The sequence below is a fragment of the Alligator mississippiensis genome, chromosome 7 (genome assembly GCF_030867095.1).
Source record: "Alligator mississippiensis isolate rAllMis1 chromosome 7, rAllMis1, whole genome shotgun sequence".
Taxonomy (NCBI): Eukaryota; Metazoa; Chordata; order Crocodylia; family Alligatoridae; genus Alligator; species Alligator mississippiensis.
In genome coordinates this window covers 63,904,820-64,048,998 of record NC_081830.1, presented here as the reverse complement: position 1 = coordinate 64,048,998, position 144,179 = coordinate 63,904,820, and the positions used below count along the sequence as shown (strand labels likewise).

The window sequence follows — 144,179 nt, the reverse complement described above, 5'->3', positions numbered from 1 at the left end:
AAGAACTGTGTCTGCCAAAGCAACTAAAGATTTCAGGTACTGGTACTTCAATTAAGGACCAATTCTAGAAACCTTAATAGGACCTGACTAAAAAAATTGCTGAGCAAACATTACTCATGGTTATCAGACCCATATCAGATGTTTGTACATTGGGCAACCAAAAAGAGAAGCATATGACATTACCAGTCACTTCTGAATGCTTGTCTAGGCCAGTTATCATTATGCCAAGATAGGTATTTATTTCTTAAAACTAGCATGCTAATAAGTTAATTTAGGCATTGAGATAAATTAAACAGAGAGAGTGCACACCTTACCTAATGCTGTGTGGCAAACTTGGGTTAAAAATGGACAGCAGTGCTTCAGCTTAGATTAGCTAATTAGCTATGGTGAGAAAGAATCTTTTTATATTTCGCTTTTTGATTACCCAATGTACAAATATCAGAAATGGTCTGATAACCAGGGTTCTGGGTTTTTCATTTGCCATGGAAGAACACAGATTTTATCTCTTAAAGACCAACCTCATTTCCCATGTCCTCATGGTCAAATTGGGAAAATGCAGCCTCGACTACTTCACGGTCTGGTGGGTAGGTAACTGGCTCTGTGGTAGGACCCAAAGGGTACTGACTGCCAGAGGTGAGTCCCCATGGTGCAGGGTGACCAGTGGCATCCCTCAGGGGTCAGTACTTGGACCAGTGCTCTTCAACATGTTCATTAACAATTGGATTCAGGTATTACAAGCAATCTGGCAAAGTTTGCTGATGACACTGAGCTATGGGGGAGCATTGTCATGCTTGAGGACAGGCTGGCACTACTTGGACAGGCTCATGAAGTGGACAGACCTCGACCTGATGTCATTTAATACAGAGAAGTGCAAAGTGCTCCATCTGGGGTGAAATAATCCACAACACATTTATGGGTTCAGCAGTGCTCTGCTTGCCAGCACCACAACTGAATGAAACCTGGGTGGTGGGGCTGTGGCTTGGGAGTGAGGGGCAATGGCATGAGCAGGGGCAAGGCACCGGCATATAAGGCTGCTCAGCACCACAGAGCAACAGGCAGAGGGACAGCTGTAGCTGGACCTGCATACTGGTGAGTGAAGGTGTCAGGGAGCGCTCTGATTTGTCAGGATAAAAAAACAAATCAAATGCCAAAATATATAGGTATTTAGAATTGATTATATTATAGTGATTGAGGCACTGTTAGGCTTCTAAATTGTAGAATTGCTTTAAAATTGTAAACATATCAATAAAACACTGTGGTCAACTGATACCTCTCTCTATATAGTGGTGTTTCATTTTAATTGAGGAAAAACACGGTTTTGGGGGGCAGGTTTAATCAGTGAAATTGTGATTTTTAAACAGAGAAAACTAGGATCCCTGCTGATAACCATGAGTAGTGGTTGCTCAGCAATTTTTGTATTATATTTAAATATTTTGTAAAAATATTTAAAAACTTAAATTGTTCGTTTCAGGCTACTGAATACAGACAGTTTTCCTAATCCACAGACCCTCTTCCACCCAACATCTGTTTTATTGTTAGCAGATGTTGAGCAGATGCTTTTGGTATAAGCAGATGAGGAGGTTTTTTAAAATTACCAATTATTCAAAATGACAAAAAGCCCTGTCGTGTAATTTAGAAACTGTATTGAATTAATGTTTATTCACATAAAAATGTATTGTAAAACAACTCTAGTAATGTAGATTTTACCCTCATTACCAAAACATTCTTGCTTCAGGCTGAAATGTTATCCTCTCCTCAGCCTTCTCTGACCAGAGTCCCAACAAAGGGTGACTTTTCTCACCATATCTGGAGTCCAATTGTCCTCCATGCAGTGGTGTAAACCAGTCTTAGCTTTACAAATAAAATGACAGCCTAGAATGAAAATTACTCTGGACTCTTACAAATTCCTGGAGACAGCAGAAAGGATGCAGGTTTTAACCTAGAAGCAGTATTGCTAAACACTGACATAATAGGTACAGTGACTTACATGAATCTAGAAATATTTGTTTGCAATAGGAAAAAAATAAATAAATAAAAAGAAAGAAAAAAAAATCCATAAACTCAACCAAAAGTGAACTGCTGTAACAGTTCTTTTCAAAACCTTTACAAATTTTTAAATGTTTATTTATTTTTTTGTTACCAGCAGGGTAGATTGCTATCCTCTTGGGAGTTTCGTCATTGTTTGTTATCTCTCTGCTGGCAGTAAAGTTTATACTGGAAAGCAGAGCCAGCTTAAGCTCCTTACCATCAAGGAACTTCACTAAAATGCAGCTGCTTGAATTCCAAAACACATTTATTATAGTTTTTCCCAGGGAAGATCTATGAGCATTTATGGGTTTCTCAAGTGAGGATTAACTATGTATGCCAAGCTTTCCACAAAGACCCTCCCCCAAAGGTTATAAATCCTTTGAGAGATAGAGTAAGCAGTTTTTTTCAGTGGCACTAGGTCACCCATAGCTAATGACATCTAGACTGCCGCACCAGCCTCCACTCATTTCAATCTGATGGAACAATTATTCACTCCATTAGCTGTTACATTTCCTTAAAGCCACTGGTACCTATGAGGTACTACATTCATTTTGATGTAATTCTACTTTCCTCCCATCACGTTGCTGTAAATACCAGAATAAAAAAATACAGTCCCCAGGGGCAGTAGAAAATTATATACACATAAAAAGGAATGAATCTCACATTGTTTCCAACTTCTCACTCTATGTTTTTCATTGTCTCTCTCTTAGCAGACATTTACAAGCTATTTTCATTGTACTACTCACATTTTTATAGGACAATGTCAAATGCCTTTAGGCCACAGAAGGTGAAGATGTGAGACTTTAGAGGCGATGACTTCCCCTTTCAATGACCAATTGTAATGGTGGATTTGAATAGCAGAATTGCCATTTGTCTACTAAATATTCCTTTTGTAATTAGTGAAATAACTCTTCATTTTTCCAACTAGAACATTGTGGTGTATTAATAGCAATAAAAAAAATGTCTCATATTTATTCCAACTAGGTTTGATTACATTTTAAAGTGAACGATAATTACATTTTTCATGTGTCCATGAAACCAGGATTGATTTTCAATGCATATTTCAATACCATAGGATCTAAATTCTAAAATCAAGTTGTTTAATTCATATCCATGGCAGAAGATGAAACTTGAAATACCATGTGACCAAAAGAGAGGTGGCCTTTCATTCTTGTGGCTTTCAAATAATCTTAGCATAGAGATTAACTTCTCATACATATCTGGGTGACTGTTGCCTCCTGAATCTGGAGCAGGGCACCAGTGGCCAATGGCTGACCAGGAGGGGAGTTCTTCAGTGGCCAATCACTAACCAGGGGGGAGGCCAGCAGCTGATCACCGACCCCAGAAGCACCGGCAGCAAAACCGGAAGTGCTGTCGGTGCTTTTCTCGGCACCCCCGCTCCCCAGCCAGTGAGGGCCAGTCTCCGGGGGGTGGGGTGGAGGGGGCACATGCCCCTACCATGCATCACCTCTGCATACATACCTATTCATATATCATCCTCTGTGTTTTATAGGACAATGAAGCTGTCTGCCTATCAGGAAATTCTTGAGCAAGTGGCATGGGAACAGCCCTTGGTAGAGGATTCTAAACATTTGAACAATTTATCCAACAAGACATTTTTTAGGATATTCAGAGTTCTGTCCTTTTCCCTAGAACTTCTCATAATAACAAAGATAAAGGTAATACATAAACAGAATACATAGGAAGCCAGTACCATGGAAGGTGATAAGCAGAATTCCACTATAGTCATAACAAGATCCTTTGGCTACAATGATAGATCCATTCACTGATGGATAATTTAGGAAGGCATATTTCTGCACCTCATTATTGTATAACTAATTGTTGCTTTTGTTTTGTTTTAATTAGAAGTCAACAGTGATATACTGATTATAAGTAGAAACCAATGTCTTTAATCCCCCTAATTCTGCATTTGGGCATCTTAATTTTGCAAAGGGTCTTTTTTATTGTCTCTTATGAATTTTAAGCACAGTGACTTATCATTGTGAAAGGCACAAAGCAGCTGTAATGCTCTCTTAAGGCATGAATTACAGTTCTTCTATGTATTCCTTTATATGAAAGATCATTTATTGTGTCAAGACATTGTGTTTTAATAAATCCCCAATTCTGTATTTACCTAATCTGGAGACTATTAAACATTTTAACTGCTCCCTCACTTTAGCAAAGTGTATTTATACAATAATCTATAATGGTTAGAAAAGTGTATTACTTTTCCCTTTACATATTTCCATAATAAAAAATCTATTTAAACCAAATTAAAAATTTATCACAGACATGCAAGAGCAGAGCAATCCAGTGTTCAGATGGAAAATCCAGGGTGGCTCAGTAGTCTAATTCATGCCAGCTATGGTGGCTTTTCCTAGCAATCTTCCTCCCCATAATAGAATGGGAGTGTAGACTTTTCACACACAAATTTAAGTGTCCTTGTTTTCATGGGTTTAAATCAAACTTTGTTAAATATAATTAGTTGTATTTATCTATTCACTGTTCCTGAGAGAACACCACTTTCACATAGGAAAAATGGAAAAGAGCTGTTGAATTTAACAGAAAAGATTAACCTTTTTATAGATTAAAAAACATAGGGTTACATGGTGGGGTTAATATTTCTTATTCAACACTGTTTTTTTAGAAGTATAATAGTATTAAATGTATACGTCATAGAAACCACTATATATTTCCTATCTCTGTTGATTCCATAGATCCCTGTTGATTTCCTCCCTATGAAAGTCTACACATTTTTTTCCTAACAGTATTGACTGCTTTAAGGAGGCAGCCCCTCATTGCACATTTGAATCAAAGCACACAGCAGTTAGGTGCATTCATTCATGTGAGGTTTTCTGGAATTCAAGTAGTGTATAGTTAAACCATGCTTGCAACAATGAGGATTGAGACACAGTTATCTGGCAAAGATTTGAGAGTTTATGTTAACAGTAATATAACATCAGTTTAATGATAACAGGATCATTTGAGGTATCTCTGTAACTGTTATGTAGTTATCTATTGAGAAATGTAGAAATATTCACTAATTAGAACATTATAATTAAGCATCTCTTAGCATGCAATAAAAATGCACAACAGTTATATAAACTTGCTCTCAGATGTTCCAAAAGGTGCTCTGGCCAAATGACTGACAGATTCCCTTGGTCACTTGCAAGGGAGACTGGATTGTTTCTGGTGATAGTGCACGTAATCTGGGATGATGAGCATGACTTGATTTCGTCTCAAGAGAGGATACAGTTTCTGGCATTCAGCAAAACTTTGCAACTCTGTGTTCTGGACGCCTTTCTCAAAGATACCTTCCAGCTCAGTTAGAGGCTTATGCAAAAATTGGATGAGGTGGTTTTGTTTGTGTTATGCAGGTGGTTAGTTAAGATTATAATAGTCCCTTCTGTCCTCAACATCTGTAAATCAAGAGAGAATCATACTTACTTCCTCTCGCTCCTTTTTCATGACTTTTATGTGCATTTCAATATTAACTCAACAATTATGACAGTCTTACTCCCCCATGCTGTAAAGGTTTATTTCTTCATTAAAAAAATACTTTAATAAAATATCCAAGGCTGAAAAGTTCATAGAGCATTTGGTTAAAAAAAACCCCTAGCATTACTTTTGACAGCATTTGGAGAATATTACAAGCTCCTTAAAGCTAGGAAAATAGATATTGCATTTGTTCCTGGACGAGTTGTGCCTGCATTTGTCCCAGAACAGAAATATCCCTGGATTGGTATGTATGCTCATTGTCCTACTGATCATAGTTTAATGCGTGACTGAACACACAGCCGTTTTTCTGCCATTGACTCAATGGTGCAATCCCAGAATAACAGTTCAGTTACTCTTTCCAATGTCCCAGGATAAACTGTTAGTACTGCAAACCTTTTTAAGATTTATCCCAAGACAATGGACAATCTAAATGATTGTCCTTTGTCCTGGGACAATTTAATGCATCATCTATTTGTAGCCTAAGAGACTAAGGCTGTTCATTCTATTTTAAGATCACAGGTTTACTAACACATAACCATAACAGACAATTGTCCAAATTGTGTACGCTCCTGATGCAGTCTATAAAGGCATCTTACAATTTAGTCCACGCACAGGAGTGTCACTGAGCTGACAGTGCTAATGAGTGCATTGATTTTTAATATTCTTGGCAAAAATAATCTATGAATATAAGACATAAATGTGACATTTGCCTAGTAAACTTTCGTCCTGGATCTGCTAGATCTATACGTAGTAAGGAAAAAAAGTCATTAAATATAATAAATGAATCTTCCTCATATTAGTTATATATTTTGTATGTTTGGTTGCTGGTATCTTAGGATGAGTACAATAACTGCTTAGGAGGTAAGAATCTGGTTCTGCAAAATTCAGGCATTTAAAGTTCATTTGACATTTTGTTTCTATTTCCCAGATTCAGCAGTCATCCATGTTGATATCGTTTTAAATTAAGTTTGTTTACTGAATTAACCTTGCACTTGGCATGAGACAAAAGGTTTTGTAAGTTAGTACTGACCCTAACCTTATAACCAACAATTCAGAAAAATAAATAGTGTGACAAATTCACTTGAACTGTGACAAACTTGGTGGTTCTGCTTCGTGGGCACACAAGGACATGATTGTTCTTCACTATTGATCTACCTGGGGTGCAGCCACAAGCTGTGCTTTGACTTCTGGTTCAAATGAACCCAAGATGTCCTTCTCCCCTTCCCTTCACCCTGTTGTAGAGTACAGGAACAAGGCATATCAGCAGACGCAATAAAAAAGAATATGCCAGGTCTTTCAACTGAATCCCAGATGAAAGTAGTCTCCCATCCCTTTGGGACTGCTCTGACATACAAGCATACAACTGTTACATTTCTACCCACGGAAATATAGTTCCTTCAGGAGAAAGCCTCAGTGTCCAAGCTGGTACAAAAATATCAGATCTGGTAGAAACTTTGAGCTGATCCAGGGAGGTGGATTCTATTGCTTCAGCGGAGTCACAGACCAAACCTCTCTCCCTTGGAAAGCCCAGGTCCTCTTCACAGGCCCAGGCTCTGCAGCAGTTAAGCCCCTGACCCACCAGCACCCCTGAGATCTGGACTGCATGGACCCTGCACTGTTACCTGTGTCCCCCAACCCCCATCCCACAAACCCTGTGCCATTCCCTGATCCAGATCTGTATCTCCACCAACACAGACTGGCCCACCCCTGCCCTCACTGTTCACAGAATTCCCCAATCCATCCTGGCCCACCCCAGTCCATGTCAGGGGGCTCCATTCCTGGTGAAGGCCTGTCCGTGTTGTTTGGGTATTGGAGGGGGCAGGGATCCAGAACCTTCAGACCCCACCTCCATACCAAACAGCACTGACAGGTCCCCCTGGGGAACAGGACCATGACATGGACCATAATGCTCCATGGCAGCACTCAACCCCACCCTTCAGTACTGAACCCACCAGCATCCAACCCCAACCTTGATCCTGACTAGACTCACCTGTGCTGGGCTGGAACATAATCTGTCAGCTGGTCCCAGAGTGATAAGGAACCATTGCCTGCTGCTTGAGGATAACCTAACAAACCTAACAGTCCTGAAAATACAGGAGATCGGGGTGGGGGCAACACATTATATAGAGCTAGAAGAACAAAGGAAGGAGGAAAACATAAAGCTACTGGGGGAGGGGGAAAACAGGTGTGAAGCAAATGAGAAAAAGAAGGAAAACCAAATGCAAGACACACACACAAAGGGTCAAAATCTAACTTCACTTACAGCAGTGGAGTTGTTACTCCTGATTCTTTTCAGAAAAAGTGACATGGAAGTTGGGCAAACGTATTGAAATACAGCAATAGAAAAGCAATGCCAAAAATATTTTACCGCTGATTTCAAAGTAAAATAGGGGTTTGCGTAAAATAGAGGAATGGGATTGAGGTAGGAATACACACTGGCAAAAGCCAATTGCCTGTCAACAAGGGTGGTGTATAGCTTACATCAAAAGAATGGACACTCTTGAAGTTGGCCTTTAACTTAAAAAGATGCATTACTGTATGATTTACCATAGCAATTACTTCTATTTTACCTACAGAGCTCTCATTCAGCGTAATGCTCACAAAAGCAACAGATGTACAACACTCCAGTATTGCTATTTTCAGTTTCCTCTATGGCAAATGCTCTCTCATATAAAACTTGAAATGTTCAATACTTGGGTTTAATGTTGTTTTTGAAACCATTGTCAGTTTGCAACTGGAGTTGCTTTATTCTGCTCAGCTGCGTGATTCAGACTTCTTTAAGCATTTTGGAGAGGAAAAAGGTGTAAGCCTTATTGGAACATCTCAACTGATTGCCTCTGTCTAGAGATGAAACACTAATCATCACTCACACAAGCCAAAACCTCCATTTTTCATTGCCATAGACATTGTACAGTGACATTCTTGAAAATTAATGTAGAACTTAGGTGAAGACACAGTGTCCTATTCAGCTGCTGGGAGAGCGTGCCATTAAAATAGAACTTGTGTAGGAATTTCACTCTTAAAAAGCCCACTAAGTAACAATATCACTTTGTATCTTGAAAAAGGAAAGGATGCAGCCATTCTATTTTTAGGCTGATATGCCATCTATGCAGATGTTCTTCAAATTTCAGAAGCACACAGAGAAAATGAGTGAGAACTGAACGATTTTAAATGGACATTGCAACATACCAAGTAATGCTTTTCTTGCACAATGCCTCATCTCCACCATGTTTGTGCTACATCTGTTGATATTCTTTAGCCAGAGAATTTATCAAATTAAAACCACATTTCAGGAACACTAGTTGTTGCCAGAATGAAAATACCTATTGTAACAGGCAGAGAAAAAACACTGAATAGCAAATGATGAGTTTATATTCCTAATGATGCAGAAACATCAGAACCCACAGATGATGGTATGAATATGAAGATAATTTTAATCTCTGTTTACGTAGAAGCCTTTCCATGACTCTAATAATTTTCATAACCTTTCCAGTCTCTCCCTTTTGCTACTTTTTAAAAATGAACTGATTAAACTGAATAGATTATTCTGAGTGCGTGTGTTATCCTCCATATTAATGGTATTATAATATTTTCAGTATTATTGAAACAGTCTGACATTCCTGTGAGCTATGAAATTCAGCATATATGAAAAAGCATTCTTAGGAGTAAACTTTGAAAACTCTCATACAACAGGATAGAAGAAAATAAGAGGAGATTCATCTTTTGACTCACTCTGAACTTGTCAATGTTTCGGGCAAATTAGGGAACTATATAATTTGTTGATTTTTCAGAAGAAAAAATGTAGTCTTTTCTATATATCAAAACAGGACACAGACATATTTTCTTCCTAATTTCTTCCTTGATTGCAGAGGGTTTGTATAAAAGGATATCCCTGTATACACAAATAAACTATCAGATATGATGTCTCATGAAGTGTTTAGAAAACATATAAACAATATGCATTCTGTGGGATTCTTTGTCAAGGCAGATGCAACAATAGACTGTAGCAGGCATGAGCAGATGTTATTCTGCATATTTTCTATTTCATAGTCTTTAGCAATTCATGAGGCCTTTTGTAGGTTCTTATGAATTTTCTAATACAACTGCAGCTGTTCTATTCAGAATTACTGAAGACACCCTGAAATGTTTACTTGAATCTCTGCAAATGTAGCAGAGGATGGTACATTTTTACTTACGGCTGGCAAGATGGTATCAAGGGCTAAGTACAGATATTGTGCGTTAATCAGGCAGAAAACGCTCTAAAGCTGTAACTGAACAGATGTTCATGGTTCTTAAAGCAGTCTAAAAATGGCTAATTTTGCTCTATGTTAACCCTTGATGAATATGTACTAACCTAAAGCGCTTTCTGTTAGAGTGCTTAATTGAATGACTGTGCCAGATCCCACTGAGGGTTAACAGAGTGTGATTGCTGCCATTGCAGGCAGAGCTCATTTATTCTGCCTGAGCCTGGGGTGGTCCTGCCCTCTTGGCTGCCTGAATAGCCCCTCTCCCTAGCCCTGCCCCCCTCCCCCCCAGCTAGCAACTTGTAAGCAGTGGCTTGGAGGGAGGTTTGGGGGACAGGGGTGGGGGGGAGGAGAGACCCCAGACCCCTCTTTCCACAGCCTCCCTCCCCTGTCTGCAGACAGAGAGCTCTGGGGTTTCTCTCTTTGCAGCTGCCCCTGCTTAGCCATGCCTTGGCACAGCCTGGGGGGCGGGGGGGAGGGCTCAGGGTGATTGGCTCCAGGGTTTCTCTCTCAACAGCTGCCCTTGCTAGACCATGCTGCTGTGCACCCCAGGCAGAGGTCTGCGGGGAGATGGGTCCAGGATCCCTCTTCCCCAAGCAGCAGCCTAGGCCAGGCAGCAGCATGCTGGTATTTCACAGGGGATGAGGGGTTGAAGGGGAAGGGCTCTGGGGTCTCTCTCCCTGCAGCTACCCCTGTCAGGCTACACTACAGTGCAGCCTGGGCAAGAGGGCTGTGGGAAGAGGGGTCCAGAGTCTCTCCACCCATTCCCTCAACCCACTACAGCAGCCCTGGCCAGGCAGTGGTGGGCCACAGGGAAGGAGTCTAGCATCTCCCCCCCCACACCCAGCCACTGCTGACAGTCTCCATCTGGCAGAGGGGGGGGCATGGCTAGGGAGTGGGGACATTTGGTCAGCCTCTTGGGAGGCATATGGGAGCATCCCCAGCAGCCAGTGCAGGAAGGCTCTGAGCCCCTCCCCTCCCCCCCCCCCCCCCCACACACACTGAGCAGCAAACGTCTATTTGGTTTGCTCAATCTCTAACTTGTAGGCTTGTAGCACATTAAGTAAAGCCTGATACACTGCTTCCACCAGGGGTTTTTTGAATGCCTGTACTTAGCCCAGAAGGGTGAGCTGTATGGAATCTATGAATGTTATAGCACTCTCCGAATGACCTTGTCAAAGGTTTCAGGACTACAAATACTCTTAGAAAGATTTCAGGGCTTGCATGTTTCTGTGTTATTTTAATAGAAGTCTCAAAGATGGTTCAAATTGTTCTGAACATTCTAGTTTTGACGTGGACAGCACAATGACTGCTTTCTGGTTTTAGATATATGCAGTGTCTCAGAAATTCATATATTGAAGTACACTATTGCATGTTCATAAATATATTCTGGTCAGGTGAAACAAATTGCATTGCAGATGGTTACATTAGAAAATGTGTATTTGATCAAACACATTTGCACTCTGTTGAACTTAATCTGATTTTAAAGAGCCAAGCTGTTTTATACCAATCCTCTCCCAACATAGTTGCAGTCCTTTCTGGATCATAACTGTCCAGATGGATGAGTTAGATTTGTGTTCATTTTCCATTTTTGCTGGCTTGTCTTCTATGTTAGTTTTAACTCACTGTTAGTTTTATTTAGTTCTTTAAGTCTTCTGCTAATTGAGTCCAATAAATAACATTCAGTTTTACTCATGATATAATTTCCAGTATCAGCATTCTGCTTATTTTCTTGATGACCCCCGTAAAGAGAAAAATTCTAATGTTATATTTACCATTCTTTCCAAAGGTTTGACATTATATGGCAGTCCAGACCTTGATATAGCTAAAAAAAATTTGAAACATGCATGGATTAATTTAAGTTTTCCTCTAATGATGTAAAACAATCATCTCAGTACAGAGCCATTATAATGATAATTTATCAGATTTTATCACTAAAACGCTTCTGTTGTTTTCAGCAGAAGGTTACCTTAATAGTAACCTTAATCAACTATTTATTTTGTAGGCAAGTCTGTAGTCAACACATACTACATGTAATGGAATTTCAAATTGGATCTATGTTGAAATACGATGAATAATATTTAAGAATTTGAAGTATCAATATACATATATAGTGTATCAATTCAGGGTACATTATTAATTAGTGTTACAATCTGCTAATAGTAACCACAGGAATTGAGAGAGATCAAAGGGGTAGCAGAAGCTACCCTAATGCTGAAGAAAAAAGCAGGGTTTTTACTTCATAGCAGATTTCATTTTTATGAAGTTTGATTTGGTCTGAGTTGGAGAACACCTAAGAAGTGTTGGTAAACTGATAAATTTCCCACTGTCACTGAGCAATAGGAGGGGCTGTCAAGATCTGTGCCTCCCAAACAGGCTTGCTATGCACTGTGCTGGAGTCACAGACCCTGGGAGAGTCTTAAAATTTACATGCTCCCACTCCTCCACAGTACAAATTAAGAGGGACCTGGCTCCAGCTGGGATTCTTGGAGCTTCCATCCTCCCTGCTACAGAGCCAGGAGTTGTGCCGAGCTGGGCTCCCTGACCTTTAAACATCCCCATGCCAGGGCTCCAACATGGCTGCCTGCTCTGGAGCCATTGAGCCTTGTGTTCCCAGCAGGGCTGTTCCAGGGCTGGCAAACCACCAGCCAGAGCGGGAGACCCTGAGAAGAACCATCAAATCCAACATCTTTCAAATGAAAAATAGCAGGCTCAATAAATTGGCATTTTCCAACTAAATTTTGCTTTATTAGGAAATTTCTGACCATCTCAAATCTAACCAAATAAGAGCAACAGGAGACTTCAACTTCACATCTAAAGGGCTCAATGGGTGAACATTTAGAAAAGCCATTTCTCAACAGTTTAAGTCAGCAGAGGACAACCTTTTTTGCATGCGTGCCACAAATTAGTCCCACACTCTGATATCCTTCCACTGCCCAGTTTTATACTTTGCTTTCTGCCCTCTTCTGGATCTGCCCTGTGCCACACAGAGACTGCCCGTGCCACTTTCCCAGCTTTCCCCACTTCCAGAGATGTGCTCCTAGGATCTCCGGGAAAGTCAGGGTTCCTCACTCACAGAGATGCACCGGAGCCCAGAGCTGGGAGCTTGGAGATTACCGAAGTGTATGTCTCTGCAAGCAGGGAACACCCACTGTCCCACAAGATCAATGGCCAGGCCAACAGGCAACCTGTTTTGCCCAATGAAGTAAATCAGCTGTGTTGGGACATACCTTGGCACAGCTGATCTTCTTCATTTGGCAATTTCTTAGAGACTCAGCTGTATCTATGTGTTAATAGAATGACTGATGAAGAATAAAAGGGACATATGATATTCAATAAGAACTATTGCCCTGAGGAAATAAAGGAGAATGCCATGGCATGCATGACATATGACCATAATGCATGTATAATCTAATGTCTGATCAGAGTGATATCATATTCATTAATGTCATTGGTGATTTATTTTTTTAACTACTAGCTTCCTGTAGATTTTAGTGTGTTCAGCATTTTTATGTTCATACTTCAAACATGTATTTTCTTTATTAAATTATTTCCTATCCAGCTCTTTATCACCTTTCCTGTTTTGCCTGTGGGTTTCTTTAAAATCAATTTATCTTTTTTGCTGCCTGTTTTTTCTCAGTTGTGTGACTTGGTTTGGGGGCTCAGAAGGGAGGGTCTATCTGAATTTGCAATGTACATTTCATAGGAAAACTGCAATATGTTTGATTTCATGTTTTCACTTTCTAAATTAGTTTTTTGTGGTTCAGGATTTCTTTTATTACCTTCAGTTGATATTAACTCACTGCCCAGGCTAAGCAGCTGAGGACTTGCATGTCTTACAAAATAACCATGATTTCAGGTAAATAGGGATATTTTACATTTCTTATTCCTGCTGTTCTTATTTTACCAAACTTTCATTAATATTTTTTCCTTAATGGGGAGATAAAGACATGTGATTTTGCTCATAGTCCATTTTAGCTTGACCTGGTATAACTAATTTCACAAGACAAGGTAACAATTGCTGCCTTTTGATATTAGGCTCTCAGGTCCATCAAATGACTATGTCTCAACAACTTAAGAGGCCTAGACTGGTGACTAAACTTTCACCCTAAATGAGCATTAAGGCCTCAAAGTGCTTTTAAGATCTGGTTATGCTGCATATTGCTGACTATGCTCCCTGTACCATAGAGATTAACTGGTTCAGAGAGGCACAAGATTTATAGGTGGACTCTACTGCCCCTGGTAGATGTTAATTGACTTGTATAATGGGATCTGAGAAATTTTACCCTGGATCCCAACAATTTCACATCCTGCCATGCCAAACATTCAAGATTCATAGATTCATAGATGCTAGGGTTGGAAGGAACCTCAATAGATTATCGAGTCCGACCCCCTGCATAGGCAAGAAAGAGTGCTGGGTTCAGATGACCCCAGCTAGATGCTTATCTAACCTCCTCTTGAAGACCCCCAGGGTAGGGGAGAGCACCACCTCCCTTGGGAGCCCGTTCCAGACCTTGGCCACTCGAACTGTGAAGAAGTTCTTCCTAATGTCCAATCTAAATCTGCTCTCTGCTAGCTTGTGGCCATTATTTCTTGTAACCCCCAGGGGCACCTTGGTGAATAAATACTCACCAATTCCTTTCTGTGCCCCCGTGATGAACTTATAGGCAGCCACAAAGTCGCCTCTCAACCTTCTCTTGTGGAGGCTGAAGAGGTCCAGGTGCCCCAGTCTCTCCTCATAGGGCTTGGCCTGCAAGCCCTTAACCATACGAGTGGCCCTTCTCTGGACCCTCTCCAGGTTATCCACATCCCTCTTGAAGTGCGGCGCCCAAAATTGAACACAGTATTCCAACTGCGGTCTGACCAGCGCCCGATAGAGGGGAAGTATCACTTCCTTGGATCTGTTTGTCATGCATCTGCTGATGCATGATAAAGTGCCATTAGCTTTTCTGATGGCTTTGTCACACTGCCGACTCATGTTCATCTTGGAGTCCACTAGGACTCCAAGATCCCTTTCTGCTTCCGTGCCACCCAGCAGGTCATTCCCTAGGCAGTAGGTATGCTGGACATTTTTCCTCCCTAGGTGCAACACTTTGCATTTCTCCTTGTTGAATTGCATTCTGTTGTTTTCCGCCCATATGTCCAACCTGTCTAGGTCTGCTTGCAGCTGTTGCCTGTCCCCCGGCATGTCCACATCTCCCCATAGCTTTGTGTCATCCGCAGACTTGGACAGAGTACACTTCACTCCCTTGTCCAAGTCGCTGATGAAGATATTGAAGAGTATCGGTCCAAGGACCGAGCCCTGCGGGACCCCACTGCCCACACCCATCCAGGTTGATACCGACCCATCCACTACAACTCTCTGGGTGCGACCCTCTAGCCAATTCGCCACCCACCGGACTGTGTAGTCATCCAAGTCACAGCCTCTTAACTTGTTCACCAGTATGGGGTGGGATACCATATCGAAGGCCTTCCTGAAGTCTAAGTATACGACATCAACCCCTACTCCTGCATCCAGGCATTTTGTAACCTGGTCATAAAAAGAGACTAGATTGGTCAGGCACGATCTACCTGCTACGAACCCGTGCTGGTTTCCCCTCAGCATAATTTGTCCTGCCGGGCTCTCGCAAATGTGAGCCTTGATAATTTTTTCGAAGACTTTACCAAGGATGGAGGTGAGACTGACTGGCCTATAGTTGCCCAGGTCCTCCTTCCTCCCCTTCTTGAAAATGGGGACCACATTGGCCCTTTTTCAGTCCTCCGGGACCTGGCCCGTGCGCCATGAGCGTTCAAATATTACTGCCAGTGGCTGTGCAATGGTGTCGGCCAGTGCCTTCAGTACCCTCGGATGGAGCTCATCCAGGCCTGCCGACTTAAAGGCATCCAGTTCTTCTAAGTGACTCTGCACCATCTCAGAGTCTACGCATGGCAGCCTAGTGCCTTGCTGCTGCCTCTACAATCCCAGTGAGAGCCTTGTCCTGCCCCTCATTTAGGAACACTGAGGCAAAGAACTCGTTGAGGAGTTCAGCCTTGTCCCCCCTGTCCATCACCAATTGCTTCTGCCCATTTAGCAGGGGTCCTATTCCTCCCTGGGCCTTCCTTTTACTCCCTATATATCTAAAAACAATTTCTTGTTATCCTTTACTTGGGATGCCATCCTCAGCTCCATGGTAGCTTTGGCCCATCTAACTGCCTCCCTACAAGTGCAAGCAGAGGAGGTATACTTCTCTTTGGTAATCTCTCCCCGTTTCCACTTTTTATGTGCTCCCCTTTTAGTCTGCAGGCTGCCCTGGATTTCTCTGGTCAGCCAAGGAAGCCTCCTGGCCCCTTTCCCTTTTTTTCCTCGCATCGGGATTGTCTCCCTTTATGCCCGAAGGATCATTTCCTTAAGACACAGCCACCCTTCCTGGGCTCCCATCTCTTCAAAACTCCTACTCTGCAGTGTGTCCTTGACTAATTGCCTGAGTTCATTGAAATCAGCTTTCCTAAAGTCTAGCACTTTCACCCTACCAGTTACCTTACCCACTCGACGTCTTATGGTGAATTCTATTATTTGGTGATCACTGTCCCCCAGGTGACTACCAATCTGTAAATCCCCTACCATATCATCCCCCGTTGCCAATACCAGGTCCAGTAAGGCATTCCCCCTAGTGGGACTGTGTACCTCCTGTGTCAGGTGGAAGTCCTGTACGCAGGATAGGAACATGCGTGAACGGTGGGACTTTGCTGTCTGTGTCTCCCAGTAGATGTCTGGGTAGTTTAGGTCCCCCATGACTACCGCCTCCTTCGTTTTTATGGTCTCTGAGAGCTGCCTCAGGAGCCCCAAGTCTAGTTCTTCCCCTTGGTGTGGGGGTCTGTAGCAGACCCCTACCACCAAATCCCTTTCTCCTTGCCCCCCATGTAACTGAACCCACAATCCTTCTACTTTCTCCTCCTTCGATTCCATCTTGATGAGGGTCAAAGTATATTGCTCATTGACATAGAACGCAACCCCTCCCCCTTTCTTCCCCACCCTGTCCTTTCTGTACAGCCTATAACCCTCAATATGTACCGCCCAGTCATGGGAAGAATCCCACCAGGTTTCAGATAGCCCTACTAAGTCGTAGGTGTTTTCTGCAAGCAGGAATGCTAGTTCATCCTGCTTGTTCCCCATGCTCCTAGCATTAGTATATAGACACTTGAGCCCTGTGACTGGTGCCTTTTTTGCCCCCCAGCTCTGATTCCCAAAGGGCCCCTTATTGCTTACTTACAAGATGTGGCATGGCAGGACATGTGATTGTTTGGATCTGGGATAAAATTACACAGATGTAATCACTGTGAACTCTTAATGGCCGGTTTGCCATTTTTATTGTGTGATAAACTGGCTGAACATGTGGCATGCTACTGTTAATCATGCAATAAATGTTTAAATAAATCTATCAGTGGCCTAAGTTGCTACCCTGGCCTGCCTTCTGTCTGACTTTAACACAGCTCAGTACTTCTGTCTGTACTACAACCAGGAGAAATAGTGGCAGAAAGATGCTCATGGTAAGCAAAATAAAACAAGTAGAATGGGAATGCAAGTCTATGGTCCAATGTACCCTGATTAGCCTATACTAACAAAACTGTCTGTTCTTAAAATTAATAATCTGCTCTAACAATTCTAAGATTTTCCTATATGTTTCATGAAAAAAGGGTTTAGCTACCCCAGCGTACACTGGCTTACATCAGTTAAACTCAGCAAATCACTATTTGGGCACTCTTAGGGTATGGGCAGATGAATAAATTATTCTGAAGAAAGTGAAAGCAAAACCATGATAGCTTCGGTTTGTTTCTCTGAGAACTAAATTATGTCAGTTTAGTTTTTACTTACTGTAGGGTAAAAGTTGGCACAGACAGTTATCATAGGGTAGCTGATACTTGGTAAATCTCTACTCCCATTTATCTTAGTGAAATGTATTTGTCCATATTCTTATTTGATTTCAATCCCCTTTTTACTTTCAGTTTGAGCTTGATTGAAATAGACAAGGTTTAAATCCAAAATAAGATAGTCCACACAAGCTTTTGTAGTGATTTAAAAGAACTGATTTGAAGTCAATCACTGAGTTAAACCAGGGCAATTCTGTAGAGGAATCCTAAGATTCTTATTGTCCAAAACACCACTGACTTTGCTGGGAGATACAGTTGTTTGCATCTCTCTGGTTTTCACTCTTAACGCTAACATCTTGCAGTTGAGCCTTTTCAGGCATCTATCAAACAGATGCACGATAAGGCCTCCCAAGACATAGGCATTCCCAAATCTATCCCTAGGAAGTAAGAGGAACTTGGCATAATTCAGGGGTGGGCAATTATTTTGGGTGGAGGGCCGCTTACCAAGTTGTGGCAAGATGTTGAGGGCGTCATGGGTAGCCCCCCCCCCCCCCCAATCACAGGTACCCTGCCCCCTGGTAACCATCTTGGGACCAATGTCCCAATGTCTTGGGACCAATGTCCCAGGGCCAGCTCCAGTGGGGCTCAGAGCAAGGTGCAGGCTGGCTGGGCTGCACCAGCAGGGAGAGGGGGGAGCTGGCCTGGCTTCATAGAGCCCCTGCCGGCTGGGACCCTGTACTCCTGCTGCCCTGCTCTGAGCCCTGCTAGTGCTGGCTCTGGGACATGGGCGTGGGCCTTGCTCCTGCACCCAATCATTCCCAGTGCCCCTCCAGCCCCACAGTACAGGTGGGGGGCAGTGCGCCAGCAAGGAAGGAGCTGGCACTAAACATGGGCAAAAAGCAGCCTCTCACTCTCCCCATGGCCCATGCTCCCTGCTGCAGCTGCTCACAGCCCATGCAGGGCTGTCCTGAGCAGGCACAGGCAGCCCCACATGGGCTGCAAGTGGCTGAAATGTGGGGTGCCGGCCACAGGGCAGGGGAGGGACCACTTCCCTCCCATCATGCTCAGCACCAGCTTGTAACCTGCTCCCCGCTGCCAGCCTGGGCCCTGCGCTGGCTCCAGGCTTGCCTGTTGGGGCTGCACCACAGTGGGAGCAGCTGTGGCCTCCCAGTTTGCTGCACTGGGCAGTGTTGGCTGCTGCTACCCACCTGGAGCTCATGCACTGGGCAGCAGCAGCAAACACTGCCTGGTGTGGCAAACGTGGGGGCCGCAGCTGCTCCTACCATGGCGTAGCCCCAACAGGCAAGTCTGGAGCTGGTGCAGGGCCCAGGCTGGCAGCAGGGGTGGGTTACAAGCTGGTGCTGAGTGCAGGGGGGAGAAAGCAGCCCCTTGTCCACCACACAGGCTGTGAGTGGCCACAGCAGGGAGCTCTGGGGATGGGGTGGAGGAGGAGCCACTTTTCCACATGCTCTGCACTAGCTAGTCCCCTGCCCTTCCCCCTCCTTTACCTGAGCTTCCCACGCTGGGGCAGCCACATGGTCCCAGGCCAGAAGCCTCTGTTGGGGCTTCTGGCTGGGGGGTGGGGCTGGGCAGACCCTGCTGTTGAAGGAGACCTCCAGGGCTTCCTCTGGGTCTTACTGCCCTTGGTTCCTGTCATCTTTGATGAATTTTAATAAATTTTAATTTTCTAAATATTTTTAGGGGCCCCATGGACCAGATAGAATGGTCTTGCAGGCTGGATCTGGCCCGTGGGTTGTGTTTTGCCCACCCCTGGTATAATTGCATGATTGTGTTCAGAGAACTAGAAAACAAAAGTTGGAAAATAATATCCCAATGTCTTTTGCAGTATATTTTTGCAGATTCCTTATACAGTCTTTGTTCAGATAGGCTGTGTTCATACAAGATGCTGATTTCTCCAGAGCATCAGACTGATTTCTTTGTTCAGTAGCATTTGTTTCTATGAAAGTTTCCAGTATTGTAGAACTTACTTAGAAAATGGAAACATGCCAAATTAGGAAGGCAGAGAGTTCACCTGAGGAGATAACTTCCCAACGTCAGCATTTTGTCTTCCTACCCAAAAAATACATTAAAATCTTTGTTTCAAACTCCATAAGGAAAGCCTCTTCAGCACAAACTAAGGTTCTCTTTTTTGCATACAACTTCCTTCTGACTTTGTACTAAAAAGTACTTCCAAATATTGTATTATTTTACTTGACAAAGAAAATACAAGGCTTCATATATGCTGAAAGGGCACCAGGAACTTCAGGAATCCAGGAACAAAAGACCTTGTATTTGTTTTGGCACATGCTGTATATATTTTATTTTTCAAGACTGTCCAATCAAATCCATCAAAGACAGATGTAGAATTTCTACGGCTTTTAGAAAAAAAAGGCTATTTTTGAGCCTGTAGATTGAGATACTAAGGAAAAGGTATTGCTAAGCACAATGGTTATACATTTGATGCATGTTTTTTCCAGTTCAAACTGGAGACTAAACTGATTTGTACTACATATAATGCTAACCAATGAGAATGGCAAATTTATGAGTAGGCCAGAACATGTAGATTTATTGTCCCCAAATGTGCAGTTCTCCTGATCCTGTGATCAGAAATCCCTGATCGGAGATGTTCAGAGACAGCATTCCCAAATTCAGGTGAGGGTCCAGATTGCCAGGGCATTCTGGTATTGTCTTTATTGTCTATTCCATATCCTCTGCCAGATATGAAATTTCTTCAGCTCAGAGTTATACATAACTTCAAACGGTTTCCTCCAAACATGTTGACTTGTGGCAAAATGCATTGACTTGTTTTCAAGACCTGGCTAGACAAGGCCTTAGCTGGGATGATATAGGTAAGGATGGTCCTGCTTTGAGCAGGGGTTGGACTAGATGACCTCCTGAGGTCCCTTCCAACCTTAATTTTCTATGATTCTATGAAAACTTAGTGCTGTTCATGTTAGCTGAGCCTATTCTACCCTCAAGGATACATGAGCAGTGATCCTCCCACACAAGCGAGATTTCTGCATATGCTCAGGATCAAATTCTATCCTGAGGTATTTGCATACATATTATTTTGCTTATGGCCACCCACAGAGATAACTAAATGTTTTAAGGATGCAAAAAGTGGCGATAGTAGCCTCTTCAAAGAGAACAAGGTACAAGAAAGACAGGCAAAGTTTTGGGATAAAAGGCATATTGCAGTGATTGAAGTTTTGCTAGGTTATGTCTTGACAAAATAAGGTTAATAAAATTTTAGAACAAACACCCCCACCCACCCACACACACAGAATAATTCAACTAGAAACCATATTGCTTTTTGCCTAATAGCTCACTCTTCATCCTACAAAAGAATGGGTGTTCACATTTTTTATAAAGAAAAAGAACATTAATTCTTCTGCTGCGTCTCATCTTTAGCTTTTAAAAGCTCAGCTTTAAAAATAATAACACAAAATTTAAGACTGTAAAGTAGTCAATGTGGATTTGCTTGAATAACTGAGAATATTAGGAGAAGGATCCAGGTTCCACCCACTTGCCACTTCCTGTTTAGTTTTCTCCACACTCAGTTGTGAAAAAAAAAAGTTTTCAGCTAGCACCCCTATGAGTAAAGTGCTGATTTGTTGCACTGAGCAAGTCTCTTACAAAACTGACAAAAGAGAAAATATAAAAGAATGACAACTTATGAGAAAATCAAGTTTTAATGAAGAATATGAGGATCGGAGAGAACATACTGAAAACTGATGGAGCAGAAAGCCCCCTTTTCCTCTTGCCTGCATTTGCTCTCCCCTCTTTAAATATGTTTTTCCTCTTCTATCTTTTCTTCCTTCGTCTTTCTTTCACTTTAAGATAAGGAATTGTGTTTTAAAAATTGTGTGTGTGCATGTTGTAGCTCCCCTTGTATTTTGGTATTTTTATCTATTTGTGAGCCATGGCATTACTTTTGTACCTTATATTTTATACTCCTCACCTTTCAACTTTCAACTAAATGTGTTTAGTTTCATAAGTAAGTTATACATTGTAACAATGTTAACAAGAGCAGGAATCAAACTGCCCTTCCCTGTATCAGGCTGGCCCCTGAAAGAGCGAGTGAATCAGTGATTGAATGTGTAACACGGTAGCAGGCAGCAATTAACACGTAAGGAAACTGCAGATCAACCAATGGAAGAACTCAGTAGAAGACAATGTAGCTACCGGGACATCTCTAAATGTCACTGATCAAGGGCTAGAAGCCCTGGCCTGAGTTAATCAATGCCGGGGACCAAATTTTGGGCTGAATATCTCCAAATCGACTACTCCCAGAGCCCTATTCAAAATTCATCAATGGACTCCCAAACCTGCACGTACATGCGGACAACCCCCGGTGCTGACAGATGCCATCCAGTAGCCACCGAGGGGGGGAAGTCCCACGAGGGTCAATGACCCCTGGATTGGGCAAACCTGAAAACTGGGGAGTCACCAAAGTCTGCCAAGGACAGATAAAAAGCAGTGAAAAGTGACCCTCAGTGGCGCCCTCTTGATCTCCAACTTGACCAGCACCCAACCTGTCCAGCCAGAAGGACCAGCCGGAGACCCCCTTCTGGAAGATAACACCACACTGAAAGAAGCCTCAATGGCAGATTCCAATGCCTGTGGGATAGGTATACCTGACTCTTGTAGCTTGCTACTGTGTGTGTGTGTGTGTGTGTGTGTGTGTGGACCAGCCCCAAGGTTTATAATTTAACTTCATTACAGTGCTTCAATCCTCCTAATAAATCAGAATTTTAAGGATCCTGAGTTGGACATTTGTAGCCAACACTGAGATTCTCTTAGTGCTTGCAGCAGTAAAACTTACTTGTCCTGAAAGAGTAAGAAACCAAGAGACAAAAGTTTAGAAGATGTGCAAAAGATTTTTACACTGGAGGGCCAACATTATTGCAGAATATTTCAAATTTCATAGCAGCATGAGGAGGCAGGCTAAATCCATAGCCGTGTGCTAACTGCTAATTGGCTAACTGAATAGCTTTCATTTGGAAATGCCCTGGAACATGCCGAGTTAAAAAAGTGATTGTGATATTAATAATTCAAAAGACAATTGTTGGTAGAGGCCAAAAAAGGAAAGGAATTAGTAACAGCAATGGAGCAACAGTGAAAAATCCTATAAAATTTGCTTGTAGAATATTGGGACAACAGTTCAGCAGAGGGAACCCTGAGAAAGGAGCACAGAGAAAATCAGATTTATGGATTCTAAATATAGCTATCAGACTGAATTGTAACAAGTTCTGCTTGGGTTCAGGGGTTCCTAGTAGCTAGGATAGTGATTGACGTTGTAAAGACTTTTTACCGGTAAAGATATTTCCAGTTCATGTACATCCTAATTAAAAAATAAGGGAAGCCTGATGCATACACCAAGGCTTTGGGTACTTTAGATTCATTGTTTCTTTTCCCCTTCATTTTATAGTTCTGCTATTAATATTGGTAGTGTTCATCCCAGATAATGAACCAAACTTTATAAGCATGGAGATTCATGAACAATAACATCGTTGTATCATCCAGGTTCAAGTAGTCACCAGAGACAGAGCTACTAGAACTTTTAAAGAGGGAATGATGATTAATGGAAATTAAAAAAAGAGAAAGAAACTGTCTCAGTTTCTTTTGAAAGACAAAACAGCTCCCCATATTAAGAAAACATGAACCTGGTTTAACTTCTGATGAGGTGAAGTGGAGAACTCATTTGCACTTACTCCATCCTCACATGGAGGGTGGAAGTATTAAGGAAACAAGCTTTTAAAAACCAAAATGATGATTAACTAAAGATAGAACTGGGGGCAGAGGATATTCAGAATACTCTAAAAAATCCAATATTTGCCAATAAATATGGGTTCCAGGTACCACGTTAGTGGAAATTGAACCTTACATGGTAAAGTCTAAATCAGTGGTGGCCAACCTTTTTGGCAGGCATGCTACAAATTAGCCCTGCACTCTCCCCAATGTGCCATTCCAATACCCTTCTCCTACTTGATCTGCTACTATATTTTCTGCTCCCAGTCCTGTGTTCCCTGCCCTATCAGCTGCTTGGCCCACTTAAGTTACTCAGATGGATAGCTAGACCACCAAGATCACCTAACCTGATTTTTACATATAAAACTTGTGGAAACTTCATATGACTTTGGTTCACTTACAAATACAGGCCTAAACCAGACAATATCCATATGAAACAATAAAAATCAATACAAAAATGATAATAATACAATATACAACAGTAAAAATTAATACAAACCTAATAATAATACAATATAAACAGTGGATATCCAAAACCAAAAACTTGCTACCAAAATAAAAATGTTTAAAGCTTATCCTACATCTTAGCTTACTTATATTTATCTATAGGAAGGGAGAGAAAAAGTCAGACATGTTTGGGGAAGGGGAGCGAATGCAATAAAAAAAAGAAAAAAGAAAAACTGGGGGTTTTGCTACATCTGGCGGTGATCTGCAACAGAAGTTCAATCAAATGATTTAACCTAAATTAGTTAAGTCTGATACTACATTCATCCAGATTCATCTTAAATCAGTTTAAGCTATTTTGAAAGTTGTTTATATGCACCAAACTGTTGTATTACAGATTTTAAGCAGTTTCTGATCACTTACAGGTTTATGTGTAACTTCTGTCCCTAGCCTTTCTGGCTACAAGTTGTGGGCTACAACTAGCCTAAAGCAGACTACAAGTCTAAGATGGTATAAACTTTTGGTACCTCCATTTCTGTACCTCGTACCCTCAATCACTTTTTGGTCCCATGAAGTAAGAATTTCCCCAACAGCTAACAGAAAGTTTAACTCTTCTGTAGTGACAGACAGACATAGTACACATTTTTCTTATAAAGATATTATATATATTGATGTAGAAAGTAAAAGCATGTTCTGCTTGTGATGTTAACTGTTTGTCTTATACAGCAACTTTTGAAACCTTCAGCATAATTAATTGTGCAATTCAGCCTGGTGCCTGTGATTCAGTTTTAGACCACTGTAACAAAGAAATCCTATGGGTCCACTGAAGAAAGTAGAACCAATTTCTGTTTTAAGTATTTATAGGTCACTTAGGAGCCAGATCAATACAAAAAAATGTCTAACAAAGTACAATGCTGTGGAAACTCTTGAAAATCTTCAAGTTTTTTTTTCTTAAATCAGTGAGATTTTAATTGAAAAGGTGTTGCCTTTCAGAGAAAAGAACCAATTTATAGGTTCCCATATTGCTGGGTTTTATTTATTTTCATTAGTCCAGTGGGGAGACCCTGAGCTATTTTCTATGCATATTTATTCTCAATGGTTGTCACTAGTACAGTGTATAAAAAACCCCCATGTGTTAGTACTCTGTGTCATGATGCCTGTAATGAATAGAACTTAACTATGCACGGGTCCATTTCCTGTGGTAGAAATTTCTTTGCATCTTACTCTACCTATAGTGTAACGTAAATAAGATGGTTTTTCATAGATTCATGGACATTTGGGCTGGAAGGGACCTCAGAAGATCATCGAATTCAGCCCCCTGCCCCAGGGGCAGGAAGTCAGCAGGAGTCATAGAATCCCAGCAAGATAAACATCCAGATCTCTCTTGAAGGCATTCAAAGTAGGTGCTTGAACCACCTCCAGTGGCAGTCTATTCCAGACCTTGGGGGCTTGGACAGTAAAGAAGTTCTTCCTTATGTCGAGCCTGAAATGGTCATGGAAGAGTTTGTGACCATTCAATCTTGTCATCCCTTGGGGTGCTCTGGTGAACAGACATCCCCCCACATGCTGGTGAGCACTCCGATAAACTTATAGGTGGCCATCAGATCACCCCTGAGCCTGTGCTTCTCCAGGATGAAGAGTCCCATAGCTCTCAGCCTCTTATCGTAAGGTCTGTTTTCCTGACCTCTGATCATGTGCGTGGTTCTCCTCTGCACTCTCTCAAGCTTCTCCATGTCCTTTTTGAATTGTGGAGCCCAAAACTGGATGCAGTACTCCAGCTGCGGCCTCACCAAGGCCAAGTACAACAGGAGAGCGATGGCCTGGGATTTGTTTGAAAAGTGTCAATGGATGCAAGCCAGCATTTTGCTCACTTTACTAGCTGCAGCATCACATTCAAGGCTCATGTTCATCTTGTGGTCAATCATGACCCCCAAGTCCCTTTCATCTGTAGTGCCAGCCAGTGTAGCACTGCCAAGCCTATAAGCATGCTGTGGGTTTTTCTTCCCAAGGTGGAGAACCTTGCATTTTTTGGTCTTAAACACCATCAGATTCTCATCCACCCATTTCCTGAGCCTGTCAAAGTCAGCCTGGATCACCCTCCTGTCCTCAGGTGTGGATGTTTTACCCCAAAGTTTGGTGTCATTGGTGAACTTGGTCAGTCCACTTCTGATGCCAATGTCCACATCATTAATGAAGTTGTTGAATAATATAGGCCCAAGGGCAGAGCCTTGAGGGACCCCACTGGTCACAGCACAACACGACAATTGACTTCCATCAACAACCACCCTCTGGGTCTGACCACGGAGCCAATTCCCCAGCCATCGGACCGTGGTGAAATCAAGCCTGCAGTTGGCCAGTTTTGCTAAAAGGTGATCATGGGATAACAGATAGAAGGCTTTTTTAAAGTCAAGATATATGACATTGTGGCAGAGCACCTTTGGGGTGCTCACCATGTGGCAGGGGCTGCAGGAGCCAAGTGAAGCCACCAAATCTCATTTTAAGGGGGGGAGGTGTGTGGCAGAGCACCTTTGAGGTGCTCATCACTTGCAGGCTCTCACTGGCTTTGAGGACAGCCTGCTTTGGAGGAGCAGTAGGGGAAACCTCCCCCACGTACCATTTTTAGGGGGAAGGTGTGTGGCAGGGCACTGTGGGTACCTGCCACTTTAAGACTGTAGCTAAGCAGCAAGCAGGTGCTTGATTAAGGTAGCCATTTTAGATCTCTGGCTGACTGTATAAAGATCTCAGGTCCCTACTGGCTGGGCAGGTAGTAACATTGTCTTGCTGCAAGGCTCTATAACATCCTGGAAGTAAGGGCAGGAGCTGTAGGGGATGGATTGGAGGCTCCTGGTCCTGGGCATGACCTAAAACTGCACCCTGCTGGGAGTGGGTAGCCTGGTGGGGCTCTCAGTGGCATGGGAGCCCCCAGGATATGCAAGGCCAGTTATCACCCCGGTGAAAGGCGGGTAGGGGCACCTTAACCCTGCCCCTCACCTTCAGGTGGGTTGCATAACACCAGAGGGAGTTGGGGGCCAGGCATGGCTAAGGCCACCTGAGCCCTGTGGGGTGCAAAACCCCAAGAGACCCTGAGGAGGGAGAGTGGGGGCCAGGCATGGCTGAGGCCACCTGAGCCCTGTGTGAGGTGCAAGACCCCGAGAGACCCCAAGGAGGGAGAGTGGGGGCCAGGCACGGCTGTGGCCACCTGAGCCCTATGTGGGGTGCAAGACCCCAAGAGACCCCGAGGAGGGAGAGTGGGGGGTCAGGCATGACTACGGCCACCTGAGCCCACCAGGGAGTGAAGCCCCATGGCCCCAAGTGAGGGGGGCAGTGTGGAGCTCTGAGTGAGTGGATAAGAATGCCCTGGTGAGGGAGGAGATGAAGAACCTCAGTGGGGGGGGGGGGAAGGAAAACCAGAGGGCTGAGTGCCCAGTATGTTAATATGTATAGAGTTGCCCCTGGAAAGGACCAGAGTAAGCTTAGACCTGGTTGGGTAATTGACTGGCCACTACACTGGTGAGGGTTATGGGAGAGGCCCAAAAGATGGTACGTCTGCCACCCAAGCGATGGATTAGTTAAGCCTATGGCCTAAGGGACCCGCTCCAAGAGGGAGCAAGGCAGGATGAGTCGTTGATATACGAAAGAGTCCCTGTAAGAGAGGGTGGAGTGAGAGTGGCCCTAGTGAGAGGAGGGCAGTATGAATGTGTGTGTAACCGAGGGCTGACGGCGCAACCTAAGCTTGGTCCGGCTGTAGGCCAGGAGCACTGTAACATCTGGATGCCATCTGCGAGACATGGGCTGCAGTGTAGGGGAGGTTTGGAGCTGCAGATAGCACCCTTGGCATCAGGGCATAAAATGGGCAGCCTCCCGCCTTGATTAACAACTTAATTAATTAAGAACAAGGTGTGGCAGACGAGTCAGGTGGGTGGTGTGCCCAATGGCAAGTGGGGAACCTAGCACTGTGGCTAGGCAGGGAGCCCCGCTTTGCCATAGACATCAATCTCTTCACCCTTGTCCAGGTGATAGGTCACCTGGTTGTAAAAGGAATTAAGATTGGTCAAGCAAGACCTACCTGTGACAAACCTGTGCTGGCTATCCCTCAGTATTTTGTTATCAGCCAGTCTGCTGAGAATGGTCTCTTTGACAATCTTTTCTAGGAACTTCCCTGGGATAGAGGTCAGGCTGACCTGTAGTTTGCTGGATCCACTTTTCTCCCTTTCTTGAAGATAGGCTCCACATTGGCCTTCTTCCAATCATCGGACATGTCACCAGAGCACCAAGAGTTCTCAAAGATCCGTGCCAGGGGCTGAGCTATGATGCTTGCCAGCTCCTTGAGTACTCTGGGGTGTAAGATGTCAGGGCTGGCTGACTTGAAGGTATCCAGCCTCTCAAGGTGTTCCTTCACACGGTCAGCATTGATGGAGGGTAAGGAATCTCCCTCACCCAGTTCTTCCCATCCCATAATGAGCAGGGGCATCCCATGGGACTGGTGAAAGACCAACACAAAATACCCATTTAGCAAGTTGGCTTTTTCCTGGGTATTGGTAGTCAACTGTCCCACCTGGCTTAGCACAGGTCCAACGTTGCCCTTGTTTTTAAATTTAAAGGAGTGGTCTCTACTTTAAAGACCAGTACAAACTGCTCTTACTACTCTCCTTGTGGTACAAGCCACATTTGAGTTTTACAGGAGCAATGATTACAATCTGTATAAAATATACAGGGTGCATCTACAAGTGTAGTTAATTTGAAGTGTGGTAGTTTGAGGCTACTGTACAGTAGACCTGCAGCAGGGCCACCCAATAGCCACTTGTCCTCTTTTGTACTCACCTGTCACATCTTTGATGTTAAAGAAAAATTGCAGAAGAGAAAATAAAAATTGGGAGGTCTGCCTTTCTGGCCTCACTGCAATAACATCTCATCCCCAAGACATCATAGCGGTGAGCTTATGCCAGTCTAATAGTGTTTTTGGCTAGGCTCCCAGGTCCTCCCTCCCACCAACAGGAAACTGCTCCTTTGAGGCTGTTCCCTCCAATGCTCTCTCTTCTCTGTTCCCCACAGGTAATTGCCAAGAAGTGTTACACTCACCAGGTTGCCTTCTTATCTGGCCCATGTTCAATGCTCCTGCATTGACTCCTGGCTTGAGGTAAGTTCCTCCATCTTTTCCTTCAAGCAATCTGAGCTAGCTCTCTGACTGGGAGTCTAGTAAATTGCCACACGTATGTGTTGTGTGCATGAGCCTCTGCTCCTGCCTGTGGCCCCTCTCCGGGCACCAGGTCCATCTGACCTCTGGGATTTTAACTTTTGGTTCAGTGACCAGAACCAACCAGGGTGGTTCCCTTTCAGTGGACTCCAGCTGTGGACCTCTGGCATGAATTAATAATATTGAACTAGTCTGCACTGCACTGTTTTATTTTCTTCCCTCCCCATACAGGTAATGTACTCTATCTCCCTGATAGTCATGCTTCATCCTATTGCAACAGGGTGTTGTCTTGAGGGGTCAGGCCAACTCTCAGGATCTAAATATTGCGCTGTTAGACAGGAGGGTGTGACACAATTGCACATATACAAACACACAAATCAGTTAGGTGCATATACACGCATACCACCAGCTCAGGTACACACACATCCAAACCAGCCTAGGCACATGCATATCTATCACCAATTTAAACACATACACTATACACCCCAAAAGTCAGACACAGATCACTAATTCATATATCATGCACACAATGCCATATATATCACACTCACACTAGGAACACATGTTCAAAATAACCAGTCTAGGTTCATGCACACCTATCACCATTTTAAGCCCATACACACTACACACACCACATTTAGACAGAATCAGTTACCAGTTACCAATACCTGCATATCCAATACACATACGTGGATTACTAATTCATATACCACACACACACACACTGATATCCATATATGTATATATATATGTCTATTCACTAATTCATACACATACACACAAGTAAGTTCCTAAGTTGGGGTGTTGTGATGTGTATGTATGCATGTGCTTGGTGTACTTGGGATACCTGGGGAAAGGTTAAGGTAAGAAAGCAGAAGTGTAGGGAGTTAAAGTTACTGGAAATGAAAGTCACCGGGACTGGGATTAGAACTGGTAGACTAGATGGGTCTGGACTGAAGAACTGTGGCTTGGGGGTAACTTTAGGTTAATTGATCTTAATTGATTAAAAGACAACACCTAAAGCCTGCAGAACAGGGAAGCATGCTGGCACAGAGGCTGGGTCTGGAGCCAGAAGTACGGGGAAGCTGAAAAAGTAGATGGGGGGAGGGAAAAATGAGACTAAGGGAAAGTGTGGGTGTTAAGGAGGGGCTCTGGGTGTGGGGAGCCAGAGGATGGCTCCGTGGCAGCTAGAGAAGTAGTAGGTGCTGGAAGCTGGAGCAAGGCTCCAGCTGCTGGAGTGAACTGCAAGACAGCTAAGTGGAGCTAGGAAGCTGGGGGGGATTACAGAAGGTGCGGGGGAAGCCTGAAAACAGAGAGAGGGACAGCAGGAAAAGCAGCAGGCAGCAGGGACATCAGGAAAGGAAGGGAAGGCTGAGAGGTGGCAGAAAAGGGGAGATGGAATTGGGAGGAGATCAGAAAACTAGCAGAGAGGGTAGGGACTGGAGCTGAGAGAGAGAGAATGAGGCTGGAATTTAAGATAGGGAAGGGCCTGGGATTCAGTAAAACATGACCTAACTCGGGTTTGCAAATGACAGTGGTGTTATTGAACAGGGGAGATGGTGACACAATGCCAAATTGATTCCCTTGCATCTACCCACCCACCCACAATGGCAGCAGGGGTTAAAGAGGCTTGGTGCAGGGGCTGAAGTCCACTGAAGTCCAGGAGGCAAGAGAGAGAGAGAGTCTTAATTGTAGGAGGAGGTGTGCAGGTAATATCTACCTATTCAGACTGGAAGGGGTCCTTGTCCAGTAGGTGTTGTTCAGAGGAGGGTCACCGGCAAGACCTCTGGATGGATAGGTGGTGTGGCATGGTGCTGGTCCAGATGGAAATGGCATTCCCACTGGGTCTGTCTTCACTGCCTCTTTTTATAGGGGCAGACCTTGTGTGAGTGACAGGAGGCATGCCCAGGCAAGGGTCAGCCCCTGGTGTACTGAGCATGTGTGCTCCATGCAGGAATGTGCAGTTTCAGATGTCTGTAATGGTGAGAGTTGCTGGTTTTGCAGGGTCCTTAGTCTTTCAAATGCTGGTCTTGTCTCTGTTCCTGGGTGAGGTCTGTGATTCCTGAGTGAATCAATGCAAAGTGATGGCCCAGTCATTACAGGCCATTCAGTAGAGGCCTGCTACCATTGTAGTTCAATTATTCGCAATCACACTCATTCATCGGGGAACCAATTTACATGGGAGGGGTACATGACTCATACAGTTGCAACATGGGATGCCCGGGCAGAGGATAGAAGATGGAGACTTGACATATAAAATGGAAACTTGACATGACTTTGGTTCACTTACAAACACAGGTCTAAACCATACAATAGGCATATGAAACAATAAAAATCAATACAAAAAATAATAATACAATATACAACAGTAAAAATTAATACAAACCTAATAATAATACAATATAAAATGGTGGATATCCAAAACCAAAAACCTGCTACCAAAATAAAAATGTTTAAAGCTCATCCTAAGTCTGGGCTCACTTACAGTTATCTACAGGGAACAGAGAGGGAGAGAGAAAGTCAGAAATGGTTGGGGAAAGGGGAGGGAATGCATTTTAAAATAAAGAAAAGAAAAACTGGGAGTTTTGCTACAAGGGCTCAACAGGGGCCATTACATGAAGCAATAAGCTACAGAGCAGTAAACTACTCCTGGGCACAGTGTCTACATGTGCACCCAGAACAACAGCAATTTACACTGAGGTAGAGCAGTACAGGCTGCGCCTGCTCTGCTGTGCCCTAGGCTCTAGTTGGCAGTGTCAGGTAGCAGAGGGGCTGGCTGAAACAAGAGGGTGCTGAAAGTGTGGAGCTGTGTGGCCAGGCAGCAGGCAGGAGTCTGGCCCCCTGCTGGCTGGGCTAACTGGGTGCCATTTACACCTGTGGTCAGTCTACACTTATTTTTAACTGCAGTTAATTATTCTGTCATAAGATAATACTGTCCTCAACTTTACTCCACACCTAAGTTGGAGGAGAAAGAAAGAGCCCAGAGAACAGCTAGAACAGGGGTTGTCGACCTTTTTTAACAAGTGCACTCCTTCTGTCTCAAAGTTTCAGCTCATACCCATTAATATTAAAATTATTTGGGGGGATGGGGGTGAATGGGGCCTTTGCCGGGCCAGGTTGTGGGACAACTGGAGCCCGGGTGGCTTGTCCAGGGACAAGGGGGAGCTTCCGCTGCTGCGTACACCCTGGTGGAGGCCTGGGGGGGCATATGCCTGCCCCACACAGATTTGGGGAGAGGTGGCTGCCACTGCATGCTGGGCTTTGTGCACCACTGCAGCTGCCCCAGGACTGGTGTGACCACACGTGTCTGCTACCACTGTGCTGTGCTGTGCCCCTGCCCACCCAGTGGCAGGACACATGTGGCATTGCACTGCTCCTGGTGCAGCTGCAGCAGCACGCATAGCCCAGCACACAACAGCAGCCGCCTTTGCCCCATGCACAGATCATGGAGGCATGTGGCCCCCGGGCCTCTGCCAGGGTGCATGCAGTGGCGAGAGCCCCCCCCCCCCCCCCCCCCCGTGACTCTTATGAACCTTTTAAGTACTCCTAGGGGTACACGTACCCCCAATTGACAACCACTAAGCTAGAACAATGTGGGGAGCAGTAGATGGGTGGGAGCCCAGGGGCTTCAAATTAACCCTTCAGAGGCTGCCAGCTGGACAGTCCTGTGCTATTCTATTAAATCAATTCTGTAACATAATGCAAAGGAAATTCCCTTGTAAAATGAAGAGGATAGATTCGATCTCAAGTTAATAATGGAACCCATTCAGAGAAAAAAGGTTGGCAGTGTTTCCATAATAGCTCAGGATTTGGAGCTCACCAAGAGTTTACAAATGAAGCACTTGAACAAATTAAAAATACTAGGAATCAATGAGAACACAACAAGCAGCAAAGCTTTCAGCCAATCAATTAATGAAACAAGCCCTAACTACACTAAGCTACTTTTAAACAAATTATCCGAGCCTAATAAAAACAATCCAGCAAGTCTCAAACTAGTGAAAATTAACTAGCCAGTTAAAACAACTTAATGTACTCTAGCTAATGACAGAGAGTACAATTCTCAAACACAGGTGCACTGAATCATGCATAATCCATTTCCACTAAAATGGTATAGTAATCCTGCTTGTCAGAGAGAAAGAGAAGAAGAAAGAATTGGAAAAAATGGCTTAATTTGTACTCAGAGAAGCTTGGAACATCAACTTTATGTTTCTAAATCTATGCATTGTTATTGTTGTTTCTTTTCTGTTTTAGTTTCCTTTCTCCTGATAAGAAGGTAAAGATATTCAATAGGAAAATACATCTTTTATCAGCCTTCATATAGCAGATCATGGCCATGCTTAGGGAAGAAAAGACCTACATTGTTTAGAAATTCAAATGAAAAATCCTAACATTTGTTTTCAGTAAAAAGAGGCCTTGGTTCTCTGTCTGGGTAATAAGTACTGGTGAAGCTGCCCTATCATTTTGATACTTTTTTCTTTATAAATAGACAGCAGGGGTGAATCAAGCTCAGAATTTGCCTCTGTATCAGCAATAGCTACACACACAATCTCAGAATAACAGAGAAACCAAAGACTTCTGGCAGAATTTTCCAAAACATATTTCTGTCCTGCCAAGAGACCTAAGTCCCTGGCTGACTCCCTAGCTCCATTTGACTTTCTGCCAGAGAGAAACTCCCCTCTCCAAAAAGAAAGTCAACAATTAAAGATAGCTTTCCTTCCTGGGTTATGGGGCTGTCTCCCCTCTTTCTCCCTGCCTCTTGCCATCCCACCCTATATTTCTAGGTCAAATATAAGGGCAAAAACAAGGTTATTCGCCAGCCCAGTGACTGTTCTGAGAACTGAATATTTCCTGTGGGAAATATTAGGGAAGGGATCCTTGGGCATGGAGAGATAGGCACTGTTTTGCTTTGGCTACTTTAGCTCCCTTGGGGGCACTGGAAAACTGAAGGATGTAGCCAGTAGTAGAACTTTTGAGTCCTACCCAAGATGCCACTCTACACTACTCCTTGGGGTCCCTTGTTGAGCCAGGCTCCAAACAAAAGTTTACAGCTCTCAAATAAGAGTAAATCCTGACTCTGCCCCTAGCTTGCAGCCAACCTGTGGGTGTAGATGTGTGAGCTAGCTTTGCCCTGTTTTCACATCCTCACAGCTAACAGTTTGCACCAACACAAAGCTCACCCGGGAGATACAACTGAAGGTAACATCATCCTTTTTGGATTCAGTTCCACTCTATAGCAAGCCATCAAGAGGATATGAGCAAAACAACAGCTGAAATTGCATTCTCCATTACATCATTTTAAAAAGTACCTTGTCCATTGCTTGACCTACAGATATAAAACAAAAATAATGAACAGTCCCTGAAGACATCCCTTTGCAGCATGCACAGCTATTCTGGCTGGACAGGCAAGAGATCTGAGATCATTCCCAGCCCCCAGACCTAGTGCGTTCCATTTTAAACTGAGAACATAATTTTTTGTGCCAAATAAGAGTTGGAGGGATTCTAACTGTAGCCACTTAGATTTACAGTTAATCAAAACGTTTACAATTATTTTTTTCATAGAAAAAATGATCTTTCTCCAAAGTGAGGTTTTAATTAAAAAACTGTTGAGGTCTTTGGGTGTCTGAATTTCTACAAAAAAAAAAATGTGGTGCATTTTTATTTCCCTTATTATTGTTATATTCTAATAATATCATGATACACTAATTATACCTTAACATATAATTATAACTAATTTATACGAGTTATAAGTATTTAAACAAACTCTACTATAATCAAATTTATAAATATTTTCAAAATGCAACTATCATTGATATTATTAAAAGATTTCTTTGAATTTGAAAGCCTCCAAATTCTACGCTGTTATCAAAACCTGAGAAACGAGTTTTATTTTATGAGTGTTTTGAAATGTCTGGTCATAAAACTTTTAAATCCTACATTTAAAATCATGGACCAATAAAGTGGTAACACTCATATTGACTTCAGCAGAACCAGGATTTTTCCTATTTCTGTAAATAAATGGTTTGAACTATAAATATGAACATGGTATTTTAAAGCACCTGCTAGAGCTTTCTACTCCTTCTCCCTGACTTCTCTCCTTTTGACAGCCAAGATCTTGTTTCTAACCTGAACACTGGTGTCTTCAAAACTCCATTCTGAGACAAATATGTGCAAATAATTTGTCTCAAATATACCTGTGTTGTGCACTTACAAGTCGCTTCACAGCCAGATACATAGGTGTAATCTGCAGGCAACATCAACCCCTTATTACTGTTCCAAGCCCCCAAAATGGAGGCATTTCCAACCACAGCTTAAACAGTTCTAAAAAACACGAATATTAAAGGTTTAAAAACCAACATTCTAATTTCCATTTCTAACAGATACAGCATTAGCACTTACAATTAAACCTGACATTTCAATATACATTGCTCATATTGAGGCTAATAGACAAAACACACTGTAGATTGTTATCAGCTGAAGAGAGAGAGAGAGTTAATAAAGAACTGATGGAGCAAATTTCATGCTGGTAAAGGAAACAGAAATCATTTCTAACTTCAGCCTGACTTAATTTTGAAATGCTGCCTAATCTTTCTGATACCATTTCAAGAAGTTAAGACTAAAGGTATGTACAGACATTTGTGGAAGTTAGGGGGAGGTTAAAGTTAAAAATGGCCACCCAATCTTAGGTAAATTGGGATAGAAGGCTAGGAGGTGGGGAACGCGGGAGGGGGCTAGCAGGTCTGAAGGGGGGGTGGTGGGGATCCACGGGGTTAATAGGGTTCACAGGGGGGCTGGTGGGTCAACCAAATTTTGGCAGGATTGGGGAGCTAGTGGGATCCATGGTGGGTTTGGGGGGAAGGGGATTGGTGGGATTGGGATGGGTTTCTGCTGAACTGCCTTCAATCCTTCAAACTGCTCTTAGGGCCAGTTTTATCAGTGTTCACCGGTCCTAGGAACCTGAATGAAGTTGGGATAGGGGGGAGTGATAGGTGGATTGGGGGAGCTGCTGGCTTTGTTGGGCGATCAGTGGGATTGATGGGGCTGGCAGCTCCATGGTATGAGTTTGGCAGGGTTGGGGGGGTTCTCTCCCCCCTAGACCAGGGGATATTTATAGCTCCCCATTTCTCCCTACCCCCAGATGAACAAACTCCCCCCCAGGAAACCAAGCCCCCTGCCATCCTACCTGCCCCTCCCCTCATCCCAACTTCTTTCCATTAGCTCCTGGCACCAGCAGACCCCGGTAAAATTGGCAGGTGAGTAGCTTACTGTACTGTGCCGTTTGACAGGCTTGAGAAGTGGGATTATTCATCTGGGGGTAGGGTGAGGAGCTAGGGGAGGCTAAAAATAGCTTGGTGCTCAGAGGTTGGATAGGAAAAGCACAGCCTTGGTGCTAGGGCCAGTGGCTGGGCTTTCTCAGCTTCAGGGCTGCACTTGAAACGTTTACAGAGTTCAGTTAGATTGGTCTCATTGGACCCAATCTAAGTCAGACTACCACCAAGATATAGTCAATTTAGATCTAGTAGGCCATTTTTTGGCTGATCTAGTCCTCCTGGAACTTTTGTAAAGTTTGCACTTAGATCAGCCTTACTAGGGATCCAAGTGTAAGGGCCTCACCTGGGCAAACTAAGTTTGCTTGGGGGACAATTGCATTTTAATGCAATTGGACCTCTCCCTAACCTCCCTGGATGTCTGTATCTAGCCTAAAAGTCATCTGGGGGGAAAACACATTGACACTCAAGCAGCCCCTGCTCAGTGCTTGCCAGATAGCTTAGGAAAAAGCCAGAAGCACATTAATATTAATGTCCTCAGTTTACTATTTATATGTGCACAAGGTAAAACAAGTATTAACCTTTTTGCATATTTTTCAAGCCAGAATTTAGTTTTCTGTTCCATACAGTCTAATGAAATCTGAACTAAAGTGGAGTAAAAAAGAAAATACCTGAAGAGTAAACAAGAACACGTGACATAAGACAACAAAACAAAACAAACAATGCTTGTAGTAGATCTAGTGCTAAATATTACTTTGGTTTGGGGATAATAACCTCAGATAAGATCATTTCCTCATTAGAGACCAAACCGCTGTTGCTTCATATTGAATGGTACCTTGCATTGTGAATATTTACTCCTATTAACAAAGTGGGACCATGGCTAGAATAACATACTCTTCATTAAAGCTAAAAGTCTCACTGTTTTGTCTACTTCTCCTTCAAGCACTTGCACATATTCACAGAATAGAGGCAATTGGATGAATTTTAAAAACAGAGCAAGATAAAATGTTTCCTTTTCAATTCCAGAAGTATGTCAGTTTTTCCTTAAAAAACTGACACCAAGAGGAAGATTATTTTACCCACACATTAAATTAAATGCCAGAAGTATTCAATGTGTCGAGAAGATTTCTGAAGTCTACAAGAAGGTATGATAAATTATCAGTCATTTTTGATAGCTCATTTAACCAGTGGGAATTTAGCATTTCATCATGTCACAAGTGATGTGAACTTGCCCTTTTGCCGGTTTTGACTCTAGGACAATTGAAGGTAACAAATGTTATGCTCAGGAGTCGACATTTGCAGAATAGGAGTTACAGAGTGAACCATTCCCCTTTCCCATCTAACTGTAATTGTACAGAACTAAAACATGGAAGACCACATGCTAGACATTAAAGAAATCCTTGGTGAGGATTACATCAAATATATTAAGATCTTGGATTTAGTCCATTCTCTTAGTCAGGACAATACTCAAGAGAAAATAAATCAGGTTGGGTGTCATTTTAATCAACATCTGGTCAACAGGTTTAGTTTTTCAGTGAGTATCTTATTCTTCCCAAAATATGCAAACCTATGACCACAAGAAAGTGATGCAGCCAAGAAAGGCAATTACTAAAGCCACTAAAAGCATTATTTCCTGTACAATGTGCATAAAATCTTGGCTTTTTGTAAAGCTCCTTGCTGTGGAAATACTGAAGCATTTTATAACGGAATCCCTTTCAAAGTTGTTGTTCTCTGTAAAAATTCAGCTTTGAATACAATACTCCTTCTAGGCACATTGTAAACCTCAGCAGGAAAAGAGCCCTGCAGTGCTCTAAATAAACATCATGGTGTATGTCCTCTGTATATACCCAGCATGTGATACATAGTTGCTACCTCATATTTCCAATATGCCTGGAAGCTATTGCTTAAACAAAACACCCGTAGCTCTAGTAAGAACATGCAGTTCCCCAGGGGGGTATTCTGACATCCATGAATGCAGTTATTACCAAGGAAAACAAGCTTTGGCTTTTAAAGTAGTATGCTAATGATAATTTATAGCTTACAGTGCCATCTTAGGTACGTAACAAACCAAAATAGAAAATGGGATTTCTTTCCGATTTAATGCAATACAATAATAATTCACAGATAATAAAATATGTGTATTCTGTGCTGCTTTTAAGGCGTTGATAACACAATTATCATGTGGTAGTTAATTTATAAGGGTACCACAGTTTTATATTGGCCCCTTCTACCTAAAGATGAATTTGGCCCATTTTAGTACAACAGAAACTACCTCAGGTATTTGGACAATATATACTTCAGTGTAAGAAAACCAGCAAAGATGAGTTTCCATCAGAACTGAAATCTTCATCTAACTTGAACCCAAAATTGAAACCTAGACATGTATCTCGTCTGAATTTTGCAATTTGCCTATGTCACTGATGTGCCAAATGTGCCCTGGTGTTTGAAGTCTTTGAAATCCAGATCTCTATGAGTATGGTACACCTTACTCAAATCTCTGTTTTGTAAAGGAAGCACTCAATACTATGTCTAGCACTAAGGCCAAAATATCCATTCATCAAATGATTTTGTATTTGATCTTATGTTTTTTTTGTTTTGTTTTTTTTTAAACCAGCAGCCGTATAAGTTTGGGGGTTTTTTGGTAAAATTTGTGAAATTTGAGACTAAGCAAAAAACTACCCTGCTTAAGTGGTTCCAAAGTAGGATATTCATGAAGCTTTAAGGTACTGTCATTGTGGGCTTTAAAATACTGTCACTGTGGCCAAAGCTTTACATTATGGTAGTAGGAGTTATCCCTGATGATGAGCTCTTTTCATTACAATGTTTAATTTTAAAAGTCTTTTTCTTTTTGATAACATATTCCCCCATTTTTATTTTTTGCTAGTTCCAGCTGTCTTCTGATAGGTTGAGTGTTTTATACAGTAACAGTCTTAATGAAAACAAACACACATTTGGACACATCTTACAGCTGACATAATTGTACTCTTTTCCTGCTTCACTAGATTTGCATTCAGTGCTGATGATATGGGCCCTGTGAACTATGCAAAAACTTTTTATTTATAAATGTTTTTAATTAAGCTGTCAAAAAAGAGAAAATCTGTAGTGTAATGTCCTTGTATCAAAACACTAGTAAGAGCCTGGCAGCTGTGGACACAAAAAAACAGAAAGGCAGTGAAGGTTACAAGGTTCATGAGCCCAAATCAGAGCTCATATGAGTCCATTAGACTTATTTACAAATAGAGTCAATGAAGCTGCACTAGAGAGAGAACTGAGATATAGAAAGAGGCAGTCACAAAATTATGGCTATACACATTCACCAGTTCACTTAAATAACATCATTACAGTATTTTTAGCACTGTCTCTGACTAAAGTTACTGGGCCTTGCCCCTCATTATACCTAGTCTCAGTTGCTTAGAACTTTGCTGAACTTCAACCATTTGTGCTAACATTATTCATGCTAAATGCTTACCTTGTCTAATCATTCCTTTTTTAAAATCAAAAGTTGTTCAGCTATTTCCAAGAATAACGTTAGGAGGGGAAAAAACTCACATGTTTGGCTTCTATTAAAAAACAACTGAAAACAGTTTCATTGAGAAAATGTAATGCCTCTTTTCAATGGGGCATAGACTTGAATTTGGCAGGGGATCACTCTTATATCAAGGATATGCTGTCTGCCTTCTTTATGAAGTGTCTCAGATTTGGCCAAGTTAAAAGTCTGAAAAATCTGAAAAGTTTGCTGAAAAAGCAAACTTTGTTCTGGCATTTCTGAACTTTTGAGTCCTTGATTTTGGTGCTATAATTCCTTTGATATGCTTTACAGTGAGGTGGGTATCATTGTCTACACCCCCAAAAGTTCAATGAAATTACTTTGTAAGTGACATTATAAATTACTTAAGATACCTGGCCTTGTGGGAATTCCAATGTACATATAGTTAAACTGAGATGAACAAGACTTAAGACAGTGATTATAGTACAAGGGAAGCATCTAAGAGCAGAATTTTGTCCTCACTATAAAAAATTTCTGAGAAAAAGTATTCATCCTGAGACAGTACAATGGATTTATTGAAACAAATCCTCAGGTGATTTAAAGACTTCAGTAGAGTGATGCCAATTTACACTTGCTAAGAATCTGGCCTAGTAGCTGTCTAGCTACAGGATGTCATTTATGCATTCAGAAATGTCTGATCATTTCAAAATACATATTTTTTTTTCTGTGAGCATTTTACATCTACAACATGGTAAGGTAAAGGCAAGGTAAAACTCTGGCTCTTGAGCTCCCAAAGAGACTACTTCAAAGTATGCATGTTCTGTTCTCCATGACATCTAAGCATGCTCAGAAGTATTCAGGAAAGTATGACTACAACACTCAGCAATATTTTACTTCTACTTTTCATTACTTATCCTCCAGAATGAAAAGACAAATAGCAGTCATCCTTTTGTTGTCTTGGATTTCCCCTCTATATTAGCTTTAACAAGATTAGAATGTTTAACTGGTGTTAGATAGATGTTATCCACTTGTAGTTATAAATGAGTTGAGAGTTGATAATTAATTCATTTGTAACTTGAACCTCAACTGCCATTTCAGTTTTCTTCTGGAGTTCCAGTACTCCTAAAATTGCTACTGGGCCTCAAATTTGCAGTGCAAAGCAATGTTTTCTTTAACCATCTTAGTGGAAAAGATTTATTCCATTTCATCAAGCAATCACAGTTAGGCTACACCCATTCATTTTCTCCAGATTTGTCTCCAATTTGAAACTTATGTGTGAAAGCCTCTCATCTGGCACAGTTCCATGCCATCTGTTCCTGTGTCTCCAAAGCCATCAACAGTGAGGAGCCCCGACAACTGATGCAATGGAGCATAAGTGTGCTTACAGTAAGAGGCAGACAAAGTTCTTTGGGTAAAAGTGATATCTTTTATTAGACCAACTAAATAGTTGGAAAATTTGTTCTTTGCATGCTTTCGGACACAGACACCCTTCTTCAGGCATAGGGAAAATTTGCTGTTGTTTTGTGTTCTCCTGGATGAAATAGAAACCAATAAAGCTTATAAAGAACATTTTTTCCAACTATTTAGTTGATCTAATAAAAGATACCATATTTAGCTAAAGAACCTTGTCTACTTATATCCTTACACAAACACGGCTACAACCAACAGCACCAAAACTTGCAGTAAGATAATTCTTGTGCCCAAGTAGACCTAAAAAAAGGATTACGTTGGTCCGAACTATCCTGGTCTATAGTCTCCTTCAGCATCTATTGCTTTTCATGTATATGCCTTTACAAGTTGGGGGTAAATCAACTGTTAATTTTTAATATCCAGTAGAAGGGGAACACATCTTCCAAGTGTCTCTAAGAGAATAACATAAACATTTTTCATGTTTCCTCTCCAGAGTAAAATCAAAGAAAATTAAATACAGAGATAAATGAAGCTCTAACAAGGCGGAAGTTCTCTCAGTCCCCGAGAGATGCAGGCAAGGAGCTTCTCAAAGTTCTAGCAAGACATGAGCATGGCATTCTGGCACAAGGAACTGTTTAAATAACATGGGTACACCAGCACCTATAACATTTTTCATAGACTATCTTTGTTAAGCCAGACAGACTTGCTTTTCTGGATTTAGCAGAGGGTATGATAGCTGAGCCAGATTTCAGGACTGCAATTTTTCATTCTTGCTTTCAGGAGCTATCCATTTCAATCACTACTGCATATAAAGCATTAATGTTTCTATGAAGATTAACTGTTACAGATACAAACAGGAGATACAGCAAAGATGTTACCTTGCCAATTTGAACAAACCCCTCCTAAAATCAAAGAAACACAAAAGTCAGAGATGGGAGTTGGGATTAATAGATTACACCTAATGAACTAAAATTACATGTCACAGAGTGCTCCAGAGGCACCAGGCTCAACCTTCTGATAAAGGGCATGTTGACATTTGAGCTGTTGCTTTAAAGTATTCATGTAAATGCCAAATTTTAGAACTGGTCTTGTGTGCAATGCAACTTCTAGTAGTATTGCAGAATATCTAACAGGAACATCACTGCTGCCACCTCTTTTGGTTCATTTGCCTCTGTATTTGACAGTGACAGCAGCAGTGTCAAATATTTGCCTGGAGAAGGTTCAAATAATAAGTCATATAGTTTAATTGATTGAATGATAGTGTTATCTCAATGCTTGCCCCAGAACTATCTGCATAAATATTATGCTAGTGATAATTTTGGCCCCTTATTTTCAGACTTGTGAAATGCTGAATTCAGAACACACAAAAAATCCAGTTATAGAATTATTTAAGTTTGTTCCCATCTCCTGCTTTCAGCCAACACTTCAAAGTGCTTTACCAAAGTCAGCAAGTACCATTTTATTTTAATAAATGGGGAAACTATAGCCCAGATAGGCAAAGTGACTTGTCCAAGATTGTACAATGTGTCAATGCTGAAGTTGGGTCTCTTGATTCTTTATCCGATACTTGAACCTCTAATCTCTGACCCTATGAGAAGATAAATCCCCTTTCCCCCAGGGGTTCATAGAATCATTGCAAAGGGAGAGGTGGGAGGGGGACAGGATTCCTGGAATATAAGAAGGAGCTACAGATGCTGTGGGTGTTCAAGAACACAGCTCCATATGGTTTCATTGCAGCTCATGGTTGTGAGTGGGTGAGGATATGAGGGAAGGAGGTCCATGACTGGCTTTTAGTTGCAGTGGCCTTTTTTCCCCTTCCCACATAGGGACTCACGTCACATGCAAATAGATGTTGCTATAGTAGTGAGACCACATTAGTAGCTGTAAAGCACCACCAAAGCAATTCTGGAGCTTAGTCAGAGTATTCTTTTCTCTCATAAAGGATGCTGTGCCAGTGTATAAAGATGCTGTGTATGTAGATGCTGTGCCTCTATAAAGAATACAAGACTTGGTCTTGTGTAGACTCAGGAAAACTTGGTAATTAAATACAAAGCTGTTTAATTTCTGGTCTGTACCAACGAAAATAACTCAGACAATGAATTCAAGTTAGCAAGAATGAGGGACTATATTGACCTGACTAAGCATACTGACTGGCAATGTGCCAAAATCTTTAAAGTATTTAGCATTTGGTTTGTCCACGTGTCCTGCTTTGCACGTATTCCAAAAAAGCTTTCTGGAAGGTGAAGAAGAAGAACAGAACGTAATGTTTGCAGCCAAATACATTACCCAGTAGCAGTTTCAGTGACTCTTCTGAAGTACTGAACATTCTTTAATTTATAGACATTCAAATAATCTGACTCAAAAGAAATAACTCCAGGAAGTATTTGTAAGAAGGAAATATTGTCTAGAGTCCCACTGATCAGAAAAATGCCTAAAGAAAACTGTTTAGAAAATACTAAATAGTGACATAACAGAAATGAGAACATTTTTAGTCCTTTGAACCCTCAACAAAATGTATATTTAAGTTATCCTGAGTCTGTCAATAACACACAAACCATCTTCAACATCACTTAGACCTTCTAAAGTACAAATCAGTTATACATAAATTGACCCAGAAGCTATATATGGACGTGGCAGAAATCTGATTCAAGAAGGACAACTGAGTTAGATGGTGGCACTCTGTTAAAGAGAATGATCAGTTCCAGAGTTTTCAGCCCTGCAATATGGCAAAGGCCCTGAATCAAAGTCTTCACAGCTTCCAGATACCTTATCAGGTGTACACAGCACCACAATCTTTTAGGAAATTCAGTCATGTATTCAGTTAGAAGAACAAGCAAAGCAGGATCTTCAGAGATAGTCAGTGCTCAGTCACAGTTCTCTGTGTCACAGCAGCCATTTTATTAGTCAAAAGCGAATGAGGAGGAAAAAACATGAAATATAGAAAAAAATTTTACATGGTGCTTTTACCCTCTTCTATGAGCATAATGACCAATTGCTTCCTACAGAAGTGGGCTACTTGCTATATAAACCACTTGTACATAATAAAAAATGGCTTAATAGGCTTAAACAAGAAAACAAAAGCAAATATTACTAATCTTTAATGCCAAGATGTACAATCCAACATGCATATCTTTAGAGCAAATGTTCAGTTCACTGAATGCATTGTAGTTATGCGAGTCAGAAGTTTCCTGAAAATACAGACTTTTTCATTGTAGAAATTAATCCTCTTTACACATATGAATGGAGTCCTGTAAATGAAACTACTCATGTCAATCAATCAGATATGGACAAATATTATGTAGAGAGCCACCTTTTACTAAAGCAGCCAGAACTCTAATTCACAGGAAAGCATTCACTCATAGAATTATGTGATAGAGATGTAACAATGACTGATATACAAGTTACACTGGGTTGCTTGGATACAACTGTATACTTGGCCAATATTTTCAAATATAGGCCACAAAGTTGTCACCTGAAGTCAACAGAAGTTGTGAGAGCTCAATTTCCCTAATTATCAGATTGCAAGAAATTAGTCAGGTAGCTAAGTTGAGGTAGCCTTATTTACAAGTTTTAACTAAAGTTAAATGAATGTTCAGCCTTGGAAAATGATGATTTGGGTACATGAAATATTTCATTGATACAATAACTGTTACCTCACCCTAGGAACATTGATAGCTGCCTATTGGCCAGTTCCTCTGGATTTCATGATCTCTGACACAAGACAAAAGGAAATGTTAGTGTTTAAAAATATAAGAATACAGTAGGGAAATGTTGGCACTTTCACACTATTGGTATTTGGATTTAATTTCTAATATTTGTACATTTTAATAATTTTAAAGAATATATGTATTCTTTAAAAGCATCCATGGCAGGGTCTTTAATATTTCAAAGCAGAGAGAAATACTGTCTGCCCAATCCAGACTTGTTAATTACCAAAAGGTAAGGACATATCCGGGGGGTGGGGGTGGGAAGCAGTGGTGTGGTCTCATCCCTCTCTGGCTATGTGACACATTCATAATGAGCTCTCTGAGTTAACTGGCACGTCAGCAGAGTTTCTGCAAGAAATCTGCATGTCATGTGCTCTGAGCTCACCAGCTGATCAGAGTGGCTAAGGACAGACATTACACATAAAATGGTTTTAATGATCAGAAACTGGTTTAAGATAAACCTGGTTGAATGTAGTATCAGACTTAACTGACTTGGGTCAAACCGGTTTAGGCAATGTCTGTCCCAGACCCCTTCCTGGTTTAAGTTAAACCAGAGTCCCCCAGCATCCCAGATGCTTTGCAGCCCTGGGCTGGGCTGGGCTGGGCTGTCTGCTCCAGACAACAGGGCTGGTACCACCCCTCTGCTCCCTAGCTGGAGCTTCAGGTGGAGACTGCAGGCACAGCAGGGTCTGCCTAACTTTCCCCTGCCCCACCCCACCTCAGCCCTGCCACTCACTCCTCAAGCAGGAATTCCCCCTCCCCACCATCTCCCACAGCACAGACCCCAGCCACATGGACTCTAGGCATGTGGTATGCTAGCTAATGCTGAGAGGTGTCTGTGTGTGTGTCTGTTTCCCAATTTCATTGGGACAGGACAAAGGCAGAGAGGACAGCAGCAGCCTCTGCTTAGTAGGGCTGTGCGAAACAGCACTGTTTCATTTCAATTGAATTTTGAGGTTTAGACAGAATAGTGTTTTGTTTTGAATTTCATTTGGAGTCAAAACAGCTGTTCTGTTTTGCTTCGTCGAAAAAGCAAGGCTATTTCGATGCTGTTTTGACATTTTGCCCATTGGCTATAATGGGGAAGCTTGAAATAGCCTCTCATCTGACAGGCAGATCGGGGCCCAATCCCAGGAGGGCTGCTGGGGCTGTGCCAGTCTTCCCGGAGCTGAGGGTCCCCAATCTGCCTGTCAGATGAGGGAGGGAAGCTGGTGCTGCCGCCTGGGACTGGGGAAGAGAACTGAGCCCAATTGCTCAGTTTCCCTTCCCAGCGCTAGATCAGGCTGGGGAAAGGAAGTCAGCCCAATTGGGCTGACTTCCCAACCCTAGCGCAGCGATCATGCTGGGGAAACCACTTAGCCCAGCTGGGCTGAGTTCCCAACCCCAACACAACTTTTGAAATATTTCAGCTAGCCTTGTTTTGTTTCAAGGCTGTTTTGAAGCCCTTTGTTTCATTTTTATTTCACTGTTTCAAGCTCAAAATGAGCTGAAACACTGTCGAAATGAAACAGCTGGCGAAATTTCACACAGCCCTACTGCTTAGGGCTTTTTGGAGCTAACCAACAGATCAGCTGGTAATGTCCCTCTGTTCCTTCCTTGCAAAAAGCTGTTTAAGAAAAGCTTGAACTAATGGAAAGAGGCTGTTTGTTTTCTTAATGAGCTGATAAACACTGAGTTAGGGGTGATAAGCCCTTTTAGCAACTCCCTGCAGGGCTGCTCAGGAGGTGGGGGGGAACCCCTCCCTAATCAGAGCATCCTTCAGGGGCCTGACCATGCCCCTCCCTCAGCTCAGCACTGTAGAAGGGAAGGGAGGGCTGCTCTAGTGCCTCCCAGCTTCTAGCCTGAGCCACTGCAGGCATGTGCCTGCATTTCCTCAGCCCAGAGGGAATGTCTATATACTTGCAAACTGGTTCAACCTAGCCAGGTTAGACTAACCTGCAAATATTGAATCAATTCAGGTTTTTTAATGTCTGTCCCTAGCCCATGGGTTCTGGCCACAGCCCATGCCTTCATGCTAGAGCCCAGGGGGTGAGCACTATAGTTGCTCATCCCTTCTTCATTTGTCCCTTCTTTTCTCCCTACTGCTGAATTCACTGGGTGGAGGAAGGGAGGCCAAATGATGGCAGTTTCCACCAGAGCCATGTGAAAACAAGGGCTGCAGCCAATGCCCACATGGATAAGTTGGTGAGCTCAGAACATGCCATGTGCAAAACTCTAGCAGGAAGTGCGCTCATGTGCAGGTTTGCTCAGAAAGCTCAGTGGGCATGCACTATGCTGCCAAGGGAAATTGAGCTCACACAACCCCAGTCCTGGATCTGTCTATGCCAGTCAACAATATAACCACTGCAACTACTACTAAGAGTTCATTTGGGAGTTCACTATATTTGCACAAAAGACAGCATTAGGGCTTTTGTGGGCTAGCCACGTTGCTAATATCAGTACAGAGGATGGAACAGCAGCCTCTTCTTGGGTGCTAGTCTCTCTAACACAGAGATGTGCAGTAGATACCATCAACGTTGCAATTTTACAGATACCTTTGTCAGGGAATTATATTTATTTATTTATTTTTGCTGTAGGCTTATATAAATATATGGGAAGCATAAACCTGACTACCTTTATCTACTGTTAGCTGGCAACTAACAGAGGAGATAAGTGCCACGGTACAACAAATTTAAAGTGGGGAGTTTATTTTTGTTTCTTACATGCACATATTGCTTTTAAATCATTGAATTACAGGTCAATATGGTATGCACAGCTAAGTGATATAAACTATTTTTATTTATATTTGAGTGTATTAACAATTTGCATGTGTTTATTACACTTTTCAAATTATTTTTTTCAGTATCATGTTGACTAGGCGGTTATGACTTGAGAGCTGATTTCAGAACTTTCCAATGAATTGTAGCTGTTGCTTTTCCTGGCTTGTTGCTAGGCTATTTTAGATTTTTTTTTTTTTTTTTTTTTTAATGATAAAAGGCTTTGCTGCTTCAAACCAGTGTGCAGGAGAACAAACCTTTGTAGCTGGACTACTGTGTCCAGTTTTGGGCTCCACAATTCAAAAAGGATGTGGAGAAGCTTGAGAGAGTCCAAAGGAGAGCCACGTGCATCAGAGGTCACCTTATGATGAGAGAGTGAGAACTATGGGAATTTTCAGCCTGGAAATGTGCAGGCTCAGGGGTGATCTGGTGGCCACCTATAAGTTTATCAGGATGCTCACCAGGATCTGAAGGAATGTCTGTTCACCAGTGCACCCCAAGGGATGACAGGGTTGAATGGTCACAAACTCCTTCATGACTGTTTCAGGCTGGACATAAGGAAGAACTTCTTTACTGTTTGAGCCCCCAAGGTTTGAAATAGACAGCTGCCAGAGGTGGTTCAAGCACCTACTTTGAACACCTTCAAGAGACATTTGGATATTTATCTTGCTGGGATCCTATGACCCCAGCTGACTTCCTGCCCCTTTGGCAGGGGGCTGAACTCGATGATCTTCTGAGGTCCCTTCAAGCCCTAATGTCTATGAAATCTATGAAAAAAAAAAAAGAGAGCTTTCATAGATTACAATTCTTCCCCTGCACGGATATCAACAGTATGGCTAGCCCACAAGAGCACTAATACTCTGTGTAATGACTTCCCAAATGAGCTCTTAATAGTAGTTGCAGTCACATGTGGTTATATTGTTCACTGATCAGTAATAGAAAAGGAAATATGTTCCACAGCAAGGAGAAGCCAAGAAGCAGATTGTGACTCCCAATTTGCTTCTCAGTGGGCATGTCTACACATGCCATTAATGTACAGCAACAAACTATTCCAGAGTTTATAGCTCTGGGAAGCTCCCAAGCATGCTGTTTACATGTGTCCCTGGACCACAGCACATGGAGTCTGGTTGGAATAGCCCTGGCTGACAGGGGACCCTGAGGAGTTAGACTACCAGCCCTGGGCTGCTCCAACTGGGCTAAGTATGCTGTGGAGGGGCTGGCTGGGGCATGAGGGTGCTTCAGTGTGGGGGTAGCTGGCAGTTTATTAGTTAGGTGAGCCCTAATAGGAGTGTACATGTACATGCTGATATATTTATGCCATGGATGACTGGTGCCACCTTAGTCGGGGGGGGGAGATGTGCCCCCCCCGTGACCAGTCCTGCCAACCTGGGGTCCCCCCGCAGCTGATCCTGCAGACTGTGGGGGTGGGTAGACTGCTTAGGCAATGGGCAGGGGGGGCAGGCAGGAGTGCTGGTACCCCCCTGCAAGCACCAGCCAATTGCTGCAATCATTGCAGCCGTTTCTGGGAGTGGCTGCAGCCGCTTGTGGGAGCAAGCACTGGCCAATCACTGCAGCTGCTGGTAGAAGTGGCCGCAGTGATCAGCTGGTGCTTGCAGGTGGGGTGCACCGATGAGAATGGTCAGTCAGGGGGTGCACCAGCACTCTCAGGGGGTGCACATACACCCCATGCACTCCCTATATGTCACCACTGTTTACTGAAGTCAACTAATTAGTCAACTCCACAGTTATGCTAATGTAAATCTGGAGTAATTGCATAGAAATTCAGGCTCTAAATTTACTCCAGTATATCTGACAGGTGCACTGGGCCCATGGTTTAAAAATTCCTCAGCCTTACATTCTGTTTCTGATAGAATAATAAAATAGGCAGTAGTCAATAATAATGCAGATCTGATTCACAAAGGTATTTTGTAGTTTGGTGTGGTAGCATATGCTCACGTGTAAAATTAATGGTCAAATGTTTGGCTGAAACTTACCATCTAGGATGTCACACAAGTTAGCAGTGTCATAATGGAGCCTAAAAGCAAGCCTATTGCATGGCTTTCAGTCCACTGAGACATTAAAATGCTATGTGCTTCTGACAAATACAGTCTTGGTGTCTCTCACATACTATTTTTCATTCAAAAGCACTATTGTTAATAAAATGAAGGCTATTGTCATTGTCATGGCTGAGATTCAATGCTGAACCCAGATTTCCGGAGGACATTAGTAATTATTTTTGTGCCTAACTATAGTCTTTTGAAAATCTTTGTTAGTACCAAACACCCAAAATGTGGCACTTGTGACCTGCCTAAAATTATAGGGATAAAGCCAGGAATTGAATTCAGATTAAGTTTGAGTCCAGCACCTTAACCACAAGCCCTGCCTTCCTCCCTTTCTTCCCGTGGTGAATTCTGTTATAAAATTTTACTTATAGCACAACAAAAATTACATGTAATCTTCAGAGAAGCTCATGAAGGGAAAGAAAAATTTGTGACTAACTACAGAGCAGCAATCAGGCTCTAAATTACATAGCTTTCACTGCAGCTTTGCAAACCTCCAAATGTCACATTTCCATTATCTATAGTGAAAACTCTGTGTTTCTTGCAAAAGTGGAACTACAAAAGATTAAAACTATATTGTACAATGCAGGCCAAGGAAACAAAATACCTCTGGAGGGCACCAGCTGGAGCCTGCAATTTTTCCATTGAAAATGTCCTATTGACAGCACTTTTGAGAGCTTTTCCACCATTGATAGCTTTGAAAATATTGGCTCTTTTTATCAGAATAACAAATACAGCCATTTGTTCTTATGACTGTTGTAACTGCAGATTTATTTTCTCTATTAAATTGTCAGTAACTTTTCATTGAATCTGCTCTCATTTTCAGAAATCTGATTGCCTCATGGCAGAGAGGAAATGGGGAAAAACTATCCATTTAAACTCATTGAAATCTCTTATTTGGTAACTAGTCTATATATAATATAAATGGTGCAATATGTTCAGTGTCTCTAAAATTGCTTAGGTCACTTTTTTCCTGAAAACTTTATTCATAGTGTGTACTGAGCACAATTTTCTATTCTATGAGATCTTGTAACCCTACTGCACAAACTTAAAAACAATATTTGAACCAATTTGGTGAAAACACCCAGGCAATCAGTCATTCTGATCAAACAAAATAGATAGGAAGAAGAGAAGCATCCATAACAGCTAAGAAGCTTTTACATGATTGTGGAGAAAATGGATGTGTGTGTTGTCTTTACAAACACATTACATTCTCCTTGTTTCTCCCTGCAACAGAAAATAATTGACATCTATCACATGAATAGCAAAAATGACAGCTTTGGGAAATGGAACAAATCTGTTCTGAAATTCTTGACTGGAATGAAGCGATTGAAACGCTAAGCAGTACCTTCAACGTAGCATATACTAGGGCTGTGCAAAGCAGCACCATTTCATTTCAACTTCCGTTTTGCCATTTTGATGGGACAGTGTTTCATTCTGAGTTTCATTTTGTTTTGTTTTGAAGCACTGTTCCGTTTTGTTTTGTCAAAATTGTTTCACTGTCTCGACGTTTAACACATGGGCTATAATGGGGAAGTACAAAACTGCCAATAACTTTGTAATTTTTTAGCAGATTTGGGTGCACACAGCAAGAATGCTAGCCCCTTTTGAGGGCATGAAGTCTGCCAAGTTTCAAGGAGATAGGTATAGGGGTTTCTGGAAAACTGCACCTCAAATTTCTGCAAGCAAAACTCGTGTCACTTGTAAGTGTGAAGGCACAGGGGGTGAAAACAGCAGGCATGGTAGCCCTTGCTGAGGCCACAAAACCTGCCAATTTTCAAGGAGATAAGTACAAGGGTTTCTGGGAAACTGCATCTCAAGCTGCTGACAAGCAAAACTCGTGACGTGTGTGACTGTGTGTGTGTGTTAAGGTACGCCCTCACTGGTGCTGGGGCCTCCACATGACATGGTAGTGTGCCCCAGTAAGGTCTCCTCTTCCCCTACAGTCTCATCTCAGTCCACCACTTTAAATAACAACAGGTAATAACTTAGGAAGCAGCACAGTAGCACCAGTAGCATCTCAGGCAGCCAAACAGTCACAGACAATATCAGACCAGTCCTTCCCCGCTCTTCCCCCTCCCTCTCTTTACTTTCTGTTTCCCTGCAGGCAAGCCCCACTTCAGCTTTGAAACTCAAAACATTTTGAAACTTTTGAAACGTTTTGACTGCCCTCGTTTCATTTTGAGGCTGTTTCAAAGCCCTTCATTTCATTTCATTTCATTTTCAGTGTTTTGAGCTCCAAATAAGTCAAAACAACGTTGAAACGAAACAGCCGTTGAAATTTTGCACAGCCCTAGCATATACGATAGATGATTGTGGTTTTCTTTGGCAGCATTAACATTCTATTCCCCCTTACCTTATGTAATTTTTTTTTGTTTTGTTTTAAAGCAGATATTGCTTTTGTATTAATGGAATATTCCATCAGTAGAAACACTGATTTTTCTCAGAGTTGACAGCAGGTATTATTTGTTGGAAGATGGACATGATAAACTGCGGTAAGGAGATTACTGCTAGTTTCATTTACACTTGAACACACAACCAGTGTTTCTATCATGGAGTGGCCATTTAATAGAATGAGGGCCAAGTCTGCACCACAAAACAACTCACACATCTGGAGACAAACACCACATTTTGTTTACATTTGTCTTTATTCCTAATAAAGAAGCTAAGAATGAATGGATCACTGTGACTAAATTAAACTCCAAAGATAGAGAGCCTGGAAAGAAAAGGTGACTTTAAGGGCATACTTGGGGGGGATGGGCTACATCTCTCCCCTAAAGGCAAACATGTCTCTTCTTCCAGGTTGGCTGATCTCATACAGCATGCTTTAAACTAGCTTTGCTGGTGGATGGGGCCACAGGAGGACATGAGGACACTTCCCAGCCAAGACAGGTGATGTGTACAAGGAGTACCCAGATAAGTGACATGGGTCCGGATACTCCTAAGAACTGGGGAGTGGTGCTTGCACCAATACAAGGCCTTAAATGCCTCTACACTAATGTTCATAGCATGGGGAATAAGCAGGAGGAACTCGCCCTCTGGATAGCTAGTACAAGCCCAGACATAGAAACCTGGTGGGATTCATCCCACAACTGGGCGGTAAACATTAGGGGCTACAGACTATACAGGCAGGATAGAATGGGCAGGAAAGGCGGGGGCGTGGCACTCTACATCAAAGAGCAATACACATTCTCAACTAACAGGATAGGGTCAGAGGAGGGGAAGGCTCAAGTGCTCTGGGTCAGAGTACAGGGGGGTTGTGGGGAAAGGGACTTAACTGTGGGTGTCTACTACAGACCACCCAACCAAGGGGAAGAGCTGGACCATGAATTCTTGAGTCAACTTGCGGAGGCTCTTAAGGCAAGGGATGTAGTCATCATGGATGATCTAAATTACCCACACATCTGCTGGGAGAGGCAGTCAGCTAGGTTGGACCACTCAGGAAGGTTCTTTGCTGAGATACAGGACCTCCACTTAACCCAGGAGGTGCACAGTTCCACCAGGGGGAATGCCCTGCTGGACCTGGTCCTGGCCAGAGGCGATGACCTGGTGAGGGGACGCTAGGTTCTTGACCACCTGGGTGACAGTGATCATCACCTACTGGAATTCACCATTCAGTGCAGGGTGTCAAGGGCCTGCAGCAAGGCAGTAGCCCTTGATTTCAAGAGGGTGAACTTCAATGAGTTGAGATTGGTAGGAGGGGCATTGGGGTCCTGGAGGGTAGGGGAACTGGGTGTCCAAGACGAGTGGTCGTTCCTGAAGGAGACAATCCTCCAAGGCCAAGGGGTGACAGTCCCAATGAGACTCAAAGTGGGCAAGAGTGCTCAAAAGCCCCCCTGGCTCACCAAAGGCATTCAGGAATGTCTGAAAGCCAAAAAGGAGGTGTACACCCAGTTGAAGGGAGGGGCTATCACCAAAGAGAAGTATACCTCCATTGCTCAGGTCTGTAGAGGGGCTGTTAGGAAAGCCAAGGCAGATATGGAAGTAGGGCTAGCATCAAGGATCAAGGGCAACAAAGAGTCCTTTTTTTAAATGCATAGGGAGTATGAAGAAGGCACCAGGTAATGTGGGGCCCCTGCAGGATACGCTTGGCAATCTGGTGGTTGCACCAAAGGAAAAGGCAGACCTTTTTAACAATTTCTTTGCCTCCATTTATTTTTGTGCAGGGACCAGGACTCCTGCACCAAGATTCAGGACAGACTCAGGAGAGACTCCACCAGGTCGAGGGCCAGGGAGGACTGAGTTAGGGAACTTCTGGAGGGGCTGGATGTGTTCAAATCAGCAGGTCCAAATGATCTCCACCCCAGGGTTCTGAGAGAATTGGCAGGGGTTATTGCAGAGCCCCTAGCATGGCTTTACGAGCACTTGTGGTGTTCTGGCCAGGTGCCAGATGACTGGAAAAGGGCCAATGTGGTCCCCATTTTCAAAAAAGGGAGGATGGAGGACCCAGGCAACTATAGGCCCATTAGTCTTACTTCGATCCTGGGGAAGCTCTTTGAGAAAATTATCCACAAGCACATCTCTGAAGGGCCAGCAGGGGGGATGATGCTCAGGGGCAAACAGCATGGGTTCATTAGGGGCAGGTCTTGTCAGACCAACCCGATTGCCTTCTATGATCAGGTCACAAAATCAGTGGACGCAGGTGTTGCAGTGGATGTAGTCTTTCTGGACTTCAGGAAGGCCTTTGACACTGTCTCCTACCCCATTCTCATTAAAAAGCTAGGTGACTGTGGCATCTATGCCTACACAGTTAGATGGGTTGCAAATTGGTTAGGGGACTTCACCCAGAGAGTGGTGGTGGATGGGTCATATTCAACCACAAGGGATGTGGGCAGTGGAGTCCCCCAGGGCTCAGTCCTCAGGCCTGTACTGTTCAATTTCTTTATTAGCGACTTGGATGAGGGGGTGAAAAGCACCCCATTCAAATTCACTGACTACACCAATATTTGGGGCGAGGTGGACACACTAGAAGGGAGGGACAGGATACAACTGGACCTGGACAGGTTACAGGGGTAGGCAAATGAGAATAGGATGGGATTTAATACTGACAAGTGCAGGGTGCTGCACTTGGACAGTAAGAACCAGCAGCATACCTATAGGCTGGGGAACTCTCTTCTTGAAAGCACAGTGGCAGAAAGAGATCTTGGAGTCATTATCAATTCCAAGATGGGCATGGGCTGCCAATGTAAGGACACAGTCAGTAAGGCTAACCGCACCTTGTCATGTATCCACAGATGCATCACAAGCAGGGCAAAGGAGGTGATCCTCCCCCTCTATGTGATACTGGTCAGGCCACATTTGGAGTACTGCATCCGGTTCTGGGTGCCACACTTCAGGAGGGATGTTGCCAGCATTGAGAGGGTCCAGAGGAGGGCCACTTGCATGATCCGGGGACAGCAGGGCAGACCCTACAAGGAGAGGCTACGGGACCTGAACCTGTTCAGCCTTCACAAGAGAAGGCTGAGAGGGGATCTGGTGGCCATCTATAAAAATTTACCAGGGGGGACCAGCGGGGAATGGGAGAGACCCTGTTCCCCCGAGCAACTCCTGAAGTAACAAGAAATAATGGCCATAAGTTGTTTGATAGTAGATTCAGGCTGGACATTAGAAGGCATTACTTCACAATCAGGGCAGCTAGGATCTGAAACCATCTCCCAAGGGAAGTGGCGCTGGCTCCTACCTTGGAGGTCTTTAAGAGGAGGCTTGATAATTACCTAGCTGGGGTCATATGAACCCAGTATTCACTCCTACCCAGGGCAGGGGGTTGGATGTGATGATCTACTTAGGTCCCTTCTGACCCTACATCTATGAATCTATGAGTACAAGGGGAAATAAGTGCAGACAAGTCAGACTCCAGGCACTGAAGGTGCAGATAGAAGCGCAGCTCCTGGGTCTTGCTCATGGTGCTTCATAGAAAGTGCCATGAGTTTGACCAATTTTCCTGATCCATCAGATATTAGCTGTTGCATTGGGAAGGTGGGAGATTGAGCTCCAATTTGAAGCTGATCTAGGGAGAAAGCCTGCATTTCTGGAGTCTCTTCCCTTGGTTTCACCATCCTCTCCCAGATCCTGTGCTGACTCAGAATGGGAGGGGGAGAAGGCAGGAGAGGGAGATCTGTTTTGGGGTTTTCTCAGCTGAGCTGAAGCGGGGTGGGGGGGTAAGGGGAAAGCTGTCTACTCACCTCACCCTCCAGCGCCAGCTCGGCAACCTTCAGAATGAGATCCCTCTGCTCCCTCCCTCCTTCCTATTCTGAAAACAGTGCCAGGACAAGTGCTGGGCTGCATCAGCCAAGCCCTGCTCCCAGGAAGCACAACAGAAATTACTGAGGGTGCTCCACTTTGGGGTGCCTTCATCTGAACCTTCATGTAATGAGTTGGTTGAAACCAGATATTGCTTTGAGGTTTTAAATCAGTAATAAAAGATATTGCACATTGTACTTACATAGCGTCTTTAATTCAAGGATCTGACAGCACTGAACAAACACTAAATCCCTTGTGAGGTAGATGCTGTTGTGTTCCAGATTTTAAGAAACAGTGTATGGAGCTCATTGGTTATATTTTCCCTACCAGCTTTGAAGACCTTAGCTGGTATGCCATCAGGGCCAGATGCTTTGTTGTTCTTTATCTGTCTAATTAACTGGTGGACTTCTTCAGAGGTTGGTAGACTGGAAAGTGCTTTCCTTACTTCAGGAGCTTCTGTTAGTGCTCCTTCCAGTGGTTTTTAATGGTCTTGCCCTGAGGTGTGTACTGCCATCTTCAGACCAAAGTGGGATGAGTGCACAAGAATTTGGTCTGTCCACAGCCTTGATCACACTGAAAAAGCTCTGCATATCACGATATTCAGCAAATTATTGGATTTCTTTTGCCTTCTCTTCCCACCATTTGTTCTTGATTTCTCAAATCTTCCTCTGGGCTTCAGGTTTAAGCTGTCAAAAAGTTCCCTGCTTCTGACTGGACATAGGATGGTTTTGCCAGTCACAGAAAGCTTTTCTCTTCTGATTAAGAGTTTTGATCTCACTGTTTTTTTCATCAAACTAGTCCTGATTGCATTAGGTGATAAAGCCAATTAATTCCATGCAGGCCTCATGGATGGTCTCTTTTAAATCTTGCCAGTCTTCCTCAATGCATTTGTTATCATTTTCAATACTAAGATTGGTGAGTTTCTTACTGAGATGTGTTTGGAGGGCTTTATTGACAGACAGAAGATGGAGAATCTTTAGCACTTTGCATACCTCCACAGCCATCTCTCTAAGAAGGGCAACATCAATGAGGAGATCCAGTATAAGATCTGATGTGCCAGCTCTGCCTTCAGAAGACTGTATCATTGTGTATTCAATCCTCATGACATCAGGACACAAACAAAGCTCCTATTACATAAGGCTCCTATTACATAACGCTAACTCTTCTCTATGGCTGTGAAGCTTGGTCACCTACAGGGACCACCTGAAAAGCACCTTTACCAGCACCACCTTCAAAAGATCCTTGGCATAAAGTGGGAGGATCATCACACAAATTCAAGTGTCCTTAGCAATGCTAACACCACTAGCATAAAAGTGTTGATTATTCAATATCAGCTGCAGAAGACAGGGCATTGTGTGCGCATGCCTAATGTACATTTACCAAAACAACTGCTATAATTCCAACTGAGCCAAGGCCAAAGGGTATACAAGGGCTAGAGAAAACACTTCAAGGACACCTTCAAGGCAAACATTAAGAAGTGTGACACTGACATCACAGATTGGAAAAAAAACTAGCCCAGGATAGGGCTACATGGCAACACCTTGTGAGAGAAGGTATGTCTTGCCTCGGAGGCAGAAAAGTGACAGAAACAGAAGGAAAGGAAACAAAACCGAGAAATCTATGGTCCAGCCCTCCCTTTAATCATCATCTGTGGCATCTGCCAGAGTTTGCGGCTCTAGGATCAGCCTTTCTTACCCGTCAATGGACTTATCTGCAACTTTTACTTGACCCTTAGGAGTGATTGTCCTCAACCTTGAGGGATCACTGCCACTCCTGACAAGATACTGTTGTAAATGGGTAAACAGAGCTTATCTAAGAGGACAGAGAGAAACTGTGGGATAATCAAAAACAAAGAAAAAACCCAACAACAACAACAGGAGTTCTTTTAGTTCCCTGGTGTAACAAGTAGTAAGCTCTGAAATCTATCAGCAGCATGCAACTCAGCTCACAAACAAACTTACTATATCTGATTCTGGAATCTAGCAATTATTTTGGACTTTATATACAAAGTAGCATTTAAGTTTGCAAATCCCCAAAAGGTTTTCATCCCACTACACTCCATATGTGACCTTATACTTCACCGTTTGGCCCCAGATATTGACTGAAGAAATGGAATAAGTGATGGCAACCGTTCTATTAACCACTGTATTATGCAACTGTTAAGGAAACAGATGAATGACATGTTTGGCCCAGTTTCATAGATTCATAGATTACAGAGTCCGAAGGGACCCAAGGGAACATTGTGTCCGACCCCCTGCCCCTGGCAGGAAAGAGGACCGAGGTTAGATGACTCCAGCCAGGTGATTGTCAAGCCTCCTCTTGAAGACCTCCAAGTTAGGTGATAGGACCACCTCTCTTGGAAGCCCATTCCAGACTCTGGCCACCCTTATTGTAAAAAATTTCTTCCTAATGTCTAACCTAAATCTACTCTTTACTAGTTTGCACCCATTATTCCTAGTTACTCCCTGGGGCACTCTGATAAACAGCGCATCCCCAATTCCCTGCTGTCCTCCCCTGATAAATTTATAGGTGGCTTCCAGGTCACCCCTCAGCCATCTTTTGTATAGGCTGAGGAGATCCAAATCTCTCAACCTCTCCTCATAGGATCTTTCACAGAGACCACTAATCATGTGAGTGGCCCTTCTCTGAACCCTCTCCAGATCCTCCATGTCCCTCTTGAAGTGCAGTGCCCAAAACTGGACACAGTACTCCAACTGCGTCCTGACCAATGCCGCATAAAGGGGGAGCATCACCTCCCTCAATCTGTTGGTCATGCATCTGCTAATACACGACAAGGTGCAATTGGCTTTGTTGCTTATGTTCATCTTGGAGTCAACTATGACTCCAAGATCTCGCTCAGCCTCTGAGCTGCTGAGAAGTACATCTCCCAACCTGTAGGTGTGTTGGGGATTCCTCCTTCCTAGGTGGAGTACCTTACATTTATCTTTGTTGAAATCCTATTACGTTCCACCCATTGATCTAACCTGTCCAGGTGGTCAGCCTGTAACTGTTCCCTGTCCTCTGGTGAATTCACTTTGCCTCATAATTTGGTATCATCCGTGAATTTGGAGTGGGTGCTCACCACACCCTCATCCAAATCACTGATGAAGTTACTAAATAACACCAACCCAAGGACTGAACTCTGCAGCACCCCACTGCCCACCTCCTTCCAGGCTGAGAATACCCCATCAACCACCATTCTCTGGCTGCAGTCCCTAAGCCAGTTAGCCACCCACCTGACTGTAGGCATCCACCTCACAGCCCGTTAGCTTCCCTATGAGAATAGGATGCAAAACTGTGTTGAAGACCTTCCTAAAATCAAGGTAGATAACATCGGCCTCCACTCCTGTGTTAAGGCAGTGTGTGACCTGGTCATAAAAGGCTATAAAGTCTGTCAGGCAGGATTTACCTGTGATGACCCCATGCTGGTTTCTTTTCAGCATTGTTTCCCCTGCTGGGCTTTCACAAATACACTCTTTGATGATTTTTTCTAGTATTTTCCCAGGGATAGAAGTAAGACTTACTGGCCTAAAGTTACCCGGGTCCTTCCTTCTCCCATTCTTAGCAATGGGCACCATGTTGGCCTATTTCCAGTCCTCAGGGACCTGCCCAGAGCACCATGAGAGCTCATATAGTCATGCCAGTGGCTCACTGGCCAATTTCTTCAGCACTCGTGGATGGAGGTCATCCAGTCCGGCTGACTTGTACCCATCCAGCCCTTCCAAGTGTTCTTTAACTAAGTCAACACTAACCTTTGGTGGTTTGGTGCCTTTTGGACATCTGTCTATGCTCAAGGTGGGGGGATTGTCTTGGTCAGTATTAAGGAATACCGAAGCAAAGAACTCATTGAAGAGCTCTGCCTTTTTGTCTGCATCAACCACCAACTGACCTGATTTGTCCTGCAGGGATCCTACGCTACTCTGCTCCTTCTTTTTGCTTGCTATGTATCTATAGAAAGACTTTTTATTGTGCTTGATTGTTGTAGCCAGCCTAAGCTCCAGTCCTGCCTTGGTCTGCCTAACTGACTCCCTGCAAAAGCGTGCCAGGGTGCTGTATGCCTCCTTGGTGGCTGCCCCCTACTTCCACTGTCTATACATCTCTTTCTTTGCCCCCAGTCTTCCCTTAAGCTCCCTGATAAGCCAAGGGGATTTTTTTTACCCCCTTAGCCCCCTTTCCTGTGTAAGGGGATAGACTCCTTTTGTGCCCCAAGGATCACTCCCTTGAGAAACTTCCAACCCTATTGGACTCTCAGTAGCCCAATGCTCTTGAGTTCAGCCACCTCACTAACTATGTTCCTAAGTTTACTAAAGTTGGCCCTTCTGAAGTCTAAAACTTTAGCACCACTCATTTTTTTTCTCACCCTTTGCTGGTTAGTGAACTTGTTTCCTTAGCCACTGAAGTGAATGAGACAGCAGCTGGACCAGCCTTGGGGTGTAAACAAGCATAAACCTGAATTGGGATCACTGGGAGCATCTACATATGTGCATTTACTGCACAGTAACCAAAATTACTGTACAGTATGGGCACAAGTTGACAAATGCACACCCATTCTGTGCAGTAATAATGCTGACTTACACCTACTTGAGCATATATTTGATACCAGCATCATGCAGGTATCAAATTTATGCCCAATTAGTTACTGCAAGGTAACACGTGTGTAGGTGCCCTTACTGCACAGTAATACTGTGTGTATGGACTGACTTGGGACTAACTTTAGTCAGTCCACACACAGTATTAATACACTTTAATGCCTGCATGTGTAGATGCCAGCCTATTCCCACTTACTGCGTAGTAACTTATTGCACAGTAAATTTAAGCTGGCATGAATGCATATGCAGATATACCCACTGTGTGCAAGCATTTGCTGCTTGCCAATAGGAGGCATGGGAGCTGGAGGTAAATAAGATGGGCAGGGTGCTGGTGGGTCCAGGGAAAGCTGCCTAGTTTTGGTGATGGGTGCACTAGTCAGGATGGCAAAAAAATAGCATATTCAAGGTCAAAAAAAGTTTTCATCCCAACCACGGGGTGGGGATGGGGGGGGGGGGAGGGGAGGGAGGCGGGGCACAAACAGAGCAGTAAAAACAGCAACATTTCAGACTGTGGAGAGTGCCTGGGCTTTCCCAGCCTCAGGGCTGTGATGGGAATGTGTGCAAGTGTTTGTTAGGTCAGGTTAATACATGCTGATCTAAAAAAAGTTCTGCTGATCTAAAGAAAATTCATATCTGACAAGAACTAACTTTAGATTACAATGTACCATTGTTAGGGTGATCTAAGCCCTACAAATGCATGCAAATCTTGGCATTTACATCAATCTAAACTTGGTTAGAGTAATCTAAATGTAATGTTAACTTGTGTCCTTTGTGTGACTGTTTAAATTTGTTTAACTTTTAGTGCTCTAGCAAAATACATGTGCTATGGTAATCCACATTTTCAACTGTTGCGAAGAACTAGCAGCAGGCAGGTCAAACTTTTCATAGCTTTTTCTTAATACCTTCCCTATGTGAATGTGCCTTTTCATTTTTAAGTTTTCTAATTTGTAAAGGGATTAAATTGTTTCAGTACACAGGTTAAGTAATGTGGTCTAAAATAGTTTTCTTAACATTGCATTCATTAAAGAGCTGTTATCCAGTCAACATTTGGTCCTTGTCTCTGCATCCATAGTGTGGTTTATTTTTCAAGAGCTTCACTTTTTTTGGACAAAAATGCTATCACAGTATAAAGCATTAATATAATCTCCATTCAGTTAATCTTATTTGTTGGAGGATGAAAACATGCTTGCTGAGCAGATGTGAAAAGTGTAACACAAACTGTAGCACCCAGCAGGTAAAACTACGGTTCAAATAATAGTTTTTTGATTGCAATGAGGTCTACATTATCCCCAATAGTGTGCTGAGCTGCTGTTGGAGACAAGTTTATTGTATCGACTAAGAAACAGACATAATAAACACCTGTGAGCAATACATTTTGTGTTTCTCTGAGACTAGCAGAAAGTTCAGATTCAGAATTGACTTTGGAACATCTCAAGTGCATCTTGAATCTCTCTGCTCTCCCCAAATAGCAAATTCCAATCATGCTATCACAATGACTCATTAATTTTCCTTTCTGCTCTGACACAGAACACAGCAACATCTCTAAAAGAGTTGAACTAATTACTTATTTTTATCTCTATCGCAAAGAGTAAAATCATTTGAAATCTTGCACTTTTTTGTAGTTACTCAGTTCACCTAAAATACTATAAGGTGCATGGCTCAGATCCAAATCCTGGGACCACTCTCAGCAGTCCAGTAAATTCTAATCAGTAGGTCTCCCTATGGTCTTCATGGCTTCCCATACACAAAATATTAGCTCACTCTTTACCTCCATTCTCTTCTGTTCTACATGATAGGTGCCTTAGTTCATTTCTTCTATATTTAGGAAGCACACTGCCACAAGTATGGCTCCTCTTCTCCACACAATATTTCTCCTGCTGGTCTCCACGTATACTCTCATACTACTCCATAGTTTGCTTTCCCACCTGGCTGAGCTCAGAATAATACCACTGAGCCCAGAAACTTGTAAGAATGGCTGCTAACAGCTTCCTATGGTCAGAGAAATTAAGTAACCCCAGCTCTTTGCACTCACTGAAAGAAAGGGAAGATCAGAGCTGAAGTCCATCTGTAATACTATCTTTTTCTCTTCGTCCCATTCTTTTAAGAAGCAGCACCTGTACATCTCTCCCTGTACTGAGGAAGAGATCTTGGCTCCTATATTGTGTTGAACTCAGTCACAAAACTTAGAGAAGAAGAAACTGCTCAGGAACAGTCAGCATGGATTCACCAAGAGCAAGTCATGACCAACCTGATTACCTTCTATGGTGAGATAACTGGCTCTGTGGATTCAGGGAAAGCAACGGACATGATATATCGTGACTTTAGCAAGGGTTTTGATACAGTCTCCCACAGCATCCATGCAAGCCAGCTGAGGAAGTATGGGTTGGATGAATGGACTGTAAGGTGGACAGAAAGCATGCTGGACTGCTGGGCTCAATGGATAGTGATCAATGGTTTGTGGTCTAGCTGGCAGCCAGTATCAAGTAGAGTGTCCTAGGGGTCAGTCCTGGGGCTGGTTTTGTTCAGTATCTTCAGTAATGATCTGAAAGATTGGATGGATTGCACCCTAAACAATTTTGTGGATGAAACCAAGATGGGGGGAAGTAGACATGCTGGAGTAATAAGGTTAGGATTCAAAGTGACCTTCAACAAGGACAAGTGCAAAGTCCTGCACTTAGGACAGAACAATTCCATGAATAGGCTTGGGACAAATTGGCTAAGCATGAGGTTTGAAGAAAAGGACCTGGGGGTTGCAGTGGACAATAAGCTGGAAATGAATCAACAGTGTGTCCTTTTTGCCAAGAAGGCTAGCAGCATACTGGGCTGCATTAGCAGGAGTGTTGCTAGCAGATTGAGGGAAGTACTTATTCCCCTCTATTCTGCACTGGTGAGGCCACATCTGGAGTATGATGTCCAGTTTGGGGACCCCACTAAGAGTCCAGCAGAGGACAATGAAAATAGGGGACTGGGGCACGTGACTTAGAGGAGAGGCTGACAGAACTGGGCTTATTTACTCTGCAGAAGAAAGACTGAGAGGGGATTTGATAGCAGACTTTAACTACCTGAAGGGTGGCTCCAAAGAGGATGGAGCTAGATTGTTCTCAGTGGTAGCAGATGACGGAACAAGGAGCAATGGTCTCACATTGCAGCAAAGGAGGTTTAGGTTGGATATTAGGAAAAACCTTTTCACTAGGAGGGTGGTGAAGCACTGGAATGGGTTACCTAGAGAGGTGGTGGAATCTCCATCCTTGGATGTATTTAAGGCCTGGCTCAACAAAGCCCTGACTGGAATGATCTAGCTGGTCCTGCTTTGAGCACAGAGTTGGACTAGATGACCTCCTGAGGTCCCTCCCAACCTTCATTTTATATGATTCTATAAGGTAGATGTGGTGCCCAAGTCTAGTATTTGGGAACAGCAGTTCACTACCACACAACCATTTAGTTTCAGGGCTAATATCTTTTCTTGATACATGCAGGAATGTCCATAGTGCATTCTCCTTGATCTTATTTAGTTCCTATACTAATGCTTAACATGAAAAGTATTGGTTCCTTTGTCAGAAACTCCTCTCAGTACTGACATGACAATGAGTTTTAAACAATACTGCTAGCAGGGCCGGATTAATGCATAGGCAAACTGGTACATGCCTAGGGCCCTGAGCTGCTCAGGGGGAGGAGTGGGGGGAGGGATTGGTGAATGGCCACATCCATCTCCCTTCCCTTCCTTTCCCTTCACTTCTCTTCTGTTCCGCTGGCATTGCTACTGCAGCAGCTGCTTGTTAGTGGTGACTCTGAGCTCCACTTCCAGCAGGTGGCAGTGCCAGGGTGGGGAGAGGGGCTTTGACCAGCACAGGGCCTATGAGTTTGTTTCACTAGGGCCCACTAAAGGATTTATTTGGCCCTGACTGCTAGTATCAGGTAAGATGTCTATATTGCCCCAATTATATAAAGAGTGAAATACAATAAAAAAGGGTAAATGATGGTCTCAGAGTTACACAAAAGTCTAAAGCATAACTGAGAATAGAGGCCATCATCTCCTATCATCCAACATCAATACCATATACTCCTTCCCATGTAATCTGCAATGCTATCCACCGCTCATAATTGTCTCTGTGACTGTGAAGCCAGTAGAGCTAGCCCTGTGTGTCCATCTGGTGCTTCCTTTGTTTGCATCCATAGGCTTTGATCTTATTTGGCTGCCTAAACACGTGTGTGGATGAAACGGGGGCCCTAAATTGAAGTGGTGGGTTTTTAAAAACACCGCTTCAATTTTGGGCTGATTAAAGTCCCGTGTCATGCACACACTGACTTACCTGCCTCTCCAGTAGCAGGGAGGGGAGGACGAGCTGCTGGCAGGTGGAACAGTCCCTGGGCTGTGGGGGGGGCAGGGGGGCACCCGCCCACAGGCACTGCCCACAGGCACCCAGCTCAAGCAGTTCCAGTGGACACAGCAGCTGTGGAGGGAAGCACCGGGCCCCCGCGCAGCTCAGGCAGGCAGGCTCCAAGGTGGGGTGGGAGGAAAAAAAATCAGTCTTGCCCCTTTTCTTTCCCCCTCTCTTGGTTGAAGCCTGCCTTCCCAAGCTGCTGCCAGGCTTCCTGCAGAGCTGTGGAGCTGTATGGAGCCCAGTGCTTTGCTCAGCAGCTGTGGGGGCAGCAAACTAAAACTCCTTGGAGGAGCTTCAGCTTGCTGTGTCCCAAGTCATTTAAGGCACATTATGCCGCCGAATTTCCTACAGCAGCTGGAATTAACGCACAATATACACCACCGAAGTGTGCAAACACTGACACCATTAAAGCAGTGCAAAAGCATTTAGCCCACTTTAAAATGTTATGCACACATGTCCCACATTTTGGCTATGCACAGCCTAACTTCTCTGCTCTTCTACTGACTCTTCTTAGACTAAGTCATATACAGCTGCTAGGGGATGATAAAAGGAACGATGCTAATGAAATCTCTGTTGTCCCAGAGCAAACGGCAGGTTGCCTTCTAGCTGGCTGACAGGCAAATGTGTAAGGAAATTGTTTAAGTTGCCCAACACAGCCCTAAAGCTCAGACTCATGACTGAAGTGGAGGTAGGGTGGAGGCATCCATCCATTTGGTGGCAGATTCCCACTTTGTGCAGTCAGGAACCTGTTTCATGATTGAATCTAGGGTATATTAAATGTAGACACTGTAGCCACAAACTAGATATTCTGGTGACTGATGGAGTCTCTGTTATTTCAGAGCATGAGAAAAAAACCTTCTTGGTTTTTACTATATCCAACCCCTAAACCTAGGTCTTCTCCATCCTCAATGAATGCCAGCTCAGCAAGGGCACGCAGGAGGGAGAAAGCCAGGGTAGAGCCAACTTGCATCCATTACCTGCTGTCAAAGGAGCAGTACTACTCCCAGGTACTATATGTTATAGAAATCTTTACTGAAACATCCATTAACTTAAAGAACAGCATCAAACAGTTATTAATTTCAATCCAACAAAGTCCAGCTAATAGGATACATACTTTTCCTGCATTTTAAAGCAAATTCCCTTGTTTTGGAAACATTTCAGAAGTGTGGAATCTATCAAAGAGCAAGATCTATGAAACTGTTCCACTTCAGGAAACTGCATGCAGCACAAGCCAATAGACAATGACTGAATTTTATTAATGTGTTATTTTTATAAGTGCTATTTCCTGATTTGCAAATTAAAGTAGCAACAGTATATTATAAAAAACTGTGAAAGTAAAATGCAAGATTTTTAATGTATTTTTTTTTTTTAATCTTGCTGTCAAATAGCTGTAGTATAAAGAAAGCCAAGAGTTTAATTTGGACTAAAAGAAAAACATATAGCTGATCATTAATGCATCAATGTGTACCATTCAGCTACATCAACATCAGAGGCAAAGGAACTATTTGCATATGAAATTCACAAATTAAAAATGTGAACAGATGACTACTGAACATCTTGATTCGCACTGTGTTTTTCCTGCTTGTCAGTTTCTGGTGGTTATGAATTGTAGCTTGAATAAGTGATGATAACACAGATTCAGAACCTGACTCTAGGTTGTGTCTCGCTTTTATGACTTTCATGCTCCATTTACTACTGGAATTGACAAAATTACCCTGACTCAGGAAAATATCATCTTACTTTAATGAAGATTAGAAATTAATATTACATATGAAAAGGAGACCTTAATTATATCTAGAATGTGTATATTATGCTTAAATTATATACGGGCATGGTTTAATCAGGGATGATCCTGCCTCAAGCAGGGGGTTGGACCAGATGATCTCATCAGCTCCCCTCCAGCTCTACTTTACTATGAATCTATATACGTATATATACTACCTCTCTAATTTACACATATATATGCATTTTTTTCTTATGCTTCCAAGTACTTTGATACCCCTTTCAAAAGTACAATTTATTTATACACCTTAGATGCTAATAGCACACTACAACCTTGACAAAGTTATTGTTGTAAGTCTTTTCTACCATGCCCGATGCATAATTCAGCAAGGTTAATCTAGAAAGCTGCTTCAAATAGAGATTCATGGACACAAACTTACTTATCTTTTGCATAGCTTGTTAGTACAGTCCAATTGATATGCAGACACTGCATACAATACAGCTTCGGAAGGCACTACAGTCAGAGCACAACCTAGAAGAGATATGTAGCCAGTAAATCCAGGACAAAGAAATTAAGTAGTGTTTTATGCTTTGATATTGTTGGTTTCCAGCTTATTTATGCTTGGATCCAGTTTAATTAATGTTATTCCTGTAAGACAGGAACAGCTCCATTAGGATATTTTGCAATGAAACTTGACTGAAGTTTCAGGATAGATAGAAAATAGTACATCATAATAATAATTGTTATTTTTTACTTAGATCAGTTAGAATTGGGCATGTAAATTCTTGAATCATATATAAAAAAATAAGCATAATAGTGCATTTCAGTACAGTGCTTTAGGCATAATGATGGCTTTAGACTTTTTTTTAATTGTCCCATAACAAGGAATGAATATGTTTGCTAAAACAAACTTTTGCTGTGCTTCAAACTCCTAAAACTCATTTAACTTTAAGAATATGCCATAATCCTAATCAACTAAAACTAGAGCTGGTCAGCACAAAGAATTTCCATCTTGTGGGAAATGTTGACATTTCAAGGTGTAATTGAATTTTCAATGAGAATGAAAATGCACTTTTGAAATTTCCCATGAAACTAAAATGATGAAAAAAATTGTAGAAAATTCTGTTTTTAAAAGTTTGAAATTGTTTTTAAATGATTCTTTTATGTTGCAATTTTATTGTATATTACTTTTATATGGTTAGTTTTGTAATACTGTGTGGCATAACAGTAGCATCTGTATGCCATCTATATGACACTCTGTAATAGTGCTACATTTTCATTTAATGTGTTACTATTACTGGCGTGTATGATGATGTAATAATAGAAATATTATTTCATTTTTAAGATCAAGAGCAGCTGCTACATAGGAGAAATGAAGATATCTTATGTTCTTTTATTATTCAGGCATCCCCAATTTGTATGGTAATGAAACAGTTTGATACTTGGACAAAGATTAAGGAGGTTCTGTAAACACTTCATTAAAGGAGCAGCCATCTTCAATATCCTTGTGTTAGTCTAGAATCATTTTTTCCTAGAATGTTTAAAACAGCTGCTTTTCTAATTAGTAAATTAAATGCTCGTCTTCTATCTGCATTATTCTGTAAAACAAAACAACAAAATCCCCCAAAACAAAATCCTACCAACTGGGTCAAAACATTTTTTTAACAGAAATTTCTTGGGTGAATATTTTATAACCAATACTGTTACTTATTCCTTTCCAGTAAACAGATGGACAGAGCTAGTCTAATACCTTTTGAAATCAATGGAAGAATTTCAGATGGTGTTTGGTGCATGCCACCATTCTGAAATTTTGTATTCATTATTTTTAGGCACAACATTTTTAGTAGGTTTCAAATTTGCTTTAAAAAACAAAGATAAAATGATCCAAATTTTGCAGTGTACATTGGGTTAAAGACAACTCTGCCCTTTCCTCCCCCCCCCCCCAAAATCAAAATATATTTTTAAAAAAGAAACAAGAAGAAAAGCTGCCATATCCCTAATAAATATATAGCAAAGCAAACAAGTGAAAACTTGTGGCAGTCAAAATATTCTGGCCAAAAGAATTTGCCCATGCCTAGTACTGACTATGGCATATTCTTATTATTCTGATTTCCTCCTCCCAGTTAAGATTTCTGAAATTCTTCAGGTAAATTAGAGAAAACTGCAGCATATGGGATTACTTAATGCCAGGTCAAACTATATATTTCTTAGGATGTTCACCAACAGACTGACAAGTAAGTGAAGAGACCTACAGCACATCTGTTACACCTACAGTCATCTTGGTTCTTCAGCAATTACTGAAGATCACATCCTGTCCCAAGTGTGTGGGAAAAACATCAGCAGATGTAAATGTCTAGAGTAAGACCAATATGCTGTGAGTCAGAATAATTTTCTTCATTTCTTTTATTAAGATGACATAAGGATAGCAAGAATTTGGAATCTAAGCTTTATACTAGATGTGAACTCATGCCAGCTGACAAGTGGGAATTTGCTCCTTCACTCATCTGATTAATAATAAATAGAGGAGGCCAAAATTCTTCTGAAAAGTTTTCATCATTTTCTTTTCTGACATTTGCTTGGTTATACAAGGCAATATAGTTTAGATCAAGGCTGTCCAACGGATGGCTTGCAAGCTGCATGTGGTCCATTAGGGGCCTGCATTTAGCCCTCAGGTCCCTGTAGCAGGCTGTCCCACAGCCATGAGGTACATTGGCACTGCCTGTGCAGCAGGGGAAAGGATCCTGGTGGGGGCCTGCCCCTATAGCATATGGCTGGCATGGTACAGCCTCCTGGGGAAGTTTGACAGCCTTGATAATAAATAGACAAAACCGACTTCTCTGTCTCTAGCTTCCATGAGAGCCTAGCAGAGTTGTAGAAATCTTATTAAGGAAAAATGTTCTTTGCTGTATTTGGGGTGAAAGTATACATCCTGAGGCAAAGTAGAGAGAGGTGACGACAGTCTTCATTAAGAAAGACTGAATTAAATTGCAGGAACAAATAAGGAGCTAATTATAAATAAAACTGGTTTCAAAGAAATTCCCCCCCCCCTCCCCTTTTCACTCAGACTACTTCCTGACAATACATTTAAATGAATTAAACACAAGTCAAAAGTAACATCATTCTCATCCCTGGTTGCTCAACAACCTGGAGTGATGACACTGTCAACTTGAAATTTCTAAAAATGAATAAAGTCTTTTCTGGATTAAATCTATCGTCGGTGGGTAAATCTACACATGTTCTTAAATGTGCATTAGCCTATTTTAATGTGCATTAAAAGCATCACTAAAAAAAGTGCTCTTTAGTTAATGCACATTGACACGCCAGTGCACATTCTCCTAGTACCTCATAATGAAGGGCACCTATACACGAGAGCGGCGGCTGCTCCGACGCGCTGGAATTCCGGCACATCTAAGCAGACTTGATTAATTGAATCTGCTGGAGTGTGGCAATTGCATCTTGGGTATCAGCACCCCCACTCTTAAAAATGGCAGTGGAAGTTCTTGAACTAAAGCTAGTAGAATGACCTTTAGTTCAGGCACCCCCACAACCATTTTTAAGTTCAGGGATGAGGCACAGTGGCACTTTATTTAGAGTAGCTCCAAGAGCTCTAATTAAAGCACCCCCCTCCCCCACCCATGGAACACGTGTAAAAGTGCACAGAGGTACGAGATTTAATGTTCATTAACTAAAGCACATTAATGCACATACAGACATGCCTGTATTACTATGTTACCTAGGAGACCTAGTCATGGATCAGTCATGGACCCACAATGACTTGCCCAAAGAGTCTACAATCTAAGCATGAAGCAAGATACAGATGGAAGGCATAATACAAGGAGATAATGAGACACTACTATTAACATGTCTTAGCATATCAGCAGCTCAGCCATTGTCAAGTTTTTTTTGGGCATCAAGGTACACAGGAGATTTTCAAGGAGGGAGCTGAAGGAGTACAAATCGGGTATCTCCAGGGGATTTTATAGGAAGCCCCTTACAGGTATAAGAGGCAGCCTGGGAGGAATCAGAAATGTGCTTGCTTCATATCTGAACAAATGGATAATGGCAGCTAGAATCACAGGCTGATTGGGCAGATGGGTATCCACTTCTCCATATTAAATTAAATGATTGGTAGGATGGAGATAGTTCATGAAAAGCCTTGATAATAAAGAAGAAAAATAGCTTCTATTTGATGTAACAGAGAAGGAGGACAGATGCAAAGAGAGGGGGATACATTAAAAAAAAAAATAAAGAAAGTGACCTGTACAACACTCTGGATGGATGTGGGCCAAGTAAGATTGCATTTGTCAAGGCTAAAAATTCCCTGGACAAAGAAAGAGGATGTGGGGATAAGAACTGATGAGGAGGTGTTGGCAAGGGAAAAAATAAAACAAAACAGATTTTACCACATGAAAAATCTGGAATGGGAGCTATTTGCCAAATTTTTCACTTTTCATGTTTTTAGTGTAAACATCCTTTCCCCCCTCCTCACAGAGCTCCAAAGAAGCTCTAGAGGTATCAGTAACAGAATGAAATTTACACTGGATTAATCTCCATTTGATTTTCAAATTGTTAATAGGAGTTGAAAATCTTGATGTGCTGCCATCTTCTATAACAAACAGAATACAAACACGCTGAAAAAAATTAAATCAGACAAAACACACAGGGTAGTTAAGAAATTCCATCACCGAAGCCAAAATCACTATTAAGGAATGCAAATTAATAAAAAAAAAAAAGGTCCTGTTCCAAAAATGACAAATAATTATTAATGTTCTGCCCCTGGGAATTTGCAAATAATCTCATTGTGAAACTGAATAAACACCAGCCAGATTAACAATGCTTCCTAAACAACTATCATACTATTAATTTTGAAGGCTGATTCTCATTTTGAATAGAAAGAAGGGTAATCTTTACTAGTTAATCAGCTTTACTAGTTGCATGCTGTCAGCTTCTGAGTGTAATTAGTAGGCCATCAATAATTCCATGTGTAAAAAACTTGTCAAAATCCACTTTTAATACTTAAAAGGAGCATATGAGGTAAATATAATGTCAGATTGAGGGTGTTAGCCAGTCTGAATGAGAAAGCTAACTTGAAGGGAAATAATTTCTTTTCTAAATTAACTGAACTAAGGACAATGCAGGCAAACTTTAGTCTGTACTATAAATGTCCCTGCTGGTGTCAAAAGCAGTCAGTGTGGTAGAGGTGATATCTTTTATTAGACCAACTAGATTGGTGTCAAGATTTTGGTGTCAAGGTCACATAGCCTAGCAAACAAAGGGAAATGGTTTCTAATTTTGCAGCCATTGAGGATTCTCCATGCTCTAGCCTGTAACAGAAAATGCAATAGAATCTATGGTAATTGCAATTAGAGAAGGGGATTCAGAAACTGCGTAAAATGAATGCAAATTATATTCCATATACTGTAAGGGTATTACATGTTCCTTCTGCATATGGTGACTTCTCCATGAATACAATTATAATTACAATGATTTACTGGTATTTCTGTAAAATAATTAGCATGATTTATGGAAATATCCCCTGTACAATGTTTTTTAGAGCATAAGTTGCCCCTGTTTGGTTCCTTTCTTCCAATACAGGCATTCTTTGTGGAATGTTTGATACAGCTTGAGAAAGGATTTGCTTATACATTTTAGCCTCCTATTATGCCATTTTTATATCACATTTTCATAGGCTTCAACCTTACTTATTGCAATGATATCTGTTATGAATGAGAAAGTCAACCATAAAACCTTAGTTCTGAAGTCTATGCTCTTGAACTGCAAATATATCTTCCAACTCACTTTCAGTTATCTCAAGAACTATAAAGGGCAATAAGCATAATTACTTAATGTAAACTGTAAACATAAAAGTGGTATTGTAATCACTCACATTGAACATGGAGGAAGGAGCACAGGTTGCAAGTGTGAGGAGTTTCCAAGGGGTATTATGATGTCAGTTTACCCGCAGATAGCTAAAATGCTAGCTACAGTTGCAGCATCTCTTAATGAAGACTGAGTTCAGCTTAGCAAACAGGTTTTTCATTTTATTACTCAGCATACAGAACGTGAAACAGGATGACAGCAGCCTGTCATGAGAAACCCACAGCAAGGCAGGAAGCAAAATTAAAAAGCAAATAAAACTGCACTTAGAAACAGATCTGAACCAGACAAATGTTTCTAAATAACACTGTAGACAAGGTTCTTTGGGTAAATGTGATATCTTTTATTAGATCAACTAAATTGTTGGGAAAATTGTTCTCTGCAAGCTTTCTGGCACAATCATAGAATCATACTGCTGGAAAGGACCCCGAAGGATCAACAGGTCCAGCCCCCTGCATGAGAAGGAAAGACATCTGGGGTCAGATGGCCCCAGCCAGGTGACCATCCAGTCTTCTCTTAAAGATCTCTAGGGTAGATGATTGCACCACCTCTGGGGGAAGCTTGTTCCATAGTCTGGACACCCTAGTTGTAAAGAAGTTTTTCCTAATGTGCAGCCTGAAACTATCTTCCAGGAGTTTGTGGCCATTGTTTCTAGTTTTCCCCCAGGGCACCCTGGTGAGCAGTGAACAGTTGTTCACCGAGCCCCTGATGTACACCTCTGATATAACGGTAAGCTGCAACCAGGTCCCCTCTCAGCCTTCTTTTCTTTAGGCTAAAGAGTCCAAGATCCCTCAGCCTCTCCTCATATAGCTTGCCATGCAAGTTCCTGATCATATGGGTGGCCCTTCTCTGGACCCTCTTGAGCTTTAGCACATCCTTGTTGAAGTTCAGTGCCCAGAGCTGGATGCAATACTCCAGCTGCGGCTACACCAATGTTGAATAAAGTGGGAGAATCACTAATTTGATTTTACTGGAGATGCATCAATTGATGCATGCCAGAGTTTTATTGGTCCTAGTGGCTACTGTGTCGCATTGCTGGCTCATTCATGCCGGGGTCTAGTTACTCCCAGATCCCTTTCATTTGTAGTGGTGGTCAGGTTAGCAATGCCCAGCCTGTAGGTGAGCTGGGGGCTCTTCCTTCTCAGATGCAGCATTTTGCACTTCTCTAATATTGAACCTCATCTAGTTCCGTTCTGCCCAACATGCCAGCCTGTTTAGGTCTGCTTGTATCTGCAGCCCATCTGTGGGTGTATCCGGACAACCCCCTATCTTGGTGTCATCCATGAACTTGGCCAATGGGCTTTTCACCCCCTCATCCAGGTCGCTGATAAAGATATTGGACAGCACTGGGCAAAGTACAAACTCCTGGGGTACACCTCTGCCCACATCTCACCAGGGCAACACCGATCCATTCACTTGGCCTCTTTGTGTCCTATCCCACAACCAGTTTCGCACCCACTTGATGGTCCTGCAGTTGAACCCAATATCTTCCAGTTTTCTGATCAGTACCTCGTGGGATACCAGGTCAAAGCCTTTCTGGAAGTTGAGGTATATGATGTCAACCGCTTTTCTCTCATCCAGGTGACAAGTCACCTGATCATAGAAAGAAATGCAATTGGTCAGACAAGACCTGCCTGCGACAAAGCCGTGCTGCCTGCCATTCAGTATCATGCCTTCTGCAAGTTTGTCACATATAGTCTCTTTGATGAATGTTTCTAGGATTTACCCTGGAATAGAAGTTAAGCTAATTGGCCTGTAGCTTCCTGGGTCTTCACGCTTCCTCTTGTTGAAGATGGGCACAACATTGGCCCTCTCCCAGTCCTTTGGTATTTCTCCAGAGGCCCATGAATTTTCAGAGACCTTTGCCAGGGGCTCTGCGATTACGTTGGCAGCACTCTTGGGTGCAGCACTCTTGGGTGCAGCACTCTTGGGTGCAGTTCATCCAGTCCTGCTGATTTATATATGTCTAATTTATTTAATTGACCAGTTCTATGGCAATGGTGGGAACAGTGTCAATCCCACCCTGCTCGTTCTGTGCCATACCTGGCATGTTGTTCCCCTTGGTTTTGTGAAAGACTGAGGCAAAGTAATCATTTAGGAGTTCTGTTTTTTCCTGAGTGTTAGTGACCAGATATCCTAAGGCATTGAGCAGCAGCCCCACACTCCCATTAGTTTTCCTTTTACTCCCTATGTAGCTAAAGAAGGACTTCTTCTTGTCCTTAATTCTTGTAGCTAGTTTTAGTTAGGTTTCTGCCTTAGCTTGCCTAATCTGTTTTCTACAAGTGCAGGCCATTGTCAAGTAGTCTTCCTTAGAGGCTGTCCCAAGCTTCCATTGTTTGTACACCTCTTTCTTTTTCTGTAGGAGGACTGCACCTATCCTGCTTAGCCAAAAGGTTTTTTTTTTGACCCTTCTGCTACTTTTTCTCCGTAAGGGAATGGATTTTCTCTAAGCCTTAAGGACTGTATCCTTAAGGAACAACTATTCTTCTTGTGTTCCCTTTACCTGTGGTCCTTGGTCTCTGAGGGCATTCTCTACTAGTGACCAGAGCTTATTAACATTTGCGTTTTTGAAGTCTAAGACTTTGAGCTTGGTATCTGTTTTGTCAGCCTTGTGACAGACTGAGAACATAATGATTTAATGGTCACTATCCCCTAGAGTGCCCTCTATGTTTAAGTTGGTCACCAAGTCATCCCCTTTGGCCATGACCAGTCAAGAACTGCATTGCCTCTAGCTGGCCTGTGCACCTTCTGAGTCAAAAAAGCTCTTCGGTGCCAGTCATGAAGGATCATGATCAATCTGAGCTGGCTGAGCAATCCTCCCAGGAGATGTCTAAGTAGTTAAAGTCACCCGTGACAACCATGTCCTGTGCACGTGCGGCCTCCATTAGTTCACGGGCAAATGCTAGATTAAGTTCCTCCCCTTAGTTAGTCATCCTGTAGTATACATATAGTCAGGTCTCTTTCACCGTGCCTCCCTCAGAGCTTGACTCAGAGGGTTTCAAACTGTTCTTCTTTGGGGCTAACATTGGCCTGTGGGGAGATGTATTGCTCCTTCTCATAGAGGGCAACACCCCCACATCTCTTCCCTATCCAATCCCTTCTGTGAAGGATGTAGCCCTTTATGGCTAGGCTCCAGTCAGGAGAGGAGTCCCACCAGGACTCCATGATCCCTATTAGATCATAGTGCCCAGCAGAAAGCAGGAGGACTAGTTTCTCCTGCTTTTTCCCCATGCTTCTGGCATTGGTGTACAGGCACCTAAGTCCTTCTACTGAGGTCACTGGCCACCTGTTGCATTGAAGAGGAGCTGTTTTCTCAGCTCCCATAAGAGTGGCTTGCTTGGTTTCATTGTCGATGGAGCTTGCATGTATACTGGTCCCTTGGTAGGCTCCAGGTAGCATTTCTCCATTCCTTTGTGTTCTTAGTTTAAGCCCTAAGAGATCAGTCATCCTGGCCAAGAAAAGGGACTTACCTTTCCGTGTGAGGTGGATGTTGTCTCTCCCCAGGAGTCCTCTGTCCTTGAAGTGGGCACCGCGGTCGTAGAAGACGAAGCCTTCTTTGGGGCACCACTGTCAGAGACGCTAGTTCACCTCATCAATGCATTCTTGCCTCCTTGGATTGTGGCCTGAAACAGGGAGCACAGAGGAAAAGACTACCTGAGCCCTCAATCATTTAAACCCAGCTCCCAGAGCCTTGTAGTCACTCATGATGTGGTCTGGATTGCTCCTGGCTGTGTCATTTGTTCCCACATGGATAAGGAGTATGGGGTAGTAATCTGTGGGCTGGACAAGCCTAGGGATCCTCTCTGTGACATCACGGATCTGTGCCCCAGGGAGACAGCAGACCTCCCATGGGATCCAGGAGGCAGATGTCTCCCTCTGTTCCTCTCAGCAGGGAGCTGCCTACTATGATTACCCGATGTCTTCTCCTATGGTTTCTGTTGCCTCACAACCTGCCTGGTGGTAGTTGTGGGTGTGGCCTCCGTTGCTGCACTCTCTGTTGCTACATTCACTCCCAGCGATGCCAGGGCCCTATATTGGTTCCCCAGCTGCACTGGAGGAGTTGTTCCAGCAATGCGAGGTTTAATTCTGCATCATCTAGAACTAGAGGTGACTGTCTTCCATCTGTCTGTGTCAGGTCCCCTTTCTGTTGCCATCCCACCATTTGAGTGATCCTGTAAAGAGTGGAATCATCATCAATCTCATCCTCAATGGCTCTGATCCCACACAGCATGCTAACCTCTGCCTGGAGTTCCCTCACCTGCCCCTCCAGGTCCTCAATCCAGGCACATGTGGGACAAGTGGGGGGACTCCCGGCCATCCTGCTCCCCCCGGGTCCTCAAGGACCTACCAGGCAACCCCTGTAGGCAGGGGGCCCGGGTGCCACTGACCCACCTAAAGGCTCCATGTGGGTGGAAGCCTCAGAGGAGCCTCGGGCAGAAGGCAGCAGTGGGACAGGGTCCCTGGCTACACTCTGAGTCGCCATGCCCATTAAGACTCCCTCATGTGCACTCACCTAAAGACTTTGGAGACTGCACAAAGCTACTGACTCTGATGTGTGGAGTTTCAGGCCCTTCCTGCTCTCTCCCCTGTGTGAACTCCCATGAGAGGGGAGGAAAACCCCTTCTCAATTCCCTACAGCCAGCCTGGCTGGCCTGGCACCTCCTCCCTCTTTCCCTCTGTCATGCCTGGCTTGCCTTGATTCATCTGTTGGCTCCTTGCTTGCTGCTCCGCTCAGTGTGGTCGGGGGGAGCCGAGGGCTCATGTGTGCTGACAGACATGTGTACCTTCTTCGGCGTCCAAGCCCAACTGGTGGGGATTTGAACAAATACCATTCTTCAAGCAATGGGGAGAGTCTGTTGCCTGAAGAAGGGTGTTTGTGCCTGAAAGCTTGCAAAGAATATTGTTTCCATCTATTTTTCTTGGTCTTATAAAAGATATCACATCTACCCAAAGAACCATGTTTGCCAATGTCCTTAGACCAACACAGCTATAACCAACAACTCCAAATAGCAAGTACAGCTGAACTGTCCAGGGAAAGGACCAAAGGAATAACAGCCACTGGTGAAGAACAAATACATAGGCTCCAGCAACAGGAACCCAGGAACCAAAACAGACCTGAGCTGACCAAGAATGCAAGTGTCACAATATTAGTGCATATAGTATGGCAAACAAAATAAAGGGCAGAAAGAAAATGTGCCCAATTTATGGCAAGGGGGAAAGAGGTGTGTGCTTCTTCTTGTTCCAGCTACCACAGATTAAGGTCCTAAAGGCCATCAAAATAAAAAGGTATCTGCCCACAGTGTAATTAGGGTGGTGGTGAGTGGGGCACCAGCCCAGGGTGCTATCTTAAACTGATTTATGTGTAACTTTTGTCCCTAGCCTTTAAGTTATCAGAAACTGGTTTAAACATGTAACATAACAGAAGTTCAGTGCACATAAACCAGCTTCAAAATGGCTGAAACTGGTTTAAGATAAACCTGGTTGAATGTAGTATCGGAATAACTGATTTGAATCAACTTGTTTATGAAACTTATGTCCCAGACCCACTTTTGTTTCAAATTAAATCATGGTCGCCCAGCCACCCAGCATGCTTTCCAGCCGTGGGCTGGGCTATGCTGTCTACTCTAGCAGAAAAGCATTTGGGGGGAGGCAGAGACTCCCCCTCCTCTCCCCTCCCCCCCCCATTCCACCCCAGGCAAACCCTGGCTGGAGTTCAGGGCCAGGGAGGGAGGTTAAACTTCCCTTCCCTTGAGTACAGAGCTGCCCTGCCCTGCTAAAAACTTACTGCTGGCTGCAACTGTGAACTACAAAACCCAGAGGCACTTGGAAACGGAAAGAGGAATTGATAAGCAAATCCCAGAAACCTCAGGGGCAACAGGAAGAGGAAGTGAACACACAGCCTGTGCTGGCTATGTGCCCGGGGGGGGGGGGGGGGGAGTTCTCTAGCACCCCCCTGCTTCTGGCCTGAGCCACTGCAGATATGTGGGTGCATTTTCTGAATAAAAAATGAATGTCTGTACAGTTATTTCTCAGTTTAATCTTGGCAGCTTTAACTAATCTGCAAAGACTGAATTGATTCAGCCTCGGGCTTTTTGACTATCTGTACGTAGCTAAAAGGAAAGCCAGAATTGAACCCCCCCGAATCTTTGCAATGGCAGAAATAGCTCTGCCATGCTTGGTCACAGGAGCCAGAAAGGTGCAGCCGCTCACCAAGTAGTGTACCCGGGGGGCAGGGAGATGAGAGGAAAGGTGCTTCTCTCTCCATGGAATCTTTACTGTGGCAGGCACAGCCCTGTACTCAGCAGTGTATCTGGGTGGGGAGGGGAAGTGAATGGGGCACCAGAGGAGCCCACACTACAGGACTGTTGCTGCTGCTGGGCAGCAAACCTGTCCCCCAGCAGCAGCAGCAGCCTGAGCCCACACTGCTACAGCAGTAGCAGCTGCCACTTGAGTGCAGAGAGAAGGGATGCATAAGAATCTTGTCTGCTTCTCTCACCCCCAACCCTGTTCTCTAATGATCTGCATAATCACCTTCCCCCCTCACACACCCTGGAGAAGCTCACTGCACTGCTGGTATCTGCAATGTGAGCTAAGCAACTCCAGAACCCTCAACATATTTGCACGCTAACAAAGACAGCCGCCAGCCAGTCAACCATCCTGTTTGCCATTGTGCTTGTAGATCAACCGCTATTTTGATTCCAGCTGAATTGCAGAACTAGCTTCAGTGTAATCCCAGAAGCAATCTTGAGCATTTCAATTTTAGAGTAGAGAGAGAGTACCAATGCCCGATTGTGTACAATAAAATCATTTGGAGGCAGGCAGACAAATGCTGGCTGTCAATAAGAAATCCATGGCTCAATAGATGTTACTGCTCGAGTCTTATAGATGTTGATGCATAAGAATTCAGCCCTCTGCAGGGTAACAAGGCAGTGGAAACTGTGAATCTGTTTGTAGAATATTCTGAACATGAAAGAGTAGTACAGCAGTCAGCATAGGGATTATAGCAGAATGCAAAGACATATTTCATGGATACCTAGAGGGCAACATGCAAACTCCAACCAGCTAAAGAGACTATTGAACAGACTGAGAGCATTGGCAGAGCCCAGAAAGTAGTCAATTACATTCACAGAAACCAGCACAGAGTACATCAGAAGCTAAGTCATGGTGAGAAAGTCTTCAGGCAAATGGAGCATCTGCATTGATCTTAAATCACTGAACAAAGCATTAATAAGAAATCACTGCCCATTACAAACAGCTGAGGACATAATACCTGATTTACCCATAGCAGCAATGGGTTCCTAGTAAGCTAGATGAGCTAGATAGTGCTTGCCACTCCTTGGTCTAGTGCCCTAATTGCAAGGCTATTGGGCTAAAATATGGGAGGACCCTTCTAAGTTTCCTTTTTCCCTCCTCTTCATCATGGATTTTTGCCTAGTTTCAACTTCAGGATTTACCCAGTCTTTGCTGTGTACCTGCCAAAACAGAGCACAGCTTTAAAGAGCATGTTCAATGGATGCATGCACACTCACATGACCAGAGCTAAACACTAAACTGTGTGTAAGTGCCAAAAACTGGTAGCACAGCTGCATGTGTACCAGTTAGGCAGGTAAAGTGAAGCAAGACTTAACTCTTGTCCTTCCGAAAATCTCAGTAGGCACCCATCTGCATCTTCAGATACTAAATATCTTTAAACATCTGGCTCTCTGTCCTTCAGCCACAAGACCATTTTTTTCCTTTAAATAAATAATTAAAGCTAAATAAAAGAACCCGTGAGATTTTGCCATCCAATACCAACATTTACAATCCCAACTAACAGATAATGCTACTTCTCTCATTTTTGTCTACTAGCAGAGCATAGATAAAAGGAAAGACACCACTGATCTGACTTTTCCCATGAGAAGTTTGTAGAGTAAGTTGTTTCTCTCTACACTGTACAAAACTTTTCTCCAGATAACTATTGTTTCTTTTTTACTCTACTGCCTACTCTATTGTCCAATTTTGAACATATTGTCAAATTTTAAATATTTTTCCTTTGCCAATATTGCCATCATTTAATAAACTGTTACTCAAAATTATGTTTTCCCATATGGTATTGTTATTCCACCATTAAAACAATATAGGGGGTAGACAGATATAACAATTAAAACATTTCAGATGCCTTTGAAACATTTCAAAGGGCCAATGTGCATGCAAAAAAGCCCTTTGAAACATTCTAAGAATGGGTGAAGCACTCCAAAATAGAGCCTCTAAAGGGAAGTGCTATTTTGGAGTGTTTCACTTCTTGTTTGTATCTGGCTGGAGAAAGTGGTACCATAGCTCTTCCAGAATCCACAGTGTTCTGTCCTCCGCCTACCCCTGCCATGAGGGGTGGAAGGGAAGGAAAGCTGGGTGGATAGCTAGCACTTCAGCCCTAATGACTTCTTCATTGGAGGGAGAAGAGTGGTTCTGGGGATGTGGGGCTGGAGTCCCTGTGGTGGGAGCCCCACACTGCTGTCACAGACCTATGGTGACCACTGCTGGGGTTCCTGGGACTCTCCATGAAAAGACCACTCTCTGCCCTGGGGACACTTTCCAGATGGGGAACACTCCCTGCATGCTGCTCCTTTGGCTCTCCCATCAGGGTTTTTCTATTAACAGCTGCTTACAAAGATTTACAGGCCCTGAATGTTTTCAGTGCATTACACCATAAGACAAATAACAGAATGTACATGCCTTGACAAATGTACTGTAACAAATGCAAATATTTGGCTTTAGTAACCTAGGAATTATCAGCTTTTTTTTTTTTTTTTTCTTACCCAGATTTTAAGTCTTTGACTTTTCTCTGATGCAGATGTGTATCAGAGCTAGCCCCAGTTTGCTCTTGTGTGGGTATGAATTATTCATTATCTTATACAGGATACAGACTAGCATGTGGAATGTTCTCCATTATTGTAGTAAAACTCCCCTGCTGGAAAAAAGTAGTATTCATTTCCCTGGTGTGGATTTTTTCTGGACTTATGTCAAAATGTTACAATACCATGAATGCATTCAGCATTACTGGTTCATTGCAGCCATATGCAACAACGATCTATAACACTGGACAAGGAACCAACACAATTGCATTCATTCCTGTCCGAAGTTCTGTAATTAGGAAACACTATATTTTGGGAAGGTCTCAGCACTAGAGAAGCTTGGCAGGTGTAGAGGTGCAGCTTAAGCAGCAATGTGATGAAACAGCTAATATTTATGGCATGCCGAGTGGTTGGAGCAGGTACAGCATCAGGAGATCTGGCTTATCTTTTCTGTTTTCCAACTGAATGGTTTATGAGACTATTGGCAAACTGGTTTGCACCTGATCCAAACTATTATTAGCTTCAGTGGCATGTAATCTTTCCATGCCTGTTTCCCATCTGCAAAATGGGGATTATCATATTTACCCAAAGGACTTTTTGATTCACACATGCAGGATATATAAATGGAAATTATTCTTTTTAGGATTAGACTTGCACAAACCTCAGTTACGGGAGGGAGTGTCTATGACAACTCTTTGGCTTTCGTGTTTGCACGTGCTTAATGACACTTTAAGTTCTGAGAAGAGAAACTAAATTACTAACTGCAAGGGGGCAGACTTACCCGCTACTCTTCACCATGTTGGAATCACAGGGACTTGTATCTCAGCTTCTGTCCCTCTCACCTGCCACATCTTTGATGTCAAGTTATTCTTTGGGAGTATGGATGGTCTTTTGGGTGATGATCATACAGACAAGGTCAGTCTTCCGCAGGGCTCCACCACTCCTACACCCTGCCCCTTTCCACGTGGGTGTTGCATCGTCTTTTTCTGCTGGCACCACGTGCAAGTCGCTGGTTCTCAGGTTCTCTCTGGCCCTCTGGCTCTGGACTTTGTGAGAGGTTGACGACTGTGTTCTGTAGATGGGCCTCTTTGCCTTATGTGTTTAAACACAGATTTCTGTAATCTTCTTTCTCTCCGGGATCAGTGGATCCCTGGGAGATGGAATCTTTGCTTGCTAATCCCAGAGGTTCACACTCAGGAACCTCACTGATTCTCACATGTTGACCCACTGATTTGATTAATTTAAACTCAGGTGTGCAGGGGATCAGCTTTTCCCCTGCAATGTTTCTGTAGCCTAGGATTATGGAGTTACACAATAAAAGAAATAAACTTCTGAGCCTGTTCTAGGCTCCAGCTCTGCTATTAGTAGCTGCCCCAAGCCTGTGGGCTCTTCTGCATCCCACCGGGTGCATTTTTGCCTGGCATAGCCCCTCCCATAGAGGTCTAGCAGGGTCCACTTCCCAGCCCTTGCTATACTAAACTTCCCCTATTTTGGGGAAGCCACTCCGAAAACTGGGCCCAAGTTTTAGGTTTGTAATAAAAAGATAAATCTAACCTGTTTTAAGGACTTATCATGAAACCTTTGTACAATTGTACTTAACTAACACAATTCAAAATGGTCAGAAGGATGAGTACATAAGTGATTTTTTCATTTTAAAATAGAGTAAATCTTTCTGTTTGGCTAATTCATTTACCTATTCCTTTTTGTAATTTTAGATAGATAGATAGATAGATAGATAGATAGATAGATAGATAGATAGATAGATAGATAGATAGATAGATAGATAGATGTGTGAGAGTGTGCACATATATTTACATTATATTATATATTGTCTTTATATAAGCAATGTGTGAATTCAGGTCTGTTGGGGTTGAAGGAAGAGTTTCCATGGAGAATTAAGGTGAATTTAAGAATTAAGGAGAAGCAAGACAGCATGGGTCAACACTTGCTTTGGGAAAGATCAGCTGTACAAAATGTTAACACTGTTCCTGTTGTGATGGGCTAGCTGGCACTGACTTAGCCCAGGGGTTTTGAAAGGGCAAGAGATGATTGGAGGACTTGGGATTCCCTTTTCTCACCAATCAGGCCCTAGAGACTCACCCTCCATGCCCCCTGATTGGCCTCTTGGGTCACCTGGAAGGGGATAAAAGGGGCAGTGTGGCTGACTCAGGAGAGACCAGCGAGAGACCACAAGGAAAGAGATTCAAAGATCTGGCAAGAGCTGGGCCAGTGGGGTGGAAGCAGTTGCCCCAGAAGAGCCTGAAGGAGTGGGACCTGCAGGCAGCTGTTGGACCCTCAGCAGCACGGCATGTGGCTGGCAGGAGAGGCTCCCCGCTGGGCTCCAGGATTGCCTACAAGAGGCTGTGGCCAGCAGGAGAGGCTCCCCAGCTCCAGCAAGGATCTGAGCAGTGACCTGAAAGGTTCTCAGCTCTGCTTCCAGCTCCTCCAATAAGAAGCCAGGCAGCTCAACATGAGGCCAGGTCTCCAGGAAGGTCAAGACCCCTAGCAGCTTGGAGCAGTACTAGCAGTGGTGGTTGTGTGGTAGAGTTTCTGCCTATCATGTGGGAGATCTCAGTTCAAGTCCCAGGTGCAGTGACTTGGGCTAAGTGAGCCAACAGGGAGAAGTTCTTCTTGCAGTGGAAAGGGGCCACTGTGTTTTCTCCCCCTCCAGGAACCTAGGCCCTATATTCCTTGTCATTTGACATTTTGTATTTTGTGCCTTTTATATTTCACCAACCAGTATTGTTTGTTCTGCTGTTTGTGTTTTATACTTTGGTTAACCCTGTCTTTTGTCAGCTGGATGAATATGTCTATGATTGTAAGTGTCTAACCTTTGTTGAATCCTGCCCCCTTGGGACATTGTAGTGTCTCCTTTGCCCCCTGGTTTATACTGGTTATGTTCCCAGTACTGTTCTCTCATTAAAAGGTATATGTTTAAGTCCCCATTAGTGGTCTGGCTCTGCTCTATAGGGGGAGGAGAGTCCCTACACCTCCCACAGCACTTGTGTACCTGCTTTGATCCCTTCAATTGGAGAGGGTGTGCCTCTTGGGGAGTACCACCTGGGTTACACTGTTATCAGCATGCATGACCCTTGCTTCACATTCCAATCTTTGTCAAACGCATTGAGCAATGCATCTCCTCAATACCTAGTTTCAGCTAATTTAATATGCCTTCTAATTCTTAGGCAGCTACCATCTCAGGAGAGCTTGGCAGAGGCTCTAGGTACAACTACCCTATTCATATAAGAACACTGTAACACTGCATGTGCCAATTATATATGAGAGCACAAAAATGGGTGTACACTTCAAACATCCCAGCTTCTCTGTCTCTAACAAGATACACTTTGTAAATCCATCTTGCCATGGCAGGAACTGTCTACGTTCCCCTGCTCCCATTCTCACTTATCTCTCATCTGTTCTTCTTTTGCATCTCCCCCATAGTCCTTACACTGCTGCCCACTCTGCACAGATTCTAGGCCAGATGCCCCTGCCCTATGCCCTCCCAGATCAGTGGCAGGAGCAGTGGCAAGAGCCGCTGGACAAGCCACCACATGGGCAGCTCCTAGACGAGCCACCCCATCCCCACCCTGGGCAGTGCTTGCCCCAGCCCAGGTCCCAGCTCCAATCGCTCCCTCACTGTGGGGGCATTTATCTGCCCCCCCAAGCCCCTTCCCTCCCACCTCTGCCCACCACAACAGACTTACCAGCTGGAGGGAGCTGTGTCCAGTGTCCTTGAAGACTGATGCTTGTTTAGTCTATAGCCAAATCTCCAAATCGGTGCCAAATATTTCCCAAATCAATTCAGAGGCTTCCAATTCAATTTGGAGCTTTTAATGGGTCTCCTGATTGATTCAGATTCGGAGATTTGGCCACCAAATTGAGCCAAATCTCCTCCGATTTGAATCAGCTACTGAAGCTTCACACAGCCCTCCTGCTTACCACTATCACTACTCACCCCTAGTCTTCTTTGGGTCCCTGGCTGTTTTGTTTCCCAGTGTCTTGTGATTCCCACAACTTTATGTCCCCATTCCTGCCACTCCCCTCCCCTTCTGTCTTAATCTCTCTTAGAATCCAAGCTTCAGTCACAGAGCCAGTCAAGCAGTTGTCTTTGATATCTGTAGGTAGCCACAAAGGGTGGCAGTGATTCTTTTGCCTGCAGCATTAGACCATATTGAGGTATTGTTTTTCTTCCAACTCATGCTTTTCCAATGTTTCAGACTGCCCAAAGTCAATAGGAGTGTGCTTATTGGTGCACAGAACATTCCCTGAAATTTTGGAATTACTGGAACATGGTGTCACAACCCAAAGGTATGATTTTGTTCTTGTGTGTGCTTTGGCACCACTGAATTATTTTCCCGCCGTTTTGAAGCTTTCTTTGCAGGGTGCATTTCTTCTTTGCAGCACAGAAATGCAAGGTGCAAAGAGTTCCCGCCATTTGTATTAGAATTTGAGCCCCATTATTGGCTTGTGTTAAAATATTCCCACGTGGCGGCTAGCGATTGGCTTGCTAGCCGTATAAGAGGCTTGAGTGGTTTCCGCCCAAGTTGGAGAACTTGGAGAACTCCGAGGAGAACCCCACAAGGGAGGACTCCACGAACATCAGGAGGAGGACACTTCACATCTTGTGAAGATCTCTAAGCGCCGTGGAGCCTATTGGACCCAGCATGTTTCAAGAAGGCAACAGGGATCAGCCTCTAGCCTCTCCCCGTCACCGAGCGCAATCCTCGACGTATCCCTCTTCCCTGCGTGCAAAAAAGGATCCACGGAGCCTCGACAACTCTGTGTGAGTGAGTCCGAGTACTGTCCGAGTCCTGAAACTGGGGATTTAAGCAGAGCTTTGCCTGGGAAACTGTCCAGCCTACACTGCAACCATCTACAGTGTAAGTAAACAATCTTGAATCAACCATTACGTGTCCGTACCTAATTCTAGCGTGTCGCCTGCTTTCTCTGACCCAGCGTGCCCGGGCTGCTGGCCACAGCCCACGGTGCGAAAAAGGGCCTGGATCGCTCCCGGCCCACACATGGCGACGAGGATGGGATCAGGGGAAAGCACGCTAGAGCTAGAATTAGTTAAGAACTGCCCTTGGCACGGTGAAAAATGCCAAGTGAAAAGTTTTATGGAGCTGGAAGCGCATATCGCTTACCACCAGGCGGGCAGAACGGGTGAGAGATGTATCAGCGGACGTCTTTCGCTGAAGGGAGAAGAGGGAGCTTCCGAAGATGGAGCCCCGAGAGAGAGGGAAGTGTATTTGCACCCCGCGGCATTCGGGTGTATGATGACCGACGAGCAGGTCCTGTTCAGGCCCCTCGATACTGTGTCCCTCGCCAGAGTCAACCCGGCGGGCGCAGTGAACCTGACCCTCGCCCGGGAGTGTGCCTGTTGCCTACGATATGCTCAGGAGAGTGAAGAACTGGTGCCAATTGGCCGGTTCTCCCCTTTCATGGTGGCATCTAGATTAAGGAGTCGCGAGCTTCCATCCGAGCTCCGCGAAAATCTGGAGACAGAGGAACGCGCCGCAGATGAGAGGATGGCCCTAAAGTACGACAAGGGGGGAGAATTAAGTGCAACTTTCTGTACAATCACTGATTTAATGAACAAGAATTTAAGTTTAAAGGCCCAGCTGCGTATGGCTGTTCAGGCGGTCAAAGAAGCGGCTGAGAGAAGGGATCCTGAAACGCCAGTCCAAGATGGCGCCGAGCAAGAGGGAGACCGCATGGAAGAACCGGAAAAGAAGGGTGGAGCTTCGGAGGAACCCGTGAGAGTTCGGTCAGTGACTCCGCCTATCGACAGTGTCATCTCCGGCAGCCCCGCCCAGCAACGCAGCACTGCCTTTGACGACCACGCCTTCTTGCCGACGAAAGGGAGAATCGAGCGGAGGAGTGCATCCGCCCCTCCTGCCTGAAGCAGTAACAGCAGCAGTAACTCCTGCAGCAGCAGTTCAGTCTACAACAACGACTAACTAAATTGTTACTGCCTACTATGCTCGCACCAGAACTGAACTACAGGATTTATGCAGAGAATCAAGAATCCAACCTGAAGAAACTCTAGCTGTATGGTTGGGACATTTGGTCGTAGAACTTGGATCTGACCTGCTGAACCAGGAAGAAGCAAGCTTCTTGGTGAGACAAGCTTTGTGGAGTAGAGGACATGCCACTGACATCGACATCATAGCGGTCAACGTTCACAGGCCTATTCCACTACCAGCGCTTGTTGCAGGACTGATCGGTCAGAAAGCCCACGCATGGCATGATGGACGGCCAGAACATACCGACGCAGAACATCTCATGCTAGCAATCATCGGAGTCTCGTACTGTGCCTGGAACCCCAGAGCATGTGCGCTGGGATTGACCTCACTCCAGCGAATAAGACCATGGCCTCATCGTCATCTATGAGATCCTGGAACCGTTCCAGTAACCATTCACAGCCTAGATAGTTGTCTTGAGGTTTATGGGTGAAAGAACATCATCGTCCTCCAGATTCTGCTCAACCCAATGGTGAACCAACCCGTAAGCAATCTCCTTCGTCAGCTGTCACGACTGCGTATCCTGATGGAGCCAAGATTATCTAGTGATCGGAACTGTCAACACCCGACCGGAATTCAAGGCATAAAACATCACGAATCTGATCTTCCATCATTGCCACAGAGAACACCAGAAGAGCGATACATTTTTGGATTTCTCCTACAGCGTTCTGGACTCAATAAGCGGCAGCTTCGGATTTTAGGGGACGCAGGCCAATGGCAAATGGCCTATGAGTTAGGTTTCCATTACCTAGAAGAGTTAGACGATGGCTCCTCAACGATTTCATCTAGTTGAGTGTATAAGAGAGGACAGTTTAGAGTAGCAACCACTTGTACCATATTGAAATAACAGTAAAGTTCCATGAATATGTTGAGATGCATTAACTTATTTTTTTTTTTTTGAGAGTTTTTGTTACAGATCCGGAATTCAGAGTGCGTGGTGAAGAGAAGCCCTGAGAAGGATAACATCACTGAGAAGTGAGGGCCTGACGCGCAAGTTCGCCATAACGTCCACTGACGCCCTGATCATGCAGTTTTGTTATAAATCTAATTATGTGTGTATGTTTGTGTTGGTTATTGTCTAATTTGATCCCAGGAGAACGAACTTTTATGTTGACGAGTTTTGTGTTTGTTTGTTTGTTTGACGAGTTTGTTAAAACTCTGGATCACTCGAATAATGAGCGTACAGCATAATTCAGCTGTGCCTTCAGCAAGGGGGGGATGTCACAACCCAAAGGTGTGCTTTGGCACCACTGAATTATTTTCCTGCCATTTTGAAGCTTTCTTTGCAGGGTGCATTTCTTCTTTGCAGCACAGAAATGCACGGTGCAAAGAGTTCCCGCCATTTGTATTAAAATTCGAGCCCCATTATTGGCTTGTGTTAAAATATTCCCACGTGGTGGCTAGCGATTGGCTTGCTAGCCGTATAAGAGGCTTGAGTGGTTTCCGCCCAAGTTGGAGAACTTGGAGAACTCCGAGGAGAACCCTGCAAGGGAGGACTCCACAAACATCAGGAGGAGGACACTTCACATCTTGTGAAGATCTCTAAGCGCTGCGGAGCCTATTGGACCCAGTGTGTTTCAAGAAGGCAACAGGGGTCTGATCAGCCTCTAGCCTCTCCCCATCACCGAGCGCAATCCTCGATGTATCCCTCTTCCCTGTGTGCAAAAAAGGATCCACGGAGCCTCGACAACTCCGTGTGAGTGAGTCCGAGTACTGTCCAAGTCCTCAAACTGGGGATTTAAGCGGAGCTTTGCCTGGGAAACTGTACAGCCTACACCGCGACCATCTACGGTGTAAGTAAACAATCTTGAATCAACCATTACGCGTCCGTGCCTAATTCTAGCGTGTCACCTGCTTTCTCCGACCCAGCGTGCCCGGGCTGCTGGCCACAGCCCATGGCGCGAAAAAGGGCCCGGATCGCTCCTGGCCCACACACATGGCATTTCAAAGTTATTGTTTTACAGACAAACTGAGAAATGTCATCAAGGTAAGTGTTAGACTTGGCTTCTTTCATTCAAAGTAAATGAAGACACATACTATGAATGAATTTGTTATGTGTATGTACATTTTGATCCTAAATTAACTCAATTGATGAGACACACCTTTGACTAGGATTTTGAAAAGGAGCTCAAGACACTTATCTCTTTCAGAATATCAATGGGTGCCTACGTCACTTAAGTATCCTATACCAGGCATCTCTGGAATATCAGTCTAAGCACCTCAACCCAATAGTCTGAAATTGCTTTTTTATTGACACTACTGAAAATATTAGACTGAACTAGAATAAGAGTTCAGCAAGCCATCATTCTATACAATTAATGTGACTGGTGTCATCTTTTAACATTTTGTTTCTATGTGAATGAAAAACACATTTTACAAAACCCTTTGAGTGGACTGATTAATGCTGTGTAGTTCAGTTTAAAAACACATAAATAACAAACAAAAAGAATTAAAGTTACTATATAACCACACTGCCAAAAACCCCCACCTTTTTAGAGAAGCTTTGGATGTATCATTATCATTGTGTTCATTGCTAACCATTTTAGAAAACATGTCCAGATGTTACTTATTCTGTTATAACAGAATATCCATAAGATCTTTAACATTAAATGGCCAGTGCTCCAGGATGGAAATATGAGATGCATTCAGTATGAGATGCACACCAAACAGAATGGAAAATTAATTATGAAGTACGGTAGATGATGATGATAATGGAAAAGAGTAAGAGGTATAAGGGAATCTATTTACTCATATTGAATGGTTTAGTTTTTTAATTAAGCAAATTATAGGAAAGATTTGCATTTCTATGTTTTTAATTGAAACAGAATCAGTGATGGATTGATAGTGCTAGGGGCTGCCATTATCTTTGTGCAAATGTTTTCACCTGGATACCACATGAAGAATTGCAGCAATACAGAAGAAACCCCACTATGAATCATACACCACTGGTTATGACATATCATCCCTCCCTGGAACCTATACAGAAATTCCTCAAACAATTGCAACCATGCTAGAAGGAGACCCAGTTCTCAAAGAGGTTTTCCCAGAACCACCCATTCTATCCAAGCACCGAACCTCACCAAGCTCATCACCAGAAGCAAACTTCCTATGTTCCAGGTAAACCCTCCACTTTTTATCAGCTATTCTCATTCCCTACTCCCCCCCCTCCTGTCTCCCATCCTTTGGCTACTGCTACATTAATTCCCCCTTCTTCCCCACCCACCTCTCTCTTACCTACTGACCACCTCAAGTTATATTTTCACTGACTGGCTTTTTTGCATATGTACCGGTCTCTGGCTGCTTTACCACTATATCCAGGAAAAGCACGGACCATCTGCAGATGCTTCTACAGCCTGATGAAGGGTATTTGTGCCCAAGAGCTTGCTAAGAATAATGTTTTCAACTATTTGAGCTGGTTTGATATAAGATATTGGATTGATCCAATGAACCTGGTCTGCCAGTGTTTTCATAAGACACTGGTAAATTGGTCTTTCTACATTGATGTAGCTCCATAATGGCTTATCTGCACTAGAAAGTTGTGCTTGAACTACACTGGTTGCAATAGTAGGGAGGCAGTTACACCAGTATACAAGTGCTTTCCAAGCCCAGGGTCCATGCTGAGCCTACATACCTCATCAGACTAGCAAGGTTAAAATCCTTCAGTATCTTGCCAACAGCACTCAAGAGAGATATGTCCAGCATTGCATTCAGCTGCCTTTGGTTCATCAGCCTGTTCACTATGTAGCCACTCATTGCTGGGTCAATGCAGGAGTTCAGCTTGAGACTTAAATTCATCCTTCTGGACTCTTGACAAAATGCCTTAATTGGTCTGCTACTATTCCCCATAAAGATGCCTTATAGCAGTATAGTTATTTCCATTGGGGATGGGGAATAACCATACTAGTACACCACTATAACTGTCCATAGTAGGATTCATATCACTATAACTAGTTCGAAAAAAGTAAATAAATTGCATCCCTAAACAAGATAATTGCACTGGTAGAATTCAGGTGTAGACTAACTCTGAGAGTAAGTGGGCATGGATGATGTAGATCTACGTTTCTGATACTAAATCATAATATAAACTGCTGCTGTTGTAACAAAAATATGACAAGCTATTTTGCAGAAATTACAGATTTGTCAGAATGTGACAGGCCACACCAAAAATGCTTATAATGTGGCCCCATAAAGTATAATGGGGGTTGGGACAGAACACAGAAAGCCAAAGCAATGGTTGTATGTTGGCATAAATAACTTTAAAATAGGGATTGTTTATACGCTATCTAATGTGGCCATCATTTTGAGAAATGGTGGGGCATGAAATATCCAGGAAGCAGAGAACGGCTAAATGAATGTACTGGGTATTAAAAGGCAAAACGGAGTGGAAGCCTTGACTAACATGGCAGCTATAAAGCAGTACCTAGCTCTAATACGTTTAAATCTTTTTTGTAAAATTGTATAATAAGACTTAACACAATACTTACCAGAAATTGTTTCCTTCCACATTTGGGTCTCCATTTGTGATTCATGTGGACTTTCCAGCTGTGATTTGTGGGCTCCTGGATCTTCAGGATGGCTTTTGCCTTAGGATTCATTGGATCAATCGTCCTTGATTTCAGGATCAATCTGTCTCCAGCCTCCATCTAAGTTGCTTTGTGCAGCCATGATCATATCTGCAAAATGTGGTGGTTCGGTGGCATGGTCTCTAGTAATCATATAGTTAATTTCCTCCCTTTAACTGCAGACAATGCAGGACTTCAGAAAACCAACCATTGTCTATAACTCAGCCAGAGCTTCCTTCCCTCATTGTGGTTCCTGCTTGGGTTCCAGTTGAGCCTCCCTCCTCACATTTTTCAGAGAGCTGCTTGTATACCTACACATTGAAGTGGACAGAATTTAGATGAGTCCATGAATGTTTGGCTTCTCACAAAGGCAATGAAGTACAGGACCTCAAGCCACACTGAAGAACAAGGCATGGCTATTCATTTATACGGGGAATGGACTTAGCTGAGGTTGGATTAGCAGAGGAAGACATTTGTTTACATACCAGCATTCCATCAGTGAGATTGCATCTGGTCCAGATAACCTTGGAGAAGTAGAGAACATATTAGGAAACAGACTGGCAACCCAGCTAGACAGCAGAGGAGGAAGGGATAATTGGAGGAAGACTTGGTAGATGTGCAACAGTTGACTTCTGATGATGGTGCATCCGTTTCTATTCTGTTGTGGGTAAACAAAACACATCCGGTATGTCAATAAACCTGCTTCCAAAATGAATTGAATAATGTACATTAAAATCTCAGCCCACTCACAAGAACTTTTTTTTTGTTTGTTTATAGACATTTTAAAATGCACTTTAAAAACAAAATAACACATTTAACACACAGCAAATTTCAAGTGCAGCCAAGTCCTAAAAGAGAAAGCAATACTTTGGTTACAGTGTTATTATCCAGGGAGTAGTTAAACTGAGGCAAAACATATTTCTGTATCTTCCACAAATCATATGTTTAGGATTCTTTTATAAAATCATGGTATTTTAATGTACTAGAGAACTGTACGAAAAAAGAAACATTCTGATTAAGTTTACATGATATTGGAGATTATGAAATTTCTCTCTATTTCATTTTACCAATTTCATGTACCTAAAACTTCTAATTTAGAGGCACTTCATGAAAACAGAAACATGGCTACAAGGCTTTTTAATAATCCATTTCATTAGAATCTCTTTTTTAAAATGAAAAGTCTAATACAATTAAAATCTGCCATAAAAATGTAAAAATGTTCAAAATTCAAGCATTTCAAATAGCACTGGGGACATGTTACTCTATTTTAATTTAAATTCATCATGACAGAAGATTTTGAATGTACCAAGTATAAGTTCATTATTTGCAATGTGTTAGGAGATGCATTTGAAAAATGAAATAATTAAACATTGTGTTCTGACTTTGCATAACCTTAACATCTTCCCTTTGCCTAGCAACCACATTATATTCAATTAAATGCAAGTTTACAATAATTGGTACACCAGTATATGTTTATATATTGGAATTTGCGGATGCTATCTTGTTGCTATTCTAATATTTCACCTGCATTTATGCTTTATTGCTGATCGGAAAAAGAAGTAAGTAGTCATTAATAGTAAGTAACAGGTGCAAGGCACCACAATAAAAGGTGTTAGTAGAAAGGGCAGGAATCACTGAACAATCATGGATAAAACAAAATGAAAAATGAATTACTGTATATGGTAGGGCCAGAAAATGTCAAAATACACTGAGAGATTCAGAGAAGAAAGAACAAGCAGAAGCACACATATATTTAACCACAAAATAACGGCCTTCCCGAGAGAGAAACCATCATCTTTATAAAATGTGAATAGAATGTTAAAATGTTAAGATACCATCACAAAAAAACATGAAATATACTCAAACATGCATTCACATTATTGATCCAGCATTTAAATCAAGGTATTTATCAAATGCTTCATACTTGACTTTTATTATTAACTTCTTCTTTCTCCTAAAGGAGAAGTTATTTGCTTCCCTTCAAGTTTAGAACAATTTTGTAAAAAGAATTGAATATTGCAAATAAGTCAAATGATGGCTATCTCAGTCCACCTGAATTATTTTAGATTGGGGTAAGGAGAGGAAAGAGCAAGTTTCTTTCCTTTCTCAGCATATCAATGCAGAAGAAAGTCATAAGGAAGCCACATGTGTCCCACTACAGGTAGGCCCCAGCATGGTGGCTGAAAGTACTAGGCAACAACACGACTGCAAACTTGCCCTCCTACACACCAATTAATGATAAACATGTAGACATACTGCATTTGTAGTACAGCTGTTCTACTAGCCAGAATACTCTATTAACTGATACTGCGCCACCACCATCCACCACCCTGTGCTGCCGCCTCTGCTGCTGCGTGCAAGCCTCATGCAACCACACCTCACTGCTGCCACTATCCACCACCCCGTGCCGCCACTCCCGCCGCATACAAGTCGTGTGCAACCACCCTGCACTGCTGCTGCTGCCATATGCAAGCCCCGCCACAGGTATTTGTAGATCTGGAATTTTTACATACTGTCACCCAGCATTCCCCACTCATGCTGGATAACAGACATTTTACTGTACTGTTCTTTTTGGTCTCTCTTGATTTTTTAACTCCCCTTCCCGACTCCAATGAATATATATGAAATTCAGGGTTGCTCACCCCACAAATTTTGAATAACGTGCTGTTGGCTGAGAGTGCAGAAGCTCTGATATCTAACTTTCTTCATCCAAACATTAATTTGTCTCCTCAGCCTCTAAAATAATCCCACATCAGTTTCTATTGGAATAGTACCAGAGTCTGAGGAGAAAGGAAGACAACTCCACCTACTTCTGGCAGCTGTCCTTATGAGATGCCCTTTCTTAGGAGGCAGGCAAGTGAAGGAAGGAGTCGATCAAAAAAGGTTCATCTCAGGTATGGTTGGAATGTCAAGAAGATTTTGCTTCTCTCGTGATTTCAGACTGGCTCTAACTTTAGCCAAAAAACCCATGAGAGCTGGCAACACTGAACCTACCATAGGTTTCTGCTGCTTGTATTATTGCTTTTGTCAATGACAAATTCCAGTGATATAAAAAGCAAGAGGAAAGTTACTTTGCCTGTACAGATAATATAATCAGAAGCAATAAATTTAGGATAATAAGCGACATTTCACTATACAAGTTTTAATTAAAAAGAAAAAAGACACCTTTCAGAAAACTATTTCTTTAAAACGGATAAGCAGGATAACTAGGATGTTTATCAAACCCCCATTTTTCCTTTTCATACTTGAAGTATTTGGGAAATCTAACTACATGTTAATCCCAAGCCATAAAGATTTATGTATATTTGATTTATAGCAGTATGAATAAAGACTACAATGGTCTCATTACATTTTCCTGTTTCACAGCAAATGATGTTCTGAATTCCTCTTCCTCTTTAATTGAAGCTCTTTTTTACAGTTTCAATAGAAGCATTATTCAATGAATCACTAATCTGTGGTATGTTATCAGCCTTACTGCAGGCAGCTCCCTACACAGCACCACAGTTTTAGCTATTTTTCAAATACCTGTGATACTGTAAATACACACATGCTAAACTTGCTGTGTGCAACTAGTCCCAATGAAGGCTTCAGAATTCCTTCTATATATAAATGGCTGCTGACACTCATGATTGATTATTTCTTTCATAATATTTACTGTTTTTCCTCAGAATCCCAGTTATTATAGTAATTTTAAAACACAGAAATTTCAATCTAGATTAAAAATTATTAGGTACCTAGGATTCATGATTGCAAAGGATGGATGAAGGCATGACCTGTAGGGGGCTCAAGTGCTGGAGGATATATATATATATTTTTATAACTTTTTTTAAAATTTCATGATTTTTAAGCCAATGAGTTCTATGGGTCTGATTAAATGGTTTTTAAATGCTTTGAGTTAGAAAAGCTGAGTTAAGCATGTGCATATGTGTTCATTGATTTGACAGTGTAACAATTGACTTAAATCAGTGCAATTACCTGTGCTGAGCTCAGTTCTGCTCACACTGGTTGCACACTGTAGTGTAGCTAAATGGGGTCAAATTGTACAAATTAAGTCATTGGAGCCCTCTGTAAAGTAAGGTACTACTCAGAATAGGTAGAAGGTATCAGAATCTGGCCCATAAAACAGAACTCTTCAATGAAATGTGGTGCATACTCTTTGGAGGATAGAAATAGCTGAAAGGCCTGCAAGTTAGCTCAATGGCAAAACCCCAAGGACTACAGTAGGCTCCGATTTGTAATACAGTAAAATCCCTGTTATCCAGCCTTTAAGTAACCTGGAGCTCTATCAACCAGAATTTCTGGGTGGCCAGCCAGACATGGATGGGCGGGAGGGAGCTTGCATGCAGCGGCCGCCACTGCCACCCACCATCCTGCGCTGCAGCTGCTCCATGTGCGGCCGCTGCCACCCCCTACTACGTGTCTGACTGAAAACCACAGGCCTCATGTAACCAGCATTTTTAGATACTCAGCACCCCCCATTCCCCACTCATTCCAGATAACAGGGATTTTACTGTATGTTTCAATGCTTGTTTTACTTACTTGCAAGAGAATAATAACAACTGTTATAGGAAATAATTTTTCTCACCAAAGAATGTTTTTTAAAGAAACTCATCTTTATTAATGTCAATTCAAAACAATATAGAAAATGGGAAATGAATTTGTAAACTTAATTAGGGAAATACTGTATTTTCTGGCATACAACATACACCTTTCCCAAGTCCTCCCTCTCCCCCCTACCAAATCAACCACCCAAAATTGGGTGCCTGGATTATAGTGGGGAAGCTGATTTTCTGACCAGGATAGAAGCATCCTGCTTTAACTTCTGTTCCACACTGCACCAGCTGTTGCATTACTATTCAGGCAACTGAGGGTCATTGTTCTTCACTCCAGAGGCATCAGTGATGGTCTGATGCATGTCTTTATAATGGCAGCTGGAATAGAAGCATGGAGGAACTGAAACAGAAATGCTCTGCCTGCCAACTTCTAATGCCTGCTAACTTTTAAAGAGGCAGAATCCAGTGCTAAACTTTTGCAACTGTTCTCAAATGGGCAACAATTTTTGGCTGAGCAGCCAAATCAGCAGCCAGAAACTAACTAAACTAGCTAAATTGATAGGGTTAAAACTGGACATCACCTTTCCTGCTCGCTGTTACACAAAGCAACTAGCAGCCATTTTGCAGCATTGCCTCTTCCTGAAAAAAAAAGTTTTATACCATGATTCCAGAAAAATCTTCTCTCTTACATTTTGCCTCCCGAAAAACAAAGTGTGTATCTTATTTAGGGGCATGCTGTAAGTGAGAAAACATGGTATAAGCATGAAGGGTCAATTTTTGGATCTATTTGTGAAACCAATGTTTAATTTAGACTCATGGCAACCTGCATCCAGCTACATTCCCTACTTTCTAGTAACAGGGGTAGAGGCTCCCTGTTACAGGGATATCAAGATTACTCAGTTTATTTCAAATGAGCCCCCAATGAAACCTGAATGCTGTATGCATTCTGTGTATGCCACTTGGGTGACAGAAAAACTACTTTCAAAACAGTTTAGGGTGCACTAAAAATAGTTCCAAAGGAATTTTTAAAGATCTCTCTACCTATAAAGATAGGTGCCTTAGATACCATAAGTCCAATTTTATAGGACTTAAATGACAACGTGTGTGTCCACAAAAGGATTTCTGTACTCAAAAGATTTCCATAAATAAAGCTGTCATGAATTTGAAGTCTGATATATTATGCCCATCCAGTCCTAGATCCTGTCTGGAAGCGGAGACTATTTCATAAAGTGACCCACAACCGAAACAAAAGGTCATGAAACTTTCGGCATGACTTGCTTTTTCAAATACTGGTAGTCTTAGAGTGAAGTTGTACCCATGATGGTCCAGGTAATATATGTGCCCTGGGGGTCATGGTTGCCATGATCCCCAAAACTTAGGGGTATATGCAACCCCCAGGACCACCTGGGTTTCTTGGTTGTGGCTGTGCTTCCCTTCACTGCATACATGGACCCACACCTTCCAGATCTGTGCGTGGGGCAGGCATGGGCTGTGGGCTGCCAACCTGCTGCCCTCCCCCAGGGCCTCCACAGATTGCTGCGTGCAACCCGGCATGGCAGGGTATGGCACAGTGAGGCCATGCAGAGAAGCTTCTCACTGCTGTGGGCTCCATGCTGCCCTAGTGACATGCCCACTGTGCATGCCACTGCTTAGAGGGGTACAACCCCATGCTGCTGCTCTCACTGTAGCCCTGCGTGCAGGGGGAGTGTCACCAGGGCAGCATGAAAAAAATCACAGTGGCAAGCAGCTGCTCTTCCCTGCCATGCCCTGCCACACCCCACTGGGGCCCTGCAGCCATGCATTATGGCCCCGGGCCCCAAGCCACAAGCACCATCCAGCTGGGCAGCAGCCCCAGCCTTGCCCAGCTCCCTCCCTTCCTCCCTACAGGGGCCTCATTCCCTTCCTCCACTCCTTCACTTACCTGTTGAAGCTGCTCTCGGGCTGCCTAAAACCATGTGAATGTCTATGCCCATGACACCCTCTGTCTCACCACCTTCCTCCCACTCCCTCCCAGCTGGCTAGAACTCTGCCAGCCTGCAGGGATCTCATTGCAAAATCTGTGGGTTTCTCTGGTAAAATGAGAAATCTGCATTTGCCTCTAGCTAAAGGTAAAATCCGCAGTTTACTCTGTTTTTCTGTGGGAAACAGAAAACCAGGATCTCTGGTAATAAGGCACAATTTAATCTAAAGCACAATTGTGTGGATCATACATTAGATCCAACCACACGTTTACCTGAACATGTAGAGGGGGCCTTACAAATAAATACCAGACACAAAGGAAAGGCAAAATTTAGAATATAAAATATGCAAGCTAGATAAATTTAACCTATTTAGCTGTTACATTAAATATATGGAGAAAATTCCCTCATCTGATCTACATTGAGTATTTTTTATCCTCACTGCCAAAAAATGATTTCACATTTGATATTTATTCCTTACACCATTCTCCTGTAGATGTCAACATATACTTCACAGTATGAGTGAATATTAATCCAGATCCACACTGCAGATCAGGAAGAAAGCTTTGCCTTCCCCTATACAACGTTTAAATATGTTTTTAAAAGCAGACAAAGATTAAAGAAAAAAGTCAGTCACGTAATGAATCATCATGTAGAAGATAAACAGTATCATCATTTAAATCTTTGTTTCTCTTAAACAAATCAAAGATCAGTTTTCAGAGGTAATAACTATTGTCCCTTAAACTGAATTCCAGCAGGAACTGAAAATTACTTCATTCTGACATTTCAAAATAATGAACAGTCTTCCCTAAAGGAGAGATTATATCCATGCTGCCTCCCTAACAAGCCAGTTGCCAGGAAACAAACCCAACCCGTTTGCTCCCACTCTCCATTCCCAAACCCAGCAATCAGGCAATACTTCATCGAGTCCTGAGTGGTCTCAGAAGAGGCCCAAGATGGATGCAGGCATGTGCTTCAAACTACTCTACGCTGTCTGCCCTGCCTAATTGCCAGACTTGCATGCATGCAGTGCAGGAGGGGGCCTGACTTATTTTCTCAACAGGAGTTCAGGGCTTAGCAGGGAGCCAACATACACATGCACAGTCTGACAAGTTATGACTGATGTGACAGAGGGGTTGGTGATACTGCATCCCAAACTGTTTTGTGTGTAGGGTCTGTGGGTTGGCATAGGTCATACATAAGACCTATGACTGAAAGCTATTGAACTCAAATGAGTCTAGCTGCCAAACAATGAAGTTACTATCACAGGAGTGCTGTTTTAACATATGTCTGCACTACAGACTGAATTTGAGCACAGAGATACCTGGCCTGGCTTTAAAAGTGCAGAGCTGAGTGCCAGGAGAAGTCTAGCTGTAGCACTGCAGAGAAGCATAGTAAGTTAGGCTGCACTGAGATCCACATTGCTGCATATAGACTTCTACTGGTGTCTAACTTAATTAATTTTACATATGTATTCATGGGGTGGTTAACTGGGGAGATGAGGTGGGAATTAAGGATGGGACACACTCTTTAGAAAGCAAATGGAGTCCTGGTTGCATTTCAAGAGTTCCCAGACTTGCTCAAAGGAAGCAGCTTGCGTCTGCTCCATTCCTGTACCTCAGAAGGGGAGCCCATGTTACTTAACTGGAAGCAAAATGTAAGGTTCAATTACTTTAGGTAAGTATGTACATAACAAAGTGGTATGTAAAGGATATTGTTTCCATTCCACATTGGGGATGAACTATAAAATTTCAACCCAGACAGGTTAGAGAACATGGTCTGACTCTTTTGGGTACAATGGAGCCAGGATACAAGCAGACCCATAATTGCGACACAAGTCGACAAGGATATTTTGAGGCATCATTTTTACATAAAGGGTTTTTGGGGAGAGGGGAGAGAGGGAGAGATGCAACTAAAATTGCAGCATTGTGCAAGACATGCAGGATCAGTCTGTCTGAGTCAGACACACCCCAGTGTTGTTGTACCCCATCTTTATATTTACAAAGACATGCTGTTTCACCCTAGGAATCTGCAATCGAATTCTATAGGTGGAAGATCACAAAGGCCATATACAGTATACAGAGAAAGTAGCCCAAGACTATGAGCTGATTGGCATGTTCAACCCCACTCAAAGTGCTTTGCTGATGGGTTTCATAAAGCAGTGTAGGCATTAGGGCTGTGTGAAGCTTCAGTTGCCGATTCAATTTGGAGGAGATTTGGGTTGATTTGATGCTGAATCTCTGAATCCGACTTGAATTGGGGGACTAATAAAAAGGTCTGAATCAATTCAAAGCCTCCAAATCGATTTGCAAAAGCTTCAGAGATGATTCAGAGATTCAGTGATTTGGACAGTCCCCGCTCGCTCCTGCAGTGAGCTTGACCCAGACTCTGTGCTGGTAAGTAGGGGGGTGGGGGGTGCAGGATGGGGGAGGGACCATGGGGGGACCCCCACCAGGCCCTATCCCTTGCCTGCTCCCCCAGCCCACCTGAACACCGCCTGCTCCCCCAGCCTCGTCAATGGCTGCCCCGCCCAGCCCCAGAGTCCTGGCACTTACAAAAAAAAAAAAAAAGCAAGCCCTGCACTCACCAGTTGCTGCAGTGCCAATGGGGCCTCTCGGGGCTTGTAGCATCATAGAAGAGCCCCCCCAAGCAGCATGGGGCAGTGGGGGGCAACAGGGATTGGCCCCCCCATGCCTGGCTGGAGCCAGGGAGTATGGGGCTTTTTTTATTTTTTTTTAAGTGCCAGGATGCTGGGGTCAGGCAGGGCAGCCACTGACAGGGCTGAGAGAGCAGGCGGGGGATGGGGCCTGTTCTATTCAAAGATTCAGCTGAACAGATTCAGGACAGTGACTTGAATCACCAAATCAAATCACTGTCCCCTGAACCAGCCCAATCCGAATCTGAAGTGAATACTAGCCGCTTTGCACAGGCCTAGTAGGCAAGTCCTTCATCTCTGCAAAAAGCTGAATTCTGCTGTGAACCTTGAAACTAAAAAAAATTAAATAAATGAATGACTTATGAATAGCTATTTTTTTTTTTTGCATTAATATTTAACAGCTATCACTGTGCTGTGTGTCATGACAAGAAACTCAAGAAACAAATACTGGTCATTAAGCCCTAAATTAATAGTTAAATTACTCAGTTTAAAATGAGACCAATAGTTCTAACAGCAGTAGCAGGCAAGTCTTATCATACAAATCATTATGAACTAGACACATTGTGATTAATCTTTTCAAAGTTATATTTTCAAGTTTCTATTTTTATAGCACTAGTTTCTTCATGCTTTAGAAGCAGATCTCTGAATCAGGAGATAAGAGGAAAACAATTTGTTTAGCTATCTGAATGTTCTGCATGTATTAAATGTTTTGTATTGACAGCTACAATGCCAACTGTTTACACTTCATTGCATACATAAAAGCATCAACAATCTTAACAGCATATTGGCACAGAAGGTTAATTGTGATGGCCATCTCTGGTAGATTACTCAACATGGAATATAAAAAAGATAGCATACCTTTTGCCATCTAAACACTGCTCAATATACCAAATACAAATAATATGCACAGTTAAATGTTTTCAGTAACCTTTGCTAAATATCATTTAAAAACCCAACATCATCTGGTTGGGGACTAAATATCAAGCCTATTTCTTTTTTTAAAAATTCCTCTAGAACAGCAGAAGGTACAAAGTAATTTTGACAACAGGGTCAAGGCAGGCTGCAAAAACTGGATGCATATGGGTAACTAACCAATTTAGTTAGGCTTTAGTCAAACTAACACAGAACTCTAGTGCCCCAGAATCTGCCCTGTCTTCCAATAGCAGTTCAGACACAATTCAAGGTGTTGGTTTTGACTTATGTGGCCCTAAATGGTCTGGGGCCTACATACGGAGGGATCCCATATTGAGGGATCTTAATCAAGTTTCCGATCTTCAGTTGAGAGACAAATCCCCTCCTCCTCCTTTCTCCCTCCTCCACATAAGGCCTGCTCAAATTGGAGCTTAGACATTTTCTGGAAGCATTGTAAGACCTTTCTGTTCGGACAGGCATTTAGCAAGCAAGGCTAAGCTGGGATATTGTCTAAAATAAAATATAAAACAAAATCTCCTTACTTGTCTGACCAGAACTAAAACTCACATTTTTACCCTAGAACCATGTTACAAAAGGGATACTTCCAGGCTTATTGTTCTGTTTTTGTGATCATTTTTTAAGAAAAAGGGAAATACATTTCCTTTTCAGTAGAAACACATTTCTTAGCAAGGAAACCACAGTGACAAACTTTTCCTGAGACAACAGAAATATCCCTCCATGTGTGCATCCATAATTTCAGAAAGATGCCACTGAGGCAAGTTGCAGCCACAACTTGGGAAGCTTCTGAATTGTGGTGAGGGGCAGCGGAAAGGGGCACTGCATCTTTAAAGGAAACAGATTAGCTTCACAGAAGGGCAAACTGAAGAAACATCTGTAAACACTGATAATAGATTCACTTCCTGAAATGCCTGTAGAACTACTACTGAATATGGCAGGAAGTGCAGGCTGTTTAATCTTAAAGAAAGTAAGAAAGAAAGGAACCTATAAATGGGAAATAAAAAACTCCACTTACATGTGCTGGATTCATCAGAGGTATAATGACAAGCAAGGTGTAAATAAACCCCTTTGCCCCCCAAAATACTGGGGAAGAACAAGCAGTGTTACTTCCCCCAAAATACTGGGGAAGAACAAGCAGTGTTACTACCATCAGTTACCAAGTTTTATTAGGGGTTACCACCTAAATTTATAAATTAGGGATGAAATAGCATACTCCTTCCCTCCCCACATCAACAATGCAATGCCTCTTCCCAGTTAGTCACATTCTTCCCCTGCTGCATAATAACATTTACCATGATTTGAACTACTGCAAGTTTTGTTTGGCAAACTTTCACTTGGCCCGTTTTAGAAGTTCTTGGCCCTTTTTAAAAATAAAGTAGTCAGAACTAGGAGTCACTTCTCATACCAATCTTCAGTGTCCCATATCAAGTTAAGATAATTTTAATAAGTGATTTAAACAGTTGTAGGACTTAATCCCTTCTATTATTTAATGCTGGAAAAATAAGATTTTACCAACTGATAAGTGAGAGGTATGTTTTTAAAGAATAAAAGCCTCTCTCTCTCTCCCTCTTATTTTCAGCCTCTTTAGTGGAATTGTTCACAGCTCAGATTTAGGCTCAGAGAAATTGGTAATAGCTTTTTGGGGTTTTTTTTTAATAAGTATTTGGTGTCCATGGGGTAAACGCTTTTGAGATTTGCTTTGAAGATTCAGATTCAAAACAAAAATTAAGCTAAACCCAACTCAGACCATCTACAATACAAATACAAAACTAACATTTGGGTAGGAAACACAATGCCTCTGCTATTAGACACCATAAAGCATTCCAGGTTTGGTGTTAGGGTTGGGGAACTTATGTAGTCTTTAAGTAAGTCCTGCCTGAGGTTTGTTTTTGTAATAAAACACCTAAACAGATGGGTTTCATTGTGGTTAGGGATTTCCTTTAGAATGTGTCATGTATTCTGCTGCAAGCTAGGCACTCCAGCTTTGAATACCATCTCCAGAGAGCAGACCTAAAGAAAAACCATTTTGCTGCCAGCCAATTTATCTTTACTGAGATTGAAACTTCTTCAGAAGTTAGAGTTGTACAATAGCAAAAGGGCCAAATGTAGAATGAGCTGCACAACCCTAACTTTGGTGCTCTAACATTACTTGGTTGTACATCTTACAAATCATTCTCCCTATGTTTCACAAGGGCCAGGGTTTAGCTTCTGAAGCACTGGTCATGGAAATGGAATACCCAAGATGCTCTAGCGAGAGCCCAGAGAATAATCTCTCTGGTTAGTATAATGTATACTTGTGGCAAGTTGATCGTCAATTTAAGATATCATTATTTCACAAGAAATAAAAAACCAACGTGATGCAGAGAGCAAGAGGCAATTCACCTGACAAGCCCAACACCAGGCACATGACCAAGAAATGGATAGATAATAGTTGCTCTGCCTTCTACACTCACCAGAAAGAGCAGCTAGTCCTATCCTGAGCAGTAAGCTTCTCCAAATAAAATTATAAAGTTAAGGGCCTACAAAAGAAGGAAATGCACCTCTGACAAACACTTCTTTATCTGGTCCACTCCTGGGGCTGTGCTCTACCTGACCCCTGAGTGTAAAGATTTGGCCATCAGACTTTTACCCTTTAAAAGTATTTCAAAATGGTTTCTGGCAATCGGCTGACAAACCTATTACTATTTCTGACATTTATTTAAAAAAATAGAAGTCTTAGAATGAGTTGACAGTAAAGAGTAATGATTACCTCCTTTATTACCACCCCTGGAACCCTATTGTTTTTACTATAACATTGAACAGTGACATTAAAGGAAGCAATGTTGACTATGCAGCTTCAGGGGGAGGGGTTTAGAAAATTATCCAACACAAAAATAGTTAATTTTATTCCTGTACTTGACAAGACCAGAGGGCATGCCAATGTGGAATGCAGAAAGATGTTGAAGGAGCTCCTTGAGCATCTTCATTGTAAATAATAAAATACAGCATTGCCTTATAGGTATTTTAAGCCTCATCACTCTGTAGAAGAGGATGCTTAGTTCAGTTACGTAAGACAAAGAACAAGAACAACAAAAAATAAGAACAGGAAGATGCTAATGACTGTCATTAGCTTCATACTGCTGTTTTTTGGCACTGGGCTTATGACCTAGATAACTTGTTCCAGGCACACCCAAATCCTCAGACCAACCACGACTTCTCCATTTAATAATAGGCAAATGTTATTGATACACAGTGATAGCAGAAAACAATAATGCAGACAAAGCAAACAAAATAATCCATCCCATTTCTATCTACCATCCCTAGGGCAGTTGCAGAGGGAAGGTACATCTGGCCAGTATATGAGCTTCACCCTGAGAGTCTTTCTTGAATGTCAGATGGCAGCAGCCTGGAGGCCAAGAGCTCCCCCCTGCCCCAGCTCACAGTGGGGTGGGTAAAACAGGCTAGTGGTATGCCCTCTGTCTACAGTGGCCTCAGGTTCCCCCCTCAGGGACCTTTTGCTGCTCTGAAATCCCTCCTCCTTTATTCTTTTTCCTCCTGCGATGACTCTTCGTTCCCACGTATCATTGATTGGTTTTCCTATGGTTGTCATACTGTCCATGTTATGTCCTGCCAGCATATTTCTTTGTTTCAACAAACCTATCACATGCACACATCATAATTTGGGCATTTACTGGTCTCCTAATTTGGTCCATCCACCAAAACTGGAAATCCCAAGAGCTCTGCAGCTGGTCACTGTGACCTGGCCAATATAACAGAGTCCCTTATCTCATGTTATGGAACAGTGTGGCACATGTCTTCAATTTCCCAGCCTGTGTGTCTGCTGGCTCCAGACACAGTGGGCCTTGAAGGAAACTTTGTCACAAACAGGCTCTTAGAAACCAATTAACCCTTGCTGGTCCCCTGGACCATTGTTCTAATGCATATCTACTTCACCTACAAGCCAGTTCCCAAAAGCAAACCTCTAAATATCATTTTCTAGTTGTCACTGTCAATAAGTTGTTTATTATTCTTCTGTGAATTACTGAAAAGGAAAGGTAACTTGTCTTACCTAGAGATTTCGGACAGCAAGATATTTTCGATCTTCAGCCTATAGAAAAGAATATTTATGTTTAAGATCAGTGACTTAGTTCTCTGGCAACACCTTGCTTTCTGAGGTATCTGTAGTCTAGAGCAATCTTAGCATTCCTGCAACCTAGAATCTTATCTACATTGTGGAATAATAATAATAACATCCTTTATTGCTCTCACTGATTTAGCTTCAATAGTATAAACAGTGTACTGTTGTAAATTGATCACCAGATGTAAGATATAAATGCAGAGATAAGTAAAGAGTCGGGGGAACAATAAAATTTTGGTGGGGGAAAGTAATAATACAAACCTAAGCAATGTTCTTAGGGAGAAGATATGAGGCAGTCAGTCAGAGACTGGAAATGTTTATATATTAATGCTAGAAGTATGGGAAACAAACAGGAAGAATTGGAGATCCTAGTACACACACAGAACTATGATATAATTGGGATTATGGAGACATGGTGGAATAGTTTATATGACTAGAGTACAGTCCTGGACCACAAGGCTGAATATAAGCAAACAATATACTCTTGTTGCAAAACAAGTCAACAGCGTAGTGTCCATAATAGGAGTGTCACTTGCAAATCAAGGGAAGTGATTCTTCTGTTCTACCGAGCACTGGTGAGGCAACAGCTGGAGGACTGTGTCCAGTTTTTGACCCCACACTTCAAGAAGGATGTGGACTGTTTGGAAAGAGTCCAGGGCAGAGCAACAAAAATTATTAGGAGCCTTGGAGGCAAGAGTTGGAGGAAAGGCTGAAAGAGCTAGGGTCATTTAGCTTGGAGAAAAGAAGATTGTATGGGGATTTGATAATAGTGTCCCTTCTAGCCCTACTTTTCTATGATCCTATGACACTGGCATTTCAAATACTGTGTCAGATTCATTCAACAAGGTGCTTAAAATGTCATCTGTCTACACCAGGACCATTAAGACTGGTGAGGCTGAAGCAGTTTCAGTAGGTTGGAAAAGGAAGCTCAGCTATAACCATGTGGAATACATACCTGGTTGTGAGGGACTGTGCACACATTTCCCTCTTTCCTTTCCATAATTTGTAAAAGACTATCCATTTAACAGTTAAACCAGGAAAGCCCCTACACCTCATCATGCACTTTAGCTACAAGAAAGCTGTATGATCACACACAAATTCTGACAAAGCCAACAATTATTCTCCAATACATTATTCTGTATACAATATATTGAGTATATTGGTTTCATATAGTCGAACACTGTAGCTATTTGTATATAATGAAATATCTACTGCTATATGGGTATTGCTATTGAGTATGGTCATACAAATTGCAATGATCCTAAAAGCTTACTTGAAAAGCTTACAGTTTATTGAGTCTGCTGGAGTGTTCTAATCAAAATGCTCCAAGATGCTGAAATGTCTCATGTATTCAGCATCCCTGCATTTCAAAATGGAGCTTTAGTTAAAAACCCCCTGCCATCACTTTGAAACATGGGATGCTGTCCAATGCTGGGGACATTTTAATTAGTGTTGCTCTCAAGAGACCCAAGTTTGGTTCCTGGACAGCCATCAAGACATCAAACATCCAGACCCAGTCTGACCATTGGATACTGTATCAGTGGTCTACAGGGGGATGGAAAGTCTGGGCAGCCTCCACTTCTCCATGCTCCTGCCTAGGCATATATGTCAAAGCTCCTGGTGACCTTTCACACATACACCATGATACAGAAGATTGCCTGCTATACCATATCTACCCATCATTCACATCACAGAACCGATTGGTTAAGTCATATTTAACATGGTTCCAGTATTGTCGGTTGGCAGACCATGAGACACTTTGATGCAGAGACAATGAAACATACAAGGCCAAAGCATTTTTTGTTACTGAAAGATATTTAAAAATATTTTTAAATATTTCAGATTTTTTAAAAAAATGTTACTATTGTTGTCATTATGGTACCTGTATGACAATTCAGGACTTGTTTGCAGAGATGCCCGTCTTGGGAAACCTGTAGGTTTAGTTCCTTGAAATGTTTGGTCCTTGTAGAATCTCCCTTGGTGAAATACTGCTACGAAAAGAAAAAGAAGATCCTAACTTTCTGTTTCCTGAAGGCTGCCTGAAAATAAAAATGCTTTGGTGAGCAACGTGAAGATTTGGAGAAATCTAAACATAAGAAAAGAACATCATGTTCAACCAGCTGTAAAACTGTGTAAGTGGGAGAATAGACAGTGACTAAATGTAGCATACACACTGGTGTAGGTGAAAATAGAATAGATGCATGTTTGGGCAAGGTGACAGCACTTGGATGATGAGCAACACTACTTCATTTCCAAGGCAGTGAAAGCCATGAAGTGAAGTGCTTGTTACTCTGGATTATTTACCTACTGCCATCAGAAGTCATGTTACTTGTGAAACCACCCTTTAGGACAAAGAAATAGATCTGCAGCCTTTAATCTACACCTATCACAGGGTGTTAGTTCAGAAATTCCATTTTTGCCTAACTCATGCTTAGTAACATCACTGAGGATCAAAGGACAGGCCAAGCAGTTTCTCAACTGCATAAATTTAGTTACAGCAGTTTCAGTATTATGGCTTTTACAGCGTGTAATAGGAGTTTAATGCCCCGACTCACTCCACATCATGTTTTGTGTTGTTCATACCAATATTTCAAAGTGCTGGTCAATCACTTCATCCTGGTGCCATTGTAGAATGAAGGCTCTAGAAAAGTAAAACAGAACCTACTCTTTCTTTCTTGTTTTACAGCACCACAGTGGACACAGCTCCTTATAATCTTTTGCTGAATTGAAATGAAATAACCATCTTTTAACAGGAAAGGAGAGACAGGCATCAAAATATGACTGAGAGAAATTAATTAAAATTAGTCATCTTGATCCTAGAGTAAATACGTAAGTGCAATGCATTTCTCCCTCCCTTTTATATGTTATACATTGTTTTTGTTATACTTGTTAACAAATCTGCCTAGCAAACAAAGCAAGCACCTATCTAACAACACTGCTTTTGATTTCCATTTCCTAAGGAAGGTTAAGGTAGCTTAGCCTTATTTAGTAATTTTTAACTATATATAAACTTCTGCTTTTCAGGAAAGGAGCCAGAGCTATAAATACCAGGAAGAACAATAAAAGAGCATATTTAAACATATACTTTCCTATACATGTTAAAATGAATGCCACCTTAGATTGAGCTGAACCAGTGGAACTAGGAAATGTATTTATTATTTATTTTCCCAGTTTGCACCAAGGCCTTCCACACTTTTTCTAGGAATATAAGCAATACACAATTTAAAACTCATATGTTAATAAACAAAACCTGACACGGTCAACTGTAATCCTAAAAACCTCTTTTTTTCCACCACAGCAAACTAAGACTTCCCCCATTTTTCTCCATATGGAAATACTGAAACAATTAGTAAATTCTGCAATATTGTGGAGCTATGTGGAGATCATGTAGCTCACATTGACAGAACAAGAGGAAACTAACCACCAAATGAAAGGTCTTGTACTGAGTATATCATGAGAATGAGGAAATCAATCAGTGGCCTCTGTAATGTTCTCTAACACGCTTGAAATCTGCTTATAATCTGCGAAGTATCATGCCCTATAATTAAATAAGATATCTACAGGTCCAACCGGGGTGAATTCAGGAGGGGGTGCATTGGTGCACTTGTACCCACCCCCTGCCCTTTGATTCCTGCTCCACCCAAAGTTCAAAGCCAACTGTTTGGTGACATTCATTTCGACAAGCATAGGAAAGGTCTAAAATATGCTCCTTTATTGCATTTCTAGTCAGGCAGTACTGAGGGAATCACTTGACTTCATGATTCATTATAAATTTACCTGATTCCTTTTAAACTCTTCATTCCATAGGTGTTAATGACCCCTCTCTATTTTAAAAGGTCCTGATGTTCCACCAATCAAGCTATCCTTTGTTCTGTAATTCTGCTTTCTGTTAGCTAGTAATGACGCACTTATTTCATAGCCCTACAGACTGTTTTTAACTCATTGCAATGAGGTTATACTAGTTTTTGCTTCTAATTTAAACCGAATACAACAGCCCTAGGCCCCTAGTTTATTAGTAAAGCTTCTAGTTTATTTTTAACTTGAAAAAAATACATGTTGTTTCATATGTGATGATTCACTTCACCATCTGCACCTCTCTTTTCAAAATTGTGGATCTGTCCATGGGGCAGATATCATTAAAGGGAACTTTTATACATGTAAGTGCAGCAGCACTGGGTGCTTTGAAAAGTGTTGCAATACTTGCAGTTGTATAAGAGGTTAAGTGTGCATCAGCACTGAGAAAATGGCAGCGGCATGCTTTTGAACTAAAACACCTTGTAGGTGCTTTAGTTCAAAAATGTACCACTGCCATTTTTCCGTTTGCTGACACGCATTTCACTGCTTATACAACTGCATACAGTGCAGCGCAGTTTGTCTTAGCTCACATGTGGAACAGCGGATCTCCAGCACATTGCAAAAAAAAATACGTGTATAAATGCCTGAAGATATACCACAGAAAAGCTTTGTACTTGAACTGTAACAAGAAGTTTACAAATCTATTAAACAGAGAAGTGCAAATCAATGTGGAAAGCAGTTAGCCACTATTATGGAAATTCTGAACTGACTTTCAGTTCAGCCACTTTGTCTTTCCCAGTCTCTTCTCTACATGCATGGAAACTACTTTTGTTATTTGTGAATGAGGAGTGTGGTTTTATTTATACAAGTAGTAGAGGCATTTGTGAGAATGAGCATATTTGTGCATGAACTAGTACATGCAGAGCTCCCTTCTGCTGCAAAAGTATACATACAAGTGTAGCAGGTGCTCATCCCATGGGTGGCCACGACACCCCCTAGTGGCTATTCAGACCCTGCACCTCACGCTTGCTCCTTCAACTCACTTGGCCTACTTTGTTGTTATTAGATCCTTGGAAGGGGAGGCTGCCCCAGGGATCCCTGATCCCATGTTATTGTTCATGTTTCACTACTCAGTGCCTTAAGGGCTTATTACATGGCTCCAACCTCCTATTACACTATGCCCATGCCTCACAGTTAATGCCACTCCTCAGCCTATGCTGGGACCCAGTTTCTGCAACTTCTGGGACTTGCAGTCCCTGTGCCAGCAACCTTCCTAGCCCCCTTCTGAGCTCAGACCACTGTCTAGGGACAGAGTTATAACTGGGAGTAGCAAAGACTGTTTTCTCACCATCTCATGTTGGAGATTCTCAGAAGAAAACTTGTTCTCTGCAGAACAAGTCAATCCCACTTTCAAAACTAGTGTTCACCTAAACTTAATACAAGCATATAAACTTCTGAATGCTCATTAGGACAGAAGCAAAGTTCTGAACTCTTTACATTCATCCATTTCCTATCATCTCTTGCATGAGGTGCAGTTTGGTTCCAAAGAGAATGGAGCTAGACTATTCTCTGTGAAGACAGAACAAGGAGCAACAGTCTTAAGTTGCAGCAAGGGAGGTTTAAGTTGGATATTAGGAAAAAAAACTCTTTCACTGGGAGGGTGGTGAAGCAATGGAACAAGTCAATTTCCATCATTGGAAGTTTTTAAGGCCCAGGTTGACAAAGCCCTGGCTGGAATCATCTAGTTTGGGATTCTCCTGCTTTGGGCAGGGGGTTGGACTAGATGACCTCCTGAGGTCCCTTCCAACCCTAGTTTTCTATGATTCTATGAAAGCAGAAATAACACAATACAGCACTGAGTCTAGTAAGGAGGCTTTTTGGTGAATTCCATACATTTTTTCAGCAGCTCCCTTCAGAAAGCAGGTATATCCCTCCCTCTCTCTACCAGGCTGTATGGAGTCCAGAATATCAGGTTCTCCTCTGAGAACAAACAGGGACAAACATAGTAGAGCTGTGTGAAACAGCATCGTTCTGATTCGGCTTCTGTTTCGATGATTCAATGGGACAGTGTTTCATTTCAAGTTTTGTTTAGTTTCAAAAGCACTGCTCCATTTGGTCAAAACTGTTTTGCTGTTTCAATGCTGTTTTGATGTTTTGCCCATAGGTTATTATGGGGAAACATAAAATGTAGCGGGCAGGCAGATTGTGGGCTTGCCCACACCCCCAAAGGGCTGCCGGGGCTGTGGGCCTCCGATCTGCCAGCCAGATGACAGACCAGTGCTGGGTGCAGCTTGCACCCAGTGCCAGGAAGATTGGTGTTGCAACTGGCCCCAGGCAGCAGCACCGCTCCTGTCAGCTGGCAGGCAGATCTGGGGCACGCACCCCCAGGAGGACTCTGGCACAGCCCCCACAGCCCTCCTGGGGGTGCTGGCAGGCCCCAATCTGCCTGCCAGCTGACAGGAACTGGGTGCTGCTGCTTGGAGGCCAGTAGGGCCAGGACAGATCATCTTGGGCAGGGACCTGCTGCCCTGATCCTGGGGCAGGGGAGTGTCCCCGCACCAGCTGGTCTGCCCCGGGCCCCCACCCAGTGTGGTTCCAGTAGGGGGAGGGACAGAACAGCTTGGGTGGGGACCCACCACCCCAATCCCCAGGTGGGGGAGCGTCCCTGCACCAGCTGATCTGCCCTGGTCCCCCACCTGGCCAGCTCTGGTAGGGACCGGGGCAAATAAGTTGGTGCGGGGACCCACCACGTCGATCCAGCATTACTCAGAATTACTCAGTGGAAGAAAGTATAGATTTTAGCCCTATATGATGAATGACGTTCCTAGTGTAGGCCATTTTGTAACAGTTCAAAGTGAAGAACATTTTGTAACAGTAACAAGACTAGGAGAACAAACTAAAAAGCAGCTACTCAAAAGAAACCACTTTAAAAAAAAAAAGAGATTCACGGGGATGGATAAAGATGAAGACTTTCCCAAATTATTTCACCTACTCTTATTATTATTTATCTGGCATGTTAAACTGTTGTTGGTTCCTAAATACGTAGAAAAAACTATGTAACCGCCGGGCCTCATACATCTTACCTCGGGCTTCCTTGCTCCAAGTGCTTACAGGTACTTGGGTTGCCATCACAGGTGGCCTTCTGGGAGGTTTTCCCACGCGCTGCAGTCTGCCCTTTCTCGCCTGCCATGACTTGGATCTTTCAGTGGGTGGGGCTTCGTGTAGCATGGTCACCCTTGTCAGGTACCTGCGTCGTAGATGTCTTCTGCGAGGCTCCTCCTCCCCTGCACCTCGTCCTTACCCAGCCCAGCGGATCTTGGCTGTTTCTGCGGGTGCCCGAATAATTCCCCAGATACACAAATAACGAGCTCACCCTTCGCTCTAACTCCCTGCTGTCGCACTCTTGGCCCCTTCTAATCTGGGGAAACACAAAACCTTTCAAAACTCAACTAAAACTCAATAGGCCTCACGAGAGGTATAACCCTGCCCCTATTAGGCTTCCTAGTGGAACCAGTATCCTCTCTACCCCTCCGCTTAGGAACCAGGTTACTCGCCCGTGGCTTGGTTCAGTAGCCCTCTCCTTCTGTGTCAGATTCCCGCCACTCCTTGCCCAGTATCCCCCGGTGTGACCCTCTCTCCGGGTCTTCCCCAGACCGCAGCCCTCTCTCCGGGTCTTCCTCGGTCCGTTGACCCCTCTGCGCCACCGAGGCTCTTACTGCTCTCTCTTCCGGTTCACCCACCGCTGTTGTGTTGTCCTCCGGCATTGGCTCGTCCCTGGGTTTCTTTACTTCTCTTTGGTAAGCGCCGGCAGTCAGCTCCGGCGTTCCGCACCTCCAGCTGACTCCACTGGCCAGGCTCCCTCCCGGCAGCCATGTGCACGCCCCGCTCCTCTCTGCCGCCGGCCCTTTTAGCTCCACCGGCTGGCAATTAGGAGTGACGTCATCCGCCAACCACAGGTGACTTAAGGCATTGTCCAGGCCATGCACGAGCTTCTTCTGCCGTCCCTGTTCTTCCTCGCATCCTGCGGTGAGTAAGTTATCTTTTTTCCTCTCCGTTCTGCCCCCTGCCCCTGGTTCTGGGGCTCCCTCCATGGGCTCGGGAGTCTCCCCGGTCTTTCTCTGCCTGTGACAAACTATATAGTGAATCAGAGTGTGTGGGTGTACTACTACTCTCTACCATTTGGAAACAGAATTGCTCAACTGTCCACGCTATTCATAGCTCAAGCTGGACAAACTATGTTAGAAACCACTTGTTCATCAAATCTGACCTTTAGTTTTCTTTGTGAACTGTTCATTAACTTCTGAGGATTGTCAAGTCATCCATTATTTGTGACACTTCAAACATTTTTTTACAAAGGCATATTTGAGCCAAAGGGGAGAGTATAGAGGTTTAGCAAACTGCATGTAGATTCATTTGTTGTGTATCCAGAATTCCCAATTCAATATTGACACCTGCATAACAAATGATGATTTCTGTTGCTTGACAGCAGGCCTGAAAACAATCATTGGGTAATTTACCATTCACAAGAAAGTACATTTTGGGATAAAAGAAATGAGCAGATGTGGTAAAATTTGAAGGCTTAAACTTTTTCCTTTCTTTTTGTACAAGAAAGAACACTGTGTGCATCAATGTACCTGGGTCAAAAAAGTTAATTTACCTGGGCTTTATCAGTTCTGACTGAAGGAACAGGGTGACTCCTGTGCAATGAACAATTTTTACATTCAGTTTTTGGTTATTACATTCAGACTAGGGCTGTGCGACGCTTCGGTCCCTGATTTAGTTTGGTGGAGATTCGGCCTGAATCAGAACCCTCTGAATAGATTCAGAGAGATTCAGAAAGATTCTGACATTTGGACATTGACACAGCTTTAAATGTTTTTTCACATACCTCTAGGAAGTAGGTGGCTCTTGAATGCTGTGATGCTGGGGAACATGGAGTGTCCCACAGGAGCATGGGGGGCTCCCCAGCACACTCGGCAGCAGAACTGCAAGCAGACCAGAAGCACTTGTGGTCCACTTCTGGGTCCTCTGGGGAGCACGCTGGGGCCCCTCCCCCACACCGCCAGCTCAGCAACTGGTGCCTCCTGGGTCTATGGGGGGCATGCAGGGTCCCCCCGCAGCTGATTGCCAAGCTGGGGGGGGGGGAGGGGGCCCCCCACATGCTCCCCAGAGGACCCAGAAGTGAACCGAAAGTACTTCCAGTCCACTTCCAGGTTCACTGCTGAGCCCGTGGATAGCCCCCCTGCACTCCTGTGAGACGCTCCATGCACCCCACCATTGCAGCATTCACGAGCCATGCTGGTACCTCAAGGTATTTAGATAAAGCATTTAAAGCTGCATCTATGTCCGAATTGCTGATTCAGAGAATCTGGGACAGTGATCCAAATCAACAAATCCAATCTCTGTCCCTGATTCAGGCCAAATTTGAATCCGAATTGAATAGGGATCACTTCGCACACCCCTAATTCAGACCTGGAAACTGGTTGGCATGCACAAACAAATGGTCCCAATTGCTTAAATGTTAGAATTCTAACTAAAGAGCTACTGTGTCTCTCATTTACTTCATCTGTTTTAAGCCATGTTCTCATTCACAACTATTCAAAAATAGGTCTTCTTTTTTTGTTAGTGCTGTTAAATGCAAAAGAAAGTTCCTGTGCCCTTTTTAATATTAGCTGATGGTTTTGGGCATGACCAACCAGAGGACATGTTTACTGCAATGAGCATGACTTCTTTTTTTCTTTTTAATATTGTTTGAGCCTGTCTTTCTGCTTTTCCTTCCAAAACTTACTTTCTTGGTAACCCACAAAGAAAGTCTAAAATGTCTGAGGATGAACTGTGGTCATTTGCTCTAGAATACCCCAAATGTCTTCTGTTCCTAAATATACTAGCAGTCTTTCCAGCACAAAAAAAAAAAATGAATGTAATCTCTGAACCTCATCAGTTCAAAGCCCTACTCTGCATCCATTAAAGCAAAAAAGGAAAGAACTTCAGTAAATTAATAACTATAACTTTTTCACTCAGCTTAACCCAGAGTTCCCACCTTTCTTATAGACAGTACATTTCCCTTTTAGCTTGTGTAATTTTGAAGAAGGAGGTAAATACTATCGTCACACCTGTCAGGAAGTTGAAAGGCATTTATGCACATACTATATTGTGCATCATGACCAAGATTTTGCTATATTATTTTACACATTCTGTACAAATGGCAAAAGTTACTTTTTTGCCTCCTGCATATATTGGCTAACTTTGGCATATATCCCAAACCACTTCACTGGAACCAACTCTACTCCCTTATCTGCTCTTTCTGCCTAGCAATTTGATGACACATTTTGTTGAATAGATGGAGGAAGAGGAAAGGGGAGGAAGGACTCAATTTGCAACACTAGGGTCAGCCTAGATCTACCTGAAAAACTTCAAATTTTTACAACATCTTGTTCACTACAGTTTGGCTGCTATGGTTATCTCAATGAAAACTATGGCTGCTATGGAAAAAATTATGCAATGTTGTTTTGATGCATTTTCTCTTTTGTTTTGTTTTTATTTCCCTGGACCTGCATGATAACCACCAGAAACAAGCAGGATAATTCTGCCCTTGATTCTCCTACATTTCAGGAATATTTCCTTTTTTCCATTTATTTTTGGGTATATGGCAGCCCTGCAGATTATTATTCTTGCAAACCTGTAAGACTTGACATATTATACCTAGGCACATGTGCTATATAAAGAGCCCATGCTTGTGGGCTTTAGATTGAAAATTCTGAACCTATTTTTATTATAGCTCACTTTAGTTTAATAGCAACTCCATTAACTAGGGAAAGGGAGACTATACACACACGGTAAGCAGATATGTACTATATAAAACAGTTTTAGCATCTGCACATGTTCAGTTGTGTAAGGAAACAGAATGTTAGTTAAGGGAACTTCTTATGAGGCCACAGTGGGAGGTGCTGCACTGGCCTTTGAGAAAGGTTTCTAAGAGAGTGAGCAAGCTCGGCCATACCAAAAGAAAGGGGTTGAAGGTAGACTAGTGGAAATATTTTTAAGTGATTACAGTAGCATAATTAAAAGGGAGCATCCAGAACACCAGCTCCAGACACTGACTGGGAGATGGGAGCCTACAAAAATAGCTGCTGCTGTTCTGTGGCTGATGGGCCTGAGTGTTAAGATGCTAATAAAAAAGTTGAGAGTTCAAGTGTGAGGGAGAAGAGTCCAGGAGAGCTGGCTGTAGTTTAAAGAGGCCTTACTGAGCGTGCAGGAACAAATCATCCAGATGCACAGGAAGACCAGCAAGTATGGCAGAAGACATGCTTGGCTTAGCAGGGAACTCTTTAGTGTACTAAATCACCAAAAGGAAGTTTATAAAGAGTGGAAACTTGGACAAATACCTAGGTAGGAGTATCAAAAGTATTGCTCAGGCATTCAGAGATGAAGTCAGGAAGGCCAAAGTGCAACTGGAGTTGCAGCTAGGATGGCATGTGAAGGGTAACAAGAAGGGTTTCTACAAGTATGTCAGTAACAAGAGGAAGATCAAGGAAAGTGTGGGTCCCTTACTAAATGGGGGAGGCAACAGTGTGACAGAGGATGCAGAAAAAGCTGAAGTACTCAGTGTTTTTTCACCTCAGTCTTCACAGGCAAGGTCAGCTCCCAGACTATTGCACCAGGCAGCACAATTTGGGGAAGAGGTGAGCAGTCAACAGTGGCAAAAGAACAGGTTACGGATTATTTAGAAAAACTGGACATAGGGCTGGATGGGATACACCTGAAAGTGCTGAGGGAGTTGGCTGATGTGATTGCAGAGCCGCTGGCAATCATCTTTGAAAACTCATGGCAATCAGGAGAGGTATCGGATCATTGGAAAAGGGAAAACATAGTTAAGAAAGCTAAAGAGGAATATCCAGGGAACTACAGACTAGTCGGCCACACTTCAGTCCCTGGAAAAATCATGGAACAGATCCTCAAGGAATCCATTTCTAAGTACCTGGAGGAGAAAAAATTGATTAGGAATAGTCAGCATGGATTTACCAGGGGTAAGTCATGCCTGACCAACCTGACTGCCTTCTATGATGAGATGACTTTGGATGCGGGGAGACCAGTGGATGTCATATACCTTGATTTTAGCAAGAATTTTGATACAGTCTCCCACAATGTTCTCGCAGGTAACCTAAGGAAGTACGGGCTGGATGAATGGACTGGAAGATGGATAGAACTCTAGCTGGAGCATCAGGCTCATACAGTAGTAAAACCAATACCTTGAAGTTTAGTTGGCAGCCAGTATTAAGTGGAGTGCCCCAGGGGTTGGTCCTGGGGCCAATTTTATCTAATACCTTCATCAATGACCTGGAAGATGGCATAGAGTGCACCCTCAGCAAGTCTGCAGATGACATCTAACTGAGGGGAGTAGTAGATATGCTGGAAGGTAGGGCTAGGGTTCAGAGTGACCTAGACAAATTGGAAGATTGAGCCAAAAAAAAAAGTTCATGAGTTTCAACAAGGACAAGTTCAAAGTCTTGCACTTAGGATGGAACAATCCCATGCACCAGTACAGGCTGGGGCTGACTGGCTAGGCAGCAGCTCTGCAGAACAGGACCTGAGGATTACACTGAACAATAAGCTGAATACGAGCCAGCAGTATGCCCTTGTTGCTAAGAATGCTAACAACATACTGGGCTGCATTTGTAGGAATGTTGTCAGTGGGTCAAGGGAAGTGGTTATTCCCCTCTATTCAGTACTGGTGAGGCCATATCTGGACTGTTTTTAGTTGTGGCCCCTCCACTACAGAAAGGTTGTGGACAAATTGGAGAGAGTCCAGTGGAGGGCAACACAAATGGTGAGGGGGCTGAGGGACATGTCTTCTGAGGGGAGGCTGGGAGAACAGAACTTATTTAGTCTAACGAAGAGAAGACTGAGAGGGGATTTAATAGCAAGGGGGGTTCAAAACAGGATGGAGCCAGGTTGTTTTCAGTGGTGACAGATGACAGAACAAGGAGTACTGGTCTGAAGTTGAAGCAAGAGAAGTTTAGCTTAGATATTAGGAAGAATTTTCTCACTAGAAAGGGTAGTAAAACACAGAGAGGTTGTGGACTCTCCATCCTTGTAGGTTTTTAAGACCCAGCTAATCCTTGCTGGGAAGATCTAAATGATGATGGTCCTGCTTTGAGGACAGGGTCAGACTAGATAACCTCCTGAGGTCCCTTCCAACACTAATTTTATATGATTCTACTGCCACCACCAGTAGCCTGTCTATAGCAGATATCCCCTGCACCACCAACTCCTGGAGTGCAAAACTGCCAATTGTACCTTTGAATATTTCAGGCTTACTGCTCTGCAATCACACATATTCACCCTTTCACTAACTGATACTGCTCCAAAGGCTTAAATGCAATCACCAAATGATATCAGTGAATGTGTGAATGGTCATTAGTCTAGGTATGTTTGGTTTCTTACAGATGCAAATCACAACTGCCAATGCATAATATTTAATCTATATTTTGAAAAGTGCAATATACACATTCATCTAACTGCCCCTTTCCCCTGTTTAGAATTACTAACTAGCCTTAAGAAAAAGGGAAAGTGTTTCTGAGATGTCAAATCTTAACAGGGCTCTATTTCATTATTTTAGCACTTAATTTAATTCAAACAGTTCCCTCTTCCATTTGAATGATTTCAGCAGGGGAGATGTTTGTGCTGTCTGTCTTTGCCAGCAAACCAAAATTTCTCATGCAAACTCAACCCTCCCAAAACAACAGCTATAATTCTCTTCACAAAAGGTCTCCAACAGCAAAGTAAGCATATGCAATGCATTCAATTACAGATAAAGTACATAAATTTATGTTATTTCCCCAGTCTCTATAACTGCTTCTTTAAATAGAGTCATGGAAGACACAGGTGATGAGTATGCCCACAAGCCAACTGTCATTATGTCAGTCCTGCTGATAGCTGTCTTCATGCTGACAATTAGCAGTTTCTCTGAGTGGGCATTGTGCCTAGTTACATTAATTAGTCACTCCTACTGAACTAAAACAAATGGGTAGTGACTTTGTGTGACACTAGATTAGAATTACATACTGGTGCATATGAAGTACAGCACAGGGAAATCAATAAGAATAATCACAGGGCTTGATGATGTGCTATTGATTGTAGTGTTGCTGCTGTTGCCATTAGTATAATTTTTTAGGTAATTGTAGTTCAGGGGGAAAAATATACTTAATCTATTTCACACCTACCAGGGGACATTAGATGGGATTAGACAATTGGAAGTATTATTAAAATAAAATGGTCCTAATTTGACAGTAACTTCTTGTGCACTGCAGTTACAATAGGGCAGTTGTGCTATGCTTCACCAGTTATTCTACTGCTCCCCCCATTATTTCAACAATTGTTTGAGGATTTTTCCCCAAGAAAAATAAAATTGTATTTTCTCAACATTAATATAAGCACACACGCACACACTAGGAATTCTGAAAAGTTTAAGAAACTGTTTGGCAATGAAATTCTCAGTTGATTTTAACTGCAATATTTATACAGCATATATAATTAAAAGAGTCTTTAGTATCAGCATAATTAATCTCAGAAGTTCAGTATTCAAAGAGCAGAGGAAATCAGCTTTTGCTGCTCATTATATATCATGCAATTACATAATGAAGACATCCAGTCATAATTATGTGTCATAATAATTATTCTGTGTCAGAAAAGTCCTATACATCTAGAAATAATCAAAAAGTGGGCCTAAAACAGTTTGCCTATAAGCCTGGGGGGACAATTTTATAGAGCCTCTAAATGTTACTGCAGGCTAAAGAGAATTAAAAAAAAGAGAGAGAAAGAAGCTGTTGCCTCAGGGAGAGAATGAAAACTGTTCCTACTGACATAATTCCCAGGTGGTCATGTAACGTAGCACAAGCCTAGGAAAGGACAATGACAGACTGAGCTGTGGGGTCGCTCACAGCTGTTGAATATCTGTCTTTTTCTCAGTGGGTAGCAGAACAAACAGCAGTGCATTTAGTGCACAACAGGCTTCTTGGGCAAAAAAAAAAAAATGCTTTTAAAACCCTCTAAGATACAAACATGCTGATGATTTAAATATGAATAGAATCTTAGGTTCTCCTAATACTTTTCAAGCATTATATTCACATTCAGTTTTGCCCTCATCCGCTTTCTATTTAGAAAAAATAACTCACAGCAAAATAAACAATGTTACCTTGTGTGGCAGAGCACAGGCAACATTGCCTAGCTGTAGGGCTGCTGTGAACAACCCGGAGGTAAGGGGGAGCTGCAAGGGGTTGGCAGGAGGCTCCTGGTCCTGGGCATGACCGGAAACTGCACCCTGCCGGGAGTGGGTGGTCTGGCGGGGCTCTCAGTGGCACAGGAGCCCCCAGGAAATACCAGGCCAGTTATCACCCCGGTGAAAGGCGGGTCGGGGCGCCTTAACCCCTAGCTCCCACCACCACCGGGTGGGTTACCCATGTGTTTGTTGGAGGGGCTCAGAGGGCCAGTGTTGTGAGGGGCCCAGAGAGGATGGACCCTGAGAGTGGGAGCGATATGGGCGTGGTGCTGCGGTTGCCCCCTGGAGGATGGGGAGTAGTGGCACAGTGAGGCCCAGTGACAGAGTGAGTGGCTAGAGAGACCCAGCCCAAAGGGGAAAGTACCCTTGACTGGCCCAAGCTGGGACCAGGACTACGGTAGTCAAAAGGGCCGGGGGGCCCACTGCGAGGGACGCCCAAGAGCCGGGGGCCTGGGGTCCCAACTGGCCTGGAGGTGGGCCAGGGCCAGGTAGCCGAAGGTCCCGGGGGGACCACACCCAAGAGGGGAACATGGCTTCGGGGGGGCTAGGTAACCCGGATGAAGGCGGAGTGGCCGCCTGAGTGGAAGGATCAGAGAGGGGTCCTCTCTGGTCGGAATTGTTAGGGCAATTCTGGGGCCCAGTGCGGGGGCCGGTGACTAGGAGAACACCATGATGCCATCTGCGAGGCTTGGGCTTCAGTATTAGGGGAGGTCGGAGCAGCAGAGCGCCCCCTGGCATCGGGGCACTACAATGGGCAGCCTCCTGCTTAATTAACATCGTAATTGACATCAGATTGAATCCATTATCATCAAAGGCGTGGCGGGCGAGATAAGCAGGCAGTTGCCCAGAGACAGGTGGGCGGGCCACGAGGAGCTTGGCCCTGAGTAGGCCTGCTGTCACGGTGACAGGCGGGCGGGCCACAGAGTTTGGCCCCAGGAGGCCCCCCCTGTCACACCTTGGTATTATTTATGCACTGATTAATCCACTTTGGTATCAAGAATACTAGTGAAGTGGTTCTGCCTTTTCCAGCAACTTCAAAGCCAGAGTCATAAGAAATAGTAACTGACCCTTCTTCCCAGGCCCTTCAAGCCTTCTTCCCAAAATACCATCTCTTCACCTTATTGTACAAAACTTTCCTTCTAAGAAGCTCATTTGGTTGAGGAAAGGATAATTTCTCCCATACCAAGACAATTTGTCATTCTGGTCAGTCCTCCAGAATCAAGGTGCATTTAGTTTGTGAAAATGTACAACCATCAATCCAACAGCCTGGGAGCTGTACATTTATGCAAGGACCTGGACAACCTGTCCTTATTTCTTTTCTGGGCTGTTATTTGGGGCATTTGATTTTGTTCTGGTTTGAGAGACTTAAGATGCAACACTCATTCCAGTCAACAGAAATGCCATTACCATTTTGTGTCTCTCCCAAACTTTCAAGTTATTTTATGAATGTTCCTCTGCGTCTGAGCTCCAAGGTATCTGAGTGATCAGAAGCTAATTAATGATCTATATTCAAATTAATTGCTTATAGACTCTGGATGGCTCGGGAGACTGGCAAAGACTGAGAAAGCAGAGCTTTAGATTTTTCAATTTGGTAGCTGGACCATGAAAACAAATGTTTCTGGGTGGACCTGAAATATCCTCCAGTAACACGTTTCATTTGGGGGGGGGGGGGGAATTATATAACCACTCCCCTAACTTTAAAAGTTGGAAAAGGGGTCAATTTTGTTGTTTCAACTTAAAAAAAATATACCTTCATTTTGATCATCCAGAAACTATTTTTCATCAAATTAATTATTTGCCAAAAAGAACGCGAAGACTTTTTACCTCTTCCTCATGAGTTCAGCACTGAACAAAAATTAATGGGCTGTTCACAGGTCAATGTGAAATAAGTTGGTCGTTTTGAAGTTAAATCCCTAGTGGACAGGTGTCCATATTTCTGAAGGAATTATCAAGCTTGCACTCTCCTTGGATGCATATTGAAGAGACAAAGAACTGAAAAAGCATGTACATTGAACTATGATCTTCCACCAGGTGTTGTCTCTCTAAATTAGGTTTGAGGTGCAATGGCAGGGAACTGAGAGCGAGCTATACTTTCCATATTCTGTGCAGAAAAGGAATTTTAGCTATCAGCTGGGTTCGTACAGTATATGTTGTCCAGCATATACTTATTTGGAAGAAGAATTTGGAATCTGAATTCATATTAAACAATGCTAACTTCTTTTGCAAAATATAATCTTCCCCACTACCAGCTATAGTTTTGTTGCTAATCAGCAAGGAACTTTTTCAGTAATGTAAGTAAGATAATTGCCAGCACGATAAAAATAACGACCAACATATCTGAAATATGGCCCTGTACCCCAAGCCTGCACCCCAAGCCCACTGATCATCACACACTTGTCAGAAATTAATCTGAAAAACATAAGTATTTCATGGATTCATAGATTGTTAGGGGCTGTAAGGGACCTTGCAGATCATTGGGTCCAGCCCCCTCTGCTCTAGGCAGGAAGACAACTGGGGTCAAGTGACCCCAGTGATGTGATTGTCCAGTCTCTTCTTGAAAACCTCCAGGGTAGGTGACTGCACCACCTCTGTGTCATGACCCTAAGGTCTGATTTTTTGTGTGTGTGCTTCAGCACTAAGAATTATCCCCGTGTGTTTGCAACTTCATTGCACGGAGGAGTTCTGCTGCGCAGAGAACCCGCGTGCAAAGGAGTGTTCCCGCCACTTTGCAGCAATCTTTGCAGGGTGCATTTCCCTTTGCAACACAGAAATGCACGATGCAAAGATTTCCCGCTCGTCGTATGCAAATTCATGCCCCGCAATTGGCTAGTTCTAAATTATTCACACGTGGCAGCTAGCGATTGGCCTGCTAGCCGTATAAGAGGCTTGAGCAGTTTCCACCCAAGCCGAAGAGGACTCCGCATCCATCTCGTGGGGACTCTGGGTGTGCGCGGCAGGGTAATAGAAACCCTGTGTGTTGCTCAGAGGGGTTTGGCGGCCCGATCCACTGCCCACCTCTTCCCGTCTTCGAACGGAGCCTACTATAAGACGTAACGACTAGTTTAATGTGCGCTTGTCCTGGACATCCGGAGTTTGTCGTGTTCTGTCTGCGTGGAGCCTAGCAACCTCCACGTGTGTTCGTGTTTTTTGTTGTAACCGCAACTCAAGCAAGTTCTCAGCCTACACCACGAACATCTCGGTGTAAGTAAAACAATCTTAAAATCAACCGTTACGTGTCTGTGCCTAATTCTAGCTCAGCGCCCACCCTCTCCGAACCGGCCTGCCCGGGCTGCTGGCCACAGCCCGCGTGCAGAGCAACGAAAGCGACCCGGGGTCAGACCCGGCGCGCACACTCTGGAGGGAGTTTATTCCACAGTCTGGACACCCTGACTGTGAAGGAGTTTTTCCTGGTATTAAGCCTGAAGTGGCCTTCCAGGAGTTTGTATCCATTGGTCCTGGTCTTCCTCAGGGGTGCCCTAGTGAACAGTTGTTCACCAAGCTCCTGATGCACCACTCTGATATAGCAGTAAGCTACCCCTCCACCTTTTCTCCCTACCCTGTTCCTTCTGTGCAGGGTACAACCCTCTATGGCTACACTCCAATCATGCGAGGAGTCCCACCAGGTCTCCGTGATCCCTACCAGGTCATGTTGCCTACCAGAGAGCAGGAGGGCTAGCTCCTCCTGCTTATTCCCCATGCTCCTGGCACTGATGTACAGGCAGCTGAGGCCCTCAACTAACACCTGATTTCCTGAGACACTGCGGGAGAACTGTTTGGTTAGCTTTTTCAAAAACAGTTGTGTTAGTGTCCTCCAGAAGGGAGCTTTCCTCTGTGCCAGTCCCCAGGTATGCTCCACTTGGAGTTTCCCTGTCCCCCAGCAATATCAGTTTTAAAGTCCTGTCCAGTAGATCAGCCATCCTGGCTGAGAACAGGACCTTACCTCTTTGCATGAGGTGAATGCCATCTTGTCCTAGGAGTCCTCTCTCTGACGTGCATGCTGTGGTCGAAGAAACCAAACCCCTTGTGGTAAGAGCACCATCTGAGGCATCTGCTAACCTCTTCCATGCAGCCTTCCCTCCTGGGTCCGTGGCCTGCAACAGGGAGCACAGAAGAGAAAACTACCTGAGCCCCTAGTCACTTGAGCCCAGCCCCCAGAGCCCTGTAGTCACTCATGACCCAGTCAGAGTTAACCCTGGCTGTGTCATTTGTGCCCACATGGATGAGGAGCATGAAGTAATAGTCGGAGGGATGGACAAGCCTGGGGATCCTCTGTGCAACATCTTGGATGTGGGCCCCAGGGAGACAGCAGACCTCTTGGGCTAAGGGGTCCGGATGGCAGATGGGGTCGCTCTGTACCTCTCGGGACAGAGTCCCCCACCACCACCTGGCATCTCCTCCTAGGGATGGGAATACTTACCTCCTGAATACTTACCTCCTCCTCTGGTGTCTCTGTTAGAGTCTCCTCAGGTGTAGTCAGGGGAGTGTACCTGTTTTGCAGTGCCAGGGGAAGAGTGATCCTAGCTCTGCGTGCTTTGGACATGGAGATGACTGTTTTCCAGGCAGCTCTAGGGAGGTCTTTGTGGCTAGTCTTCTTTGTAGCCACCTCCTCCCCCTTCTCCTCCACATTCATCCTTTCTCCTCTGTTTTCCTGGAGTAAGGCCTGGCAGTAGTTGTTAATATAATCTTCATGGGCCTGATGGTGCATAGCTGGTGCACCTTCTCCTCAAGCTCCCACACTTGGCCCTCCACTAAGGAGCACATCCCACAACTGGGGGTGCTCCCATGCTTGGGTGTCAGCAGCCACACCAAGCAGCCTGCAGAAATTCATGCTGTTTCAATTAAGTGAGTGATTTAATAGATTTCACAGACATTAGGGGCTGGAACGGACCTCCCGAGATCGATGAGTCCAGCCCCACCGTCATAGGCTAGAAGTTAGCTGGGATTAAGTGACCCCAGCAAGGAAAATATCCAGATCTTTTTTGAAAGAGTCCAGAGTAGGTGCTTGTACCACCTCTGGTGGGGAGCGTGTTCCAGACCCTGGACACTTGCACTGTAAAGAATTTTTCCTTATGTCTAATCTAAATCATCCTTCCTGGAGTTTGTGGATGTCAGACCTTGTTATCCCTTGGGGAGCTCTGGTGAACAGCTGTTCTCCTAGGTCCTGATGTACCCCTCATATAATTGTAGGCTGCTACCAATTCACCCCTGAGTCTTCTCTTTTCCAGACTAAAGAGTCCCAAATCCCTCAGTCTCTCTTTCTGCGGCCTGCCCTCCAGGCATTGAATCATACAAGTGTCTCTCCTCTGGACTCTCTCAAGCTTTTCCACATCCCTCCTGAAGTGGGGGGCCCAAAACTGGATGCAGTACTCCAGCTGTGGCCTCATCAAGGCCGAGTAAATTGGGAGGATGATGTCCTTGGTTTTGCTTGAGATGCATCGGTAGCTGCTCGCCAAAGTTTGTTTTGCTTTGCCAGCCACAGCATCACATTGGTAACTCATATTCATCTTGTGGTCAGTCAGGACCCCCAAGTCTCTTTCAGTCATGGTGCTAGCAAGCATAGCACTGCTGAGCTTGTAAATGTGTTGAAGGTTCTTCCTACCAAGGTGTAGCACCTTATACTTCAACATTGAAGGCCATCCAGTTTTGCTCAGCCCACCTTGACAGCATGTCCAGGTTGGCCTGTATCCCCAGCCTGTCTTGCAGTGTGACCACTGTCCCCCATAATTTCATGTCATCTGCAAACTTTGCCAGTTCGCATCTGACTCCCAACTCCAGATTGCTAATGAATTGTTAAAGAGTACCAGCCCAAGTACTGAGCCCTGAGGGACTCCACTGCTTACCCTGATTTTGTCCCATCAACTAGTACTCTTTGGGTCCGACCCTGTAGCTAGTTACCTAGCCATTGGACCATAAGATGATCAAGGCTACAGTTCCTCAGTTTAGCCAAGAGGACATCATGGGAAACTAGGTCAACTAGGTCAAAGGCTTTCTTGAAATCCAAGATTACACAATAGTTTGACAAAGACCTTTTAAGAACCATTCCAGATGGTCACAGAGAACCTGGACACCTCTTCTTAATTTGAAGATATCTACTGACTGCAGGTTTGCTGAGGGATGGAGACCAAAGCCCTGATGTAAGTGGGGCAGTGGGAAACATGGAAGAAAAGCAAACAGGTGGGGGCAACGGGGAAGGTGCTCTTGTACTTCCTTTGAAATCAGGGCAATCAACTAGTTACACCTCAGGTGCCTGTAGACAAATGCATGGAGCTTGGGAAACAAGCAGGAAGAATTGCAAGTCCTTGCACAGACATAGAACTGTGACATGATTGGAATAACAGAGGCTTAGTGGATAGTTCACATGACTGGAGCACTGTCATGGATGCATACAACTGTTCATAGATTCATAGATGTTTGGGTCAGAAGGGACCTTAGCATATCATCAATTCTGACCGATGGGCAGGAAAGAACACTGGGGTCAGACATCTCCAGCCAGGTGCATCTCCAGACTCCTCTTAAAGACCCCCAAGGTAGGGGAGAGCACCACCTCCCTTGGAAGCCCATTCCAGATTCTGGTAACCCTTACCATAAAGAAGTTCTTCCTGATGTCCAATTTAAATCTACTCTCCATCAATTTATGGCCGTTGTTCCTAGTTACTCCAAGGAGTGCCCTGGTAAACAGAGCATCTTCTAATCCTTGATGCCCCACCACCCCCATGATGAATTTCTAGGCAGCCACAAGGTCCCCTCTCATCCTTCTCTTGCAGAAGCTGAAGAGATATCCAGGGCCCTCAATCTCTCCTTGTAGGGCTTTGCCTACAAGCCCCTAACCATATGAGTGGCCCTCCTCTGAGCCCTCTTGAGGCTGTCCACAATCCTCCTGAAATGTGGTGCCTAAAACTGGACGCAGTACTCCAACTGCGGCCTGACCAGTGCCGCATAAAAGGGAAGTATCACCTCCCTGGACCCATTTGTCATGCACCTGCTAATGCATGGTAAAGTGCAATTAGCTTTACTGATTGCTTTGTCACATAGATGACTCATGTTCATCTTCATGTCAGCAATGACTTTGAGATCCCTTTCTACTGCTGTGCTGCTGAGAAAGTCCTCCCCCAGCCTGTAAGCATGCTAGTGATTCCTTCTCTCTAGATGCAGCACTGTGCACTTGTCCTTGTTGAACTGCATCTTATTTTGTTCCACCCACTTTTCCAACATGTCCAGATCCACCTGGATTCATTCCTTACCCTCTAGTGTGTTAAACTTTACCCCGTAATTTGGCATCACCTGTGAATTTGGACAGAGTGCTTTTCATGCTCTCATCTATGTCACTGATGAAGACATTGAACCACACAGGTCCAAGCACTGAGCCTTGTGGGACTCCACTGCCCACATCCTTCCAGGTTGATACTGATCCATCCACCACCATACTCTGGGTGTGACCCCTAAGCCAATTTGGCACCCACCTGACCGAGTAATCATCTATGTCACGCCTGCTCATAGGATGTGATACCGTATCAAAAGACTTCTTAAAATTTAAGTAGATGACATCTACCTCAAATCCTGTATCTAAGCATTTTGTGACCTGGTCATAAAAAGAAATGAGGTTAGTCAGGCAGGATCTACCTGCTATGAATCCATGCTGGTTGCCTTTCAGCAATGTTTTTCCCACTGGACTCCCACAAATCTGATCCTTAATAATTTTTTCAAAGTTTCCCCAAAGATAGAGGTGAGACTAACTGGTCTATAGTTACCCAGATCCTCTTTCATCCCCTTCTAAAAATAGGGACCACATTTGCCTTTTTCAAATCCTCTGGGACCTGACCAGAGCACCAAAGAGTGCTCAAACAGCCATTCCAGTGGTTCTGCTATGACACTGGCCAATTCCTTCAGTACCTTCCTGTTCAGGAAGGATAAGTAGGAGAGGAGAGGAGGAGCTGCACTTTATGTAAAAAAGCCATAAGATTTCTCAGAGTTCCAGTATGAAGCTGGAGACAGGTCTGTTGGGAGTCTTTGGTTTAGGGTCAGAGGGGAAAGCAACAAGGGTGATGTCATGCTGGGGGTCTGCTATAGACCCCCAAGACCAGGAGGAAGTGGTGGATGATGCTTTCTTCGAAGAGCTAACAGAAGTTTCCCCAATCACCAGCCCTGGTTCTCATGGGGGACATTAAATCACCCTGACTTCTGCTGGGAGGGCAATATAGCAGTGCACAGGCAATCCAGGAAGTTTTTGGAGAGTGTTGGGGGAAAACTTCATGGTGCAAGTGCTGGAGCAGCCAACTAGGAGCTGTGCTCTTCTTGATTCATGAACAGGGAAGAATTGGTGGGAAATGTAGTAGTGGATGGCAACTTGGGAAGCAGTGACCATGAGATGATAGAGTTCAGGATCCTGAGGAAAGGAAGGATGGAGAGCAGCAGAGTAAGGACCCTGGGCTTCAGAAAAGCAGACTTGAACTCACTCAGGGAACTCAGGCAGGATCCCCTATGAAGCCAGATTGAGTTGGAGAGGAGTCCAGGAGAGCTGGTTGTACACTTAAAAAAGCCTTACTGAGAGTGCAGGAACAAACCAGCCCAATGTGCAGGAAGGCTAGCAAATATAGCAGAAAAGAAGCTTGACTTAGCAGGGAACTCTTCAGTAAACTAAGTCACAAAAAGGAAGCTTATAAGACATGGAAACTTGGACAAATAACTAGGGAGGAATATAAGAGCATTGCTCAGGCATGCAGTGATGAAGTCAGGAAGACCAAAGTGCAATTGGAGTTGCAGCTAGCAAGGTATGTGAAAGGTAACAAGAAGGGTTTCTACAAGTATGTCAGGAGCAAGAGGAGGATCAGGGAAAGTGTGCATCCCTTACTGAATGGGACTGGCATCACTGTGACAAAGGATGCATAAAAGGTATCAATGCTCAATGCCTTTTTTGCCTTAGAAAAGGAGGATCCAGGGAACTATGGACCAGTCAGCCTCACCTCTGTCCCCTGAAAAATCATGGAGCAGATCTTCAAGGAATCCATTTCTAAGCACTTGGATGAGAAAAACATGATTAGAAACAGTCAACATGGATTCACTATGGGCACTTCATGCCTAACCAACGTAATTGCCTTCTACGATGACACGACTGGTTCTGTGGAGGCGGGGAGACCAGTGGATATGATATACCTTTATTTTAGCAAGGATTTTGATACAGTCTCCCACAATGTTCTCCCAGGCAAGCTAAGGAAGTATGGGCTGGATGAATGGACTGTAAAGTGGATAGAAAACTGGCTGGAGCATCCCGTTCAGAGGGTAGTAATCAATGGCTTGATGTCTAGTTGGCAGCCAGTATCAATGGGAGTACCCCAGAGGTCAGTCCTGGGGCCAGTTTCATTCAATGTCTTAATCAACAACTTGGAAGATGGCATAGAATACACCCTCAGCAAGTTTGCAGATGACACCAAGCTGGGGGTGGGGGGAGGGGTAGTAGAAGGTAGGGCTAGGATTCAGAGTGACGTAGATAAATTGGAGGATTGGGCCAAAAGAAATCTCATGAGGTTCAACAAGGACAAGTGCAAAGTCCACCACTTAGAATGGAACAATGCCATGGAACAGTACAGGCTGGGGCCTGACTGCAGCAGCTCTGCAGAACAGGACATGGGGATTACAGTGCACAATAAGCTGAATATGAGCCAACCGTATGCCCTTTTTGCCAAGAAGGCTAATGGCATACTGTGCTACATTGGCAGGAGTGTTGTCAGCAGGTCAAGGGAGGTAATTACTCCCCTGTATTCAGGACTGGTGAGGCCACATCTGAAGTACTGTGTTCACTTTTGGGGCCCCCACTAGAGAAAGGATGTGGAAAAATTGGAGAGGCCAGCGGAGGGTGACAAAAATGGTGAGGGGGCTGAGGGACATGACTTACGAGGAAAGACTGAGAGAACTGGGCTTATTTAGCCTAGAAAAGAGGAGACTGAGAGCGGACATAATAGAAGCCGTCAACTACCTGAAGGAGGGTTCAAAAGAAGATGGAGCTAGACTGTTTTTAGTGGTGGCAGATGACAGTACAAGGAGAAATGGCCTCAAGTTGCAGCAAGAGAAGTTTAGGTTAGATATTAGGAAGAATTTTCTCAATAACTGGGTAGTAAAACACTGGAACAGGTTACCAAGAGAGGTGGTGCAAGCTCCATCCTTGGGGGTTTTCAAAACCCAGCTTGACAAAACTTTGGCTGGAATGATCTTGTTGTGGCTGGTCCCGCTTTGAGCAGTAGGTTGGACTAAATGACCTCCTGTGGCCCCTTCCAAACCTAACTTTCTATGATTCTGTGATTCTAAGAGACAGAACACGGAAAAAATTTCCAAATAAAGATCTGGTACAAAATACTTAACGCTAATCTATCTATGTTACATAAAGAAATGCATAACAACATCAGGAGATGTTGACAGCAGCACTTTGGACACTCATCATCACACTGATTTAGGGCTGAGCCTCCCACAATACATTAAATTATGCTTCATCATCTGAATAACCTGTGAGCTGTAAGAAATGTCAGGGACTATGAAGTGGTTAGACATTTTCAGGCACACAATAAAACTGACCTGAGAAACAAACTACATGGCCCAGCCATCTGATATCAGCAGTATACTAAGAACAACCACTTGCCGATCAAATTTACCTTTTAAATTGTTTAAAATGGCCTTGGCTCCCTGCGGAGAAAGATTTCAAACCTAAATATAAGCTGCAGTGGGCGCTAAGGATGGATGGTTTTACCTGACGTGATAAACCATTAGGGCTGTGTGAAGCTTCGGTCCCTGATTCGATTTGATGGGGATTCAAACTGATTCGGTGGCTGAATCTCCAAATCTGAATCATATCAGACAATCTTTTAATCTCTCCAAATTGAATCGGAACCCTCCGAATCGATTCAGAGAGATTTGGACAGATTTGATGATTTGGACATAGACACAGTTTTAAATGTTTTTTCTACATACCTCTAGGTAGCAGGGGCTCTGAACGCTGTAGTGCTGGGGCAGATGCAGCGTCCCACAGAAGCACGGGGGGGCTCCCCAGTGAGCTCGGCAGCAGACCCAGAAGTGGACCAGAAGCACTTCCGGTCCACTTCCTGGTCCACCGGGGAGTGTGCTGAGGTACCCCCCTGCACCGCTCCAGCTCAGCAACTGGTCCCTCCTGGGTCTGAGAGGGGCACCTGGAGTCCCCCTGCTACTGATTGCCGATCCGGGGGAAAGCGGGGAGGCCCCCCAGTGTGCTCCCTGGCAGACCCAGAAGTGGAATGGATGTATTTCCAGTCCACTTCTGGGTTCACTGCCCTAGCACCGCAGTGATCATAAGCCATGCTGCTACCTCAAGGTATGTAGAAAAAAAAAAAACTTTTAAGCTGTGCCTGTGTCCGAATTGCTGATTCATCACATCAGCATTGAATCATCAGATTCAGATTTGGCCAAATCGAATCAGGGACAGTGATCTGAATCAATGGATTGAGTCACTGTCCCTGATTCAGGCTGGATCTGAATCGAATAGGGCCCATTTTGCACAGCCCTATAAACCATCTTTCAGCCACCTAGATGTAAATTTGCTTATTGCAGCTGTAAGTATTGTATCACAATCAAATAGTGACTATATAAATTCCTAAGAAATTAAAGAGTGCCTCTTACACATGCCCCTTAACTCCTAGCTGCCAACAGCAGAAAGCAGCTCCATACAAAGGACTGGATAAGGCAAAGTATTTGTTAGTCACTGGGCGTGTATCTACACATTCATTAATGTGCCTTAGATACTGCACATTTAGTTTAGTACTTCCTTAATAAACTAACTAAATGTGCAGTACCTAGAGTTATTGCATAGTGGCACTGGCACATGGTTATTTAGTGACACTTAAGGCACGTTGCCCTAATAACACTGCACAGTAGCCTATTAGCACAGCTTTTCCCATGACACACTACTGCGCAATGTTATTAGGTTAAAGTGCAGTAAACATTGTGTGTAGATGCACCCACTGTTGAGTATTGATAGGACTTTGAAAATGGAGCACCAGTTGAGTAAACCCAGATATGAAAACATCCCTGGCTTGTAGCCTATGCAGACCTATCACAAGCACTTGCTTCCTTTACATATGTAAATCTAATATCTGCTTATGCTAATGAAGAGAATACTTGTAGCAACACCCTACATCTTGAACAAGGCAGAGTAGAAACTGTATTTGCTGTAGGGGAACGGGGCAGGTGTCATTGTCACAGTATATATTCAAGATTGGACTACAGCATAAAGGGAGCAACAGAATGCTAAAGGGAGACAATTCTTTAAAAAATATTTTTGAGTAGCTACTAATGTACATCAGAGAGAGATCCCACCATTCAGTTGGTGAAAATAAGAACGAGAGGAAAATGCATGTAGTTAAACACTTCTGGTACTCAGGATTTTTGCATGTTTGCAAAATAAGTAATAGTAAAAAAAAATAATGAGAAATCATATTTTAACAGTTGACTCTGAGCCCATTGAAAGTTACACTGCACATTAACTTTTATGGCTACTTTGCAAATATATTTTCCAAATGAGGTGTGAATGCCAGGAAATGCTGTCAGTTGCAAAGCAAAATAAACCACACTGCCATCCCCTCTCCTTCCGCTTCCCCCTGTACAAATCAGGTCTTTAGCGAAAATGGGTTTTGCAATTCACTGGCAGTTTATAATGATTCCCCGCTATGATCTTCCTGCAGTACAAACCAGCATCTTTAACTTCTCAAGGTATCATGGAAATACAGACTGTGATGGTTTTATGTGACTGTTTTCTTTTCTCAAAGCCTGGATGTAATATGCCTTGCACTGGCAGCTGTTACCTTCAAATGTTATAAATTAAATACTCTTTCTGCTGTTACATTAGTTCTCCTTGATCCAGTAAACCAGTTTACTAAGAGTCCCAGATCATTTTCTATTTCTCCATGCTCACAAGGTAAAAAAAAAATATATCTCAAATGTAGACCATTCCATGTACCAACAACTCAAGAATAGAGAGCTTTAAGCTGAAAAATATAAGGCTTCCTCTCACATGGCTATTTGCATGGTATTTTGTTGAGAAAAATGTGAAAATAAACACTTTTACAATAGTAAAACAGTTTATTTTCACATTTTTCACAACAGTGCAGGAATCAAGGCTTGACCCCATGACGATTCAAGATGCCAGTGTTAGGTACAATGCATTATGCTTAAGCTCTTACTCAAGAATGAATATCTGTCCCTATTTTCCATTACAGCTTAGCACATATTGCAATATTCCAGTTTCGAAAATACAGGAGGCAACTATGCATGGAGTCTGGCAGGCAAACAACAGATAAAGTGTAAGAAACATTGCCCCTCTTTTCACCTTATTAAGGTGCTTGGAACAAGATTCACAAAGCAGGCAAGGAAGGGGAGAATCCCACCTGCTTGCATTTGTATACAGGGCATTAGAGGTATAGAAAAGTTCTACAGCATCTAGTAGATAATTTAAATGCTGAATCTCAAATAGTGGATTTTTCCCCCTCATCACCTAGAATCTGACAGAAAGTTTTATCTCTGTTCTTGTATTATACAGGTTAGTTAAGAGAGAGAATAATAAAAAAAATGCTAATTTTTTGGGCTGTGTAAAGCTTCAGCCCCTGATTTGATTCAGCAGAGATTCAGTCCAATTCAGTGGCTGAATCTCCAAATCCAAATCGAATCAGAGGACCCTTTAATCTCTCTGAATCAAATCAAAACCCTCCAAACTGATTTGGAGAGATTTGGAAAGATTCAGTGATTTGGACACAGAGAAAGCTTTAAATGTTTTTTCTGCATACCTCTAGATAGGAGAGGCTCATGAATGCTGCAACGCTAGGGCAAATGGAGTGTCCCACAGAAGCATGGGGGGGCTCCCCAGTGCACTCAGCAACAGACCCGGAAGTTCACCAGAAGCACTTCCGGTCCAATTCCGAGTCTGCTGGGAAGCATGTGGGGGGCCCCCCGTGCCATCCTGGCTTGGTGACTGGTGCCCACCCAGGTCTGGGAGGGGCACCTGGGGTCCTCCTGTGGCTGACCGCCATTTCCAGGTTTGCCGTAGATCACATGCAATCCTGTGGGACACTCCATGTGCTCCAGCATCGCAGCGATCATGAGCCACGCTGCTACCTCAAGGTATTTAGAAAAAACATTTAAAGCTGTGTCTAGGTCCAAATCGCTGATTCTCCAAATCAGCATTGAATGTTCAGAATCAGATTCAGCCGAAGTGGAATCCGGGACAATGATCCAAATCAACAGATCAAATCACTGTCCCTGATTTGGGCTGAATCCAAATCCAAATCGAATATGGCCTGCTTTGCACTCCCCTACTAATTTCCTATTAGTATAGTACCAGTAGTTTTGGTAGTTCATTTACATCTGTCTCTAAAACAATCTAGTGGTGTAATTGCGCAAACTTTTAGGTTAAGTACTATTAAAGGTTTGAAAGGGTTTGAAGTTATATTTAGTTTGGAAACTTAATGTTTTAAAATGTGGCTTAGTTTTGGTCTCATATAATGTTCCTTGCGTGGACTTTGGCAGGCAGAGAGTTCTTAATCTATTGTTCAGTCTTTCAGAACATTGAACAAAAATTAAAACCTTCCCTTAAACACTGAAATCAGTGTTTATTTGAAGCATTTACTGGTCCTGTTTTAAATACCATTTACAAAAACAATAAGACATCATTCCTCTACACAGCATTTTCAAGTGTATTCAATTGATCTTGATACATTAAGGCCCCTGTGAGGAAAAAATGTCTCATGTAGGTGTTTCAAACAGACTGTGTTAAACATTTCATGTGAAATATGTATTTATGAAGCTGTTCTCTCTGATTATAACAGGCTATGAAACATAATGAAACTCTCATTGTGGCACTGAAAGAGGATCATGAAATTATAATTAGGGATGTTCTCAATCTATATTGCCTGTTACCTACTTCTAGCTGGAAGTGGTGAAAAATATCTGCTCTTCAATGATAAATATTTCCCTTTAACAAAGATTTAGTTAGATGGGCAGACCAGAACCAGATACTGTTCAACTCTGAGAAGCGTAAAGTTCTCCATCTGGAGAGGAAAAATCCACAACAAACTTACAGGGTTGGTGATGATATGATAGCTAGCACCAAGTCCAAAAGGGACCTGGGGGTCATAATTGACCATAAAGTCAATATGAGCCACTAGTGTGATGCTACAGCTAGCAGAGCAAATAATATGTTGATCTGCATCAACCGATGCACCTCAAGGAAAACTAAGGAAGTTATTCCCCTGCTCTACTTGGCATTGGTGAGGCCGCAGCTGGAGCACTGCATCCAGTTCTGGGCGCCACACTTCAAGAAGGTGTGGAGAAGCTTGAGAGAATCCAGAGAAGAGCCACTTGTATGATTAGAGGCCCAAAGAGCAAAATATACGAGGAAAGGCTGACAGATAAAGGACTGTTCAGCCTAAAAAAGAGCATTAGGGGTTGGGCAAACAACTATTCACCAAAGCACCCAGGGGAAAACCAGGAGCAATGACCATAAACTCCAAGAGCAGCGGTTCCTAACCTTTTTTTTTGCTGCAACCCTAAATTGGCCACAAACAGTGTGCAGGCGTGTGCATGAGTGAGTGTGCATATGCATGTATGTGCGGGCCCTTCATGACCCTGATTTGGGTTGCACTCCAAGGTTCAGAAACAATGTGCTAGAAGGTTTTAGATAGGATATAAGGAAAAACTTCTTTATGGTTTGTATGACCAGACTCTGGAATAGATTCCTAGTGGGGGTGGTGCAGGCACCTACCCTGGAGATCTTCAAAAGGAGACCGAATGCACACCTTGCTGGGGTTATTTGACCCCAGCAGTCCTTCCTGCCTAGAGCAGGGGTGCAGCACCTGATGATCTCATGAGGTCCCTTCCAGCCCTAAACTTTTGTAAATCTGAGTCTGTGAATTTCCCTTCGCAAAAATTTGGTCACAAAAAAAAAAGCAAATCTGTGTGAAAGCGTTAGCATACATTTCAAACAAGGAACTCTGGGAGCTGGCTTTTTCCCTGAAATTTGCAATTTAATCATAGATTCCCAAACTTTTGTTTTGTTTGCACTTGTCTCGGACAGCCAAAGCCGACTCAAGGTGATTTAATAATTACTCGTTCGTCGGGGCAGGCTGGTGAATAGAGAGGCCGAGAAAGCTTTATGGTTGTAAAACTTTACTTGCGTCGCTTGCGGTTGCGATGAAAACTGTCCGGTCGTCTGAACAACTACGTTAGTTGTTCCAGCTGGCAGGGCTCAGGCCAGCACGTCCGTCTACAAATCAGGCCGGCAGGAAAAAGGATACATCTGGGATTATGCTCGGCGACGGGGAGACGAATCGATAGGTGATCAGTCTATCGATCAGCTCAGCCACGAGTCAGATCTCTCCAGAGGCACTCTGCAGTGTGCTCAAAGTTCTCCGACTTGGGCGGAAGTCGTGCTAATTTTTAAACGGCCAGCAAGCCAATTACTAGCCGCCACGTAGGAATAATTTAGAATGGCCAATAGCAGGACACAAATTTGCATTCGAATGGCGGGAACTCTCTTGCACCGGGGGTTTTCTGCTGCAACAGAAAGCCTTTACTTTGCAAGAGGCTCTCATGTGGCGGAAAAATTCCACCGTGCCGAGGCACCAAAATCACTGGGTTGTGACAGCACTTACCAGGAAATGCTTCATTTCAAAGAAGGGTGTCCTGTCCCTATTCCACCTCAAAAAGCAGCAGCCATATGGACAGAGCTATTTTCCATAGATTCTTGCTCTTTCCCCACACCCAAATCCTCTGATAGGTGCTTTCAGAGTCAATTGCTGCTTTAACTTCTTATGGTTTCTTGCAGAGGTATAGGAGGAAAGTTTAATGCCCTGGGCTGCCCAGGTTGTTTCTTCTCCCCTACCACTCAGTTAAGCTACTGGTTTCTTGTCATTGGCTTGGAGGATCTAGAAGATCCCAGGTCAGTTTCTCACCTTCCTCCTTCTCCATTTTCTTCTGCTTGGTCAGGAAGAGGAGGGATCATAACACAGAAGTGAAAATCCACCTTTCATCTGCTTTATATTAAGATCCATGAAGTCACTAGAAAGAAAGATTCTCATTAACTTGATTAGACCCATGAACACAAGTACATCTGCAGATGTAAATGAGAACAGGAAGCTTTCTATCATGTCTCACATCACTCTTAAATACTCCAGTTTTCATCTAGTTATTATACTTGTAATAAAACAAAATGGAAATTGGTTTGTAACAACTACTTATGAGTTCTCATACAGCTACCATCATAAATTTGGTGTCACTCTTCAGGAACATGGTGCATGTCAACTAGACTGTTCAATGGTATTAAAATTTATTTTAAAAAATAGAAAAATGCTATTTCAGAATATTGCAAGCCTAACTTCAGTCTTCTTAAAAGTAATATTATCTGAAACAAATGGGATGATTGGATTTGCTGTTCTCATATCATCAGTTTCTTGCGACAGCAAATACCTCGGTATACTGAGCTAAAGTTGATGGGGAACAGAGTTTATTACAGGAAGCAAGCAGGAAATAGCTAGAACCTAACCTGTGTTCAATAGAAATGACTTCTGGTACTTATATAGTGTCCTTAATCACTAAATTAAATGGAGAACCCCCCTCCCCCCCAAATAGTTCTAGGGAGTTTAAGATGTAAGGGTTAGATTCTGCTCCCTTCTTGAAGTTTGAAAACAGGTCAGATTCAGAGAACATTTAGGAGCCTCTCTCACCCCACTGTAGGTCCTAGTAAGAGGACCAGGCAGAAATTGAGAGCCTGTATTAAAAGAGATCCAATGAACTGCTCCATTGGCCCTAGTGGCAAAGTTCCCCAAGTAGGAATGGCTAAAAATTAGAGCTCAGATTAATAGCTAGCATCATGCAAAAGAGCGTGACTGTAGCTGTGTCAAAAGTATTCTGTCTTTTTATTATAGGCAATGAGCACCCATGGGACAACAAATTTTGGGGGAAATGGTAGTATTCAGCATGTGCCTAGAAGCAGCTGAAAAGAAAGAGACTAGAATGCCTGGATTGTCAACCCAATTATATTTCTTTCTACGGAAATATGTTTCTTTTGCCACTTCTTTGCCAAAAATTATGATTAAAATGCATTTGTTCTTTATGCACTACAAAGTTGTCTTTGTTTTGATTAGCATCCTATAAATAATCTTAACATGGCGGCCCTGTTTTTACTAAAAAAGAATCATGCATGTTGGTGTCATTTATATAAAATATGAAGCTCAGCATATTACATACATAAAATTAAGTTAATACTTTTCCTATATGAATTGTAATAATCACTGATGACATTGAAATCTTATTTGCACAGCAAATATGTTCAGTTAAAAACAATTATTTCTTTTATTTAAAAAAAAAACAGAGGTAATTAATACAGAAGGGAGTCAGATTTTTATTTTATTTATGGAAAAATAGCATAATTCTAAATTACTTATGTAAATAAGTTCAGTTGTGCTCCATTAGCGCAGCCAAATGTGATTCTTTCAAAACAATATATTTAATTTGTCATCTCAAATAATAATAAATTTGATCTTGCAATAAATTCAGAGGAATTCCATTTTTGACTTGAGACGATTACTCATGTGTAACTTACAATAAGATGCCCTCATTAGCATACACTACTAATTTAAAGCACAGCAATCCCATCAAAAGTGTCAGTGCTAGGAATTATAAAAGCTTCTTCTAATTTTAAAGAGCTTTGAATTTTATAAATACCAAAATCTCTTATCTCTCATTGTAGATATAAGTATATTTACACACAAAACTAATAGAGATAAAAAATTGCTCCTGCATATTTTTGCTTTCTATTTTTCCTAGCATTCTTGGTGTCTTAAATTAAAAGCCAAAGAAGTGCCAACTACAGATTAAGATGGCTGATGGATTTGTCTAGGCATATGTTACGTACATCACCACATACAATGTACAGCAACATATGGTGTATAAGTAGGTAATGTTTTTCTCTCTCTTTCATCAGGTCTCCTGATCTCATACTGCCATATCTTTCACTGTAAGAACAAACATATTGCTGCGAACTTTCCTCCCAACACTGACGTAATTAGGCTTCATGCTAGGAGAATTCCCGCCTATGCAGACACCTCTTCCATGCCACAGACAACGAGTAAATTTGCTCCATAGGTAACACAACAGCTTTAGGAAAGCCCTCACTCTCTGCAAGGAGGAAGGGCCATTCAATATGGTAAACCATAGAACTGCAATCTTTGTCCCGTTACTTAAATGCTCTTTAAAGGCATCTGGAATGCAAGAAAAGTCATATCCAAAGAATATGACTTCACAAAGGAAAACAAAAAAAGTTTGAAAAGGTAAAGTGAGTTCTGTGCCCACCATATCCTAATAATACTCTGCCAAAAGTTCAGTTTGAAAGTCATCCTAGATTGTGTTAGTGCAGTGGTTTTCAACCTTTTTTTCATTTGTGGACCACTACAAAATTTTAAATCGAGTTGCAGACCCCTTTGGAAATTTTGAATGGAGGGGTGGACCACCTTGAATTGTAAGTGTAGGGTACTCACATACTTTTAATTGATCAGTCATCTTTCACAGACCCCTTAGACAGTCTGCAGACGGACCACAGGTTGAAAACTACTACATTAGTGTAACTAGGGTTAGTTAGCCCCAGGGTGCCAGCATCACCCCGCACTCCCACAGCGTCTGCGCCCAGGCAGCACGGACAGCTGCATTGTGTTGCTCTTGCAGTAACAGCTGAGTGAATTGACTTTCCCTGTTCCCTGAGCATGTTTTTGAGTCCCCGGTATAGGTAGGTAAGATTCCTGCAACATCTTCCCCCCCCGCCTGCTCTTGGAACCAAGATCGCTTCAGTGCTTTTCCCCCTCCACTCTCCTGCAGGATTTTCCCAGGGCACAAACCCGGCTTGTTATGCCTGTGCTAGAATGTAAGCTCTATAAGACAGAAACTGCATCTTCCCATGAAGAAAGTTTAGTATACTGTGAATGTTATGAAAATAACAGTACAACAGAAGTAACTTATTGTCTAGAAACATATGACTACTATTTTTAATGCATAAATCACAGTATTCCAAAAGAATGACCCCAATCAGTTAGAAATCATATTTAAAAAGTCAGGTCATCTGACTAAAATATCTTTGGCTTGTCTTAGACTAATCCAGAAATAGAAGTATATCAATTACCTTGCCTTTAGTAAACTGTACACAGAGCTCCAGAGATGGCTTGTTTCAGAAATACATTTTGTTCAATATTCCAAGATAGAAAATAACACTCCTGTAAATAATGATTTAGACCACATTGCTTCCTGAAGCTGGACAAGTGTGTTCCACTGACCAAAAACCATCGCTACATATGTGGAATGTTCCGATAGCCTAATCGGCAAGCATTATATGAGCAATGAAGAATATAACCTCTCCCACTTAAATGCAAATTAAATCCTTTATTATGGGCATAGAAGAGACACTGATATTTGGTTCTCACCTATACTGCAGTAGAACCTCAATAAGTCACACCGATGACAGGGACACTTATTATAAATGACTGAATTTTGTGAATTAATCTTTAAGTGAACAAATAGAATGTAAAGAGGTAAGGGTAACACATCAAAAATGTTATCTGTTTCTTTATTTTGACAACCATAATTGAAACCATTTATGCCATATGCTAACACTTCCTAATATACTAATGAGCAAAGCAATACATACTGCTTTGTAAAAGTAACAAATACTTAGTAATTCAAAATCTCACTAAGTTTTTGATATCAGTTATGGAATGAAAAGTGAGAAGAGGCTGTGAATTATACACTGTTTATTTACATCAGAAAGTCAAATCATGAACACAGGGTTACCTAAGAAATCAAATCACACATCTTTAAAAACTGCTATTTAGCTGGTCATCTTCCTTTTAGTTTTTATCTTAAATATAGGCTTTGGCAGAGATACCGTAAGCTAGGCCACAAGGGTAGGGGGGGAGGCAGACGAGCGCACATGTGCCTCTTGCAGTGTCTCAAACCCCTTTGACATGCTGCAAGAGGCACGTGCAGGAACAGGAAAACGTTTATCCCCGCTGCAATTTTGCAGCGCAGGGGCAAAATTAGACCTCTGGATATCCAGGGTCTAAAAAAAAATAAAAAAAAACAGTTAAAAAAAAAAAAAAAGCAGGGCAGGACAGGGTCCCAAACCATGCCCTGAGGCAACCAGAGGCTAGGTCCTCCACAGAGATACTCTGGCTGCCAGATCATCTCTGTGGTTAGCCAGGCAGCTTGCCAGCAGCAGGGCTCCAGTGCTGGTGAGTAAGGCATTGTGGGGGCTGGAGGAGGGGGGAGGGCACTATGGGGGCCCCCCTCTAGCCCCCCCCAGCCCTGCCCAGCTCCACTCCCCACCTACCCCCCAGAGTCCCCCGATCCTTGCCCTTCCTGGCCCCATCTGCCCCCAGCCCCCCAAGGCCCCTGATCTCTGCCCCCCACCCTAGCATCCCTACAATAAAAACAAACAATCCCCCCTAGCACTTACCAGCAGTTCCAGCTGCCATGTGTGTCACTGGGGCCCCGCCTGCACAGCCTGGGCCAGGGGGACAGCCCCAGCTGCCCCCCACTGCCCTGTGCTGCGCAGGGGGGCTCTGCCAGGAGGTCCTGGAACCCCCCGACCTCTGCTTCTAGGGTGAGTAGAGGCTTTTTCTTTGTTTCTTTTTTTGTTGTTTTTTTGGGGGGTTTTTGTTTTTGTTTTTTAAGTGCCAGCACCTGGTGTTGGGGGTTAGCCATGGGGGCCTGGGGTGCATGTGGGGGATGAGGCTGGGCAGGGCAGCCACTGGGGGGGCTGCAGCAGCCAGCAGGGGATAGGGCCAGGTGGGGCAGCAATTGGGGGCTGGGGTGGGGCATGTAGGCCCTGCAGGGGGAGTGGTAGCACATGCAGGGGGCATTTGGCACCTGTTGGGGGGCTGTTAACCCTGTGGGGGGGCTATAACCCGGGGTGGGGGGTCGTAGCCCCTTAGGGTGAGCCGTGGCCCCTGAGTGGGGGCCAGCAAAATATATATTCATGTATTCATGAAACATGTATTTAGAGTTTATTAATATGATATTGACACTGGTAGTCTTCCAAATTGCTTTAACACTGTAGCTATATCAATAAAACATTGCCCAACTGATCACTGTCTCTCTCTCTCTTTATAATGGTCTTTTGTTTTAATTGTGGAGGAACATGGATTTTGGGGTATTCTAGTGTGACTTCGAGATTTTTTTTCCATTAGGGATTTTTCAGTTTTCCAATAGGGAACACCAAAATTCCTGCTAGGGAGGCCGGTGGCAGGACCCTGCTTGCTCAGAGCTGGCACCTTGGACCCAGCTTGCTGTAGCTAACCTCCTGGCCAAATGAGGCCAGAAGGAGATGCTTTGACAGTTCAAAGCAGGCCACCACACGTGGAATATCTTCCAGGTGATAGCTGCCCAAATGGCTGGGCAGGAGGCACACATGGCAGTAGTGCTGCACAGAGGCTAACTCTGCAACTACAGGCCACTGGCAGCTGGCCCAGAGGGGCAGATGCCTGTACTGGCTCTGCAGTCCCCATCCGAGTCTGGCAGGTGCACAGCAGGTCACAGCCAGGCAGCAGCCCCCACTGCCAGACTGCTGCAGTGGGTAGAGGGTGCAGGGAACTCTCAGGGCTGCTTCAGCAAATCAGCTGGCACAAGGGGTAGTGTCCTCCAGTACCAATTGGTTGGGCCTCAGAAACTCCTGAGAGCAAGTAGCCCTGAGCTACTTGGCAGGGCAGCTTTTTGTATTGATGGGGCCAGGACAGGGCAGCTTTTTATACCGCTGGGGACAGCACAGGTGCTGGACCTGGGCTCTAGCTCCCCCTGGCTGCAGATCTGGGAGGAGCCAGGCAGGGTTATTTTGCTCCAAGTGGCACAATTTGTTCCACAACAAAGTGCATATCCAAGCATGTGCGCCAAGGCAAAAAGCCCCAATTCTAATTTGCATCACTTCT

General features: G+C 43.2%; 1 long non-coding RNA gene across 2 annotated transcripts; it reads right to left on the bottom strand.

Annotated features, from left to right (window-relative positions):
• Positions 1-28,535: 28,535 nt before the first annotated feature.
• Positions 28,536-126,509, bottom strand: LOC109284174 (uncharacterized). Of its 2 annotated transcripts, XR_009463488.1 has the most exons (7): positions 125,147-126,509; positions 108,016-108,124; positions 106,065-106,103; positions 92,405-92,577; positions 91,842-92,230; positions 75,974-76,126; positions 28,536-31,069 (listed from the first exon to the last, which is right to left on the bottom strand). It is a non-coding gene; the product is annotated as an uncharacterized LOC109284174 (long non-coding RNA). The 2 variants fall into 2 exon arrangements; XR_009463489.1 differs by lacking the exon at positions 125,147-126,509 and having other exon boundaries at positions 108,016-108,168.
• Between the last annotated feature and the right edge of the window lie 17,670 nt (positions 126,510-144,179).